The sequence below is a fragment of the Cibotium barometz genome, chromosome 17, assembly GCF_041138505.1.
Source record: "Cibotium barometz isolate CiBa-2024 chromosome 17, ASM4113850v1, whole genome shotgun sequence".
Lineage (NCBI taxonomy): Eukaryota > Viridiplantae > Streptophyta > Polypodiopsida > Cyatheales > Cibotiaceae > Cibotium > Cibotium barometz.
In genome coordinates this window covers 55,513,315-55,657,493 of record NC_141062.1, presented here as the reverse complement: position 1 = coordinate 55,657,493, position 144,179 = coordinate 55,513,315, and the positions used below count along the sequence as shown (strand labels likewise).

Below are 144,179 nucleotides of genomic sequence, written 5' to 3'. Positions count from 1 at the left end.
CCCGATGGTGCTTAGTCTATATTAACAATGGGTTGGTGTATAGAGAAGGAGAATGATAAGTCTATTATAAAATAATACATAGATGGATTTTACACAGAGATAAAACAAAAATAGTGAATCAAAAACCACAAACATGATCTACTTTAGTAACAAACATAGCCAAAGATTTTGCCATTGTTCCATTTGGTGATACTACTATTGTGATGGACTATGAACAAACAAAGAAGAAGCTTGCAAAAAAGAGTAGTGAAGGCCATTCTCGGTTGGTCACTTATGAGAAATACTACCCATTTAGATTACAAGAGACTTTCCACATCCCAGTGAGGAGTTATGTACAAGCTCTTGTAATATCAAAATTAAGCAAGAAGCATGTCAAAAAATTATATCTCGACTTTGGATTGAATTCTAGACCACCTACATCATGCGCTGATCTAATGTCTTTTGATAAGGCCACCGATAGACCTTTGGAGACAATGAGTAGAGACCGTTTTCATAAATACAAGTATTGGATACTTTTTGGTGAAATCTCTATTTATGCAACTAGGGGTTTCACAATGAGTGTGACTGATGAAGCCATAAATCAAAGAAATAAGTAATATATGGAAAGGGTGGTGAGGATAGTGTAAAATTTCCCTAAGAAGAGTGTGGAGTTATCTCGAATGGAAAACCTAGAATTACAAAATATAATGCAACAATCTCCATATCATGATAATCTAAAGCATGCAATGGATTGCATTTAATAAACCTGCAAAGCCTCACCAAACAAGGAGTTGCAAAGGAAAGTGAACAATGGCAGAATGGGATGTAAGTAATCATCAACCTTTCAATATTTGTTTTTCAAAATTACCTCAATATATTCTTGGTTGATAAAGTTGATCATAACATTGCCTAATGTTAAGAATGTTGTAAAGTAATTTATCGACCTAGGACGAGTTGCATTTGGTGATAGTGTTGCAACCAAGGATGCACACATGATAATCTGCCCCGATGACATTTTTGAGACATGGATGAGGATTCTGGATGCATATAGAGATACCCTATCGTGCTGAGCATAGTAATAATATCAATAATGGTGGGAGACCCAATTGTTGGCATGTTCACATGTTTACAAGGTCTAGATACGGAGAATATTAAGATCATTCAAGAAAAAATATTGGATTCTAAGATTGTTCTAGTTAGGGGAAAGCATGATATAGATAAGATGGATATGGTAGAAAGAGCACGTCAAATAAAAGGAGGATAGAGCATTTGAAGGAGTTCAAGGAAAATTCAAGTGACAAGGTTGACAAGCCATGGGAGCAGTGTGTGACTTACTATAACATCCAACTAGAATACTGTGAAAAGATAGGATAGTGCTATTGGTCACTTCAGTCTGGCCATTGGATTCAAGGTGAAAAGCAGTAGTAGAGAAATCTAATTTTGTGCCTAAATTATCAAACAATGTTCTCCAAAAATCGCTACAAATTTTAGAATCTCTATGACACAATGACTTTAGGCAAACCATGATGCACAAATATATGCTTTAAAAATAAATGAGTAGCTTGATGAGTAGTCAGTTTCTTTTTACATGCAATGAAATGAGCCTGTTTGCTAAATCTATCAACCACTATCCAAATCATGTCATTTTGATTAGTAATAAGCGAAAAACCAGTTATAAAGTCCACTGAAATCTGCTCCCATGGTTCATTAGGAATTGGGAGTGGCATAAGTAATCCTTGAGTTTTCCCTTATAGCTTTTAATCTTTTGGCAAGTAATGCATTTGGCCACTAACTTGGCTATGTCTTTCTTCATAGATGGCCAATAAAAGTCTCGGGCAATGGTCTGTAAAGTAGATGATACTTCTCTATGCCCTGCATACGGGGGCTGGTGTAACTACTCAATAACAAAGTGTCTAAAAGATCTCATGATGCATAATCTCCTCTGAAGAAAGAAGAGATATCCATCATGATAAGAGTAATTTGAGTGGGGAGTCCACCCATTATCTCTCATTTGGGTCCAAGTGTCTGAAAAGTCTGAGTCTTGGTCATAAGAGTCTTTCATAGCATCGAAAGTCAAGCTATCTATACAGCCGTGATGTGATGAATACTAGGCCGTCGACTAAGGGCATCAGTGACTACATTCTCTTTTCCAGGCTGATAGAGAATAGTAGGCTAGAAACTCTGAATAAAAGTAGCCCATTTGATGTGTCTATTATAGATATCAAAGGCTGGGTGAGTAGGTGCCTGATACTCTACTGGTCTGTTTTAATGATGAATTCTGATCCCATCAAATAGTGTTTCCAAATCTTTAGGGCATGGACTACAGCAGTCAATTCTTTATCATAAGTGTTGTACTTGCACTCGCGGGGGGTCTAAGTTCCCTACTCTCAAATGCTATGGGGTGACCATCTTGCATTAATACTGCCCCTATGCCTGTACCACTAGCATCAATCAACAATAAAGAAAGGTCTAGCAAAGTCTGGTAATTGCAGAACTCATGCTTTAGTGAGTGCTTCTTTTAAAGCATTAAAAGATTTTTCCTATTTATCAGTCCACACATACTTGTTTGTTTTCTTTAAAAGAAAAGTGAGATAATGAGAAATGTAAGCAAAATTCTTTATAAAATGTCTATAGTAACTGCACAAACCAAGAAATGATCGGAGTTCATGAATATCTTTGGGTCTCGGCTCGGCCAGGTCACTATAGTCTCTATCTTTTTGGGGTCCACACGAATACCATCAGCAGAAACAATGTGACCAAGGTATTCAATCTCTGTCTGAAAGAAAGAGCTCTTCTCAGGATTGAGATACAACTCATTCTCTTTTAAGAGATTAAACACTATCTCTAGATGTTTCTCATGCTCAGCAATACTATCACTCAATACAAGAATATCATCGAAGAAAACTACCACAAAGTTTTTATATTTGACGAAGGTGCGGTTCATCATGCGGCTAAAAGTAGCCGGAGCATTAGTGAGTCCAAAGGGCATCACTAAGAACTCATAATGACTCGTCTGCATCCTAAAAGTAGTCTTGTATATATCTTCCTCTACCATCCTCACTTTTTGGTATCCGGATTTCAGGTCTATTTTACTGAATACCTTTGCTCCTCACAATCTATTTAGAAGATCGTCCACTCAAGGAATAGGATATCTGTTTTTTATTGTGATTTTATTCAGGGCTCTATGGTCAATGCATAGACGGTAGGTTCCATTCTTCTTTTTGACTAGAAGAACTGGAGCTCCGTAGGGTGAACTACTAGGCCTGATCAGTTTCCTCTCTAAAAGGTCTTCTATCTGTCTCTGAATTTCTTTCTGCTCAATTTGATTTACTCTATAAGGTGCCTTGCAGGGAGGTATACTACCAACAAGGATAATGTCAATCTTATGATCTTCAGGTCTAGAGCTAAGCAAGCCAGCGGGTAGGTCATCAAGAAAACAATCAAAAAACTAAGAAAGGAATTGAGATTTGAATGGTGTGAAAAGACCTTTTATGGTTAAGTGTGCTTGATTAAGCTTATAACACTTAATCTCTCCATAAATCAGTGAAAACCAGTGCAGCGCATCAACGTGGGAGAGAAAGAAAAATCAATCGCCGTCGTCGATTATGGAATTTGCTTATGTTGAAGCTCTTCATAGGTTGAAAGTGGGTCTTGGGGTTTTTCCAGATGCTGATTCCATTTGTGCGGTTGGATCTGAGAGAGAGCCACTACTACAAAAAATCGCCTTTTCTGAAGTAGGTGTGGTTTTTAAGCTCCCTGCAGGTGGTTTTGCATGTATTCATTGCCTTGCCCAAACCATACAACCTTGAGACCTTTGATTTTCTTCTTTCCACCATATACAAAGCCTTTGACCTTCATGTAATGCTTTTGCCCAATTTCTCCACACGAGATGCCTTCTCTTTGAGTGTGGTTGGCTCTGACACCACTGTCAGGAACTTGCCACACAAAAGAGAATCAAAGTACCAAAATTGCACACAATAATCACGAATAAATATTCAACTCCAAACAAATAACAGATTCAGACATATTAAACATAGACATGGAAATAAACATGGAAGATAAACCATAGACTTTAAAACTGTGCGCAAACATCACCATCAATCAACAAGGATTGGGTTAAATCTCCCCCTCATGCGTGCTGGCTCCTTGCACGACATAAGTATTAAATCATGTATTCCCAAAAATAGCCCTTGAGCCAATCGTGAAGCTTTAGCCAAAAATAGGGCTCTTTTTACAAAAATAATCAATCCTTTTGAGGATGTTCACACACATCTAGTGTGTACCAAAAACAATAGTGAACCTCTAGTTCACACGCACTACACCTGTGCACATCGAGGTGCATAAATATACGAGTACAACTAAATGACACACGGCCAACCAAAAATAATGAAGTATAACTCATAAATGTCAAGGCGATGTAAACGCCCATGCACGTGACAAAATCTGTGCAACACCTCGTTCGGTGTGACCCTTGCACACCCATGCTTGTGCGACACCTCGTTTGGTGACCCTCGCACAAGTACAACGCCTCATTCGGTATCCTCGTACACTCATCACCTATACTCAACAAGTCAACATGTTAGGTGAGGCAATCAAACACCAATATCAACAACACTAGCATGCGTACACATGGCATCACCCAATCACAGCATACATAGCATAGACCCGCAAAGCATATTCCAATCACACTTACAATGTAGTATTTAATATGACATCACTCACGATACTAATTGCAAGCATGGCACAATGGTCGGATGGGTGTCCCCAATAGACCATAGAGGGACAATAATGTAACATTACCATTAGCACAATGGTGATTGATGCAGTTCATGGGGTTTGTAACATGACAAGGAGCTCAGAAATGTTTGATATGATGTTGCATGGATTGTTAAAACTAGATGCCAAACGTGCATAATTCATCCATTGCATTTGTAACATTCAAGCAACTTGTAGCCTTGGAGAGTTTTTTAGAGAAGGTAACTGGGAAATACAAGTTGGCAATTGGTAGCATGGATATTAACCCTCTTACTTAATATACATCATGTGGATGGACTAATCAATACTTTTATGGTGCATGTATTAGTGAGCAAAGAGAAGGAATTCATTGACAATTGTCGCTACCAAGATTTGGAGCATAGACCATATATTTTGGATAGTGATAGTGGTGACTCAAATGCACATAAAGAGCAAGTCAGTGTACACAGACTATTACTAAATATGAAAGATGTTATTTCTATAACTATATGATCTTTTTATAGGGAGGATTAGTATGTCTTTAATGTATTTGCATTGGAAAGTGCATGTAGAATGGATCTTGCAAACAAATAGAAGACAATGGCAATGGTTTCAAGTTTATAAGAATTACGCGAGATTGAATCAATGTGTTCAAGATTTGGTGAGGGAAATCTTGAAATTGGTTCATGGCCTAGAATCACAAAGTAGGGAGAGGATTCTATGTTTACAAAATGAGCAGATTTCTGATAGAAGGCCCCACACCACAGCATATAGCTACACTTCAAAGGAGCATGAAGGGGCAATGTTAGACTTTGTTGATCAACTTCTTTTTGATGAGCCAGACATAACAAGTGTTTAAAAAGCATACTCAGTTCTCATATTATTGGTAGGATATTTTTTCCATTGTGATATGTAAGTAAATGCTCTACGAATATTATTAGTTAGATTTGTATATATAGTACTTACGATGTTAGTAAAAGAGCTTCTATTTCATTTTGTCAAATTTAAAGACATTATTACTGAGCTAACTTGACTGGATCATAATTTGTTCATAATGACAAAGTGACTACATCATAATTTGTTCATTGTTATAAAGTGAAATATATCACATGTTAATTAGATTAATTAGACCATGTGTTTATGATTTTTTGATTGACATCCCAAACAAAGATTGGGACACTTGTTTAAAGTGAATCTTCACATATAGTTGATCATTTGGGTATGTTAATAAGGCCACATAAAATATATAGTCATACATGAGATTTGGATGATTAGCCAAATCCATAGCATTAACACCCATGACATAGATTTGAATGAGTGACCAAATCTAGAAATTTACATCCATTTATAAGATTTAACCACTAGCATTACCCACCCTTAACATATATTTGGATAAGTAATTGAATCTAGCCAATAACACCCATGCACGAGATGTCATCATGGACATCTGACCAAATCCAAGATTCAAATCTATCCAAATATGTAGACAACTAACTATATAACTAAATTTAATTCTATGTACTTATAGATATATCAAGTATTTAAGAGTAATGAAAGCATGTGTTTGTGATTTTTTAGTTCTACTCGATTGACTCAATGTCTTATGTCTTATGTATTATGTCTTTTCTTTTCCTTATAACACCCATGCACAAGACATCATCTAGTGAGATTTGGATAACTAACCAAATTCAACATTTGAAACAATCTGCAATGTGTGGACAATTGATCATATTATCAAACTTAATTTTATGTAGTGAAAAATATATGTAATATTTTTGAGAAATTATATGTGTTTATGATTTTTTGATTGAGCTTTGGTCAATTAACAACATATCTTTCATCTTTTTTCCCAACATATAAATTATATCACAAATATGTTAACGAAGATAATGACAATGTAGGATTAGATACAAGGGATGTGATAGAACAAATGTCTATAATATTGGATTTGAATGGATTGTTGTTAGAACGTTGCTTCACAAAGTCAAATAAGCATACAAGCTTACATTGTGGGAAACAATGGATTGTACTTCCTCCACTAGGATGCATAGAGTTTTTAGCTTAACTATTCATAAAGTTTCATGTTGGGATATGGTCCCCATAGCTTTTCATAGAAATGTGGTGCATATGGTGAAAACTTTAGAATTGCATATGGGGAGAAAATTACCATGTTTTATTGTGTGGGGGACAAGAGCAGTGTTATGTATATGATCATGAGATGAGAAGATATTTAGGCCATAAATGATGGACGTGGAGGCCATGTTTAAACCACTTAAAAAGGTTTGCCACCAATGTAATGCACAATGCTATGTAAAGGACAGTTTTCATTGATGATAGTCCATACAAAATATGTGCAAGTCTAGCAAAAGAATTGCATTTTTCCACCCATATTTAACATTAATGCATATGTTTACACATTGAAAGACTTATATGGATACTTGTGCCGCTTTGGATATGCTGGTGACATCCATACAATGATTTCTTTTGATAGATATGGAAAGTTGCCAGTCCAACAAGGACATACCTTGTATATGAATACTTTCGACGTGTAATTACAAACTAGGAGGAGATGTACAAGGATGAATTCAAGGGATATGCAGCCTCAACATGTGATGAAAATGACGTAATTAGTTCATGCAAAGGTGTTATTGAACACGTAGCATGTGATTTTGAAGGTAAATTTTCAAGAACAATACACTCTCTTCCATTGACTCTAAGTACTACAATATTAGATATATTGAAAAAAAACCACCAGTGTCAAAATATAATGAAATGGTTGTAATGCACTATGCTGAACACCTAGGTTATAAGAAAAGGTTCATCACAAGAACTACAGCTAAGGGTTTTATATCATAACTCCAAGCACACAAGTGTAAACACTAATTGGGTTCTTTTATATTGTTTAGCATAGTGTAAACACTAATGATCATCATGAATTTTTGTTGTTTTTAGCAATAAGGATATTTGAAGCTTCTCCACTTTGCATTTACAAAATGGTGAGACCATTTACAACTATCTCATTTGCCAATTCAAAATGGTGAACTCTTTTACATTAATGAGGTTTCCTTCATGGTTAAGAACTCAATAATTATGGGTGATGGTCAAGCGATACTCATCCAATCAAGTGTTTCTCTTGGTCGAGATTTGTTGCACTTCTGTGGATCTAAATTTCTTCATGATGGCTAGAATTTGTTGTGTTCCATGCACCCCAGATAAGACCCAATAGTGGACATCGAAGAGGATCGATTCTATATAGTGGGTGATGTTTGAGATAGAAATGTGGTAGGTTACATACATAGTTGTAAGGATTTCAATGAGAAAGGGAATGTGAGATATGTGTTTTCTCCATCTTTGCCACCTTGGGCATAAACAAATTCACATGTCAATCAATAACCTTGAACATGGATATGTTTATGTTGAATATATATCTAATCTCAAGGCAAGAGATGAGCTATTTATCGGCTATAGTTTTGATTACAATGTGTTATCAATATTAATTTTACATCATTTGTTATTATGTTTTATTCAATCTGTTTTGTAAAATGAGCATTGGTCCTTTATAGTTATGGCAATTTGTAAGTGTCATTGTTAAGGCTAGGGTTGTTACAAGGTGCACACCTATCCAAGCGAGGCATTCGAGGCATACGGACGGCTAATCGAGGCATACAAATCTCAATGATTTTTTTTCGCTGATTGCACCATTTTTGCCCATTTGGAAAACTTTGGGATTATGCCCGTTTTTGTCCATTTATACCCGTTTGGGTCAACTTGGCCTGATGACTGGTCTTAGACAGGGGTGGGGCTATTTGATACAACCGGCAGCACTCTCTCTCCCCCTCTCCACTCTCTCATACACCCACAACCCATCTAAGGCTTAAGCCAAGGCCCAACACACACTCTCACTCTCTCTCCCTCAAGGCAGCCCCTCTCTCTCTCTCTCTCTTACACACAGACACACACACAAACACACTCTCTCACCCTCACACACTCTCTCTCCCTCTCTCACACACACCCTCTCTCTTCCTCCCTCAAGGCTCTCTCTCTCTCTCTCTCTCTCTCTCTCTCTCTCTCTCTCTCACACACACACACACACACACACACACTCCCTCTCTCTTCCTCCCTCAAGGCCTCTCTCTCTCTCTCTCTCTCTCTCTCTCTCTCTCTCTCTTCCTCCCTCAAGGCCTCTCTCTCTCTCTCTCTCTCTCTCTCTCTCACACACACACACACACACACACACACCCTCTCTCTTCCTCCCTCAAGTCATCTCTCTCTAGACACACACACGCACTCTCTCTCTCTCTCTTCCTCCCTCAAGGCCTCTCTCTCTCTCTCTCTCTCTCTCTCTCTCTCTCTCTCTCTCTCTCTTCCTCCCTCAAGGCCTCTCTCTCTCTCTCTCTCTCTCTCTCTCTCTCTCTCTCTCTCTCTCTCTCTCTCTCTCTCTCTCTCACACACACACACACACACACACCCTCTCTCTTCCTCCCTCAAGTCATCTCTCTCTAGACACACACACACGCACTCTCTCTCTCTCTCTCTCTCTCTCTCTCTCTCTCTCTCTCTCTCTCTCTCTCTCTCTCTCTCTCTCTCTCTCTCATACACACACACACATTCTCTCCCTCATAATCCATCATGCATAAGCCGTCCAATCCCACATGGGATCGTTTCACCATAGTGCTTGGACCCTCCACCGTCGGTTCAGGGGGAAGCGTTGGAAATGCCAGTATTACGGCTTCGAAGGGAACAGCACCATCACCCGAGTGCTTTGTCACATGGAAAAGTTGGGAGGAGGTGGAATCTCCGGATGTCAATCCATTCCACAAGCCATTACCGACGATGAGGTGATTAGGGAGAACTCTCATTTGCAAGCAGATAACACAAGGTCAAGCCCACCTCTTCGACAACCAACAAGAGCTCGAGGAAGAGACACTCATGCCCTCTTCGGCATCTGGAAGCACGAGTATCAATATTGGGGAAGGATCGGGATCAAGCTCCCAATCAAAAGCAACCACGACATCCCTCCGATGATGCTGGTGCTAGAGGGCTTGTACAACCCACTTTACAAGCCACTTAAACATGAAGGCCTATGTCAAAGAGCGGTAATGAGTGGAGGAGATCAAGATTGCATACACCATCATTGAGTGCAATCTCTCTTTTCATGTTCTTCAGAGAAGAGGATGGTCAAGGCCATTGCCGCCATCGGTCCATACGATGGATGGACGGGAGTGAGCTACGTCGAGATGAGGACAAAGAAGCTCACCGTCGAGGAGAAGGAGAGGATTGGTAGATCACTTGAGCCTATTCGTTTGGGATGGGCCGAGTATGGGATGTAGCATCCTCTCCGATGGATGGAGTGATCAGAAGAGGAGAAGCATCATCAACATCCTCGTGTCTTGCCCTCTTGGCACGTATTTCCTATGGCGGGCGATGGATGCCGGGAAAGCCGGTAGAAAGATAAGTGGGAGTTTCATGTTCCAACACATCCACCAAGTAATCACCGAGGAAATTATTCATTGTACATACTATAAGTCTACATGTTCATGTAACATAGTACATGTCACATAGTACTAATTACATGAGCACTTTGGGTTGTAGGTTAGCCATGCAAATGTAGTGCAAGTCATCACGGACAATGCATCCACAATTGTCGTGCAATGGGTCGCATGGTGGAGAATGAGTTCCCGACAATTGTTTGGACTCCATGTGCACCCCATTACATTGACTTACTCATAGAAGATATCGGCAAGTTGGCTTGGGTCAAGGATATTTTGGCCCAAGCAACCACCATTGTGACCTTCTTCACTAAGAAGGTGAAACCCTTGGCCATCTTCCGTGTTCATTCGCGATTGGAGCTCGTGAAGCCCTCCAAAACAAGGTTTCCCTACATGTGGATTGTTTTGGAGAGACTACATGCCATTTGTAGTAGCGAGCTTCAATGCACGTTGGTGTCCCAAGAGTGGGAAGAATGGGATGATCATCTAAGCCCCGAGGCTTATGCGGTGCAACGCAAGTGTTTGGATCCTTCCTTTTGGGATGATGCACGGGCCGCATAGTTGCGATGACTCCATTGTATCGAGTACTTTGCATGTCAGACATGGAGGGATCCACTTTGGGCCTTCTCACACACTTCATGAGAAATACAATTGAGGAGCTCCTGGAGCTTACATGACACTTGATGCAAGAAGGTTAGTAATTCATTTTAATTCATGTACTTTTGTGTATATAGTACTTGTAACTTGTAAGCTTTATTTAAATTTTTGCTATGTATAATGTGGCATGGGCTTGTATAGGATTGATGAGATCAAGACCATTGTGGAGAGGAGGTGGCAATGGATGCGTAGGCCTATTCATGGTATGGCTGCATTCCTCCATCCTCTCTACAAAACACCGAAACTCTTCTCGGATCAAGAGATCCGGTCCAATGCAGACGTCTACATGCGTTGTTTTCTTGGACCGGATCAAGAGATCCGGTCCAATGCAGACGTCTACATGCGTTGTTTTCTTGATGATAAAGCACAAATCAAGATGGACGAGGAGCTCATTGCCTACAACAACTTGACCAAGCAATCGTACACTCATCCTACTTCTAGAAGAAGAGAGGTGATGGTGAAGCCACTCTCATGGTGGGAGACGTATGGCTATTCCACCCCATCTCCACAATCTTTTGCCATGAGGGTCCTTGCCCAAGCGATGGTCATTTGCCACCATTACCTCTTCTAATTCTTTATTCTATTTAGTCATATTATTAAAATTAAAATTTTTGGTGCATCCTCCCTCGTGCACATGAAGATTAGGAACAAGCTTAGCACATCCCAGTTAGAGCACCTCGTATATTGCCGCGCTAACTTGTGGATGGTGCAAAATCTTCAAGAGCTTCACATCCCGAAGCAAGTAGGTATCTCGATTCTCTAATAATCAAAATTTATAATTTTAATGCTTTCTATTTATTCTTGACTCTCTTGTAACCTAGAAGTTACAACTTACAAGTTAGTATTCATTCAACTTGAATGTAAGTAAATCCCCATGACATCTAACTCACTGTAGAGAACCTTAGGAGCATTCAACGAAGGTAAGAGACATCGGAAGATGCCATCTATGCTGAGCTCCATAGAGAGCTATAGGAGATAGATATGCGAGTCACCCGTACTCGAGGTCGTGAGCGCCTTACTACTAGTGGTTCTTATTCCACCACCACGAGTAGAGGAGGCAATAGTGTGGTGAGTTAAGGGTGCCAGATTAGACGGGGAGAGCTCGACCACCCATCCAAACATATCGACAAATAGGGCTCTGCTAGCTCTTCTACTTATGCTGCAGATGAGGATGCATCACTTGGTCAGGATGGAGCCCTTGAGGATGTAGATACTCGGAGCCCCAAGTATGATGATGATGGCAATCTCATCTCAAATGGGGATTTTCATTTAGAATCTAGTGAGGAGCCTTCTTCTAGTAGTGATGAGTCTGATGACTCGATTGAGGCTGCTAGTGGTAGATCCGATAGTTCAGACTCTGGAGTCTGAATGAATCTTTATGATGATGATGGCATGTAATATGTATGAATCTTTTTAATGTATGAATCATGAATCTATTATCTTTTGAGTGTTCAGTCATTCTTAATTTTTGTAAAATTAAATGGTGACATGGTCTACAGTCTAGACTCTACCGTCTAAGGTCTTGAAAGTTGACTCTCTCTCTCTCTCTCTCTCTCTCTCTCTCTCTCTCTCTCTCTCATAATCTATATGTCTATCACTATCTATATTATATATATATATATATATATATATATATATATATATATATATATATATATATATACATACATACATACATACATATATATCATGATTCATTATGTATGTATGTATGTATGTATGTATGTATATATATATATATATATATATATATATATATATATATATATATATATACACACACACACACACACACACACACACACACACACACATATACATATATAAAAGACGCCTCTAACACACCTCTAACATCTCTAAAAAATACGAGTCTTTCGAGGCACATACCATACCCACCTCGTACCAAACGCCTCTAACAACTATGGTTAAGGCCTTATCTTTAATGATCGGTCTATCTACAACTGTATTTTTATGAGCATTGGTCCTCTTTAGTTATGGTAATTTGTAAGTGTCATTGTTAAGGTCTTATCTTTAATGATTGAAATGGAGTAATCATAAAGCTGTGATAAGGGACAATCACCATGGATTAATACAAGGTTAAGGAGATAATCTCATACAATGGCCAAGATGCCTAAGTGAGTTAACCTCCCACCAAGAGGATGGAAATAGACTTCCACAAGCTAAGGTATGAAAGCCATAAGGCTCTAAGAGTCAAGATGACCAAATATCATAAGATGTCAAAAAGGTATAATAGTGGCCCATGAACCCCCTTTTATACTTGAGCCCATGACCAAGGTCTTAGACCTAATCTAAAGCTGTTGCTTCATTACAAACCATCCCCTCCTATAATGATTTCATCCTCAAAATCAAAGGGTGGTCATGCAAAAATCAAACATATACAAAAAGATATATATGAAAGCCAAAAAAAACATGAGACAAGTCACTATCATGGAAGACCCAAATACCATAACATGAGTAGTATGACTCCCAGGGTCAAGTGGAAAGGATGAGGACCTCCCATCAATGATAAAACTAAGCAATCTCCCACCTGGATCAAAGGAAAAGTGTGAGAGACCACTGTCGATGATGAAAGTAGCCAAATATCCCCAAGTAAAGTGCAAGAAGCCAATGTCAATGTGAGAAGGCTAGGTATGAATCCTCCTCGCGGTCAAATGGATAAAGGAAGTATACATCACGGACCCTCAAATCAAATGTGATAATAGTTCCTGGGGTAAAAGTAAATATCAAGTCCAAGGGATAGCTCATAAGCCCATCCTTGCGATTAAAACATGGAACTAACATCCACAAATGGAAGAAAAACTTGTGGCTGGAATGTCAAATGGTCCATGTAGATCAAGACCATGAGATGTCACAAGTGCATCAGAATGGTATGCCATGTAATCAACTACCATACATCCCAAGTGGAATATGATGCACCCAAAGATGAATGTCCCAGCTCCAAAGAAACTAGGGTCGTGTAGACAATCATGAAAGCCAAAGAAACACATCTTAGAGTTGACATTGTGCAGGAACACATGTGAATCAATGCTATCTTCCACTATAGCATAACTCACATCATATGTGACATGATCCACTATAGCATAGCTTAAATCATCTGCGGCATGATCCAGTGCATCAATGTGCATCAATGTGTATATAAACATGATCCAAAATATGTAACCTGTCCTCATGTGTGAAAATATCTATGTATGTGTGGTCCTCCAAAGCAAAAACACGATCAATAAGATCACCATAAGCATTATCATCACTGAATACTGATAGTGTATCCACACATGAGATGAAAGTGGCATCATCCATCAAATCATTGACGATGTAATCCTCACAATCTCTAAAGTTATCACCATGATCATGGTTTGTGTCCATGTATAACATATATCCCAAGATAGGTAAACCTCTCTAATCATTAGATCTAAGGAAATGTCTAAATCAAATATAAATATCTCTAGATCCATATGCGTAATCCTACCTCTCCTATGAGGTCTAATCGTAAAAAAATCATCACTACTCTCATGCACTATCCCTGACTATTCAAATACGAGAGCTCTATCCACACGAACATTGCTAGGAATGCTATGAATACTAGGAGTAGTGGTTGATATCAGTGATATCTCCACAAATAGAAATCCTAGAAGAATAGCCTAATGCATCTAGCACTAGGAGCTTAGGTCTATGCTCAAAGGTGTCTCTATCACTTGTATGCGTAGTATGACTAACCCCAAATGTGCTAATGGATACACTTATCCCAAGTGTGCTAATGGATAATAAAATGCACACTATCCTCTAGAATGTCACCACCACAATCAACTAGAGTGTCCTCATGATCCATAGGAAATATGATAGGCATATAAGTGTTGATGCTTAGTATACTTTCTTGCCATCTCTACCCTCAAGATCATGCCCACATGATCTGACTCACACATATCACTATCACATATATCATCATCATGTGAATTTGTGTCAGTGGCATCATGTGCATGTATATCACTATGGACATGTGCATGTGTGTGTAATACATCAATATCATCATATCTATGTGTGTAATACAACATCGTCATCCCCATCATAATATAATGAATGAATCAGTCTAGGTAAATAAGAATCAATGAGATGATGACTAGTCTATGTCATGGGTGGGTCGTAGAAGCTATCAAGGCCCATGCAAACACCATTGCAACAATAGCAACTAAAGTGTAAGCATGCTCGATACGCGTCCTCCAAGGATCCAATCCTATCATTCGATAACTCACTAAATGTATCCCATGAATGACCAGCATGATCATCTCATCACTCATACAATCATCAATGGCCAAATCACGAACATCATCATCATCATCATAAGTATCCATGTCAGTGTAGTCCATGTCCTCTCATCAGAAACATAATCAAGATAAACTAAGAGTGTGGAAAACTCAACCAAAGTCACCAAAAGAAGAGTCGCTCCATGTGAACAAAACCAAACCATCCAAGCCAATGTAGCCAAGTAATGAAGTGATGAAATCATCATGTGTGGACCACCTAAGCCATGTGGCACATATCTCCTCCTCATCAAACAAATGTCAAATATGACTAGGGATCAAACTATGAAGCTCGAACATCCAATATTGGTATTATGAATATGTTGCCTCATAATAGCAAGAAGTTGACGAGTAGAGGTCTAAGCCTTGAAATGCCAAAGGCATGTGCGAATGCAACAAAAGATATGCAATACATGACATGAGAAGGCAAATCACAATAGCAATCATAAATCCATGACGATAATGCATGAGTAGCTCTCCTATGATCACAATCAAAAATGTTATCAAAATGACGTCGATGATGGTGTGAATTCGCACCATGGTGATCAAATGAAGGATAAAAGTAATAGGTACAACCCATGGTTACGTGTGAACAACCACCAATAAAGCCTAAGGTGAGTAAACAAACTCACAAAATCCCCCAAATGAGTGACACAAGCACACAATGTACTAACACAAGATGTGATCAAGACTAGAAAAGCACAAATAGTGTGAGAAAATGCTAGCAATGCCAAAGTGTGTGAGATTCAGGGCTAACAATACACAAAAGACACATCGCATGTGAACAAGCCCAAATAATGCATCAATATGCGTGGCACAACTTGCACACGTGAAAAAAATCATCAAGGAAGCCCAAATCACGTGAATAAAACTCATGACATGCACCTCACACATGAGCACCAACTAACACACTCAAGGCATGTGAACAAGCCCAAGGCACGTGTACAAACTCACAAAAATACCCAAAAGTATGCTCGAGTGTGTACAAACCCAACCAAAATCCCAATGATGTAAGAATGCGTGCGAAACACCCCTAAGACTCAAGTAAACGTGTTATGGACAAGAGAGTCATATGGTTTGGACCAAAGTTGTGAAGAGGTAAAAGATTATGTGGACAATGTAAAAGGATAAAATAATAATGCTAGAGAAGTGCTAATGAGAAGCTCAAGGGGAGAAGGGAGGCTCTGATACCATGTTGAGAATCATGGGTACCATGTGCATGGCTATTGCTAATCTTACACTAATCTAATATGCTTAGAGTGAACTAATCTAAGGTGGCATTGCTTGAAATGGTCCCCTTTTATATGAGGAGGTACACTCTTGGGCTTGTACATCAATGTGGGATAATCCCCTTTGTTCATGTGGTTGCATGCTCGGGTTTTCACTTTCTTGGCTACTCATTCTCACTTCCTACCTCTTCCTTGTGCTCTTTGGCACCACATTTCTCAACATAGAAAAGATTGCACTGCATAGCAAATCAAAAGAAAATTGAGAGTAGAGTGTCGTCTGATAGCATTGCTCCTGAGGGAGTGAGATGTGTTCCTCTCTGTGATGATGACGATTGAGCCTTCCTCAAGGCGATGTTAAATCCTTTGAACAACATCACTCTAATCTGGTGGCTTGCATCAAATCATGAGATGCATGTGCACAATTTAGAGACACATGTATAGTTGTTGGACCTGGTAGGACTAAATTGGTTGGGTTTAACTCTGTGTAAATCAACACTAAGAAATGAGATGTTACTCAACATGTTAGAAAAATTTCCATTCGTGCTCTTCTAAAAAATATCTTGATAAGCATCATGTTGGCCTTGAACTCAATAGCCATGCCACTAGTATGTTTGTCATTCATCATTTCACTTTTCCCAGTGGGAGAATGGTACCTCAAAAATGGTCTAAAACTCTGAAATGACTTGCAAAAGTCTTACACTGGGTTAATCACGTCACTTGTACCATATGAACTACATTTGCATCATGCGTTTGCAGGGTAGATGGTGCACACTGGCTCACTTTAGTGGACTGGGTTCAATTCCCACAGTAGGGCCATACTTGCAAACATAGTTGTTAGCAAGCTAACTTTTTGGATTTCTATACTTGAAATTGTTAAGCTCGCACACTTTTGCATCACTTATTCATCAACATGCTCTTTGCATAACACTAATTCCTAGATCTCTAAGAACAGTATGCTCTACACTTTCTTGATGAAAAATGTACTAAAATATTGTAATCCACAATGTGTGCTTGTAAATAGTGTTTTCTCAACACTTTTCTAGTTGTCTTTACTTATAGTACATCAAGATTTACACTAAATAGTGTTTTCTCAACACTTTTCTAGTTGTCTTTACTTATAGTACATCAAGATTTACACTAATCTATGTAGATTTGTACTATTCCAATAGATTTGTAATCTTTGTCTAATGTAAGAAAGTGACAAGATTAGAAATATTTTGATCAAGATCCACTCACTATTGGTTTTCTACATCAAGACTTGATTTCAGCACAATAAACTTTGCATAATTTGTAAACTGGTCTATTATGCACAGTGGATATGCAACAAAATAGTACTTTGCACTATAATCTTCAATTCTACGAGCATAAACCCAAATATAGCGCGAGCAGTTTTTTAATAATCGGGGGCTCTTGGTCGCTCTCTCTATCTCTCTCTCTCTTTATATGTCTCTATCACTTTCTCTTTCTCTCTTTTATCTCTCTCTCTCTCTCTCTCTCTCTCTCTCTCTCTCTCTCTCTCTCTATTGCACACTTTTGCGAGGTATTGATAAAAGTAGCTTCCATACATGAGACATTGAATACAAAATTTATGGAAAACACCAAGAAGTGTTCTTGAAATCGTAACACGTAGGTACCTCTAACATTACTCTCTCTCTCTCTCTCTCTCTCTCTCTCTCTCTCTCTCTCTCTTTCTCTCTCTCTCTCTCTCTCCTCCTCTCTTTTCTCTCTCTCTCTCTCTCTCTCTCTCTCTCTCTCTCTCTCTCTCTCTCTCTATTTTTTTTCTCTCTTATCTATTCTACATTGATCTTGAAACAGATCTTCATTATTCTTCAACTCTGCACTTGAATCTTTAATTATGCTCTTGAAAATACGTAGCAAATTGTATTCTTCACACTTTCTTGAAATTGTACCAAGATTTTGCATAGCAACCTTCTTCTTGCTTATTCCCTCAAGAACTCAAAGATCGGTAATCTAGGGTTTCAATCTTAAAGAAATAAGGACTCTAAGGATTCATCTTTGAAAAAGTATACTCCCTAAGCAAGCTAATGCAAGAAATCACTCAAAACTGGTTACTAAATTTTTGTAAATCCTAATTTCGAAAAGCAAGAAAATTTTCAAGAAGTTCAAGAAATCAAGCAGTAAAGTGGATAAGGTTTCTAAAATAGTGATTAATATAAATTCAAAAATGATTAACACAAATTTCATTGCTAATCTTCTCAAATCAAGAAATCAACAAATTTGAAAACTGTATGAAAATCAATTCTAAAAATGATTAACATTAATCATGATCAAGAAAATACATTAATACTAATCAATGATTAACACTAATCATGATCAAGAAAATACATTCTTAAAAAATAGATTAATAGTAATCTAAAAATGATTATTACTAACCATCATGAACAAGAAAATAGATTTTAAAAATTTAATTAAGAATATTTTAAAAATAATTAATCTTTTAATCACTCCCTAAATAAGGATCTAAGCCAAGAGCTCTGAGACCAATTGAAATGGAGTGATCATAAAACTAAGATAAGGGTAATCATCATGGATTAATACAAGATTAAAAAGATAATCTCATACAATGGCCATGATGCCTAAGTGAGTTAACCTCCCACTAAAAGGATGGAAATAGCCTTCCACAAGCCAAGGTATGAAAGCCATGAGGCTCTAAGAGTCAAAATGACCAAATATCATAAGATGTCAAAAAGGTACAATAGTGGCCCCTTTTATACTTCATCCCATGACCAAGGTCCTAGACCTAATCTAAAGTTGTTGCTTCATTACAATGATCGGTCTATCTACAACTGTATTTTTCTTAAATTCCTAAACGTCATTTTTTCTATCTCCATTATTATCTTTGGCTTACTTATAAATAAATATGATAATTGATACCATATTGGTAGTTATATATAAATAGACATAAGAATGTCATCAAGTTGACACACTCAATGATAAGTAATGTTTGCAGATGTAATGTTGAGTTCATGGAAGTGAAGATATCTGTGAACTAAGGATATTGGTAGTTATATAAATAGACATAAGGATGTCATCAAGTCGGCATACTCAATACTGTTTTGTTAATAACAAGATTTGCTAATGACAAACTAGTTTCACTTGGGTCTCTTGTTCCTCATTTATTTCCAAAAACTAAGGTTCTAATTTGCACATTTCTAGGGGAATATTTTATGCATTTGTACCCTTAATTTATGAGGTGATAAGTGGCTTTCTCTCTCTAAAATATAGCATAGTTAATAATATAATTCACTCCTAGAATCAATTATTCAGTCACTTTAAAGTCTAATCTCCTTTGTAATGAATTTATCCATTTGGATACTTAAATTATAATGAATATACATGTGTATGTTTATTAAGATTTTCTCTCTCTATAATTTTAATTCTAAATTATAATGATATATATGTGCATGTGTATTAAGATTTTCTCCCTTTATGATTTGAATTTAACCCTAGAATATTAATCCTAATTCTAAGGTGTTATTCCATTAACCTCACCCATTCAACCTTAGATAAATCATTGTGCACATTACCATTTATAATTACCAAGGTTAATATTTAATACCCAAGCATAGGTTTAATTTTTAATGTGCATGGGAAATATTTTATTTATCATTATTTTTCTTAATTTTACTTATTATAATTTTCTCAACATTTTCTAAAGGTGCTTTGCCTCTTTAACCCAATTAATGTGCTGGGGGGGTGCACATGTGCATAAGCGCACATGGGAGGGTCCCAATAAATTTGTGCACTCATCGCCTAATCGATTTTTCTCAAAATTAACCTTAATCATTTATCTAATCTTATTAACCTATTTGCTCACTACCTAATGTAGTTTGCTCAAAATTAACCCTAATCATTTATCTAATTTTACTTTCTCTCAGGGTCTTGAGCTTTCCTCATTAATTTGACACTTCTCTCTCTAGTCTCTCTAATATATGCACCATAAAAAGAAATACCCCTTGTTAATTTATCACGTGATAAGAGGTAACTCAAAATTACCTTGACATTTCATTAAGGAAGTATTAATTTAGACTTTAATTGTTTTTAACTTCAGATTACAAAAACATTAAGCTAGAACACTTTGAACATCATGACCATCCATAGCATAAGAATAACTGTTTGCAAGGGCCTTAGTGTATAAAGTATAAACCCTTTTTTTAAAATACTTAAAAAAAAAACCCTTTCTTGATCTTGTAAGCATTGACGTCACCCTTTAGGATGCACTGTCTTGACAACTAAAAACCGTCAAATCACATATTATGAGCTCTTCATGGTTTTACATGATTGTTGGCTTTGCTTGAAGCTCCTTTGAGATAGGAAGGTAGGCAAGCAAACAGAAGCTATTTCAATGTAGATTTTAGGTTGTGTTGAAACATATGTAGGCTACCCTTTTTTTTCCCATCTTCACTTCTTTTTTATTGAGCATACCATTTCTTTTCCCTCTTCACTACTTTTTGACTGAGCATTTTTGCTTCTTTTTGGCCTAGCTTTAGGCTATTTAAGCTGATGGCCTTGAATTGGTCTTTTTTAAAACCTTTATGCTTTCTCAAAGCTTTTCCAAGGCTTTTGACCATGTCCCTTTTAAGTTTGGAGACCTTAGTATACATGATTCCCTTTGTAATTAAATCTTGAGAGTCCTTCTTTTTCACGATTAGCTTCTCGCACTTCTTGATGTTGAAGGTCACATGTGCTTCAAATTTGATCTTCCCCATGTGTAAGATCAATTAACATGAGGTATTGTTCTCTCTAAGTGTATATTCTAGTGCAAGAATACAAATTTAATAAGAGAATGCATTCATTTAAATGAGCTTAAAAAGTTTGAGAAAAATAAATTCAGATAAATAAATTAGGATTTTTCTATATAATTAGGGTAAGCTCACAAATTTATTAAGGCCTTCTCATGTTGTGCACATATCCACCCCCAACTCACATTATAGTTAGAAAGAGAAGAATGACAATAAAAAAATATTCTGAAACAAATAAATTATTTTGAGAAAATTAAGTAAATTAAAAAATATGTGTAAATAAAAATAAAACATGTGCTTAGGTGTGAGAGAAATAGACTTGGCACTTGTAAATGAGAGAGTGCATATTATATTGGACTACAATTGAATGGGTAAATCCTAAGGTTGAAAGATTTGGGTATGAATTAAATATAAAAGAATGAGATAAGACTCGGAACTATCAGAAAACTCAAATAGTGCATGAGAGAGAGAGAGAGAGTTAACTTAGCATAAGGCCTAGATGCATGTGGGAGTGATCGTTAATTGCATGAGAAATGAGTTAACTTACCCTAAGATCTAGATGCATGTGGGAGTTAAATTAGCCTAAGGTCTAGATGCATGTGGGATTGGTGATTAATTGCATGAGAAATGAGTGGCTACATGGATATTAAGGTTTAGTTGTATAGATTTTTGGTGGGCTACTTGAGAGAGAGAGAGAGAGAGAGAGTGTGTGTGTGTTATGTTAAATATCTTCAAAAGATTAGCCACACCACCATTGGATCTAGAATGTTTTTCCAATATTTTATAATGGTAAGAATGTATTGGCACTGTTGGTTTAAGGTAGCAAAGGTATTATGCTCAAAGAAGGGAAATTTAAAACATTAGTGGGAGAGTCCCTTTCTTTCTAAGATATGAACTCTGCTTCAATCATCTGGGTACGCCCGTTTACAATAAGCTGTTACAAAATTGTTACAAAATAAGAAAGCTTAACCCAAATGGGTTTGTTGCAAAAAGAGAAGGAGTTTGGGCAAGGCTAGATGGGCTAGTTGGTTGTGGCCAACACCTAGCAATCACAGTGGATGTTGCGTCACAGCAAAGCCATGCCCACTGTTCCTACTGTTACTCCAAAAAATTTCAAAAAAAATCTATCTCCAAACTATTCCTGACTTTGGAACATGGTTCCAGACACTTATGGCATGTTCCACCCTCCTTCCTCTAGTTTGGCCTATGCAACAGTGCCCCTTGATATACGAACTATATTGTCCGGTCTTGGCTATATCTGGCCTCGTAAGCTCTTTTCCAACTGCTCACCTAGGCATGGTCGAGCCTTGTTCTTTTGTCCGCTCTTTTAAACTACACATCAATGGGCCATGCATCCGGATACTTGGCCTTGGCTCTCTTTATTGCTACCACCGCCATGTTGTCTACGAAGGTATGCAATCCTATTTATTCTAGAAAAACAACATTGTGAGACCCCTTCCCCCTCCGCGCACTGGAATCCGGGAAGCTAGTAGCAGAAGTAGCAACCTCAAGCGCGGGGCAGGGTTTCCCACTTGTGGCCTCGCCCACGAATGTCCGGACAAGAGACTAATCCCTTGGTTCTCCCAAAACCGACGAACCCAGAAAAACTTCCCTCACCCAGAAAGCATAGGCGATTCCTCCAGGAGAATTATTCTAACGTAGTCAAAGGCCTTGACTTCCCTTTTTCATTCCGACCGAACTCGCAGGTCACATCGCCAGATCAAGGTGCCAGATCAAGGGAGGAACTTGCACTTGGATCATAGAGATCAACGTTTTTTTCCTCGTCAAAGAGGCACAGCCGTTGATTCTTTTCCATAGAACAAGGATTATCAATGATTTACTTCAACTATCGTAACTTGAACAGATTTGAATTTTAATTATAGGGATCCATCAGCCCAGCCTAACCCCATCCAATCCCATGGGTTAGCAACCACTGTATTGATAGGATCCATTTAGAAATTTGGTTATGTTTTGTCCTGGGTACCAGGGAAAAGAGTTCTGAGGCCCCCTAGCTGGCACTCATGTAAAATACAATTTAGACATACTACTTACGCACCCAATATAAAATTGCCTTTTCTTAGATTCAACTATTTCCAAAATAGCATTGCAATAAAACCACAGTGTTTCCATCATATTCCTCAACATTCTAGTTCCAAGTCCAATCATTCCTTCCTCGGCATACCTATGGCATCATTGGGAGCCAGAACGCTCACTCTCGGCTCACTCAAGGGCCTTTTCGATAGTTCCTAGCCCATAGTTACCCACCCCAGGAATATAATCAAGTATTCCATTCATCCCTTCCTCAGCGTACCTATGACATCATTGGCAACTAGAACGCTCACCACCTGCTCACTTAGGGGCCTTTTCAATAGTTCCTTGCCCTTAGTACCTAGGAATATAATCACACAAAATCCATATGGACTCTCAGTTTGAAGATCAACAAGATCAACCAAAAAGATCCATGTAAAAGAGCCATGAACTCATCCGTTGACCAGCAAGGTCAATCAATCAGATCCATGCCCGTGTTCAAAAAACAAACTCCAACTCATTTTCTTCCTCAACGCACGCGTAGGTATCCTAGGCGACCGAGAGCCCGAGCACCGTACGGTCAGCACCCTCTAGGTTCCCTCGTCGGTTGACCTAGCGCTTCACTCATAGGCTGCTTCCTTGGTCCCTCATCCACCATACCGAAAGCTTACCATTTTAATCGAACCGAGGCTGGTCAAGACCTCGGCCGACCTTGCCACGTGAAACGTCCTTCATTGACTCTCCATCAGCTATTGCAACTTTTTCACTTAGGTCCCCACAACCTCATTCACAAGATGGTCAAAATGCTTCCTCAGCATTCTTGACATAAAATAATCTTTAAAAAACAGGTTTCACATACAAATACAGTTCCAAACAAAATTCCCATCTTTCTAACTATTGAATAATATTCAAAACTCCTCTTTTAACATAAAATTTATTTTGCATAGATTCATTCTCTAATGATATAAATTTTACCATAACTTTCCCACATTTTATATGAAGTGATAATGATTAAAATTCCACTTTCAGTATAAAAATTATTATGCATAAATTCATTTTCTAAGGCTATAAATTTTGCCATAGCTTCCCCATATTTTCTATGAAATGATAATACTCAAAGTTCCTCTTTTAGAATAAAATTATTTATGTATAAACCTTCATTTTCTAATAAGAAAATTTTGCCATAACTTCCCCGAATTTTCTATGAATTGAGAATGGTTAAAATCACACTTTTAACCTAAGAATTAGTTTATGTATAAACCTAAGCTTAAACATAATACACATATTCAATTAATTCCTAATGCACATTGGAAAGTTTATTTTGAACTTCTATTTTAGGGAAATTCATCTTAGACAGCAGGAGAATTTTTGCATTAAAAAATATCTCAATTTTGAATTATCTCTCTCTAGACATTTTCTCTCTCAAGGCCAAAACATGGTAAAACAAGATCTTTTTCCATTTCTGAGGGGGAGATGATTACAAGAGACTGAAGGGAAGGTTCTTACACCTTTACATCTCAAAGTTGGGGGAGAGGAATCTTACATCCTATCTCGCTTGAAAAACACGAGGTGTCCTCATCTCGCAGCAGCTAGAGGATAATCTCGATAAGAATCATCTTCTTACTCCCAGGGCAGGACTCTTTCTCTTCTTAATCAAGTCCATTTTTCCAACTTAACAGACACTCAAAGAATCTTAGGTGAAAAGACCACTTTATTTATAATTCAAATCCATCTTTAGATCCAACTAGTTCTGGGGTTTTTTAAAGTTTGGTCAACCCTCTCATAATCCTGGGATAAAGATTCCTTCTATAAGAAGAAACATATAGAACTCATCATCAAAAAATAGTTCATTTATATCCTTAACATAAAAATGGTCCATCAGACCAGTAATTTCATTCAACCTTATTTAGTTTCATAGGAGTTCTATTAGGCTAATTTTCTTCATAAGTCTTTCACATCAATCTCTCTTAATCACTCTCCAGTTCTCTTCACCACTTGTTGTGTAGAAGATTGGTGGCTATTGCCACCACTTTCTCTTCAACATATAAATACTCCTCTTAGTAATAGGAAGGCTGGTAATGAAATCCATTACAATATGAGTCCACTTACCTACCGAAATAAGTAAGGGCTGAAGAAAACTGTCGGGTTTTTGTATGGAATCATTGTTGAATTGACAAGAAGGCATACACTTGGAGACAAAATCACGGTCACTCATAAATATGTAAGTATATAAGTATAGCACGTGGGTTCAATAGAAGGGGTTTTTAAAATCCGTTTTTAATAAAAAATTTACGTACAAAAGGGTACCATTTAAAGGTGGTATCTACATATTAAATAGAAAAAGGGTGTGTTTTATTCATGAAAAATGTATAAATAAGGCGTTTTTAAATTATACCTTGAATGCACGTGATATCTAGAGAGTTTACATATACACCCTGAGATCACCACCACAACGCAATAGGCCATTTCTACGTGCATGAAAATAGCCCTATTGCATTGTGGTGATTCTCGTTGGAAGTCAAAGAAAAAAGATTATTTTTGTCCATTGAAATAGATTCAACACAACGCTAATAGGCCATGTTCTCCCTTGGCTTGGCTTCTCATCGTCAGGGCATCGATTGATATACTGCTTTAGCCTATTTACACAATCTCGCACAGATTCTTGATCTTTTTGCTTAAAAGCGTAAATTTGAGCTACAGCATTGTGCTTAATTCCCATTTTTGAAAACGCAGCTATAAACCTCTTTTCTAGCCCATCGAAAGACCGCTTTGCCTCAGGCTCTAAAGTCTGAAACCATGATAAAGACTTTCTCTCTAGCGTCAAGCCAAATCCTTCAATCATCTCCAAAAGAATTTCTAATGAAATATCTTTCTTGTTGCATCATAGGTCATAAAGAGACCTAAGTGTCCCACCATCGGTGAAGAATGCATCTTAACCAAAACTTTTTGCTTAAATGTCAAGTGAGGTATAAGATACACTCTTTCCTTGAAGTATAATAGCCCATTATGCAACCAAAAATGAGATAAATAATCACATATACCATGTTGTAATTTATGTACCATATGTGATGCCACTTCATCTAGCTATGTACCCTTCTTGGATTCAATCCTTATGAACTTTTGTGATGGCCCAATCCTTGAAAGTGAATCAGTCCTCCACATTGTTCTTCTTGTAAGTTATCTCAAAGTCATAGGGTTGTCAACTATATTCTTTGTTTGGGGAAGAGATTTGGTTGAGACAAGAAGTACTTGAGTACCCTATGATCACTTTTCACATAAAACTTGCTTAAAGATGACACTTTCTTGATTGCGTGCAATATAGCAATCATCTCTTGATCGTACACATGCATCTCCATCAAGTTTGTGACTTTTAAATGCAATCACCCCATGATCTTGATACAACATGACACCACTACCTGTTCCACATGCATCTTACCTTATGGTAAAAGGCTTGGAAAAGTCTGGGCATACCAAAATAGGGGCGATGGTAAGCACACTTTTCAGCTCTTTTGGGCCATAGCATCCCAAAAGAAAGATTCCTTCTTAATCTTAACCATAAATGGAGATGTAATGTGAGCATAAAAAGATGATAAGACCAAGAAACCCCTCAATTATAAGATATTGGTAGAAGTTGGCCGATTCTTCAAGTTCCACCTTCTTGGGATCCACCCTTATACCATCTTTGCCCACAATGTGATCAAGATACTCCACTTCACTTGACATAAATGTGCACTCTCAATGCATCCAACACCATGCATACATGAACCAAGTGCTATACACAAATATGTTGACCTGTACAAGCACCTTGTTCATCAAAGCTAAAAAGGTGGTGGGTGCATTACATAACCCAAATGAAATAATATAATAAAGTGATACAGACCCTTCTTGGTCCTCAATGCCATCTTCTTGTACCCACCACTCTTCATCCTAATTTGGTTGGTAGCCGAATCTCGAGGTGAGGAATCTTGCACCTTTCAACTAATCCAAAAGATTGTCTATTCTTGGGATGGGATAAAGATTCTTAATAGAGATCTTATTCAAGTCTCTATAATTAATGCACATACAAAAAGTACCATCGCTCTTCTTCACCAGGAGTACGGGAGATGCAAAGGGAGATTGACTTGGCTCCACCCCATGTCCATCAATCCATCAATTCTTGGACTTGCTTTGGCACCTCATTCTTCTTCAATTATGACAATCTATATGGAGGCTTGTTGATGGACCTAGCGTTAGGCTCAAGTTCTATCCCATGATCTACATCCTGCTTAAGTGGCAAACACTTGGCCTTTTGAAACATATCCTCATACTTTTTCAACAATTGGACCATGCTATCATTTGTAACTTTTCTTTCTTCAACATTGTTCTAATATTTATAAAGTTGTAATACATGTACATGCCCCATTTTCTTAAGCTCTCTCTTAAGTTGAATTCCATTAATCAAGCTCAACTTAGACACTTGATTTCCTTGTAATGTAACACTTTTTTTTACCATGCGTAAAGTCCATGTGACCTTACTTTAAATTCATGGTAATAGAACCAAAGTTAGAGAGCCAATCACATCCCAAAATGATGTTAATAGGACCCATGTCAAGTACTAGCAAATCAACTTTGCATATGTGTTCTTGTGCGAGCTCCAAATCCACCACAACACATCATTACACAATCCATTGTCGCTCCATTTTCCACTTAAACTTTATGAAAATTAGCCACATATTTAGACTATAAGTTAAGATTGCTCATGGACTTTGTAATGACAAAGCTATGTGTACTCGCACTATCAACCAAAACGTGAGCCATCATTCCATTAATACATGTTTTAAGAAACATTTCCAAATTTGTAATTTGTCTTTCCCACCACTACCATAGACCATGGAAAACTTAAGTTTGGTAGAAGTAGAATTTGCATTCTTTGTAGACTTTTCATAACTGTTGGAGGGCAAATCAGTTCGGTAACTACCTCTATTTGACCATGTGTGTGTATACTTCTTCACATATATTTTCACTAATAACATGGCCTCCTCAAGGGTAGTTGGACTTTGTGATTTGACATTAGCAGTCCAATATTCATTCTTAGACCTTTCATGCACCTGACAATCTTAAAGTTCTCACTAAACCCATCAACATGTAGCATGAGCTTCAAAAATTTGTGGGTAGAGTCCTTGACACTACTTTGCCTTTATTACAAGATATCCCAATCACACACTAGCTTGTCCTTATGCAATTGAGAGATAAAGGCCTCTCTCATTTCATCTTTGAAGGCATTTCAAGTTGTAATGTCATATCCTTGAGATTGTAGGTTCCTCCACTAAGCATGGGCATATCCCTCCAAATGCAAAGTAGCAAAGTAAAATTTTTCTTTCTCACTTCTTAGATTTATCTCAAAGTAGAAGCCCAATTTATTCACTTGCTCTTCAAATTCCTCATTTGAGGTGGTTTCACCATTGAACTTTGCCAAAATAAACACAAAGCTCTTTGATGGCCTAGCACAATCTCCCATGTTTTTCTTAAGTTAGTACATCCCAAATTCATTAGAAACTCTCTCCTTAAGTTAGTGCATCCGAAATTCATTAGAAACTCTCTCCTTATATGAGCCTTGCAAAGGAGTAGCATGCATCTTGGCTTGGTTGTGGCATTCCTCTATTCTTAAATTCACTTCTCAAAGTCAACATCTCACTTTTGAAGCCCTTAAGAAGTTGAGCTTAAAGTTGCTATTATTGTTGATTGAAGTTCTCCATCATAGATCTCATCATTAACATGACCATTTGCATATCGTTGGTAATGGGAGGACCACCATTTGCATCTTGTACACCCGCATTAGCATGTACACACTGCCTTCATTTGCATGCTTAGCATTACCCACATTGGTATGTGCATTGCCTTCATTGGCATGCTTAGCATTTATACATACATTCTCACCTTCAATTTTAACATATTTTATAACCTCAACTCATCCACATACTCTAGATTGTCATGATCCATGAGCTCTTGAAGTATGTCCAGATTCTTGCAAGTTCTACCTCTCTCGACATGGCTGCAAATTTGTATCTCCTAGATAACCAATGCAAAGTTGTCAAAATTCAAAGATCTAAGGCTTATTGGAAATCTCTTAGTATCTATTTGTCAAATATGTACTGCTTTTTGTCTTAGTCAAATGGCCTATATGTCTATGTTTTGACTTTTAGAAAAAGTCCACCGCTTCAACTTGACCCATGAAACGACATAAAAAATGAGAGGTATTTAGCTTAAATGAAAGCTCTTTGTTGATGAGGCTTTTAAGCCATGTAAACCATTCAACTTCAATCCACACAGATTTGATTGAATTAGGGTTTTGTGCTCGGTTAAACTATCTTTTATTGACCTAGATTTCGATATCCAATGATGGCGAGGTTGTTGGCTCATCTCATAGCTCTTAGATAGTACTTTCCAACCATCATGTTTATTCCATAATAGCCCAAGGAATCTGTGAATGAATTAGGGTTTTGAACCTCAACTATGAGAGGTCAAAATTGCCAAAATAACTAACACAATTGGAATGTGCCAATACATGCCAAATGATGTCCAAAACATCATCCAATGTATAAGACGACCTTCCATGATGTCATATTGCATACATGTGTCCAACCAATCTTTCAACCTTCCATACATGTGACCTCTTCAATGCCCATTTTTGCTTTGTTCATGAGCATCCATATATTCACATGTGAACCATGAGGACAAGTTTTGGAGTTTAATGTTAATGATGAGGTTAATCCGTCTTCCTCCACATGTACCTAATCCTCTTCCACCTTTTCCAAGTAACTTAGTGGTAGCAAAAGTCATGAAAAATTTCCCACTTAGCTCCTCTTCCACCACTAGCCAAGAGTACCCTCACAACATACTAAATTCTATGAGCTTGGAATTGAAAGCTGCAACATAGAGAGCTTGTAAATGAGCTTTATAGGAGAGTTTACTTACAATCCATATCATGTACCCATGCTTCCACCATTTTCATAATCTATATATATACATGGCTAAATGATGACCACCATTGCATCAACACATGGCTCTCTGATTCAATGACGGCCATTGCATCAACATGTCAAATGCTTGCAACATAGGCTCAATCTTGCATGTATTATGGCAAGAAGGAAGCATTATCACGCTCCTAACACTTCTAATTGCTTTTTTCCACACACATCAATGTTCACCCAATGCTTGTAAGAAGCTTGCTATTGGTACGGATTTTTGAAAAGTTTCATGAAATCCATCACACATCATTAAATAAAGTGCTAATAGTGCCATTGGTACTCAATCTTACAAGATTCTTGCAATTAAACACCATTACAAGCATGATAACCACTAATCTTACAAAATCCCTTTAATTAAACAATCCTAGGGTTAGGGTTTTCTCTCCAAAATACCATAGCCACAAAGCTTTGCAAGAAATCCATGACTTTAACAAAAGCCCCTTCCTAATAGTTGCCTAAACACTCCACAGCTATGGTTTGTGCAAGAAAGATTAAGGCAAGCGAGAAAGAGGTGAATCTTGGCCAAATCTTTCAAGAATCACATGGATCCATCTCCCAAGCTTGCAAGAGACTCCCATGGCTAGGGTTCATAAGAAGGAGAAGAAAACCTCAAGGAAAATCACCAAGAATGCAAATACCTCCAAATCACTCACCTAAGCTTAAACAAGCCCTTGAAGTAGTAGTAGAGCCAAGTGTATTTGTTATAGGCAACCAAAAACGAGCTCCCCTTCACTTCAAAAATTGCTGCTACTGCTGTCCATTTTGCCTCTTGCTATTTTGGTTATTAGAGATGAAATCTAGCTTAGCAATGCTCGAAATATGCCTAATACTTCATGTCCAAGCTTGTGGGAAGCCTAGGGTTTGTGAATAGAAAAGGCCTCAAAAGATGCATGAAATTTCCACAAATTTGGGAGAAAATTGTAGAAGACAAAATTAGTAAATCTAGGCATAAGGAATGGATCAAGAAAGCTTCTACTAAGCATGGGGGAACTTGTAGAGAGCTAGGGTTTGCGAATGGTTCAAGAAAAATTAGGGGAAAAAACTATAAATTCAAATATTAGGAATATGTATCTAATGGATTAAAACATGAAGCTTTGATACCACTGCAAGAAAGAGGGGTTGGACTCATAACATAGAGTACACATAGGAAACATCTCATGAGGAAGAAGGTCACCATGGAAGCTTGCTTGAGCAAGAAAGTTATTATCAAAATAATCAATGATTATTAGTTAACTGTGATTAGGGCTTATACACTCTTGCCCCTTTTCACACTCCCTTATTCTATTGCCCCCCTCCACCCCCCACATCACAAGATTGATGAAGTACAATCGCTTAGCTTCCTAAGAAGCTTTTAATTTCCCACAAATTTGGATTGAGCTCTAATTTCCCCCAATCAAACCCACCTTTCCTAATGAAAATGCCTAACTAATTAGTGACTCATCAAGAAAAATCTATGTACATTAATGAAATAATGATGCATTGTAGTTCTAAATCTACTACTATTGAGAATGCATTTAAATCCATAAACTAATCTAAGGGTTTCCCTAATGTAAATGTATAAATAACTAGTGTGATTGATTAAGCAACCTATGTGGGTGCAAATTAACGCTAAAATCGATTAAGTAACCTATGTATAATTGTATAAATAACTCTAGTGATTAAGCAACCTATGCATAAATCAACACTAAAATTGATGGATTCTAGCTTTGAACTACATACATAAATTGGTGTGTAACCATGAATGCTGAGTATCTCACCTTTGTAGGCACAAAGTGGGTAGCTTTTATCAAGTGATCAATGTATAAATAATTCTAGTGATTAAGCACCCTATGAGTAAATCAACACTAAAATTGATGGATTCTAGCTTTGACCTACATGCTAAACTTTAATCTACCAAAAATTTGAAGGAAAAAAATATCAAACTACCTTTTCTTTAGGTTTTTAGAAATTTCATAGTGTATGGAAAAAATGGAGAGATTGTAAAAAAACTTGAAATTTAGCTATCTAACTAATGAAAAAGACTTGTAAAAAACCTAAAATTTAGCTATCTAACTAATGAAAATGAAAAACTTAAAATTTAGCTATCCAACTAATGAAAAGAAGCTTTCCATGCTCTTAGAAGATGTATTAACATCAAACATGCACAATGATCTAGTTTCTACCCTAGCTAGACCCTAAGCTAAAGACCATATATTTTTTAAATCAGAGCCTTGTATATAACATGTGTGATATTGCTAGCTCCCAACATGTACCACTCACAACAAATCAAGTTGTAAATAGCTACATGATGGTTGCTTCCATTTATCTCTAGCTAATTTAAACGTGCCTTATACCCTAGCATAGCATCACAACCACTAGATGATTCACATGTTAAGGGTTATATAACAAATGCTCGAAGAGCTAGATTTTCCAAGAACCCAATGGCTAATAACTTTTGATTATGCCCTTAGTTATTCGAGAAACTTAAGGAGCTTGAATAAGAAAAAGTACCTAATTTGAGATTACAATTATTAGCATCACCTTGCAATACCCATGTGAGAACTTCTCTAGACAAGATAAAGCAGTTTCATACATAAAATTTTCATGTAAACCATGCACCTTGTGTTCTTTGCACAAAAAAAATGAGTGGAGAAAAAAATTTCATACTAATGTAGCGAGACCGTTTCCACATTGTAAAACACCGACGGGCGGGCAAGACTGCGCCGGAACTCCGGCAGATGTGTAATCCAACTTAGCCCATTCTTCAGCACAGATGAATCAGCGGAGGCGATACTTATCGAGCGCATCAGATCAAGATTAAGGAAGCTAATCAGATCAAGATTAAGGTTAGCTGACACTACTTTCAATGAATTTAATATAATGGAGGGGATTTTATGCCTGCAAGTGCGATCCTATTTTTAACGCTTGTAATTTAGAAGAGACTGTCTGTTAATGGTTAAATTGTATGTAATCTGTGGAGTATGTCCATCAATTGGGCTGTTCCAACGTAGAAATAACAAATGGAATTTCCTGATGCATGCCAAATCCAGGCACATTTGATTTAACATATATTTATTTTCTTTTCCCCTTGGGGGCGCCTACAATCAAATTTAATCTCTCTCTCAAAATAATTAATAACAGATTGAGTGAGAGAGAGAGAGAGTGTGTGTGTGTGTGTGTGTGTAAATTTGATGCTTGCCTAAATCAGGCAAGTTATGGTATTCACACAAGAGTGCATTACAACAAGGGTCTCTTCATCTGTCTGAACAAACACCTTAGCATGATTAAGGCATGTACAAGATTATGGCATGTGGGTGCATTCTATTTTTTCTTCTTAAAAAAGTAAGTTAAAAATATCAATCAAAGATAGAGTTGTTTGTTTCCGGTCAACAGCAATTTGCTGCATAGAGCAATCAGTTGATACATGGTAAAAGCTAAGGAAACAGACTGTCCAGCAGCCCTAACAGCCATAAAACCAGTCTACCAGTGTAGAAAAGCTCCTAGATAAAGTCGGCCAGCCTTGAGCAGCCTCAGATGAAGTCGGCCAGCTGTATATCAGTCCAAACCCGCCTGTAAACAGGTTGACCAACATGCTTCCGGTGCCAGATTTCACCTGCAAAACCCATAAGACACCGCTTTAGGTCCAAACACAGGCACCTAGGCATTCCCAATCCCATGGAAAACAATTCACACAAAGAAAAAGAAAGGGCAAAGCAAACACAACAAGTCTTCATTATGCACTTGCAAACTTGGAGAATCACTCATCTGCTTTCTTGTACACCATGGATATTACTTGGCCTTTGCAACACACCACGTTGTGTAAAGGAGGACCTGATATTCATGTGGGCACAGACGGAAGTCCGTACGGGCATTGCCCATAAGCAAGATGACGCTCAAAGAGTCATTGTCCTCAATGAGTCGTCAAACCATATCATTGGACTTCTCATGGGCACTACCTAGAGATCCATACTCATGTCCAAAACATCCTGCCAGGCACTTGGACTCCGTATGGGCACCGCCTATATGATCCATACACATGCCCAAGTGAGACATGCACCATCGTGGGTTAGTGGCACTTGGATGTTGTGGACATGGCTCAATAGAACAAATATAAGGCCTTGAGGCCAGCCACCAAAAGTTGCCAATGTACCACCTAGGGGTGGTTAGAGTCAGTTGTGCACGTCCCACACATGTTAGTCGTGCTAGTGTTGTCATATTTTTGACTATACTCATGTGGAGGAACACCATGGAAGGGTAGGTATAGACCCTTCCATGGTATAGACACATGTTAGTCGTGCTAGTGCTGTCATATTTTTGACTATACTCATGTGGAGGAACACCATGGAAGGGTAGGTATAGATCCTGGTGTGTGTTCCAGGCATGGTTTAGTACATGTGGAAGGACTCCATGGAACGATTGATATCGTGGTGTGAGTTCTTGGCATGGCTCAGTACATGTGGAAGGGCTTCATGGAAGGGTAGATACGCTGGTGAGAGTTCGTGGCATGGTGATGAAGTCTCATGGAAGGGTGGATATCTTGGTGAGCATTCTTTGTACCTGTATGGGCGGTGCCCAAGATTGGTGTCATGACCTTGTGAAAATGGAACAGCACATGTGTGGGCATGGTGGTTGCTGAGCAAAATAAATATTAAATGATTCATATTTGGGGTGCCCGGACAAATGGTATGATGTGTGGACATCCTCAAGTGTGAAGGGGGACCAAGGACATTAATATTTGTAATGTTTGAACCTTGGGGTGGCCCCTAGGCCTAAGTGGCCCCTAGGAACTTTAATGAATATTAAAGTAAGGGACCTAGGATATTTTTGGAGAGAGGGGCAACTCCACTTTTGGAGTTACATGCCTCTCTCTCATCTCTCTCTCTCTTGCTTTTTGGGAGGCGTGCAAGAAAACCTGCGTGGAGGAGAAGAGAGCCTGGTCGACTAGCTGCGTTGAGGAGTGTGGGCTGCTGATTTTGCTGTGAAGAGTGCAGGCTGTACTGAATACAGGCCGTACAGACCACGTGGCTACAGGCCGTACAGTCAGGCGGCTGCAGTACTATTGGTTATTGGCTCAGGCGGCGTTTGCAGGTACAGGCAGCAGGCTGAAAACAGTACAGACAGTACTGTACAAACAGAGCAGGTGGCTGCAGTTCTGTACAGCCAGTACAGGCGGCGTTTGCTGTACGACAGCAGGTACAGTCTGCTGGGCATCATCTGGTTCAGGCGGCGCAGGCGACCAGAGTCCAGACAGCAGGCGGACAGATTCAGGCGACTGTAGGTACAGTCCGTACAGTCTTGTACGGACAGGTACAGTTAAGTATTGCTGACCTGTACGGACAGGTACAGGCAGAAACAGTTCTGTTCAGTCCTGAACAGATTGCAGGCGGTGCATCTCCAGCTGCAGGCGGTGCTTTATCAGAGCATAGTTGGTGCATCAGTCAGGTGGTTGCAGGGAGGAAAGTACAGACAGTCTTTCTCAAGTACAGACTGGTACGATCAGTCCCACGGGTGCAGAACCACGCATAGAATTGGTAAGCTCTGAACTTGTCCAACTTTCTTTCTTTCCACTGGCTTATGTCTGCTGCTGCAGAGTTGTGTTATCTGGCCCCTTGTGAGAGGAGGGGTATGGCAGCTTGAAAGGGTGTAAACAGAGACTGGACAGTGGATGTATATTTGAACTGAGTTGTGGAACCATGTTCATGGAATATGCCAGATGTGTGCTCAAGGCTGCCCTGCTGAATTGTCTTGGTTGATCAGAGGGAAGCACAGAGTGTTGCTTTTGTGGGACACAGATCTGTGTGTGAATCCTCTGTGCTAAGAGGTCTTGAGGGCTGCCAGATTGGACATACAGGTTTATTCTCGTGGCTGGTTTTGTTGTACTCAGTTTTACATCTCATTGAATTTGAATAAAGAAATACCGAAAGGGGCGCCAAGCTTTGGGGCCAACAGGTGTCGATTTCATTTCAGTTTTGGGGCACTCTAGCTCCAGTTAATTTTGTTTCTTATTTGGACTACAAGTGGAAGGGTGACTGCTAGTCTACCGCACTTTGGTTTCTACCAGAGGCCGGTTTCAAGGTTCCGTTTGCCGGGACCCATCATCAACTTTCTTAAGGAGGTGAGCTCGTGGTTGACTCGAGGAAAGTCATTGCTGAAAAATTCAGCAAAATGTCAGACACAGAAGATGAATATTTTTATAATGAAGAGGAAGAGCAAGAGACCTCTCCTGAGAGAAATGAATCTGAGGATATTCTTGCAGGAGAACAGGCTGCAGATAATGAACAATATGAGGATGTAACACAGCCAGAAGATATGCCTAGTAAAGAGGAAGATGATGCTCAGTTTAAAAATCGTTTGGCCATTGTAATGGATGTGTTTATGCAGCTCACACAAAGTGAGAAGTTTGCTGAATTTATGAGATCCCGTTCTGAGCCTGAAAAGAAGAAGAAGAAGGTGCGTTCTAAGAACCTACCTCAGGGTCATAGTGGTGCCTTCCCACAGGATCCATCTTTTGGACAGTTTCCGAACATGCAACATGCTTTTGGTGCTAACTCACAGAGTTCTTTTTTTGGACAGCCATCTATTCCTCAGCAGTCTATGCATCCAGGTTATTTTGGTGGTGGCTCTGTGTTCCAATCCATGACTGGGGGTTATCCTCAGGGAGGCATGGGTATGCCAGGGACTTTTGGAGCAAATTTTCAGCTTGGTATGCAAGGGAATATGTATGGTGGTATGCAGTCCGGAATGCAAGGAAATATGTTTGGGGGCATGCAACCTAGAATGCAAGGAAATATGTATGGGGGCATGCAGCCCGGTATGCATAATGGTATGTTTGGAAACATGGCTGGAATGTATGGCATGCCAGGTGTGGGAATTGGTAATGTTAACCCTATGATGGGCATGAATGCTGGGGGTAGCAATCTTGTGAAGCCACTTCCTTACAATAATCTAACGCCTATGGGTAAGGCGAAGGATTATAAGGAAGGGGGAGCTGCTGTGAAATTTGATACATTCAGTGGGGCCAAAGATAAGTTAAAGGCACTTACCTTCTTACAGCAGTTTGATGCCGCTTTTTCTGGTGGTAATTACACGGAGTCCTCTAAGGTGAGAAAAGCTGCGACTTTTCTCAAAGGCAATGCATTGCAGTGGTGGTCTACTCTTCTTTTGCAGGGCATAGCACCATCTACTTGGGTACAATTTAAACAAGTGTTTTCTTCTGTATGGCTCACATTTACTTTTGAGGTGGATGTAATGACAGCATGGCACAAGTTGGATGCATCAAAGTGTGAAAATCTTGAAGATTACAATAAGAAGTTTTGGGAAGCTTTACTCCCAGTTACTTCTTATCGTGCAGTGCCTTTGTCTGAGCAGGTGGAGAAGTATTGTTGTGGGCTGCCCAAGGAAGTACGTGACTATTGCATCAAGACTCGAGTAACAAATATGTCACAGATGATAGAGAATGCTATGACAGCAAATGCGTTCTCACTGGAGTCTCATCTGGATTTAAAGGCAGTAAGAACTCAAGCAAGAAATCTGAAAAGTCAGGGCATGCTTCGCGTGATGCAAAAGGGTCTACAGAGAAGAGGTATAAGAAGTTGCCAATGCCCAAGAGAACTCCTCAGGAGAGACATGCTTTGATGGATGCTTGGAAATGTTTTTACTGTACAGAGGAGGGACATATGTCTTTTAATTGTCCTAAGCGAACGTCCCAAAAGAACTTTGACACCAAAGGAGAGCCCAAGTCAAAGAAACCAAAACCTTCTGCAGGGTTGGTTCCTGATCTTGTTGGGGAACATCCAGGTGGTGAAGAGACTGAGTTGTGCAGGGCATGGGGCAAAGTGAGAGATCAAAATGCCTTGATATTCTTTGACACAGGTGCTAGAGCCAACTTTATTTCACCGGATTTGGCTGGCCGATTGGGGATTCGTGTAGAGAAGATGGGGCCTTTATATGAGGCTAACATGGCTTGTCCTGGGTATGCAGAACCCGTCACTCCTATTTTGGGAAGCTCAGGCTTCATTTGCAGGGTTATTGGACAACGAAGAGTTTTTCATCATGCCTCTCTTGAAAAATGGCAAGCGTCCTCGATTGCAATCTGGTGATATAGCAAAATATCCAAAGTGAAATATACAATATGGCAAGATCAGCGTCCCAATCTCTCTAAGCCATGCACATGTAACAACATTCATTGCAAACCAATGGTGTAGTAGTAGTCCAAGTTGTATACCACTGTGAACCATACACAACCACAACATCCAATGTGACTAGTACACGTATATCGTAGAAGTCCCATAAACAGATGTACTGTCAGCCACCATCAGTACCTTCGGGTGAGACAAAAACTGCACCAAGCGACCTCTAGATGTCATCTGAGCCTGTCTGTACTAAGGGAGTGGAGGTGCTACCCTCCTCTTGAGCATCAGGCAATGCTCCAGACCCATGCTCTGCTAAACCTGAATGAGCCGTAACAAGAGTCGGCTCCAACTCAAAGGCATCGAGATAAAGCTGCAAAACCTGAGGTGAATCTGTTAAGTCACCTTCCTCCATCCACTTCGCATCCATCGGTGAATAGTTCTTGAACTTCACAAGATAGCGACGGGAAACTTTACCTCGTACCTTTCTTTCCTTATGTGCCAGTATCTGCTCTGGAATAAGAACCTCATCAAGTTCTTCAACTTCCGGCTGAGCCTCATCTGATACATCCTCAGGCACATCCCCACGGAAAGGTCTAAGGAGACTCACATGAAATGCATTGTGAATCCTCCAGTGATCTGGTAGCTTCAAACGATAGGCCACCTCACCAATCTTTTCCAATACCTGAAAAGGCCCATAATAGCGCATGCTCAACTTAGGGAATAAGCGCTCTTTACCCTTCATCTTCTTGAGCCTAGCCTTTTCGAATTGCAAAAGAACCCAATCAGCCAATTGAAACTCTAAAGCACGTCTGTGACGGTCTGCTGCTTTCTTTTGCTTTTGCTGAGTTTTCTGGAGTGCCAACTTAACTCTCCGATTTCATCCATACTCTCCACATACTGATCAGCCTCAAAGATCTTATCCTTTGTATGCAAAATAGGTGGTACCTTCTCCCCTCCTTCCACAATCTCAAAAGGCGCCTTGCCCGTCGAGGTATGGACAGTGTTGTTATATGCAAACTCCAACAAAGGAAGATACTTTTCCCATTGTTGCCTGTGTTCTGACACATAACACTTAAGAAGATCTAACATTGTAGAGTTAGCCTCTTCCGATTGACCATCTGTTTGTGGATGAAATGAAGATGAAAACTTGAGAGTTGTACCCATGTTGTCAAACAACCCTCTCCAGAATAAACTTGTCATCCGTGGATCACGGTCACTAATGATAGACGTAGGCAAGCCATGATACTTGAAGATGTTCGCCATGAACAACTTCACCATATGATCAACTTTGATCGTCTTACGCACGGGAATGAAATGAGCCTGCTTACTGAACCTGCATATGATAGTCCAAATGCCATCATTCCCCGTTTGTGTACGTGAAAGATCAAATATAAAATCCATGGCAATGCTCTCCCATGGTCTATCTGGAATAGATAAAGGCTATAATAACCCTGGTGTCTTTTGACGGTCAAACTTTACCTTCTGACATACGGTGCATTGCCTAACAAAAGCATCAACATCTCTTCTCAAGGTTAGCCAATAAAAGAAAGTTTCCATTGCTTTTACCGTGGCGTCAATTCCTCTATGACCTGCATACGGTGGAGCATGACTTTCAATCATAACCTTGAGTCGCAATTGCCTGGTAACACACAGTCATCAGCAAAAACCCATCTCTGAGAGTATAGTGCTCATGCCGCTGACCCTCAGACATTTGATCATACAACCTTTCAAAATCCTCATCATGGACATACTGCTCTTTCATTTCATCAAGCTCATGATGATAAGCAAGTGAAACTGCTGAGACTTGTGGCTTGCGTGACAAAGCATCTACCACAACATTCTTTTTACCTTCCACATGTAAAATCTGGAAGTGGAACATAGACAAAAAGTTTGCCCATCGCATTTGCTTCTCTGAAAGCTTAGTTTGCGTGAGGAAATAACGCAAGGTCCGATGATCTGTCTCCACAGTGAAATCAGCCCCAAGCAAATAGTGTTTCCATGTAGAAAGAGCATGAATTACAGCCAACATCTCTTTCTCATAAACCTGTAAATGCTTCTCGGCATCCTGCAATATTCGACTCTCATAGGCTATCACATGTCCTTCCTGCATGAGAACTGCCCCAATGTTGTTTCCACATGCATCACATTGGACAACAAAAGCCTTTCGGAGGTCTGGTAATACCAATACTGGATCCGAAGTAAGCTTTTCTTTAAGCTTTTTAAAGGCTGTAATTTCCTGATCAGCCCATCTAAACGGAGTTGCCTTCTTTGTTAAGGCATGAAGCGGCGAAGCAATTTCAGCAAAATACCGTATGTACCGCCTGTAATAGGAACACAATCCCAAAAAGCTGCGTACATCATGCACAGTCAATTAAGAATTGCTTCCACCTTCGATGGATCCATACGGACTCCATGCTTAGACACAATATGCCCCAAGAAATGTATCTCTTGCAAGAAAAACTCACTCTTCTTGCCATTAATAACCAGCCTATGGTTTCGGAGTTCTGCAAACACAATGGCCAAATGCCTTCTATGCTCCTCCTCAGTTTGTGAATGCACAATCATATCATCAAAGAATGTGCCCACAAACGCTCTATGAGGCCGGAAAATCCTGTCCATCATTCTGTTAAATGTGACAGGTGCATTTGTCAAACCAAAGGGCATAACCAAGAACTGATATAACCCAAAAGTAGTTCGAAATGATGTCTTATGCACATCCTCGGGTCTAATACGTATCTGATGATACCCGCTTTTCAAGTCAATCCGACTAAAGACTATGGAGCCCTGTAAGCGGTCCAAAATGTTATCGATCCTCGGAATGGGGAATAGATTCTTGATGGTATTCTTGTTCACCGCCCTGTAATCAATACACATGCGCCAAGAACCATCCTTCTTTTGCACTAAGAGTACAGGTGAGCAAAAGGGTGATGAGCTAGGCTGTATCAACCCTTTATTCAACAGCTCCTGTACCTTACTCATAATTTCTTCTTGTTGGGCTGCACTAACACGGTACGGCGGTCTATTTGGTGGGGTACTACCCGGAATTAGATCAATGGCATGATCTTCTAGCCTTTCCGGAGGAAGTTCTCCTGGCAATGACTCGGAAAAACAATCTTGGAACCCACATAAGAAATCAGTCCTGTTCTTATCTAACATAGACAAATTAGACTTAGACTCATCATCTTTTGCATCCTTTACATAAATCAAGTACGCGGAAAGATGCTTTTTCATTACTGATGAAATTGCCGAAGCTAATACAATAGGAACAGATTCTCCTTTTAACTTTACATCCAAAACATGTTCTTTCCCTCTATGAGTCAAAGTGATCTTCCTATTGTATGTATCCACCACCGCATGTACTCTGTGGCACCATGGCATACCCAACAAAACATCACATCCATCAAGGGGGGTATGTCATGACCCTGTGAAAATGGAACAGCACAAGTGTGGGCATGGTGGTTGCTGAGCAAAATAAATATTAAATGATTCATATTTGCAGTGCCCGGACAAATGGTATGATGTGTGGACATCCTCAAGTGTGAAGGGGGACCAAGGACATTAATATTTGTAATGTTTGAACCTTGGCGTGGCCCCTAGGAACTTTAATGAATATTAAAGTAAGGAGCCTAGGATATTTTTGGAGAGAGGGGCAACTCCACTTTTAGAGTTACACGCCTCTCTCTCATCTCTCTCTCTCTTGCTTTTTGGGAGGCGTGCAAGAAAACCTGCGTGGATGAGAAGAGATCCTAGTCGAGTAGCTGCGTTGAGGAGTGTGGGTTGCTGGTTTTGCTGTGAAGAGTGCAGGCTGTACTGAATACAGGCCGTACAGATCACGTGGCTGCAGGCCGTATAGTCAGGCGGCTGCAGTGCTATTGGTTACTGGCTCAGGCGGCGTTTGCAGGTACAGACAGCAGGCTGAAAACAATACAGACAGTAGTGTACGAACAGAGCAGGTGGCTATAGTTCCGTACAGCCAATATAGGCGGTGTTTGCTGTACGACAGTAGGTACAGTCTGCTGGGCATCATCTGGTTCAGGGGGCGCAGGCGACCAGAGTCCAGACAGCAGGCGGGCAGATTCAGGCGACTGTAGGTACAGTCCATACAGTCCTGTACGGACAGGTACAGTCAAGTATTGCTGACCTGTACGGACAGGTACAGGCAGAAACAGTTCTGTTCAGTCAGGCGGTGCATCTCCAGCTGCAGGCGGTGCTTTATCAGAGCATAGTTGGTGCATCAGTCAGGTGGTTGCAGGGAGGAAAGTACAGACAGTCTTTCTCAAGTACAGACTGGTACGATCAGTCCCACGGGTGCAGAACCACGCATAGAATCGGTAAGCTCTGAACTTGTCCAACTTTCTTTCTTTCCACTGGCTTATGTCTGCTTGCAGAGTTGTGTTTTCTGGCCCCTTGTGAGAGGAGGGGTATGGCAGCGTGAAAGGGTGGAAACAGAGACTGGACAGTGGATGTATATTTGAACTAAGTTGTGGAACCATGTTCATGGAATATGCCAGATGTGTGCTCAAGGCTACCCTGTTGAATTGTCTTGGTTGATCAGAGGGAAGCACAGAGTGTTGCTTTTGTGGGACACAGATCTGTGTGTGAATCCTCTGTGCTAAGAGGTCTTGAGGGCTGCCAGATTGGACATACAGGTTTATTCTCATGGCTGGTTTTGTTGTACTCAGTTTTACATCTCATTGAATTTGAATAAAGAAATACCGAAAGGGGCGCCAAGCTTTGGGGCCAACAGGTGTCGATTTCATTTCAGTTTTGGGGCACTCTAGCTCCAGTTAATTTTGTTTCTTATTTGGACTACAAGTGGAAGGGTGACTGCTAGTCTACCGCACTTTGGTTTCTACCAGAGGCCGGTTTCAATTGGTTTTGCACAAGATGAATAAGTTGGGAGATGGAATCTAGAATATTGTGCATAAATCATTTGTGTGTGATTTGACATGCATGAATGAATTGTCTTAGCTGCATGGACAATGCCTGGTATTTCTACATGTGACTGTCCATGGGCTATGAGGATGCTTGGAAACCCTGTGGACGCGTGTGTGCACACGTATTTGGGATTGAGGCGGTGGTCTTATGTGTTTTGCAGGTGGTAGGTGACCCCAAACTCAATTTACAGCTTATATTTTATTATACTAAGGTTTATGATCGTAGGTGTTCACATTCACTTAAATTTGGGCGGACAAATTATAAAGTGTTCACATTTAAGTTTGGGCAGACAGTTTATAGAGTGTTCACATCAGTTGGACCAGTTTTTAACGAAACTTGGCCATTACTCAAGGGTGGGCAGGCAGCTCTTCATGCATTATTAGCTCTACGAGCTGCTAATTTGGGAGGGGAGAAGCCAAAAAGCAACTAGGCGCCTACTTTCAGCTGTTTGTGGTGGGTGGAACACTCTAGGATTTTGACAGGTGTCAGTTTGCATGCTGGACAGCTTCTCTAGGGTTGGTCGACTTCTTCTAGGATGGCATAAAGGCTGATTACTTGCAGCCTCCCACAGCTTCTAAAGACAGAAGCGATTCTTCTCTCTCTCTCTCTCTCTCTCTCTCTCTCTCTCTCTCTCTCGATGTAGGCGACTGCTTTTGGCTCATCTTAGGGGCTGGTCGACAGCAGATATCAGGGCTGTTTTCTGATGCTCCAAAGACCCTGGGCTCAAGGCAAACAACAGGGCACCCTTCTCTACACTCGGGGTGACCTGTCCGGCTTGGTTTTGGGCTGAAATATAGCGCTGTTCAGTCCAATTCAGCAAGGTTCTTCGTGACGAAATCGAAGGCAAATGGTATCTAAGCCTGCATGAGTCCATAATTATCCTAGGGGCCACCAAAGGTTATAAAATCTTTTAAACTTTAATTCTCTTTGCACCAAAGGTTATAAAACCTTTAAACTTTAATTCTCTTTTCCACTTCACACTGGGGGTTGTCCACACATGGGATTATCAACATTAATTCCCTTTTCGACCCCAAGAGTTGTACCAATTTGTCCATGAAGTTATTGCCCCAAACTGATGCCATTAACAGTGTCCACCATGTCCCCGTGCACACCTGAATATTGTCCAGAGAAAAACACAGGGTTGTGACAGACTACTTCCTCTAGCTTCGCCTGTTATGCAAACCACTCCATTTGCTACCCTGCTGCATCCTTCCTGCTGGAATTGTGCACCTTCCTTGGGACATAGCTTAGTGGGCTGAGCTTGAATGCTCTGATGCCAATGTTGCATGCGCGGAAGCCTTGCTGTACTGATCCACAGCCCTAAGCATACTTAAGAACATTGATGCTAATTAACTTATGATTAAGACACAGAGGAAAGAAGAAGAGAGAGATTAGTGTTCAGGGTTTTCTTGTATTACTATGGTACAAAAAGGTAGCTGATGCTTGTGGTCAGCCCCATAGGGTTGACCCTAGCCCTTCTACATGATATTCTACTGAATGCTAAATGACTTATGATTGAACTAATGAGTTCCTTTCTGCTGAAAATGACATGATGGTTATATATTTGATATGGGGGGCAGTCGGCCAGCTGAATACTCTGTCGGCCTGTTTGTGGACAAGATATATGCTGAAATTATGCCATTAATGCTGCGCTTACATCCCTGTGCTGCCCACACCTGCCGCCAATGTCTGAAGTCCATGCCCTGCTTGCTGTACAAGGCCTGCAGCCAGCCGACAGGTCCTTGTGACCTCCCATGCTGGATGGTGATGCATATGCTGATGACACTGTGGCTGCTGCTGCTGATGACACTATTGATGATGATGATAATGATTTTGATGATGTTGTGGCTGCTAATGATGAGGATGATGCTGATGCTGATGCTGATGGTTCTCCTACTGATGAGGATGATAATGCTTATCCTAGTGCTACACTAATCAGAGATTAAGCCAGTTCATGCTGAAGATTAGTCATGGCATGGGCATGCACGTGACACGCCTAACCTAGCGTCTTACCAACTCAGACAATACAATGGCAAGTGGTGTGTTATGTACATCCCTAGGCACCTCATCCTGCATCATCTGCCTGTCAGGTGTATTCATCACATGCTCATCATCACTCATGTGTTCAACCATGATTGCAGACCACAAATTTTTGCCAACACAATAATTTTTCTACGCCCGGAACATTCTATCTACTACCCTCGAAAAGAGGATTTACCACAGACTAGAGAACCGAAGCTCTGATACCACTGTCACAATCCTAGAAATGTGTGCACAAAAAATCTTAATCCATATATAGCATCATGGTATAACACATAGGCATCTGACAATACATAAACATGCTTTGAAATCCACTGAAACAATAATATGAAAGCCTGCACAAGACACAGCACTAGGGGCTGGGCCAGCCCCCCCCCCCTAAGGTATCTTTATTACCAACAGAGTGTTCCAGTACAAGAGAACGGGTGCCAGAGAGTAAGCACTCTACAAACTAGCACCAGATACATCCAAAATATGATGAAAACAAGTAAAATAATTTGCCTAAGCCCTCGATCTCAGCCTTCCAAGAGTTCTTCGGGCACAACCATACTCTAGTACGTGATCACACCCTCTACTAGCAGTAGTGCTGTCCCGAATAACCAGCCATGAAAACCTCAGCTTTGGCCACCCGAAGGTTCCACCCATAGAGCCATAGGCTACACCACTTTTGGAGACACGCCTCTCTTTCTCTCTCATGCTTTTTGGGAAAGGGTTGCTGGCGGGCAGTGCTACACTCTGGCTTTTTGGAAAACAGCTGCTGGCAGGTCTGCGCTGCTGGATATCACTTGCTTTTTGGATGGACTGTAGGCGGGCTGCTATGAAGTGTGCACAGGCGCAGCTGAACACCCTGTTACGCCTGCTTTTTGGGGAAAAAAAGGCTAGTTGGCTGCTGTACTACAGATCAGAGACACATGCACTGAACCTTTCTCTCTCCCTTTTGCTTTCGGAGGGCTGGCTGGTTGCTGTGCTGCAGTGTATACAGGCGCCTACTGAATTTCCCTCTCTCCTTGGCTTTTGGCAAGAGGTTGTGGCTGCATTGCTGTTCATACAGGCAGTGCTGGACATAGAAGTGTGGACTGGAGGGAGTGCAGGGCTGGACAGGAGGTTCACCCACAGGTGTTCTCTCTCTGTTGCAAGACAAGAGGCGCATGGCTGAGCAGGTCTCTCTCTGTCTTTCTCTCTCTCTTGGAAGGGAAGGAGTGGGCTGAAGGAGGCGCATAGCCGGGAATGTTTTGAGACTGTTTATGGGCTGTTTTGCTTGGCTGCAAGTACACTGTGTACATGGGTTATTGGCTGCCAGTACAAGGTCACATGGTTATGTTTCTTGGCATGGGAGCGACGCAAGCTCTCATGGGTGTAGGGCTGGACAGGAGGTTCACCCACAGGTGCTCTCTCTCTGTTGCAAGACGAGGCGCATGGCCGAGCAGGTCTCTCTCTGTTGCAAGACAAGAGGCGCATGGCTGAGCAGGTCTCTCTCTATCTTTCTCTCTCTCTTGGAAGGGAAGGAGTGGGCTGAAGGAGGCGCATAGCCGGGAATGTTTTGAGACTGTTTATGGGCTGTTTTGCTTGGCTGCAAGTACACTGTGTACATGGGTTATTGGCTGCCAGTACAAGGTCACATGGTTATGTTTCTTGGCATGGGAGCGACGCAAGCTCTCATGGGTGCATACCCATGGAGCAGATTACTTTCTTCCTGCTTGGAAGGGACAGAGGGACCTGCAGTTTTTGGCATACCTATGTAACATAGTTGTGGGGCAGAAATACAGCCAGACATATTCAGTAAGAGCTCTCTCTTTTGTTTGTGTGTTGTGTTGGCACTACATTTGAGTAAGTGCCGAGAATGTTTTCACGTGGAAACAGGACATGGGTTTCATGTTGGGCCAGACCAGATGTTTAATGGGGAAACATGTCACCCAATGTTTGATGAAACAGGTCTTTGTTTCATGTGGAAACATGTTTTTGGGTTTCTCCAGGAGATAGGTCACATGCAGGCAGCGGTTACAGGACTGGACACATGTTTGGTACAGCCTTGCTGGTACTGATTGGACAGGGGACAGGGAATCCATGACTGAGATGGATAGTACCCTTGGAAGGTAGAGAGGGAGTGTACAAGTGTGTCTACTGTATGGTATGCTGTGCTGTGATGCAAGTTCTCTTTTGGGAAAAAGTTGGGAGTCTTTGTTGTGATGCAGAAGCACTGGATGTGTCACGGTGTGATGCTGTTCATAGGGTGAGAGGCTATGGATGGTTGTGGCAGTCCTGATCATGGGAGAAAGCTTCTGTATGCAGGACTCATGTGAAAGAGTCTTTTGATGTGAACAATGGTTGGATTTGTTTGTGGATGCTGAGTGGATATGAAGCCATGATGTAGGATCTTTGCAGGCTTCAGGAGTTCTACTATGACGGCTGAGTTTCCAGCCTTATTGTAATCAAAGCTCTCTTATAATCAATTAAAGAAATACTGCAAGGGGCGCCACTGCGTTTTGGGGCCAATCAGTGTCCGTGTATTGTTTGCAGGAGCACTCTAGCTCCCCCTATTTGTTTTCTTTTTCTTGGTCCTCAAAGGTGTTGAAGTGTTTTGTGTGCAAGTTTGTCTTTGCACCGCCCTTTGGTTTTGTCTGAAGATTGGAGGCCGGTTTACACAGTCCTTGAGGGTAGGTACACAGACCCAGTACCTCAATAAGCCCTCAGATCATTTCGAAAGGCCTAGCAACAGGCATGATCAGTTCCGGTAGGTGACCCAACGTTGTGTGAAGGTTAAGGGAAAGCAAGCATGGGGACAACAGTGAACAGATGCTCAGTTCTTCATCAAAGACTTGGAAGTGGAGATTAGAAGTGAAGGTGTTTAGACCAAAAATATCAGTCAGTAGTAGTCAAAGTCAGCAAGCAGTAGCAATTCAAAGTCAAGTTGAGGGAGGAAAGATGACAGAGTTCCACGCCATCATCAAGGTTAGCAGAAGGGAATGTCACTTGCACGCCCGTGCCATGACTAATCTTCGGCATGAAGTGCCTTAATCCTTGATTAGTGTAGCAGTAGGATAAGCATTATCATCCTCATCAGTAGGAGAACCATCAGCATCATCCTCATCATTAGCAGCCACAACATCATCAGAATCATCATCATCATCATCAACAGTGTCATCAGCAACAACAGCCATAGTGTCATCAGCATATGCATCACCATCCAACATGGGAGGTCACAAGGACCTATCAGCTAGGCTGTCGGTTGGATGCAGGCCTTGTACAGCAAGTAGGCCATGGGCTTCAGACGTTGGCAGCAGGTGTGGGCAGCACAGGGATGTAAGCGCAGCATTAATGGCATAATTTCAGCATATATCTTGTCTACAAACAGGCCGACTGCACCCCATATCAAATATATAAGCATCATGTCATTTTCAGCAGAAAGGAACTCATTAGTTCAATCATAAGTCATCTAGCATTGAGTAGAACAGCATGTAGAAGGGCTAGGGTCAACCCTAATGACAAGCCTCAATCATGTACAAGCACAGTTACCTTTTTGTACCATAGTAATTCAGCCGTATATAATTCATCTAGGTATATAATTCAGCCGTATTAGCAGACATGTAGAGTTCACATTGTGAAGTTTTTGTCCGAGTTGCGGTTAGTTGATATTGTGCTAATTCTTTCTATCTTTAGCGGTGCATTTGCCCTATCAACTACGTATTTGCTATACTGATTCTTTCTATTTGCTACTTCCCTTAGTGCTAGGCTTCATTATGGCTGAGTCTGCCCTGCATCTGTGGAGGTTTGACAGAAACTCAGTACGAAGGGCTTTGTGTGAATATATATGCTCTAATGTGTGTGTGTGTGTGTGTGTGTGTGTGTGTGTGTGGAGTGCGTGTGTGAGAGCATATCTTGATTCAGCGTTCTACACCCACTATTGGGCACCGATGACGTTAGTGAGGATGTTGTAGTATCTAGTTCATACTATACATAATGGAGTCGATAGTTATATAGTCTTGTGGGTTGACTGCCATGAATATATAACATGCACATCCTAAAAGGTGAATTTGGACATGTTCTTGGATTCATCTAGGTATATATATATACATAGTAATAAAAGAAAACCTTGAACACTAATCTCTCTCTTCTTCTCTCTCCTCCGTGTCTCAATCATAAGTTAATTAGCATCAATGTTCTTAAGTATGCTTAGGGCTGTGGATCAGTACAGCAAGGCTTTCGCGCATGCAATAAGGCGTTATCGTGATGAGACTGCAACACTGCGGGCCATACAGGAAGACCCCGATGTGCAGAGGGTCTTGTAGTCTAAGAAAAAGAGCACTACAGATGGCAAGGTTTTTGAGGCCATAGCTGCTTAGTTGGGATACCAGAATCCCAAGGAATTGGCCATGTCCTATTTGCAGGACAAACGAGAGGTGAAGAAGAATGTGTCTTATCATGCCACTAATGCAAACTCTAAAGAGTGTGATGATGCCTCCTTTCATTCTCGTCGTGCCTCTCAGAAACGAGAATACTCCAAGCATGAAGACTCTTCTCATTCTAGGAGTAAGAGAGACAGATTTGATTCTCTTGACAGGTCACACATTAGGAAGAAGACCCGAGAATTCAAATCGGGAGATAAGGATATTAAGTTGGAAAATTTCCATGGAAAGCTGGATACTACAAAGGCTCTTTCATTTGGAGGCAATTCGAGATAGCCTTTTGTGATGGAGACTTCACAGAGAAGTCTAAGTTGAGACATGTGGGCATGCACTTGAAAGATACGGCCAATGATTGGTGGATGGTCAAATTGTTAGATGGCACTGCAGCTCTTTCATGGACTGATTTTAAGAGGCAGTTTTATTCATGGTTTTTGCCGCCAAACTTTGCTGAGAATGTGAAGAAGGAATGGGATTGGCTTAAGCAGGAAGAGGGTGAGTCTGTGCAGACTTATGTGGCCAAATGTTGGAAGGTGCTGCTGAAAGTAACTCCTTTCATGTCTCTTGACAAAGAAGAGAAGAAAAGAAAGTTTGAAGCAGGTTTACAGTCTGTCATATAGGACAGCCTTGAGGTGTATCCAAATCAAACACTTAAGAAACTCATTCATTCGGCTACTGGGGTGGAACAGTTGCATGTTTTGTCCAAAAACAGGTCATTTTCAGATCCATACAAAGGCAAAAAGAGGGCTGGTTATGACCAGAAAAAGGAAGGACAGCCCCATAAAAGTGACCAGAAAGGACCCTTAGACACAAAGGAAGGCTTGTTTAAGAAGTCGGGGAGTAAATTCTTTGATCATGGGCTGTCCAAACAGCAGAGACTTGATTACATACGAGATGGAAAATGTTTTGGATACAGCAGTAAGGAACACTTGTATCCTAAGTGTCCAAAGAATCCCAAGAATGCAGGGGATAAGGCAGAGAAGCCTAATGTGAATGTGATTCCCGATGTGCAGGTAATTCCAGACAACTTGCTGAGAGCAGAACCATATGCAAGGCTTGGGGACAATTGACAACCCGCTCTCTTTCTTTTCGATAATGCATCCACAGATAATTTTATCTATGAAGAGATGGCCGAAGCTATTGGGTTAAATGTATGAGATTATGGTATGCAAATGAATGTTGATGCCGCTTTTGCTGGTAAAGGGGTTAGTGTAACTCCTATCATTGGGAAACTTTGCATTCATATCCAGGGCTATCTAGATCATGAGAGCTTTTTGGTTGCTCCACTCACAGGATGTGATGTATTGTTGGGAATGCCCTGGCATGCTTGTATGGAGCCGATGGACTATAAGTCAAAGAAAATTACCTTTTTGCATAGAGGTAGGGAAGTGGTCATAGATGCTGGTGCTCCAGGAAGCACCATACCCATTGTCAATCATGTATAAATTCACAAAGTAATGAAAAAGTCTACTTGTTCTTACGTGGTTTTTATTAGAGATGAAGTTGAACATGCTTAAACTAATGTAAATGTGGATCATTTGATGCAAGAAAGGTGAAAGTTCTCACATGATTTTGGCGATTGTTTTTGTGATGCTTTGCCTGGTGAATTACCACCAGAGAGACCCAAAGATCATCGCATTGATCTAATTCCGGGTAGTTCTCCTCCTAATAGGCCACCTTACCAGGTAAGGGCCAGCCAGCAAGAGGAGATTATGACGCAAGTTAATGACTTGCTTGAGAAAGGGCTAGTACACCCTAGCTCTTCTCTCTATTGTTCGCCAGTTTTGTTGGTACAGAAGAAGGATGGTTCGTATCGCATGTGTGTGGATTATCGTGCCCTGAATAAGATCACGATTAAGAATAGGTTTCCTATTCCACGCATAGATTATATTTTGGATAAACTGGGATGAGTTGGTTGTTTTAGCCGCATTGCTGTTAAAAGTGGCTATCATCTAATTAGAGTGGCACCTCAAGATGTCCATAAGACGACATTTTGGGCTTTATGAGTTTTTGGTAGTGCCTTTTGGTCTTACCAATGCTCTTGCCACTTTTAATTGAATGATGGACTGCATATTCAGGAAACACCGGAAGTTTATTGGCACATTCTTTGATGACATCATTGTCTTCTCAAATAATGAGGAAGAGCATAGAGAACATTTGGCGACAGTTTTTGAGGAGCTTAGGCAGCATAAGCTCTACATAAATGGTAAGAGAGTGAATTCTTCTTATATGAGATTCATTATCTTGGTTATATCGTATCCAAGGATGGGGCATGCATGGATCCAAGCAAAGTATAGGCTATCCAGGATTGTCCAGAGTCTGTTCATCAAGTCATAAGTTTTCTTGGGTTATGTGCATATTATAGGAGGTTTATCAGACACTTCTCTGAGATTTTCTCACCTTTGCATCATCTCGCTAAGAAGAAAGCTGTCTTTAAGTGGAATGATGAAGAAAAGGAAGCTTTTCGTAAGCTAAAAGCTTGTATCGTATCGGGGCTGGTATTGATTATTCCGGATTTACATAAACCCTTTTTGGTTGAGTGTGATCCATGTGGAGACAGCATTGGAGCTGTTTTGAATCAGGAAGGTCACGCCATAGCTTTTGAAAGCAGGCGTCTTCAACATGCACAGATTCACTTACAGGTTTATGAGAAAGAGTTATTGGCAATGATTCATGCCCTTACTGTGTGGAAGCATTATCTTCTTGGGGCTGAATTTATTGTCAAAGCGGATCAGCAGAGTTTCCGGCACTTCTTGACGCAAACTAAGTTATCAGAGAAGCACATGAGATGGGCAAGTTTTCTCTCTATGTTTCATTTTCAGATTTTGCATACACCTAATAAGAAGAATGTAGTGGTAGATGCTCTTTCTAGAAGGCCACAGGTTCATGCTGTCACTGTTGCCTATCATTAGGATCTTTCCGACATGGGGAATTTGTATTACACTGATGATGATTTTCAACTTATATGGACTGATTTACAATAGGGCATTTCAGCCCTGAATTGTTGCATGCAGGATGGATATTTGATGATGCAAAATCACTTATGTGTGCATAAGGATTCACGGGTTAAGGTGATGGATGAATGCCATGCACTGCCGTATGGAGGACATAGGGGAATTCTTGCCACTACGCAGGCTTTGGAGAGGTACTTTGTCTGGCCAAACATGCGCAAAGACAGAGATGTTTATGTGCGCAAATGTATGGTTTGCTAGAAAGTGAAATTTGACAGGCATAAGGTACCAACCGTTGCCTATTCTGGATCAGCCATGGGAGTCTGAAACCGGCCTGCAGAAATCTGATGGGCGGTGGAACAAACACTCGCACACAAAACACTTCATCACCCATGAGAACCTGGAAAAGGAAAACAAACAGGGGAGCTAGAGTGCTCCTGCAAATAGTACAAGGACACCGTTTGGCCCCAAAACGCAGTGGCGCCCCTCGCGGTATTTCTTTACTTGATCAAATATGAGTACAAAGTACAACTTGTCGAATCCTTTACCAATAGGATCCCTTATAGCTTTTCACCCAGGACTTTCCAAATAAGAACTCTCGCTTAGTACAACAAAGCATTCTATAGAGAAGGCACACCTGTACGACACCTCCCTGCTTGAAAAGGTCTTCTCCATCTCAACCATGGATCTCACGAATCCTTTCCTAGACAGCAGTAGGGTTGTACCAAACCATATGTCCTTCCTATAGTCACAGCTTGCCTGTAACCTCGAGAACACTATAACCTGTTCACATGAATCCAAAGACATGTTCTCCATATGAAACCAAAGACCTGTATTTGATAAACCATAGACCTGTATCCCATAAGCATAGGCTTGTATCCTCGATACCAAAGTCTTGTTTCCTCTCAAAAAACCAATGTCCTGTTTCCATGACAGATAAATCCTCATATGCATCATCCAATCACGAAGCCAAAAATCGAGAGAGAGAGAGATAGAGGATGTGTCAAGCCATCCCTGAATACACACAGTTCCAAGACGAAGAGCAACACACATCTCTTCCAAGAACAACATCCTGTGCATCTTAACTTGATCCTCTATATCCAAATCTCGTAAACAAAACCTACTTGCGAAGAGAGAGAGAGAGAGAGAAAGACCCCTTGGCTGTTAGCCCCTCAGTGCCTCCTTCAGCTCACCTTCTTCCAAGAGAGATAGAAAGAGAGAGACCCACGCTGACTGCTTCCACATATGCAGCCACCTAGCGTAGATAGCCTCCCATCTGACACTCGTCTGGCTGCCCAACTATCTGCAGAGAAATTCTTCCCTGACGCCTGCCTAGCTGCCCATAGATGTAGTCGCGTGGTCGCTTTTTTACTTGGTAGAAGCCCATGCTCAACCACCTAATCACTTGCCTGGCTGCCCATGTGCAGCAGCACCCTGGTGTAGGCCATGTATGTGCATCAGCACTTGTCAGCACCCAACAGCAGCAACTCATGCATGCAAGTGTAGCAACACCCATCAGTAGCATCTGACGGTGGCGGCAACAGTAGTAGCAGCATCAGCATGTCAGCGGCAGCTCCTGTACCAGCGGCGGCAGCTCCTGTACCCGGCGGCGGCGCAGCTGTACCTAGCGACCACCTTCCCACACGGCAATCACCCTTCGCCCTCTTTAAAGAAAACGATTTGCTTTTCTTCTCAAAAACGCCAAAAGCAAGGTGTTCAAAAAAAACGCATGCTTATTAATAATAATGTTTTAAATCATCTAAGGTTTAACAACCTTATAACATCAATATCCCTTTTGTCCCCTTTCACACTTGGGTTGGCCACCATTTATGAATTTCCTTCTCACATCTAATTGATGCATGTCCACACTGTGTGTCCTGTGCCCGTGCCCACCTGCTTGTTGTCCAGAGGGAAAAACACAGGCTCGTAACATACCCCCCTCCGCATCTGGGTGATGAAACAATCATCCTGAACAATAAGGCCAAACCGTCACATCGAAGTGACAAACAACTCTTGCTTGTTCCTTCAGAACTTGCAGCAAAAGTCTCAAATCGAGTGGAAACACGTAACCTGTGTTAGCCAAAAATAAAACCATGCATCATTCTACATATGACAAACATATGCATGACACATATATGCATTCGCAAACAATATGCTCCTCAAGATGTTCTACCGACTCCACAATAACAGCCTCAGGGTTGCTCGCAAGCCTTACACCCATGAATATCCCGTAGGACCCACGACTGATGGTACAACATGAGCATGTGAAAGCACTCAATGCATCTAAACGATACGTCCACGGAGTAATTCCCACATATGTCCCTCTTAATGCTTTACACACTCTACTTATGGCCATCCCGTAAGAGCCACATTCAGCGATACACCATGAACATGGTAAAGTACCTGATGTATCATACCAACATACATGCATCTCATCTTGACACATCCAGAGTATTAGCTATGTATCCCCAAGGGTACCAGGATCGAATGACACCAGAATACAATAATACCTCAAAAAGTGTATAAATACATGCACAAATAGAGTTCAATCCATATATGAACCAAACCAACTCTAGGACTGCTTGCAAGACTAATGCCCTCCATAGAGTCTCAAAGTGTTAGCTCAGGTTGCTGTAAACTTGGAGCTCAACCAAACCATGCCATTCCAAAGGAGACCATCTCCACAAATAGCATCATCTCAAAATCCAATTGACCGATCCTGTGGTCAAGAACAGCCAGAACCATATGACAAAGATCAACATCCCAATCTTCCTCAGTCATACTTTAGTTCCAAAAGCAAAAACCATCCATAGTTGCAGTTATAGTTCATGGTGCGGCCGACTGTGAACCATACCCAACTTTACCATCTCATGTGACTAGTACACAATATCATAGAAGTCCCATAAGCAGATGTATTGTCAGCCTCAGTACCTCGGGTGAATACAATGATGTCACCAAGCGACTCCTAGATGAAAAGCTGAGCCTGTCTATAACAAGGGAGCGGAGGTGCTACCCCCCTCTTGAGCATCAGGCAATGCTCCAGACCCATGCTCTGCTGAACCTGAATGAGCCGTCGCAAGAGTCGGCTCCAACTCAAAGGCATCAAGATAAAGCTGCAATACCTAAGGTGAATCTGCTAAGTCACCCTCCTCCATCCACTTCCCATCCATCAGTGAATAGTTCTTTAAACTTCACAAGATAGCAACGGGAAACTTTACCTCGTACCTTTCCTTCCTTATGTGTCAGTATCTGCTCTGGAATAAGAATCTTATCAAGTTCCTCATCTTCAATCTGAGCTTCATCTGATACTTCCACAGGCACCCAAAACTTGCTTGCACTCCATCCAAGTGGTAAGCACAAGTCCCAATGAAGCATAGTAGATCACCACTGCTAAACATAGAAAGAAGTTGCCTTCCGAACCCATGAAGCCTCCGTGAAGAGCAACACACATCTCTTCCAAGAACAACATCCTGTGCATCTTAACTTGATCCTCTGTATCCAAATCTCGTAAACAAAACCTACTTGCGACGAGAGAGAGAGAAATACCCCTTGGCTGTTAGCCCCTCGGTGCCTCCTTCAGCTCACCTTCTTCCAAGAGAGATAGAAAGAGAGAGACCCACGCTGACTGCTTCCACATATGCAGCCGCCACCTAGCGTAGATAGCCTCCCATCTCACACTCGTCCGGCTGCCCAACTGTTACGAGCCTGTGTTTTTCCCTCTGGAAAACAAGCAGGTGGACAAACACGGGCACGGGCATAGGACGCACAGTGTGAACATGCATCAGTTAGATATGAAAAGGAAACCCATAAGTGTGTGGCTAGCCCAAGTGTGAAAGGGGACAAAAAGGATTTTGATGTTATAAGGTTTTTAAAACCTTGAAGACAAAAATATTATTATTTGAAGGCATGCGTTTTTGATAAGCTACTTTTGGCGTTTTTATGAAAAGCGCTTTGTTTCTTTAAAGAGGGCGAAGGGTGGCGAGTAGGGGAGTGTGATTGCCATGTGGAAGGTGGCCATGGTGTGGCACACAGGTACTGCCGCCGTGTCGCCACAGGGTACAGCCGTGCCGCCACCACCAGTTACTGCTGCTGCGCCGCCGTCAGGTACTGGCGTCGCCGTCGGGTACAGTCAGGCGCCACCGCTGGTACAAGCACCGCCGCCGTCTCCAGAGTCACCGCCGTTGCCAGAGTCGGGCGCCGCCGCCGGGTACAAAGGGGCGCTGCCGCTAAGTACAGAGCCGCCGCCGCTGCAGTCGGGTACTGCCACCGCGCCGCCGTTGCAATCGGGTACTGCCAGGTGCCGCCATCTCCGCCGCTGGGTAGTGTGCTGCCGCCGCCAGCTGGAGCTACTGTTGGCCGCCGCTAGCTGCTGCTACTGCCGCCAGCCACTGCCGTTGCTGTTGGCTGATGCTGTTGTTGCCGTGCTGCTGTTGGGCGCTGATAAGATACTGATGCACATGACCTAAAGTGAGGCTTGTACTCATGAGAGATGGTCTATGGAACATTGTAAAAGGGACATACGTGTTGAGTCGAAGGCCACATCCAGTGCATCCTGTGGAGAGCCACCATAGAGATTGTCATGCAGATGAAGGCGATGTATGCTGAGGACTCGGATTTCAAGGAACCTTAGAAAATGCATAGCATTGCTCATTGACAAAGAAAGACGAAGGGTTGCTTCACAAAATAGAAGAGCAGGGACAAAGGGAAAGCTGTCAAGGGCACCTTCTGCAAGAAGCTAGGTCACACAGAAGGCCGTTGCTTCAAAAGAGTGGCAAAGGAACAAGAGAAGAATCATTCTAACCTCGTGGATGAAAATGAAGATGAAGAGTTTGAAGATGCTCTAGAGAAGGCAGAAACCTCTATTTCAGCACTTGAAAAGTGCTTCACTGCCACATTCTCTGATCTATCACTTTGAGAGATAGATATCGATTGGGCATTCTAAATGTGAAAGAGTATTAGTAAGGGTTCTTTGCCCGGCATGTCCCCAGAAACAGGATTATATGTGTTTGTGATGGCCTTGTGTTATAAAAGGCTCCAGTACTTCAATTTATCCTGTTTTGAGTGGGGAGAGAGGGGGGGTTAGTCTAGGATGGCTAACAAACATCATGTGTGGTCAAGCCCCTTATCAGGCCTGGCATGAGAGTCGAGGCATTGGCCACTGTGATCATTTGAATCATGTTTGCAGTTGTGGGCCCAAATTACCATAGATATGAAGGTCAGTCCCTGTGACAACACCTTATTCCGTATGTGTGTGTGAACACTCACTTATGTGACTAAGTGAGTAAGAATGTGTGAACCCACTCTTAGAGTGGCTGGAATAATATCTAGATATTATATACCTGGTTGACATAAGTTGTGATGCACTCAGAGGACCCTCTAGGGCTATAAAAGCATTGTACTTGGTGAATCTTCCCACAATCACATCAATCAATCTCATTGAGTCGTGCAACACATCTCTCTCCTGAGTATTGTCTCTTTCTCTCTCTATCACTAGCATGGCTCTCCATCAACCAAGCCTAGCTCACTTGTCGAACCCTAAACAATCAGTTCCCATTCTACACATCTTCGATATGTTTTCTGCAGTAGTTAGCCAAGGGAGAGACACCAAATAATAGTAATCAACACCTAGGGTTTCTTACTGTAACAGATTTCAGTGAGTGGGAGGGGACTGCCGAGGACTTATTTGCTTTTTTCAATGCCCTGCTAGCATTGGCTTGTAGCCATTCTAGCAAGTTTCTTTGTAAATCGTTAGCTTTCTTTAGTTCAGCCATATGCATGTCATGTTTCATTGCGTGGTAGTGTGGTTCTTCAAACTTTTTTGTTGGAATATTAATCTTGTATCCTATGTATTTTGTATGGGTGAGCAAAAACCTTAGGCCTAGAAGTGGTGTTTGTATTCTTAGGCCTAGAAGTGGTGTTTGTATTTTTCCTAAGGTCAATTGGTACTAAGGTACAAAGAGAGAATGCCAAGAAGATGTAGAAGTCAAGAGGGTATATGTCATGCATTTTATGCATAGCAAGTGGCAAAGCTAGAAGGTGCAAGCAAGGCGTATAGGTGTCGTGCACTAGCTTGGGTGCATGTGGCATCACATGGTCAATAGGCACTTTATCAAAGGCCTATAAAGGTGTATGCAACCTTTGAATAAAATAATGCTCTCTTTTATGGAAGTGGTACTCTCCTTTTGCGTATTAAGTCTTAATCTCAATCAGCATTGCTTGATCTCTTTCACAATACCTAACCTCTTGCATATTGATGTTGGATAGGATACCAAAATCCAAGTTGGTATCAGAGCTTAGGGTCTCTAGGTTTAGGTTTAGCATTTTTTTTTTCCAGAAAAGAGACCTCTATCAAATCATACAAAGGGAGATCTCAAACCAGAAGATTTAGGTTTAGCATAAATTTAACTACTTGATTAGCAAAAAATTTAGGCCTAATTAGTCCTATTTTTCCACTCGATTAGAACTTTCATTAACAGCCTTCTATTCGTCTTTCTTCCACAATCAGAAGAAAGTTGGTGTGCTGTCATCGTTGAATTTGAAGTACTGTTATCTCCTAATCTGTAGCAAATTCAGCTTGAGGAGATTATCATCATCAAAAGGTGCTTCATCTTCAACCAAAGCAGCTTGCAACTAAGCAAGGGGGTGCAGAAGGCATGGAGCAATCAATCAGCAGAGTTGGGCTGGCGTGTGACTCTCACTGTGAGTAGGAACTCCAGTAGTACTCTACCACCAACATCCGCAAGCAAATCGGTGCAAATCAATTGGCATCTCCTGGCATTTGAATTATACTTTTATTTATGCTTAATGTTTTGTTTACCTTATTGTATTAAGGTTAATAATAAAGCAACACCTCACAAGAAACCAGCTGCTTCTGTGGCTCTATTGCCACCTTATCGTAGAAGGGATCTTTTAATGAAATCAGCAACAGCTGGGAGGCACCCTCGATCACAAGCAGTTGAATACAGAGCTCAGCAAGACCACAAGAGGAGCAGCTCGCTGGACTGAAGAAGCCAAGGTAACGGTGATGGGTTCTGCAACAGCAAGCAGATTCAAACAGTAGGCGCCATCGAGCATTCTGTAGCAGCACCAAGCTTTTTGTCCTTGTCAAATCAGCTGTCGCCTCTTCTTCGAAAACCTGCAGAAAGCATTAATTCTAGTTTTGACCAAACCATAGCTATGAAAGTTAATACCTTGAGGTTATTCGCATTAAAGTCTTAGTTAGCTGGTGTTTACACACAGCTTGAAGTGTCATACTTGTGGGGCTGTTAACACGTTGATCTAGTGAAAGCTGTGGGTCGTGTGCGGAAAACCTTAAAGGCCTTAGCCTAAAAGGTTTAAACAAAAATTTTGGTGTAGAATTGCTAAGAGGCTCTTCACACGTAATGTGTGCCACTATTATTTTGAAGTCGATTTTTGGGGCGCTTAGGATAACTCATATATTGAAACCTAAATTTCTAAATGGGCCAGACTTTGGTTCTTGAGTTGCAAACCAAGAACTAAGACCCCCCTCATTTGTGCATACACACCATCATGAACATTACACTAGTGGTAGACAAATTTGATGGTGAATGGTTTTATACACGGCAAACAAAGATCAAACAGTAATGAGGGAAATTTTGTGGTGGATTGTGAGTGATCGAGAGGTTTAACCTAGTGGGGAGTTCTCACACACATGGAGAGGACGTGAAAGCACTTGCTATTATTGCCTTAGGCTTATCTGATGGAGTGATCATCACATCACCATAGAAACTACATCTAATGGTGCATGGACCAACTTTAGAGAGGTTGTTTGGCGCCTGAGCACGTAATTCAAAGATCAATCTAAAGATTCAGTCCTTTGGGATAGAAATTAAGTTTTGTGATTCCTTCACAGCTCATATCAACAATTTGAAGAGCATCATGCAGCAGCTTGTCAGCATTGGAGCACCAATGGACAATGAGGATATGGTGGCCATCGTATTGAAGAGTATGCCTCAAGAGTTTGGGGGACTTATCTTGACATTGAAGAACCTGCCCAACTCGACCTTTGATGGGGTGGAAAGCTCATTGATGGAGGAGGATAAGAGGCTGAAAAGCGGCTCTACTTCTCATAAAGAGCTAGCCTTCTACTAGAGGAGTAACCCAAAGCGACTAATAATGTGTACCTACTATGACAAAGCTGGCCAATGGGTTTCAAAGGTTGTTGGGCCAAGAGGAAGAATGAGAAACCCTCCACCACCAACAGCCTAGAGGTTGGAGATCTTGACACACCACCATCCCGACATGGGCATGAACATTTGTTCTAGAAGTTCTTATATAGACTTGCCTTGTATTTTTTGCATGGAGATTGAAGCTATGAAGCTTTGGAGTGTTGTCTTACAAAGTTGTAAGATCATTGCTTATAGCCCATTTGTTAGGATGAGGTCATTTTTTCCTTACCTAGGTGTTAGGGATTCACGTGGTGGAATCAAGGATTCTGGCGAACGAAATCCTTTAAAGATCTCCTAAGCACATGACAAGCACAATTTTAATCCAAATGAGGGTTCCATAGGCTAGCTCACCACCCAACCATAGATTCTGTAGAACGCAGGATCATCCCCGAGCATAGGAGCTAAGGCTCCATCCATATGGACTACACCAGTCAACCCTCGCATCCCATACCGCTAGGACCTACCCTAAGGAGCCATCGATGGACCGTCTGCATCAAGGATGGACAATTGGGAGTGGATTGCCTCCATGGTCTAGGCACAGACCATCTTGTCACATGACAATACAATACAACAATCCACTCATCATATAACCCTCACTTATATAGCTTTTTTCATTAAAAGTTGTACTTGTGGGATTATTAACTCATAAAACATGTTATTAACTTATAAGTCTTAGTTCTAGTAATGAGCTTGCTTTTACTAATCTTTTGGCTCCCCTAATTCATAGGATAGCCAACCTAACCCCCAAGTTAACAAATTAACTCCTTGGTTAGCTTCAGGTATATATAACACTAGGATTACCAGAGCAAGGGGAGGGGGGGGGGGGGGTTGGGGGGGGGTTGGAATTGATCTTGTTTGTGTATTTACTATTTTGTATGCGTGAGCATAAACCTTAGGCATAGGAGTGCTCTGGTATTTTTCCTAAGGTGAATTGGTGCTAAGGTACAAAGATAAAATGCCAAGAAGATGTAAAAGTCAAATATATATCATGCATAGCAAGTGGCAAAGCTAGAAGGTGCAAGCAAGGCATATAGGTGGTGTTGTCAGGTATTCGGAGCTTCACGGATGTACCCCATGTTTATGTATGTGTATCCACTTGTGTCCGTGTGTGTACTGTGCTCGTCAGCTTCAACAGCAATAGCCTCTCGCTCTTTGACCATGTCACCTACGAGCACTGGTGAAGCGCTGCCCTTGCCTACGCACATCATTCGGGCCTATACGTCTGCGCACACCATCCGGGCATCTCTCCACGTCTTCAAGCCCACCAACGCCATGTCAACAACAGTGTACGCCCATGATTAGCAGTTCGGCGGAGCAGCCCCGTTTGGGCCTTTCTTGCACCTGCCTGTGCCCCACATGCTACCAACGACCCTCCAATGCCTTCGATGACCTTCATGAATTGCCACTACCTCATCTCCATGTTGTTGTTACTGCGGCTGCTCTTGCTGGCGTCACAACTTGAGAGCCGCCTCTTCCTTGGTGCTATATCAGCTGGACCTGCCTCCATGACATCATCAGTAGAAAGTCATCATCATCATCAAAGCCCCTGCATCAGATTTCATAATTGAGGCTTTTCAACAATCAAGGTGATAATCTTCTAATTAAGCACTCCAACATTCAATAAAATTGGGGCTTTTTGCAAAATTGGACAGTCAGTAGCAAATTGAATCTTCCTGGTCATCAAAAAATGGGCCTTTTTAAAATTTTGGGTGAAATCGATTAATTGAAGCTTCAAATCATCACATTAAGTCCTATCAGGTTCTCTGCCCTGGCCCTTGGTCCTAAAATGACTGGCCAAGCATCAACAACTTGGTGCTGGTGCCACAAACGGAAATTCTAGATGCGGAAGTTTTTATAGCTTCCCAAACATTTATGTTTTTATGTGCATTGAGTCATGGGTCTTTGCCCCAGTCGTCCCCTGAAAAAGATGTGTAATAAATATCTTATGTGTTTTGTAAGCTGCCTTTTCAGAAAAGGCTCCACTCCCACGTTGATCCCTGTTTTTAGTAACGGGGGTTGTTTTTCTGGTTGAACTGATATAGGGCATATGAATGGTCAAGCTCTTTATCAGGCCTGACATGAGAGTCTAGGTGTTGGCATCACTTTTTTTCTTTTGTACCACATGATTGCGGTCATAGAGCCCAAATCAATCATACTGAAGGTTCTTCTCAAGTCACTCACCTTCGCTCCGAAGGGGGATTTGTTGGGTATTTTCGAAAGCTTCACGTATGTACTTGTGTTTATGTTTTCACGTGTACCCACTTGTGTTCGTGTGTGTACTTCCCCCGAAGGGTTACGTGTTTGTATGTATGCGTGTGTCCACTCTATATGTATGTATGTGTAGCCTTATTCATGTATATGTGTGTGTGAACACCTGTATAGGTGTGAACACTCCTTATATAAGTGTATGCCATATGTCATGTGTTTATATGTGAGTGTGATATGTGAGAGTTAAAAGATAAGGTTCTAAACCTACAAAAGGCATGTACAACATTAATCGCTTATACATGAGTCAAAAGATAAGTGTATGCCATATGTCATGTGCTTATATGTGAGTCAAAAGATAAGGTTCTAAACCTACAAAAGGCATGTACTTGGTGTAAGGTTTATTACATTAATCAATGCTTTTTTGAGTCGTGCAATCTACTGCTCTCTCTCTCTCTCTCTCTCTCCCCAAGTTGAGGTGGTATTATGAAAGATCTTGATTTTGTTGCCAAAATGGCTTTATACACATGTGACTTATGAATTGGGTCTTGTGTTACCCTTCTTGTGATTAGTAGTGCCTTTGAACATGGGCCTGCACAAGGGGGATTGTATTGTGATTATTATGAAAGTTCTTGCTTATGTTGCCAAAATGGCTTTATACACATGTGGCTTATCATTCGATACTTGCACAAAGAAGATTAAATCCAAAACTGAATTAAGGGCTTTTGATGGCATAGTGCGATTTTTATAAGCACCATCATCTTGTTTTCCTTCAGATCAACTTATGGATTTAGAAATTTACTTGCTTTTGATCGCAGAGGATGGCGAATGAGGACAGCAAAAGCTTCCATCCCAAGTACAGCATTTTGGTTCCAACCTACTGTGAACGCCTCAACATTGCATTACTTGCCTACTTGCTCTTCAAGTCCCTTGAGTAAGCATTTCTTCCTCACCCCTCACGTTGTCCCCCCCACCCCCTTCCCTCAAAAAAAAAAAAAAAACACCCCACACACACAAACAACTCACAGATGCACACATGCATGCAGAATCCTTCGAATGTGCTGGATTGGCCTGTCGACCTGCTGGAGGGGGCCCCAAAAAATGGGGAAATTTCCTTGTTTTGAACAACCCACATCTGCACACAGAGGTCCACTGCCTCCATTTGGTGTCCACACCATTGTTGCTTACAGATTATGATTGCTCTAAAGAGAGTAAACATGTTGGCAAGAAACCACTGGTGTATCTCTATGGTGTTGAAGGATGCCCTATGATCTGGCACTCCCTGACAAAAGGTTTTAGTGTTACATGCATTGAGGTTGATTGTGATAATGCACAACTGGGCCTTCTTTATACCTTTATGTGGTGAGAATCTTCAGCATCCAATCAGAGAGTAGAGAGAGAGAATGAGAATGAGAATGAAGTAGATGACACCTTATTGGGTCCCAAATACCCACTGAGGCCCCCCCGCCCCCCCCCCCCCCCCCCCTCTGCAGCAGGTAGGAGTATTTGCTTGTATTATTCTTTGGAGAATGCTGTACAATGCTTGAGAAAACAAGCAATATGACTGCCCAACGCAAGGACAAGGAAGACGTCGGCTGAGTATCCACCAATCCGAGGCACTGCAGAAGACTCTTCGGGCCACTGATGCAAATCCAGATAGCTGTGGGACTGCACATATGCTGGCTGAATGCTGAAGAGGTTCTTCATTGTTTGCGTGGAGATGAGTAGGATGCTGAACTACTGAATACTTTACTGAATACCTGAATGAATAACTGCTGATTTTAGGCTCCTCTTATATATGGATGGCGGAAGCGTACTTTTTGTTGGTGTGTCGCGTTGGAAGCTTTGTGCCTCCATAACTTCTTGTTGGCTTTCTTCTTGATGTAATTTTTCTCCCAACATGGTAGAGGCCTGTGTGTCTTTTTCGGACCGTAGTTTTACCATCCACCAGATGCTCTCACTTTCTTTAGGTAGCCGAGTTGGGTCACCAATCTGATGCTCTGATACCAATGTTACATGCACTGAGATTGATTGTGATAATGCACAATATGGCCTTCTTTATACCTTTATGTGATGAGAATCTTTAGCATCCAATTCAGAGAGTAGAGAGAGAGAAGAGAATGAGAATGAAGTAGATGACACCTTATTGGGTCCCAAATACCCATTGAAAGTGCACCAGTTTAACTGCTATTGGCCAGTTTTGTTTGAACAAAAACTACAATTTATGGAACATTAAATGCTGCGCTTAGCATCTGCTGAGACAATCGTTGCTGGCCGAATGCAGTCTTTTACCCGACCTACTGCTGTCCTTCCAGATGCTGGCCGCCTTCTACCAAAGGGGCTGTACATGCTGTCGGCTGGTCCTAGTTGTGGTCGAGGGCTGTGAACAACTCCCACAGGGCTGCCGACCAAGACTTATAGCCATGGGCTAGCCTTTGGCTGGCCCATAGGCATGCTTCTCATGTGACTTAGCCCCTACAGGGCTACTAAATACATCTAATGCAAAACCTACTACTAAGGCCGACTTCTACATGCTTTACCTGATGAAGTCTCCAAGTGGGTTAAGAGGACCGACTCTTGACTGACCTCTAAGGCTTGGAGACTGACCTACGTAGATCGTGCTTGACTGTCCTTGGACTGAGGGCTCACAATGGGGTCACGGCGTACGACAAATATTCCTATAAAAAGGTACTAATGCTGTACAAAATGTTGCACTGATGATCATGCTAGTGTGTCACTGTGTATCCCAGTGCAGGGTGCACGTGACATTTAGGGACATGGCACTTGCTTCTCTAAGCAGATCCACGCATGGAGGAAAGTGTTCAACCTCAAAAGCAAATGTAGGCCCACACCATGATAGAAGTCACAAGCCACAACACCTTTCCTTTCTAAGGGACCACCCATGTCACAACTAATCCATGATGGGAGATCTCATCATGTTGCAACATGGGTGGTCCCTGCTGTTTGCAGTTCCTGCCGAGTTTGGTAGACTGCAGACCTGCCCCTTTTCTCTGTGAAAGGTCTTGGTCCTCCCTGTCACATGCACCATCGCAGCATGGATGCATGTGGGCCAGGGAACTATGAGTGATAACATGAGTTTTGGTGGCATACTTAGCCTTCTTGGATAAAGAAGTGACAGTGTGTTTAAGGGTTGCACACACCTAGGCCTGTGATGGGATAAATCAGAGAGGCTGGGAACATCCGAGGAGAGGACAGGTTCCCTTCTGCATCCATGTGTGAGAACACTTTGTCCAAAGGCATCCCATCACTTATGTAGGCTGCTATCAGCTATATTGAACCAAAATCTTGCAAATTTTACCATCTGAGACAGGTGTCACAGAATTGGTCCAAGAGCATGAGAAAGCAGCAAGAGAAAAAAGCAGCAGTTGACGCTATGAAACATGGTATATTTACAAGAAAGCATGTGGTGAGCAGACGCAGTAGCTCTATGCAGCCGACTTGCAAACGTTGGCCTGTAAAGAAGCAACCCTAGTCCTTTGGTTCTTCATCAGATTGTTGTTGAGGTTGATCTCTCACCTGTTCAGCTCTCTACAGAGGGTGAAAGCAGCCAGGAAGAGTGCGACTCTCAACAGCAAGATCATCTCCAACAACAGGCATGTTGACAGAGGTTAACAGAGACTTGAGATGTAAGGGCAGTTTTTTAGCACTCTTTTCTAGCCTTCAGCCATTCTCTGCTTGTGACACTCCTACGAGTATGTAGGGGGCAGCCGGACATCAGCGAGTAGCTGACAAGCAGAGTTGGACAACGTAGGTGACACATGGCACTGCCACACGTCAAGTTTCTCTGTAGGCGAAGTGCTAGCCAGGAGTGTACAGTAGGTCATTGGGCCGTGATTTGATGTATTCATTTTGAGCCACATCTTATACTTGAATTTCAGTTGTATTACTTCTTTCTTGTACATAATACAGAGCAATAGTTTAGGACTCTTGTGTGTCCTGTATGTGTGAATCCGCTGCACTCTTCTATCTATCTCTGGAAAACCCTAGCACATAGGCACACGTGTTCTACAGTTGGTATTAGAGCCTAGGGAACCTGCACCCATGTGCGTTGAGTGCTTGGATAGGGTAGTGCTTTCCAAGAGTGCACAAGTTCGGGTTTGGGGAATTCTCTTCATTTGCACTTGGGTTAGTTGGGGTATGTAGGGGCCCACCAAACCCTTACCTAATCGCGCAGGACTGAAATCCCTCACCTGGGCCTTGATCACTTGATATTTATCATGGATTCACAACTCACTAATTTACTTCTTTGCATGAAGGCATCCATGGACATGCAAGCGGCTAAAATGGAGACTATATCTCCTTGTCTTGACAAGATGGACTCCGCACCTTGAGCACCTCGTATTCCAACGGATCTGGAATCTACAAGGGCCCATGCTTCGGAGCAAGTGTTGGACGATTCCGAGGATGAAGTGATAAAACTTTTTGGAGAAGGAATTTTCACTCCTTTGGATGCAGGCAAGGATGTACTGGATGAGCTTTGCTCCCAGTCCGACAGTCATCATTCTACACCTGTGTGTAGTCGGTAGGAGAGATGCCGTTGGTGTCACCGACGGTCTCCTTCTTCGCAGAGTTTGTAACTTGGTTGAACACAATGCTAATCAATACACCTAAATACACCAAGATTTAATGGACAACATGCTCAATACGAGAAGTAATTTGTTGAATTGACAAGAGACACACAATGAGCTGGAACGGCTAGTCCCTCCCTTAAATAAAATATATTGATCTTGGGAGAATCAAGTACATAGTGTCATGGGCATTTCTGACCAGATTTCCATACCAATGCATATGAATACAATATTGCAAACAAAGTGGTTGTCGGTGTAGACTTGCAACTCACACTACCCTCTCAAGTGCCCATGTTCCCTACCATGTGCTCTCTGTTGTTCCACCAACACATGGTAGCAACAATCTGCAACAGAGCACGTAGGACAAGAGAATACTACACAGGGTATGTGATCTTGTAATCCGGTTCCTCCCTCCTGCTACTTGCTTCCATATTTAAGCATAAAAGCTTACCAATTGCAAGTAGAGTCGATGACAACGGAAGTCTTCGCGATGGAAGTGCTTGGAGTGTTGAAATCTTCGATTTGTCGTAATTCTTTGCGACCAAAGTCCTCAAGAGGATGAAGGGAACCCTAGGAAGGCTTCCCCTATGGTTCAACTTGAGAAAGGAAGGCTAAAATTAGGGTTTTCAGCAAAAAGACCAAAAATTACAGCAAGAAAGAGAGCTGTTTTGCTGAATTTCAGTCATTGGAAGTGTGTAAGAGAGTGAATAGCACCCGGAAACACTCTTGGAAGCTTGGGAAACACCTTAGCAGGCTTGGATATGGAGTTGGGAAGTAGAAAGTGCAGAAAATACAGTCCAAAAGCCCTCATGAAGGAGGCGCCTTCTTCCAGAGAGAGAGGGAAGAGTGCGGTGGTGAGTTGTCCACTCTAGGTGGCAGGCAGGTGCTTTGTGGAGTAAGCTAGAAAGGACACATAGTTGGTTACTCCCTTTGTACAAAGGGGATAAGGTCTGGGCGGTGGACATTGGATTTTGTCCACCTTGGGACATCAGTGTGTGTGAACACCGGGCTGGTCATAATTTATAAGTGAGTTTTGGTTCCCAAAACTTAACACACTCACTTATAAATTAGTGCTAACTCGTAAGGCTAGGTTTATGACCAATACTTACTACCTATCACATGCCACATAACCATGTCAGCCAGACAGTTTCACATGCACGGCTCATGGGCAGGCGTCCCCTTACCCGGAACTACACATTGGTCAAGCAAGCATGAAAACATCATGCGATTCCAATTGCAAGCAAGCACATAAAGATGCTATGCAATGCAACATTAGTATGGACATTAGTTCATGAGACTATACTAAAATAGACGTGCTCCAAGCAAGTACACGAGGTACCAGACCCAATGGAACACCAATCCACTAGGCATTTCTGGGCATGGACACAGAGGCACAAGTCCCAAATGGAAAGCCAAGTCCACATTATCACATGAGTGGCATCAATCCCTGGCATATACAACTGCCATGGACGCCAGTCCAATGTACATACATGATGAGAAAGCACGGGTGGACCAATTGGGTGGCCAAATGGTGACAGAGTCCCTTTCCACCAGATTCTCTGGACAGTTCCTTCTTGCATCACCAGCTTGACGTCGGGGGACTACCGGTTTGCTGAGTTCTTCCTCCATGCCTTGTTAGAAATGAGCTCAATTATTGAAGCTTTTGAAGCCTCCAAGTTCAATGAGAAGATGAATGGAGAAGCTGCCACCAATTGGGCCTGCGCGATGGTTGCCACATTAGCAGTAGGAAGTGGTTTAGATATTTTGCAGATCCATTTGGTGGGTATGGCTTTGACGGGTGCTGCTCTCATGGTGGGAAGACCACCTTAGGCACCACTCTGTGACTTGCTGGGATGACTACCGGTCTTGAAGCAAGATGACAAGGACAAGGCAAATGGGGAGCTTCGATGATTCGCCTCACCCTTGAAGAGCAAGATGGTTGATGAACAATGCTTTTATTGTGACTCTGCCAAGTACATCACCAAGGATCGTCTGAGGACCTTGAGGAGCAATCCAAGGAGGCGGCTTCTTTAGAACCGAAGGAGCAGTCCGAGGAGTAGGCTTTCTTCAGAACTAGAGGATGAGTGTGAAGGAGATGCATGCGTGCACATCTTAGCTTTTTTCATTTCTCGGGTCGAGCACACATCCAGGGTGTTTTATTGCATCAGGCACATGTATGAATAAAGGAATTTTTCAGCCCAGCCTCTGAGGGAGAGTCTTCACAGTTGATGTTTGCACTCAGTGGAGAATCTTTGGCTTCAGTGGCAGTCGCTTCAGTTTTGGGGTCGTTCAGGAGGACTTTTCTCACATGCCATTTGCATTGGGTGGAGTATGTCATGGAGGCACCATAGGAGAACATGTCATCAGATTTGTCTTCGTCTTGGGAGGATAGGCCAGTTGGTGTATCTTCACAGTACACTAATTTCTTGGAGACTGTATTGACAACAGCCGAGGTTTTGAGTTTGGTGTATCAACCGATGCATTACTTAGAGTATGTTCCATAGGACATGGGTGGTTTAGACATGTAGGTGTTGAGCAGTACTGATCGATACAGATTTGGGGCAAGGATTCCAAGGAGTATTGTTCTTGTTTATGCTTTCTTCCTTTACTTAGTCTAAACCACCCATGTCCTATGTTCCATAGGACATGGGTGGTTTAGACATGTAGGTGTTGAGCAGTACTAATCGATACAGATTTGGGGCAAGGATTCCGAGGAGTATTGTTCTTGTTTATGCTTTCTTCCTTTAGGGTGGATTGGAGCCGGTGCAAGCAGTTCTTGTGCTCCATCTGAGCCGATGCATTAGTGGTCGAAGTTTGGACAACAGAGTTTTACTCGGCCAGTCACTGGAGTGTTCTTATCGTGGGCTACCGGAGGACACTCAGTGGTTTGCTGTGTTTTTCCTTTAGAGAGACGGAAAGTGCTCGATCCGGTGGAAGTTGGTTATCCACAGGTCTTTGTGGTGAGGGTCATTCGCAGGTTTCTTTGCAGGCCTTTGTGCTGACAGGGCGAGGATGGAATGTGAGCCTTTGCAGTGGATGCAAAGTGGTCTCGCAGTGTTTGGGATCTTGGGTATCTTGGATGATCTTTGCTTGGATCTTTTCCTTTTATGGAAGGGCACTTTATATGGACACCTTGCAACTGAGGACAATTGCAATGCAAGTAGGGGAGAATTGCAATGCAAGTAGGGGAGAATGTGACACACCTATGAGTATGTAGGGTAGAGCCGGACACCTTGCAACTGAGGACAATTGCAATGCAAGTAGGGGAGAATGTGACACACCTATGAGTATGTAGGGTAGAGCCGGACATCAGATAGCAGTCGATAGAGGGAGGGTCGGACATTGGAGGTGACACGTGGCAGTGATGACATGGTGACAATGATGTGTCACCGATGATGTGGCATTGATGACATGGTAGTCAGGTAAAGGTGGCCGACAACAATACTACTGGCCAACTAGGAGTATTGGTGCATATATATACGTGGGTAGCCAAATCGTTATATTCATCTGCTTTCCTCAGTGTTGGACCTTCTCTATAGGCAAAGTGCTAGCCACAAGTGTACAATAGGTCATAGGGCTGTGATTTGACGTCTTCATTCTCAGCCACATCACAAACTTGAATTTCAGTTGGATTACTTCTTTCTTGTACATAATACAGAGCGATAGTTTATGACTCTCGTGTGTGCTGTATTTGTGATTCTGCCACACTCTTCTTTCAACCCTAGCACATAGGCACAAGTGTTCTACACTGTTGCACAAGAGAGAAAACTCACAAAGAGAACATAGACATAGAAGCTTGGGTATCTGTGTGTGCTTAGTAACTAACACTTCCTTTATTTTTGTGTGTGCGCGCGCGCGCGTATGTGCACTTACACGTGTGTGCTTAATAACTAATTCTTCCTTTACTTTTATGTGCGTGTGTGTGCACTTACACGTGTGTGCTTAATAACTAAGTCTTCCATTACTTGTGTGTGTGTGTGTGTGCACTTACATGTGTGTTCATGCATGCATGCATGTGTGTGTGTGTGTGTTGGGGGGGGGGGGGGGTGATTCCCCTCGGACTTCGACAGATAGGCATTAAAAATTGGCATCTCCATCATGTCTTAATGCATTTGACATGAATTGCTGGCATACGTGCAAGAGTTGATCTTGCTCTCTTCTCTTCTTTGTCCATCAGGGGTGTCAGCTTTGAGATGATTGTTATAGATGATGCAAGTCCCGATGGTACACAAGACATTGTCAGACAGCTGCAGAAACTGTATGGAGAGGACCGAATTGTAGGATATGATTGATCCCCCCCACTTTTTTGATGAGTACTTTTTATCACAATTTGCATGCTTCATATCAACTGTAGTTGACAATGCTTGCTGATCTTGTTACGTTTAATTGCATAATATACAGCTTCTAAGGTCAAGACCTGCCAAGCTTGGGCTAGGTAGGCTGCTGGTGCTTAGTGTTTCTGTTCACTAGAGTGTTGCATTGTTCGCAGTGTGAGTTCGAACTAACATCTTGAAATGTGCCATGCTCCTCAGGGACAGCATATGTGCACGGTTTGAAGCATGTATCAGGGGATTTCATAATCATAATGGATGCTGACCTTTCTCACCATGTACGTATCATGTGCCATGCATGTATTGTCACAGACTTTTTCTTGTTAGAAGGGAATGAGATGTTCTAAGGGTTTCAAAGCCTTGACTGTAAGTGCATAAAGTCTCCTTGCCAAATGAAAATTAAAATACGCTCTTACTAACCCTGGCTCATTTGGTTAGCTGGAGCTGCATAGCCTGAGCAGCCCCTCTCCTCCTCTCCCACCCCACCATCCCCCCCCCCCCCCCCTCCCGTGAGGCCACTCTCTCACCTCCCTGAGCCCCTCTGCTTCATCCTCGCACCCGTCATAGCCCCCCTCCCCTTTTTCCTTTTAGTATCGGCTTCCTCCCTTCCCCCATTCCGCAGGGTGTTAATCCCTCGCCGTCTCTTTTTTCTTTCTTGCCGCCCTTCTTCAATCTATTGGATAGAGATGTAATCTTTATGAATTCTTTAGCATCCATTCATGGGAGAAGTAAAACATGAATGGCAAATCTGCCAATGTTGAAGATTACATCTTCAATCTATTGGATAGAGATGTAATCTTTATGAATTCTTTAGCATCCATTCATGGGAGAAGTAAAACATGAATGGCAAATCTGCCAATGTTTTTTTTATTATTATTCTTTAAAAAAAAACATGAATGTACCTAGCGTACCTTACCTTGATGCGTACTTTCCGTGCCCTTTACTGAACACGTTCCAACCATACCTAACGTTTCTATCCACCTTGGTGCCAACGGGTGGTCGGACATTGAGTCAATGTAGAGGGGTCAGAATGGGTGCGCGCAGCCTCGGGGGGGGGGGGGGGGGGGGGGATGTTGGTGGTTGGTGGTTGGTGGTTGTCCTTGCAAGGAGAGGTAGCGGCGACGGGCAGAGATTTGAGAAGGGCAGGAGAGGTGGAGGAGGTGGGGAGCTCCTCGGTCAAGAGGGATCTGCTGATCAACCGGCTCCAAGACGGGGTCCTGCGAGTGGGGTTCAGGAGCCTCGGGAGGCAATGAGGGAGTGTGGGGGCCAGGGGCCTGAGCTGTCGCCGGCGAGGCAGGTGGGGCCGAATCCTGAGGCAGCTCTGTGGCAATCTCCAAAGATAAAGGCTCATAAGGGAACCGATGCTTCATGGGGAGGGCCCTCCTCTTGGTGGGAGCCATGACACTCCTCTTGCTCGAGCTGATGCCAGCGTTGTCTCTACTAGCACTGGCACTGGGGATGATTGCCAGCTAGCTGCCAGGCCTGTTCCTACTCCACAGTTGCAGGGACCCCTCCTCTGTGCTCGTGCTAGCACCTGGATGGTGCCGGGAACCCATCGGACGGGGTGCTGGAGGAGGGGGGGAGCTCTCAACAAAGAGGGATGGACGGAGGCTCCGCTCGTGGAGCCTCACTTGCCTGAGGTCTGGGCACCAACTTGGAGTGGAGCGGCGTCGCCGAGCAAGCACAGGCAAGATGGGCCCATCGGCCAGCAGCAGATGAAACACTGACCCAGAAGCCCTGACTACTCCACACGCTGAAGGAAGGAGGACATGTCAAGGTAAGGAACCACCACTTTGCGGGGGCAGTTCTCTGATGAGGCCTGGAGAGAAGGAACCCTCACGGCCCTGGCTGTGACCGAGGCGGCCAAAGGAGGGGATTCAATCACCTCTCCCAAGGTGTGGCCAATCGCTTCCATGTACTCCTTTGGGAGCCTGGGGAAGCAAACAGTAAACAGGAAACCAGTGATACCTGCCAAGGGGTCCATGTCAGGAGAGAAGCCACGGCACCATGGTGCAAAGAAAACCTGCACTGCCCGAACTGGGGTCGGGCTCCATGCCAGGACACTAGCTGCCATGGAGTCCTTCGAATGGAAAGGGACCAAAGCCAGCATGCCAATGCTGATCAGAAAAAATAGGCAAGGTCATGAAAAAATATCAAGAGAAAGGAGCAAGCCTATGTAGTATGCTCTGCAATCAAGATAAAATGGCATACAAAGAGAACAATACAGAAACCAGACGAAGTAATAAATCATCAGCAATCAATGTCAAGAGTCATGACTTAAGAGTCAACAATGTGCTAATAGATGAATCATAAAAACTGCTTAATCTACAACTCTACTCGGTAATGAATCCATAAGTGACAAGTCTGCACCATTAGTGCTCACTAAACAGTGAACACCATCACTCCATATCATCATTCAATCCTGAAGATGAGGATGATGAGAAGTCCCCATATGTGAGAACATTCTTATCACTGTCGTACTTTGGCTCCACCACACCAAGAGGTACATTTGCATCAGCACCCGAATCTGGCTCTGGAGGAGAAGAGGGTTTTGGTTCCTCGTGTATAATAGTCTCTTGTTGAGGCTGGTGCTCATGGCTCCCACCCCTCTTGATCCTCCACCTCGGGATTGTGTAATCCCTCTGCCACCTCTATGGCGATTCCTTGAACTTGAAGGGCGATCTTGTGGTGTTGAGGAGTGATTGTGTAGGCACGAGGGTGAGCTCTAGTGACTCGCTTATCAACACTCTCCAACTCTCTATGGAGTTGTCTGTACAACTCCTCCTGCCTCAAGTACTTTTGGGCAAGAACTATAAATTCAGCTATTCTCTCATTGTTGAGACATGTAAAAAGACAAGGGAGCTCTCGAGCTGTAAGTACTTGTACTCAAGACTCCTCCAAGGAGTTTTATCTAATATAACTTGGAGAGAGGGGGGGGTTGGCACAAGGCTATTTCAACTCCTAGTGTGGTGTCTTCTCGCTCTCCTCTCTCTCTTTTGTTTATTTTCAGATTTTTACACGTGAAATTGTTGTTTTCTTGAAGATAAGCTAAGTACTCGTGCCACAGTCCTTACGAAGGCCTGTTTCACACTAGGTCAGCCAAACTTAAAAATGGTCCGACTACTATTACTAGTCTGAAGCAAGTATGTACACAAAGTCCTTAGACTTTCCCTATTTAGCATTAAGCTTAAGGTAAGGCCACTTTATATGTTCTAGGTTCATCTTACAAAAGATAAGTTCTCATTTGAGCGAGTAAGATGGTAAAACGCCTTACGATAGGTCAAGCAGGTGAAACCATGTTAAACTATGAAGTGGTTATCATACCCCCCTTCCTAATGGCGACCATGTCCTCTTGCCACCCAAGTTGGTGGTGAAGCTGTTGCCGGGGTGGAGAGGTGTAGATGGACTAGGATACGCCATGAAGTTGGCATGTGAGGTTAAGTGGTATGGTTCGGGACCAATCCGGAGCCGGATGCAGGGCATATTGGTGATAAGCTTTGGGTAGCCCTGGTAGTAGGCAGCTTGTCGAGGTGACGTTGAATGTAGATGCAAAGTAGAAGTTCTTCATGCGAGGCCTCCTTTTGTTGTGGAAATGGCTTAGCCCTTAAGTTCAGGTGGTTGGTAGAAGCGTTCCATGCCCTTTGATTGGCGAAATGCACATTAGGTCCACCAACCAATGAATGATTTGCATAGTTATTTCTCGTACCGGTACGAACCCATTCGTACCGTACGGTTCGTACAGTACGATACCGTACGATATCGTACGGAACGAGCCCCTCCCCCCCCTCCCAAAAAAAAAATCCTTGAAAAAAAAATTCCAAATGCTTTTAAAAAAATATAGAAACCCTGCTTAACGAAGATCCCAAATGCTCGCAATACTTCGCAACTTTCATGTCCACTCAGTATTCCATCTGGGGTTGTTTTGAGAGACCTAAAAAATCTGACAAGGTAGACTGGTAGTATACACTTGATTGGTAGGATGAGAGAATCTTGCTACATCACTTGGAGATCCCTGGTATAGGTAGGCTAGACAGTTAGATTCTCAAGTTATGTACGAGGGAGAAGATTTGGACATGGCCATTTTGATCTAGAGAGGAATCCCTAAACCTATCACCCTAGATGCACTGCTCGTATTTGTGCAAGGACGGTCCTTAGTCATAAACGCTACACTGGGAGACCTTTGGTATTGCATTATCCATCCAGGTTCTTTTTTGGAGACAATCGGGAGATCCAACTGGGAGAGACACATATCCATGTTCTGGTTCCTCAAGCACTGTAGACTCCTCCCCTCCCAACCTTCCCTCACATTCAATCTTGAAGCTCCATAGGTTGTAAGTGTAAAAAATAAAAACCGTATTTTATCGTGCGGTATCCGAAAATTTCATATCGTACCAAAAATTCCCGTGCGCTATCCGAAAATTTCATATCGTACCAAAAATGTCCGTGCGGTATCGTATCGTACGGTATCGTATTTTCGTACCGTGACAGCTATGATGATTTGCATGGGTAGATGGCGGTGCATACCTTCTTGGTGCGATATGGTATATTGTCGCGATCTCACGTGTGGTGATGCTTAGAGAAGAGTGGGCTTCTTTGTGGTTAATACGTCGGCTAGGGGCGAGGTTGGGTGTGGAATTGATTTTGAAGCAAAGGGTGCATGCATTGAAGTTCTTTGAGGTACCTGCAAGGTCGATGGCTTTCCAGGCGTGTCGTTGTATCATGGGCCAAGCTTGTGACCCAAATAGCATCACAAGAAACTCGAACAAACCAAACTAAGTCTAGAAAAACGTCTTCTAATACATGTGCCAGCTCCATCTTGTCGAGACGGACAGATATAGTCTCCATTTTAGCTGCCTGCGTGTCCATGGATACCTAATCCATGATAAATATCAAGTGATCAAGGAAATGAAGGGAACGAAATATTCACTTTTCCCAAACCCGAACTTGTGCATTCTTGGAATCTAAGTGCTCTACCCTATCCAAGTGGTCAATGCTCATGGGTGCCAGAAGAGGAAAAAAATTTGCAAGTTCCCTAGGCTGTGATACCAACTGTAGAACACTTGCTAGGATTTTCTAGCGATAGAAAGAAGAGTGCGGCAGAATCACACATACAATATACACATGAGTCCTAAACTATCTTTGTATTATGTACAAGAAAGAAGTAATATAACCTAAATTCAAGTACAAGATGTGGCTGAGAGAGGCAAGAAACAATGGCCAACATGTGTCTTGGCTTCAACTTCTTCTCTCCGTTTTCCCCTCAAACTTTGTGAAAACAATTCTGTGTTCCATGTTACGGCTTACCATGCCATCCTAGAAAATTTGTGGCCCATTGTTGATAACCCAATTTTTTAAATTTTTAGTACGGTGGACATCACCCTGCATAACATGTAGTTGTCACATGTGGAAGCTTTGGGAGTCTTCTTTCAGCCCTAAACACCATCCTGGAACAACCTGATGCAAAATGTAAGTAAGAGAGATGGAGAGAAGAGAGAGAGATAGCTGAGTTTTAGTATATTCATATCCCTAGAGGTGTGAATGACTCAACAATGAGCAAAGTGTGCCTTTATATAGGCCTTGGGAACACTCATGGACTGGCCGACCTACTATCGGCTAGGTCCTTGGACAAAACCCTTCTTTTGCTGCAGCCGACAGAGATGTTCCCTTTATGAGCTACCCGACAGCCATCTGGTTCCTCCACAAGGTATTCCCTGCCCACACTAGCTATTTGTTGCCCTTCAAGGATCAGCCTTGGGAATGAGCATGCACATGTCTTGCACATGACATCCCCCTTTGCTAAACTTGATGATGGGGATTTCAACTTCTGTTCTTGGATGATTGGCATCATCCCTTTGTCTCTTCGTGGACTTCCCAAATTGTCATCCTTCCCTTCCTAGCAACCTTTTCACTAAAAAACCCGCCTGGTCTCCAAATCCACTCCAAACTTGATGAAGATCTATGCATCTGTTCCATCATGTTCCCTATCCCTTTATGCCTTGTCCCTGAACACTTTCTTTGGTCTTCTTTTCCTGAGTATTGAGTCTGGCACTCACACTCCACCCCTTGAAACCGTTGCCTGAAAGCCTTTCCAAGTGGCACCTGACTCAGAGGGCTGCCATTCCCCTTGGGTCTTGTGGAACACCACAACCAACCTTTTGGGAACTTCTTCCATTTCTTGTGTTACTCTCCTTGGACTGTGCACCTTCATTTGGGACACCATCAGCGTTTAGCCTTGGTGAACGTGATACTGAAACAATGTTGCCTGGTCCCTTGCTAGTGTGGGTAGTCGGAGTGTTTGCACTAAATGTGAGGAAACAAAATTGTGAGTAGAGCCATTGTTAAACAGAATTTGCACCCAATGGCTGCCTTTAGTCCCTTAGCTCGGAGGAGATCATGCAGCTAGCCAAGGGTAAAGAATGCATTTCTACATGGTGATTTACAAGAGGAGGTTTATATGGTGAAGTTCCCAACACCAATCCTGACAACTCTTGGGAATCAAGGTTTTACCTGTGTGTGAAAGGCTTCTAAGCATGGATAAATATGTGGTAATGTGTGTGTGTGCACACGTGAACATCCTCTAAAAAGGAGTAAACACACACTCAGTTAAATGTTTGTGTGTAATTGTGTGTGAACCATCTCTTAGAGGGGTCACAATAATATTTAGATATTTGTGTGAGTCTGACATAAGCAGTGATGTCACAAAAGCAACCTTTGTACCTATAAAGGTGTTGTACTTCATTGAAGAAATCAATAAACTGTCACATCATTTCAGTCGTGTCTCTCTTAATCAAATAAACTGTCACATCATTTCAGTCATGTCTCTCTCTTCTCTCTCTCTCTCTCTCTTAATCAAATGCCATGCTGATGTTTCAGTTTCAGCCCCCATAGCCTATGCTTTGGCTCGCTGCAAATCCTAGGACAGCTGTGTCCTTCAACAACAACATCAAAGGTGTTAGCCCCCTAGGCTAGAATAAAAGTGCAACTGTTGTTATACTTAGTCTTGGGTCCTAGGTACAAATGCCATCGCTGTAATCAGCCTCCTATTTTGTTCTTCAAATTGATTATTGTCTTCCTCAAAACTGTTCCATATGTGAGTTGGTGATTACCAAATAGCTCATGGAGCATGAATTGTGATTTGTGTATCTTTTGAGTAGGTAATTAAGCTAGAATGCTTATTTCTATTTTCGGGTGGCCATTGGCTAGAACACCCAAAGTTTTCAATTGGGTGGTCATAGACTAGATGCCTAGATGACTGGATTTAGCACTCGGGTGGTCAAATTGACCAGACCGCCTAGATGAGTTATGAGTGGTTTTGAAGGCGAAACTAGATGCTCAAATCATTTGAACAAACCATGAACATGTGAATCTTTACAATGAAGCCTTCTTGGACCCAAAGCATGCAACTCCTAGAATCTAGGAGAGTTGCAATTTTTGGTAGACTCTGATGGAAATTCTGTTTGCATCAAAACCTCCGGATTTTCGCAAGGATCAAGACTTACCGAAGCACCTTTGTTAAATTCTTTACGAGTTAGGATATTTTTAGCATAGAAGGTTATGGAAGAATCACCTCTTAAATTAAGACATGTGGCATCTAGAATAGGACAAGTGTCCCTACACTTGTCATTTCACCTTACACTTGTTAATTTAGCTAACACTTGTCATTTGGAGCTTGCTCTTTTAAAGTAGCCACTTGCCATTTGGAGCTTACTCTTTCCATTCTAGAGCATTGAAATCTCAAACCTATAAATTGGAGCACTCCCTCTTCATTTAAAAAAAAGGAAAAAAAAGAAGAAGAAGCACTTCTCAACTATTATAAAGGTTTAGGCACTTTGTGCCTATGGCGAAGTGCCTATGGTTTGATTCAATAAATTCTTGCAAAGGGGGAGGGGCTTGTTCCCCTCTCAGTGAGGCCTCGTTTCTCTTTTCTCTGAATCCTGCTTTTTTTCATTATTGGTGATTAATGATTAAGTGGGTTTGCTACAAGTAGTTCATAAATTTTGTCACTTTCACATGTTGTTGTGTTACATGGTAAGTGTTATTGCTATGAAGCCAAAGTACAATGAGAGAAGCACCTACCATTGGTAGAATATGCTTACAATAACAGAGTACACACTTCTACAGGTAAAGCTCCATTTGAGATCATTTATGGCAAGCCACTCTTGTTACTTGTACTTAGAACCAAAGAAGAAATTTTTCACGTCGATGAATTCGTGCGAGATACAGATACATATTTTGTTTAGGTCAGCAGAGCAATACAAAGGTCTTAAGCCAAACAGACGAAAGCAATTGATAAGCATAGAAGAACTCTTAGTTTTGAGAAAGGAGATTTGGGTTTGGTTAAAGTTTGATAAAACTAGACTCGGGTAATCCAAAGAAAAAGAGCACCAAAATCCTAAATTAGCCGCTAGAAACTAGGATCTTTTGAAGTCAACAAAAAGATTAGTGATGTTTGTTACAGGTTGCAACTTTCAGATCATTGGAGGATTCATAATCCCTTCCATGTTAACCTTTTAATACTCTATGTAGGACCACCTCCAGAGGAACTTGTTATGGAGGAACCACGAGAAGTGGATGAACAAGAAGAGATATTGCAATGAGAATATATTATCTTCCACATAGTTAGGAAGAAAGGAAGGAACATCACTAGAAAATTCCTCTTGAAGTTCCAAAACTATTCTCACATGGACGCTAAATGGATGCGAGAGGAGTATTTCAAGGATTATCTTGAAATACTCACAGCTTATGAAGAAGGTGCCCGGTGAGAAGCACTTCATTCATTGTCTTGAGGCCAAGACGGATTCTAAGGGGGAGGGATGTATCATGTAACCAGCCTCCTACTTTGTTCTTCGAATTGATCATTGTCTTGCTCAAAACTGTTCCTTACTTTCTTTCATTATTGGTGATTGTTGATTAAGTGGGTTTGTTACAAGTAGTTCATCAATTTTGTCACTTGCACATGTCCTTGTGTTACAATTGCCCTTTCGTTCTTCATTTGGATCGCATGGAGGATTGTTTTCAAGCAGTCTTTACTAGTGTAGAGTGAGAACTAGATTGCATGACTCAATGATGATTTGATTGATATGTAAAACCTTCACCAAGTACATGATTTTGTAGGCTTGAACCTTATCTTTTGACCCTTAGAAATCACACACACACACACATTGAACTGATGACACATGGGACACTTATCCTATCCACGCATAGGGGGTGTTCATACCTAAGAGGGTGTTCACCACATCTACTAAACTCTGAACCAACAAAACCCCCCCTTGGAGTGAAGGAGGTGAATTGATGACACATGGCACACTTATCCTATCCACACATAAGGGGTGTTCATACCTAAGAGGGTGTTCACCACATTTGCTAAACTCCGAACCAACAAACCACCCCTTGGAGTGAAGGAGGTGTTGTCTGAGAAACCTTCAATAACCATGGTGATTTGGACTATAGACTGGATCATGTACTCAAAAGAGACACAATGATACCAACACCCGAACTCTCATGTCAGGCTTGATGTAAGAGATTAACCACTCATGACATTTACCCAAAAACAAACCCTCCCCTTGCTCTAAGCAGGGATATGAAGAGAATGATGGTGCCTTTTAACAAGAAGGCATTACAAAGTGGAAAACACACACAGGGATTATTTAATTCAGTTTTTGAGGGACTTTCCGGGCAAAGAACCCTTGACTCATACAGAGGAGAAATGAGAAAACCCAATCATAATCTTCCTCATTGAGAGAAAGATTTTTCATCGTTGTGAATGCTTGCTGTTTTGCTGTGGGCTTCAGTGACATCTTCTTCTTCTTCTGTCACCAAATTTGCATGCATCTTCTCTTGTTCTTTGGCCATCTTCTTGAGGCACCGGTCCTGTGTGTGTCCAAGCTTGCTTCTTACAAAAGTTGCATCTGATAGCCATGCCTTTCTTCTTACCTTTTATCTTTGTGATCATGGCATTTGTCTGACTCAAATGCATTTTCAGCTTGCTCTTTGAGACAACGGTCTTCATTACAATCATCTCATCATAGGACATTTCTCGGGCTACCCTTAGTATAGTTAAGGTTTCAGAGTATTTTGAAGCCCCTTCTATACTAGATAGAAAAACTGCCTTCATGTCATCTTCATCAACAAGCAAGTTGTTGAAGAATGGAGCCTAAGTTGCTCAGATGTTCTCCCAGGGTATTACTCTCATTCATTTTCAAATTAAAGATTTTTTGCTTGCGAAACACCTTAGAATTGTTAATTTTGTTACCAAAAGAGATTCTCTGGCTTGTCCCATACCTCTTTGGCTGATTTGTCAAAATCCACATGATGAACAAGACTGTCTGCAAGGCTAAGCCCAATGAGTGCAAGGGTCTTGTTGTTCTTGTCTTGCCAGATTTGAATCTTTTCAATGTCTCAATCTTTTGCAAGTTCCTTGTCAGTGCCATTGATTACATTCCATGCTCCATCCCTCATCAAAAGTAGTCGAATCTTTGTCTGCCAAGTAGGGAAGTTGGAGTAGTTGAATATTTTGAGCACCATGCTACTTGTGTTGATCTCCATGGTACTTCAAAAGCGTCAATTTAATGCAGGAAGCTTGATTTAGAAAAAGCCCCAAATTTTTGCAATTGCACAAGCTTCAATTTGGCAAATTTCACTTAATTTGTGAGAAGCCCCAAATTCAGGCTGCTGACATGGCAGAGTGCTAGTGAGCGGCAAAGAGTTGGCTGTGCATGAGGCTGAGCTTGTGGGAGCTATAGACAGGCGGTGGCAGAAGCTGCAGTTACTGGTTGGCAAACAGCAGGTGGAGGTGGCACAGGTGGACGGCAGAGATGGGCAAGCTCGTGGGAGTGTGGAGCTACAGGCGACAGGTGGGCAGAGATGCACAGCACAGGTGATGGGCAATAGGCGGAGCAGATGGATGTGGTGTAGTGGGAGTAGCCTTACCAGTGAGAGCTAGATTGCGGGACTCAATGATGATTTGATTGATATGTAAAACCTTCACCAAGTACATGCTTTTGTAGGCTTGAAGCTTTATCTTTTGACCCATAGAAATCACACACGCATACTGAACTGATGACACATGGCACACCTATCTTATCCACACACATAGGGGGGTGTTCACACCTTCTGAGCCCCGAATCCCAACAGTTTTTTCTCTGGCTGTCGACACACAGGAGCCTTGCATAGTGGGGACATGGTTGGCTGTCACATGTGGAAGCTCTTGGAGTCTTCTTTCAGCCTTAAGTACTACATAGAAACTCTTGATGCAAGAACAATCAGCATAGACAGAGAATAGAGAGAGAGAGAGAGAGATGGCTGTCTATTCAGTATATTCATAGGTTACAATATCTTTGGCCTTAGGCCTTCCCAAAAGGGTAACAAAAACCCTACTCTAGGATCTACTCCCTAAAAGAGTGAGAGATCCAATAATGACCAAGACAGTGCCTTTTATAGGCACTTGTGACTTTAGTCCAACTGGCCGACTGCTGTCGGCCAGCTTCCATGGACCCAGAAATCACATATGCTGCCGACTTGAAGGACACAACCTCCCATACCTGGCCGACAGGGTCCTGATCAAAACTGGCTTCTACTACTATCTGAGCCTGGCTTTTGCCTTAATATACTGTTTATCTGCTGCTCTTTAGGGATTAGCCAAGGTTATGAACCATGTACACGTGTGCACATGACATTGGCTATCTCTGAACGCCCAGCTAGCTGCAGCCCCTGTGGTGGGTGCAGTTATGGTGGCCCTGAGGAGAGCCAGCAATGCCATCTGGCTGGATCTTATCCACACTCTTTGGGGTGTTTAGAGCGCTTGGATGGAGATTCGGAGCACATGCAGCGGTGGCAGGAGGCTTTCTTCCATACCTGGACCCCGGCCCTTTCCTCTCTAGGATGGAGGGCGGTGTTTCTTGGCAGTATAGGTCCCCAGTGTGGCTTCCCCCACCCCCCCCCCCCCCCCATCTCTCTCTCTCCGAGAGCAGCCAGCCATGGGGGGAGCCTCCCTTTCATGTTTTGTATATATTGACTGCACTCTTTCATTTGTTGCATTGATAGTTTTTTCTTTAACTAATAGAGGGATCTTTTTTTTGGGAAAAAAAACCCCTCTTATGGCTCGTTCTTATTTTGCAGCCGAAGTATCTTCCAAGTTTTATCAGGTTTGTCTGAGCTCTATGATATATTTATGTATGGTCTCTGTGGCTCCTGAAAAACTAGGTACACACAAGGGGCATGCTTTTTCACATGGATATTTATCTGCAGAAGAGGATATTATTCCTAGGATACACGCACGCACAGACCCTGACAGACACACACATGCATGTGTGCATGTGCACATGCATACAGCATACATACATCATGTGTATGCATACAAGCATCCATCCATCTATGTAGACATGCATCTATCCCTGTATACTACATACATTCAGACATGCATTCATGCACATGCATGCATACATACATCTATATGCACACTCCAGGCTTAATCCAAAATTGGCATTTGAGTGGGTTCAACCAGTTGTGGTAGAGTTTGCATCTCTTGAACTCCTTACGGAGTTTAATTTTGCATAATCTGTTGATTGGCAAGGCTCTCTAGGACGTAGTCTCAGATGAGTGCATGGGTGCATGCATGCATACACGCATATTGTGTTGCTGGACTAACAGTACACAAGTTGTGTGCCTCAATAAATAATATTGCTAGACTAATTCTTGAATTGCAGAAAACAAGAGGAAACTGGGGCTGACATTGTCACAGGCACACGTTATGTCAAAGGGGGTGGGGTTCATGGGTGGGACCTTCGTCGCAAACTGACCAGCCGAGGGGCCAACGTCCTTGCACAGACGTTACTATGGCCTGGGGTATCAGACTTGACAGGTTCCTTTCGGTAAAATTGGACTCGGGGCACCATTTTTTTATTTTTTATTTTTGCTTTGTCTCTTAAGAGTTTCCCTTTTTTGATATCCTTGTGAACGGTGCAGTTTGTATAAAAAAGAGGTTTTTGAAGAGCTTGTAAATGCATGCGTAAGCAAAGGCTACGTGTTCCAAATGGAGCTGATTGTTCGAGCTTCTCGGAAATCCTTTAGGATTGAGGAGGTAATTGGGTTTCAAGTAAAGTCGGTGTGGTTTCATGCGAGGTTACTTAACCTGCATTCCTTTAACGTTTTTCTCTTTCTTATTCTCATATTGCAATTCTTGTCTTCACAAACTCGTTAGGTGCCTATCACGTTTGTGGATAGAGTCTATGGGACGTCGAAGCTTGGTGGTTCTGAGATAGTCCAATATCTCAAGGGGCTTTTGTGGTTGCTGCTCACAACATGAGACTTTTCTCTTTGATCGCTAGGGCAGTGTGTGGTGTGTCATCATACCCTCATCCTTCCAGACACATCACTGAACCTCTTGGGCAGGTTCCATGAGCAATCAAGGCATGCCTCCTTCTGCTCCCCTCCCCTTTTTATCAGTACGCTGACTTTACATGATGCATTTCAACGAAAGAGTAAAGGAATTATCATGTTTGAAAAGAATCAAACTACGGAACCGATCCCATCTTTAGATGAATCTACTTGACCACCAGTCGGTATCAAGTTTTTCAAATTTATACCCAAGTTTGTAGTCGAGTCTTTAGCTCTAGAGTGGGCATGGTCAAAGATCCAGCCGCCCAATATGGAATAAGAGTCTTTGGAGGATTGAAAGGATAATCGTATGTTTTTTTTTTTTAAAGCTGAATATTGAATAAGGCTTGGTGGGTTTACTAGTTGCTACATCTTTTGTTATGCACTTCATACCTATGTTTAAAAAAAAATAGAGGTTTCGGTTGGAGGATGAGTACATTGTGTATGTAGGCTCATGTCAACCGTAGCATCTGACGTTGCTTGAAAGTATGAAGGAATGATCATAACTCAACAGTGCAGTATGGCCAAATTAATAGCGAAGTCTGTGTGCATAATGATCCCCAATGTGATCAAGGTTGGACTGTATGCTAACTTACCGCACCGTTGTAAGCTTAGAACATTCACAGAACAAAGGATCTGTGTCAAGAGCTTATGCACAATAGAAGACAATGATAGAGAGAGTATATTGCACTTGGAAATTGCATGTAGAAAAGATAGAAGGATGGTTGCATTTCACACCCGCGCGCTCTTGCGGAGGGTTTGTTAAAAGTGGCTATAAGGGGGTAAACACATGTAATGAATGATGAGCTCTCTAGAGGCAGGTCACATAGTGGGTGGCCATGACTATTTGTTGTGGTAGGATAATAGACCATCTGTATCTTCTCACACATGATCATGCACAAAGTTGATCTCCTCGCATTGTTGTGCATTGCAACATCGTGTCTTTAGACCGCTCTTGTGTTCTCCAAAATTAATTTGAGCTACGTCGTCTCACAAGAGGCTGCGCATGCATCATTGTAATCGGCCTCTACCAAAGAGTGTCACATTACCTCACTTGTTGCTAATCCAAGAAATACATCTTGAACCACATGTAAAGCAATAACTATCATTGAGCGTTGGTATCCAAATCACTAGCCAAGTTTGAGTCACAAAGCCCACAAAGGATTTTTTGTGAAGTGTAGGTGGTGCCATAAGCTAGTCTCTCTCAAACATAGGGAGTGCTTCAAGTGTGGTTTAAAATGTAATGTAGTGTTCAATGTATACCTCGCAACATCCACATTCCTACCTTCCAATGGTTCTCTTATGGTTGGTTGGAGAACTCGCTTAAGATACCAACAACAAAGTTGATGTTTGGCATAGTGTTGCACAAGGTTTCATTCAGAAGTAGTGAAGCGTCCTCCGTAGAAGTCTTCCTACCTGCCAATGGTTCTCTTATGGCTAGTTTGAGAACTTGCTAAAGATACCAACACCAAAGTTGATGTCTGGCCTAGTGTGGTCTCATCCACAAGTGGTGAAGCATCCTTCATAGAAATCTTGGACCCAATCTCACTCAGCCATGCTAAACGCCTTTAGTAGCTCTACAACACTTTTTCATAGAAACAAAGATATTTCATGACTTCTGCTAGAATTCAATGCTCAAGTAGTAATGTATGAGGCGAATCCTTAGTCTGAGTAATCTTCTCCTCATGACTAGTTATGATTAGATCATCCACATTCAAAGTAATGCATGAGACCAAGGTGTGCAATCTCAAACTCTCGATTAAGCAACTCTTTGGTCTGGGTAGTCTTCTCCTCATGACTATCCACATACAAGACGACCATGGTACTCGTCCTTCTTAAAAAAATTTACAAGTTTGCATTTGGGGGGCTTTGGTGAATACCTTTCAGAAAGAAATCAATCCGTTGGTACAAAGCTTACTTTGGTTTGCGAATTCGAGACATCAAATCCTTGGGGCTGCTCTCTATACCTCCTCTCGAGGCCTTTGTTGAGGAAGGCCAGTTTCACATCCATTTGTTATACGTGCCACTTTTCGTGCACCAAAAACCATGCAAATAGTCAGCACACGAGTTGAAGGGTACAGTTTTCCTGAAAATCAAAAATATTTCACAAGTGCAAAACCTTTAGCCAGAAGCTGGGTCAAGGTACCATCGACTCTGTATTTTAATATGAGTCTTGTAGGTGTGCTTGTACAGATGACCTTTCTTTATGGAGCCCTATCCATGTAGTCTCCCAAGTGCGCTTTGTGAAGAATGGAGTCATACTTGGATTGAATGGCTGCCATCACCTTATGAAAAGAAGTGGCCACTTGCACACCATAAGACCATGATTGACTGAATTTGCATGAGTCCTCTCTTCTCCTGTAGCCTTTTGGACCTTCAAACATTAGGAATTGTCTCATTAATGGCTTGCAGTATTGCTCTCTCCAAAAGCTGTATGTATGGCTTAGGGAATGGGTTATGCTTTTGCTCATCATCGGATTTCACGTCACGTGCTGCCTTTTGATCATTCTTATCGTTCTCCGGAATTGTCCCTCCTTTTCTAAGCTTTTCTCGGGTAGCACTAGTCATATAAGAAAAAGCCACTTCTGCGGCTTTTAGACTTTTGTAAACAAATCATCTCTCTTAAAGTATATCGTTTCAAGATAAATCTTACTACGGAAACACTCTTAACATAAGATATTAGTCAAAATAATAATAATAATATCAAGTATTAAAAAAGATTCAAAAACAGAGTCTTCCATGGTCATACTTGAAAATACTTTGCATAATCTTTTAAAAGCACACAGCAAAAATTCTTGTATATGTGTTTAGGCCAATGGCATGTACCTTCTATCAACTAAAGCTACTTTTATTTATAAATGTCTACTTGAAGATAAGGCTATTACTATATATTTATGCTATTTGTAGCAATTTTGAAGATTTTTAGATTTAATACATTTTTTTTAAAGCTTTAAAATAGGTAGATGCATATTGACTAAGCATTCTCAACTAGTTTCGTGGAGTTTTAAGTTGATTTGCCTTTCCATTTCTTCAAAAATCATAAATTAGTCTTTTGTCGCTCAACTACAAGACTAGTGTTAGCTTTTTGGTTTGGTTGATTATCTTGTATTGGTTTTGTAAAACATCATGAATCAGTGTTTTGTCGCTCAATTACGAGACTAGTGTTAGCTTTCTCCTTTGGTTGCTTTTCTCATATTGGTTTTGTAAAACATCATGAATCAGTCTTTTGTCGCTCAATTACAAGACTATTGTTAACTTTGTAGTTTGGTTGATTTATCTCATATTGGTTTTGTAAAACATCCCATATTTCAAAAGCAAGGGATAACTGCTATATTATATGGTGAGTATACTATTTGAAATGCTATTGACAAGAGAGTGGAATGCATATGCACGTCTATACCTTCAAGTCTCTAAAAGAGCAAGGTTGGGTAGCATTACTACAGAGTACATTCCAAATCAATTAGAACAATTTTTAAACCATCTCCAACAAGCCATGAGAATCAAGAGTTGATTTTATTTGAGAGATTGTACTTGTTAATGTCTAGCTTTGCATCCTTGGTAGTCATTTCTCATAATCTAAACTTGTAAAAAAAGTTGTATACAATACATTAAGACGTTGATACCATGTAAGCTAACCTACAACAATGGTGTAAATTTGGAATATTGATAAAATAGAGGGTCTATAAAAAAAAGACATAGCTTAAGTATACCAAGAGACAATGATAGAGCAAAGAAAAGAGTATTACAATAAACAAAGATATAAGGGTGACTACACTACACTCTTGCAGAGGGATCTTATAAGGGTGACTACACTACACTCTTGCAGAGGGATCTTATATGGATAATACAACTGCCAAGAGAGTGGCTCTAAGATAAGGGGTAAACACATAATGATGATTGATGAAGTGTATAGAGACAGGGAACATAATGCATCTATATAGGTCTGGATATGAGAGGCAACCATGAATGCATCGATCCATGGTCTTACCCCACAATGTTCATGGACATGGCATGTGCAAGCTCCTGCTACGCTATAGAGCAAAAAAAAGAGAGACTACTACACAATTTACCAACCTTCCACAATCATTCAAATTTATTTTAGGCCTCATTTAGGCTCAACAATCCTAGAATAGGATGTCCAAGGGTAAAGTCTACCAACCTTGGTACATCTTTTCTTATCAGATAGTAGTCCGTATTTACATGCAATCTATTTTGCACTTTGCTAGACCTAATGGTCCCAAAATTAGTCTCTGGTGTCAAAACTGGGCCTATGTGTCAAGCTGTGATCATGGCTTCTTCTTCTCATAATGAGGACCTTAGAAAAACATTAGCTAACCAAATTTATTATAAAATAGAGTGAGAGTGGACAACTATATTCTACGTGGTTAGTAATAGCTTATGCCATTTTTATAAACTATAGGTTACTACCTATGACCTTATGGTAGGTGCCATCGAATTTTATTGAGGTCATCAATAATGCAACACTCTTTATTGCAATTACATTCAATGCCTCTCTCCACTTTTGTATCTCTTGTTGTGTACTTTTGAGCTTTTACCACGTCTATTGAATCTCTCTCTCTCTCTCTCTCTCTCTCTCTCTCTCTCTCTCTCTCTCTCTCTCTCTCTCTCTCTCTCTCTCTCTCTCTCTCTCTCTCTCTCTCTCTCTCTCTCTCTCTCTCTCTCTAGGTGTAGTAGGACAGGAAGGTGGGAAAGTCGGTAATATATACAAGGACGAGCGAGTCATCATCATAGAGTGGCGTCCTGAATAGGGGCACGGGTATGTGGGACCACATATCTAGAGCTAGGATCTAGTATATGTCTTCAACACAGATGATCATGCGGTTGACATCTTCACGAAGGCACCTAGTACAGGCTCCATAGGAGTTGGAATTGCAATGGGACATTATGGTTAGATATTGGGGGACTTAGGGAAGTTTTTATTGAGAGGGACATCATAAAGACCCCCATAGCCTGGAGAGAGGGCTACCATGCATTTCTGGCTATAAGTGGGCATTTTCCTACCAAGAAAAGAAATATAAGTGGGCATCCCTGCGAGAGGAGACACATGGATGAAAAAGAGAATAGAATGGATGGAATTTTTAGCATGTATGACCGTAACAATAGACTAAAGCCATGCTCGAAAAAAACATCGAGGAGTAGCGAGGAATAGCATGGTATTAGTGTTTCTTTCTCCTATTCTATGTTAGTGGTAGTTTGTCTCTAGGCGAGATTTGACCCCATTTGATTTGGCAATGACGAGATGTGGAAGCTCCTAGTGCACCTGGTATTCTTCACTCTACGAGATGAGATTGCGTGCACCCAAAAATGGAATTATGGAAATTTTAATTGTAAAAGACGACGATGAAGATGATTACATTCCAAAAACAAACGTGTAATATGAAAACTTCTAGTGCTACAAAAGAACATGCTAAAAGCATTTTTAATGTCATGTTGATTCTTTTCTACTAGATGAATATGGCATTATGGATAGCTCATGAGGACTAAAGGATAGTTCATGGAGAGGGTTGACATGATGGGAGGTATAGCAAGCTACCAAGAGGAGACACACACATGAGGTGGGGTACATGGGTCTTGCAGAGTGGTGGTACAGTTCGTGCACAAAAGACAAATACAAAGGCTATATACAAAAATCCCAATACATGACCAAGTGTTACCTTCGTAGTAGAGAACCAATACCAATACATGAATCTCATGACCCCTAGGGTCAAATGGAAAAGATAAAGGACTCTCGTCGATGAGGCTAGTCGAGTATCCTCCAAGATGAAATGAAAAAGATATGAGTGTCGCTCCTGAAGATGAGGTAATGCAACCACAACTGCCATGGATGAAATTTAAATCCTTGAAGCTATGTAGACTCCAAAGCAATGGCTCTTGAACTGCCTAGATCGAATGGAAAATGTAACGAGCCAATGTCGGTGGCACGGTTGGCCAATCCTCTTGTATCAAATGGATAGCCACCCATGTCGATGACGTAACTCGCTATATATCCACCTGGGCGAAATGGATAGCCAAAGTGTAGACCATCGAACCATGGAACAAATGTGTGACCACATGGATTGAGAAGGAAGTATCCAAGATCCTCATCCAAGGTGAAATGACCACCATAAATACCATCAAATCCATGGCCCAAATAACTGCTCGAGTGAAAATTTGGATGTGATGCATGTAAATCCATATAACCTAATCAAATTCCATGCATCCCAAACAACATATACTGCATCCAAAAGTAACTGTCTTGGCTCCAAAGAAAATAGGATCGTGTCGACACTTGTAAGAGCCAAAAGAACTTATCTCAAGGTTTGCATCATGCGAGGGCAAGAGCAAACCAATGCTATCATCCCATGTAGCATCGCTCAAAAAGTCAAAGACACGATCTATTGCATCAACAATAGATATATGAGCATGAGTCAAACCATGCACCATCTCCTCATGTGCAAAACCCTCTATGTGTGTATGATGATCCAAGATAACACTGTGATCATCAACATCATCATAGTCATCACTAAAAAATGAAGAGGTATCTCCACATGAAAGATAAATGGTTACATCTCCTAAATCATCATCTATGGCATTCCCAAGGTCTCCAAGGTCATCCTCATAAACATGGTCTATCTCCATCAATGATGCCCCTATGTGACCTACATTCAATGTAAGGAGATGTCTAGATCAAATACAAATCTCTCAATATCTATGTCATATGATCTACTATGGATATGATCAATATGCATAATCCCTATGTCTCACCTCAATGAAATCATCACTACTCTCATACACTATCCCTGACTGCTCAAACACAGGAACTCTATTCATATGAACGTTGTCAGGAATGCTACGAATACTAGGAGTAGTGGTCGTATCAATGATATCTCCGCAAGTAGAAATCCTAGAAGAATAACTTGATGCATCTAACACTAAGAACTCAAGTCTATGCTCATAGGTGTCTCTGTCACACATATGCGGAGTATCACTAACCTCAAGTGTGCTTCTGGATACACTAATCTCGAGTGTGCTAATGGATGCATTACTAATTAAATGCACACCATCCTCTAGAATGTCACCACACAATCAACTAGAGTGTTCACATGGTCACCATGATAGTTTGGTAGAGAAACTTTGCCACTAAATATGCCTTACAGTCGTTCAAAGATTTTGCGTCTACCCACTTTGTGCGCAATAATATGTAGGCACTAGTATATACTTGTAACCCATTATCTGAGCTGCTAGCTTGAATGGACCCACAAAATCTAGACCCATTTTGGAATGGATTGAGTGGCAGTATCAGGGTGTGAGACATTCTGTCTAAGTCATTTGGCTGCCCTAGCCTTTGGCACATGTCACACTCCTTTACAAACTTGTGGGCATATTTCAATGCTACAAACACTTTTCTTCCCGTGGCCTCTCCGAAAAAGTGGCCTCCACTTATCCCTTGATGTGTCTCTATACAAGCACAACTTAATGTTCATGCTCCGAGATGCACCTTCTCAAGATCTAGTCTAAGCCATAATTATCATGCCACCACCACCATGAATGACTTGCTCCATAGAGTTAGCTTTTTCCTCTTATCTCTAGACATGTATTCTAGAAAGGACAAGTTGTAAAGGAACCGTAACATCTCATCATACCAACTAGGTCTCTCTCCATCTATGATGAAGAGATGAGCATATGGAAAATCATCTTCCACCCCATTTAGAGTTTCTCCTGACTCTAGTCTAGACAAGAAACCTGCCACTGTGTGTTTATTCCTTTGGGTGTGCTTGATAGTAAACTCAAACGCTTACAACAATAGCATCCATCTAGCTAACTTTCCTACTAGGTTTGGCTTGTTCAGCAGATACAAGAGTGCCTTATGGTCCACATGAAATTCAAAAACATTGCCCAACAGATAATGCATAAATTTTTTGATTGAATAGATCGTTCTCAGTGATTCCTTCTCCGTTGTGGAATGATTCCTTTCTGACTTTGACAATCTTCTACTTGCTTGCATAATAGACCGGTCGGAACCAACCTTCATGTGACTCCTGCATCAAATCACTTCCTATGGCGGCAAAGTTAGAAGCATCCACCATGAATACATGGAACAAAAGATCAAAATTCGGCTACTGAAGAATTGGTGTTGAGGATAGAATCTTTAAATGTTGGAATGCTTCCTGATATGCTCCCGACCAGACATGTTCTACATCTTTCACGATTAGAATATACAAGGATATTTCCACATTTTCTAGAAACCCATGAACATGTTGTGCCATTTTATCAATCCAAGAAATTTGGCTAACTCCTTGGTATTCTTGGGTGGCTGTAGTTTTACTATGATCTCAACTTTTGCCAGATCCACAGCCAGTTCTTCTCTATAAACACCATGTGTCCTAACATGGATTCTCTTGTGACATCAAAAGGCACACTTAGCTGGATTGAGGCTCAGTTTGGTTGTTTTGCACTTCTCTAGACACACCATCAAGTGCTTTATGTGGTCTTCTTTTCTTCAAGACATTTAGCTGGATTGAGGCTCATTCTGGTTGTTTTGCATTTCTCCAAACACATCATCAGGTGCTTTATGTGGTCTTCAAAACATTTAGCTGAATTGAGGCTTATTCTGGTTCTTTTGCATTTCTCTGGACACATCATCAGCAGGTGCTTCCAAACACACTGAATTCATCCACAAAGACCCTCATGAAGGTGGTTAAATATTCATATAATATTTCTTGCACCATCCTCTGGAACGTGGCTGGAGCATTTTTCAACCCGAAGGTCATCACATTAGAGGCAAAAGGCCCCCATTTAGTTTACAAAGGTTTTCTTCTCCTTATCCTCCAAGGCCATGTGCACTTGTTTGTACCCATTGAATCCATCTAGAAATTAGTATGCCTCATTACCTGCAAAGCATCCACTAGTGAATCTCTGAATGGTAGAGGAAATGGATCAGACATTATGGAGGCATTCAATTTTTGGTATCTATATCCTTTTCATCTAACATTTTTCCTTTGTATGACCCTAGTTATTACATTTCTTGCACCAAATATCCGGACTCTGTGTGTCCTCCGGCAAGCTTGGCTAGGGCGGCCTTCAGATCTTCTTAAACATCCCTTGCCCTGCTTCTTGCCTTTCTTCTTCCGGGGCTTCCGCTCTTTGACATCCGAATCTTAACTGGAGTCTGACTCTGAGGTATTTTCACTAGAATCTGAGTCAAAAGCCTCCTCTTTCTTCGATTTCTTTTTGTGGGGTCTTTGCTTGTTTGCTCTTTAAGATCCCTTAAGCTCTAGTTGTTTCTAGCTCCAGTTGTTCAAAGGTGAGGGTCTCCGAATCATAAGAGGCTACCGCCATTTGGAGCTTCTCCCTCAATCCTCTCACAAACCACTGACTCAGCGTGGCTGCTATGCAGGTTTGTTGGGCTGGTCTAGATGCATTAACAATGCTCTGATTTCTACTACATAGTCTTCTATTGGCCTCTTCTTTGTTTGTCTGCTTCAAGATCCTTTCAGCTCTGATTGCTCTAACTACCACTTGTTCAAAGGTGAGGGTCTCCAAATCATAGGCTACTGCCATCTGGAGCTTCTCCCTCAATCCTCCCCATGAACCACTGACTTAGCATGGCTAGTGTAGGTTTGTTTGTCTAGTCCATATGCATTAACAATGCATATGGACTAGACATTAACAATGCATGGCTAGTGTAGGTTTGTTTGTCTAGTCCATATGCATTAACAATGCATGGCTAGTGTAGGTTTGTTTGTCTAGTCCATATGCATTAACAATGCTTTGAATTCTGCTACATAGTCTTCTATTGGTTCAAGAAAGCTTTCTTCAGTTCTTCAAACATCTAGAAGTGCTCCAGACCATACTGAGCATATCCACCGCTCTAGTGGCCTTTCCACCTAGGGTTATTGCAAAGTACTCTATCTTTTATGGCAATGGGGCTTTGGTGGCAAAGAAGGTGGTCTCAAAGGCAAAGACATGAGTGTCTAGATTCTCCTCACTTTTTCCCTTGAATTTTGGCTATTTCAAAGACATCCTTCCCACACCTATTGGTTCTTCTTCTTCTTGATCTTCCTGATCTTCTTGCCTCCTTTTTTGAAGCTCCTAGTGTTCTTCTTCACTCTCTTGATTCCTCAAAGGTTCTTGATCTATCGTTCTTGATGATCTGGATGGTGCAGAATCCCTTTCAAAAATATTCTTGGACAATGCGGTCGCCCTTTACTTCTTGAGGCCTTCGACTACCTCTACGGTGGTACCACATTGCTTTGCTTGAGATTTCCTCATTCTCCATGCATTGTCGATTGCACTACTATACCTCCATTGTGAACATACCCAACAGGAGGACATGCACACTCCCTCTCGTGTTCTACCCCAACTAGTTCCTCTATGTCAGGAGTGTTCTAGGAAAACATGAATGTCATGTAGAACCCAATTCAAGATTCCTCTACAGAACTAACCTCTACATTCCTACTCCCCTTCCTAGCATACTAGTTCCTATCTAAATATTTGCATGTATTAGAATTCTTGTGCATCATCAATGTAATTATTACATTGCATGTTTACAAATAGTCATGTAATGTGTAATGAAGTATATTTGGTATATGCACATACACATGGGGAAGGGGGCTTAGGCACTTGGGGCTTAGTTAGGGTCATTCACGTGTACTTTTGGAGGCCTTGGGCTATAATAGGCATAGGGCTCATGGACATTGTACCTTTAAGACCTTTTGATCATCTTTTGACATATGCCTATTACATCTTCTTGGAGCTTATGCCCAAGCTTTTATGGTTAATTCATGGTAGTATTTCCATGTTTATGTACCCTAATTCCTACACATATTTGAGAGAATCTTGATTTTTTAGTTAGAGCCATTTTCAAACAAGAATTTTCTTGAAATCTATTGAAAAACCATCTTGATTAGAGCCTTTCTTTAAAAACCATCTTGATTAGAGCCTTTCTTTAATCAACCTACACATAAACCCTAGCTTTCTTCATCGTTTGCCTAGATCTTGGGAATCTTAGCAATTTGGAAAAACTTGGTGGTTGTTGTGCAAAATCTTGCTACAATTTTCAAGAACGAGTGAAGAATACAATTATGTGCAAAATTACTAGTGTGGAGTGTTGCAATTTGCAGATTCAAGAAGACTTTGTAGATAGAGTTATGCAGAGTACAATTTACAAAGATTTTGATGCAGTTTCTAAAGACAAGTGTGCAGTTATGCAGAGTACAATTTACAAAGATCTTGATGCAGTTTCTAAAGACAAGTGTGCAGATTTGGTCAAGGTATGTGTGCAGACTATTAATTACAAAAATATTACAAAAATCTTGGAACTATATACAACAGTTTGGTTGATTCTTGATCAAAGTTGAGTAAAAGCAAGTGTTTCTTGTTAATCTTGGTGGAAATAATTATAAACTTAAGAGATTTTTAAGTAAATGCAGCAAGAAAAGTGCATTGAGAACATTGTTTGCAAGCACATAGCGGACGGCAATGTCTTTAATGCAGTTTTATCATTGAAGTGTATTAGAGCAGAGCAGTTCACAGCATGATAGGCTTCTAGCAAAGGCAGCATCACTTTGCAAGCTTCTGTGCAGGATGTTAGGAACATTGAGGAGAGCACCCTCACCTATATAAAGGATGAGCTCATATTGAGTTGCAACGTTAAGCTATCTGGTGGCCTGAGCAATGATATTGAAGTGTGCAGCAATCTTAAGGAAATAGACAACGAGACTCTGGCATTTCAACCAGTTTTGGGCTCTATTGCTAGCAGAGCAGTAATCTACTACAATCCTCAGAATAAAGAAGCAGCAACAGAAGCAATCACTCAGCACATGTGCAGGATCAAGAGCCATTGCTTCTTCTTTTTTTGTTTATCAACAAACCCAAAAAAAAAAAAAACAGCAAGCCCATCATAGAGCTCTCATCAGCAAACCCTGAAAGATGCCTTCATGTGTGCAGAGATTCGTGGGATTTATACTTTAAAAAAAGGTTATGTTGAGCGTAGGTTTCTTCACATCATGTGACTTTTTACACCCATTTGACCCTTCCACACCCAAGCTATTCACCTACCTTACATCATACTCATTTGATTGTTTGGGGTTCTTTTATACATAAGTGCATTATTTTTTATTTACTAGGCTTTTTCACACACCTTTGGTTCTTGAGATTAGTCACACATTACTGCATTGTGAGGATTGATCACACGCTTAGGTTTTTTTTTTTAACATGTCAACACACTTTTGGGAGTTTTTAGACCGCATTCACACACATTAGTGTGATTGTGAGCTTGTTCACATGCTTTGTACTTATTGGGTGTGTTCATGCGTAGTTATGGGTTACTCTTACTGTTTTTACCCTTCTTATGACCAACACACTACACATCATTTTTGTCATCCATGTCACTTCATTTTCCTATCGGATCCATGCGATATTGTCATGGCTCTATGCTCGTTATCACAAGTTACCACTTGGTGTTGATGAGGACCACATATCATTTGCCATGTTCACATATACCTTCAACACATCAAGGCTTAGATCTCTACATCCTTATGCATTGACTTCTCATTATGATGAGGCAGTGTATTCGTGCCATAGTTGGATGTTCAAGCTTGTGCGAGTTTGATACCTAGTCACCAGTGGCATTTGTTTAACGAGAGGGAGGTTTGTGCCAAATGGTCTAGATGGTCTACAAATGGTGACTTTATCACTTCATTGTTTGACTACCTTAATATGGAGGGTTGGACATTGTTCGCATGGGACGAGTCTTCTTTCGGTTACATGAGTGTCCCACACTCTTCAGCCACCATGATTATGTTCCAGAGGATGCAGACTACACCGACACGGATTCTTATGATGATGATAATGTGTATTGTACACTCATACACATGATTATTTATTGCACACATACACATGGTAACATTGATGTATCACACACACATGCACATATTATAGTGATATACGTGCACATGATGTCTACAAATGGTGACTTTATCACTTCATTGCTTGGCTACCTTGATACGGAGGGTTCGGCATTGGTCGCATGGGACAAGTCTTCTTTCGGCTACTTACATGAGTGTCCCACACTATGATTATGTTCCGGAGGATGCAGACTACACCGACATGGATTCTTATGATGATGCTCGATCAAGATAGTTAGCAATCAAGGGAGCCACTTCCTCAATGAAGTAATCAAGAAGCTGACAGAGCAACACATGATCATACATAAGAAATCAACAATCTACTACCCACCACAGGCTAATGGTCAGGCAGAATCCACAAACAGAATCTAGAAAGGAATTCTAGTCAAGACAGTCCAATGATTGGGACATAAAGCTGCATTCTACATTATGGGCATTCAGAACATCTTCCAAGAATGCAATGAGACTTATGCCATTCAGCATGGTGTATGGACTGGAAGTAGTAGTGCCCATGGAGTTCCTCACACAAAGCCTCAGGAATAGCCATGACAAAAAGACTCTCTTCAAAAGAATCAGAAGTAATCAAGCAACTCCTTAAATTGGATGAAAAGAGATTGTATAGTGCATGGACAATCGAGATTGTGTAAAAAAGAAGAAAACTCGAGGTGGATAGAAACACAAAGTTCCAAATCTTCAAGGAAGGAGACATAGTCCTACTATTCTCCTCAAGAATGGGACCTCACCCAAGAAAGCTGAAAATAAGATGGATAGGCGCATTCGAAATCGTTAGGAAAACGGGAACATGAACCTTTGAATTAGCAATCTTGGATTGAGAAAGGTTAAAGAAACTAGTGAGTAGATATAGGCTGAAGCCTTATCATGGAAGGATGCCAGAATAGGAAGAGACCCAAGAAGGACAAGCGCACCAAGATTCAGAAAGAGACCACGGAGCAGGATATAAATCCAATCAAGATCAAGAATGGGAAGTGGGACATGATTCTAGAAAGAGTAAAAGGGGAAAATAACAAAATCTAGAAATAGAAATTGTCGATGTAAATATGATTTCAGTGTGTACAGAAAGTGAGGAGATAGTTGGCAACTGCATGGAGGTGGTAGGAAAATCAAATTTGTCGCCTCATAAAAGGTTGCATGGATGGAAAGGCATCACATCACTTTTGCCCTACCACTCCTCGACCATAAATGACCTTGTGACTCGTGTAATAGGCATTAATGAACAAAATTTGAAAAGAATTGTGAAAAATCATGAAAATATCAAGCAATTATGGCCATAAAAAGGGGAGGCATGAACCACCACAACGGTCGGGAGACACTATGCTTTCTCACTCGAACACCTAATTTTGCATGGTTCTATTGTGCAATCCCCGCTCTCTGCTTTGCTGCGCTACTACCTACCCTCTCCTTGTTATGCTTTGCTATCTGCGATCCTTTCCTTCTCTCACCCAATATTATAGAATCATTGAATGGATGTGAAATGATATGAATAAATGTGAATGGATATGAATGAATGTGAATGGATGTGAATGGATGTGAATGAATGTGAAATGGATGTGAAATGATATGAATAAATGTGAATGGATATGAATGAATGTGAATGGATGTGAATGAATGTGAAATGATGTGAATGGATGTGAATAGATGCGAATGGATATGAATAGATGTGAATGGATGTGAATTGATGTGGGAATGATGTGAATGGATGTGAATGGATTTGAATGAATGTGAATGGATGTGAATGGATGTGAATGGATGTGAAATGATGTGAATGGATGTGAATAAACGTGAAATGATGTGAATGGATGTGAATAAATGTGAATGGATGTGAATAGATGTGAATGGATGTGAATGGATGTGAATGGATGTGAAATGGATGTGAAATGATGTGAATGGATGTGAATAAATGTGAAATGATGTGAATGGATGTGAATAAATGTGAATGGATGTGAATAAATGTGAAATGATGTGATTGGATGTGAATTGATGTGAGAATGATGTGATTAGATGTGAATTGATGTGGGATGATGTGATTGGATATGAGTTGATGTGGAAATGATGTGATTGAATGTGAGTTGATATGGGAATGATGTGACTGGATGTGAGTTGATGTGAAAATAATGTGATTGGATGTGAATTGACGTGGGATGATGTGATTGGATATGAATTAATGTGGGAATGATATTATAGGATGTGAATTGATGTGGGATGATGTGATTAGAGATGTGATTAGATGTGAGTTGATGTGGAAAAGTTGCGAGAAATCCCGTATTTCATGCTCGCACAAAGCACATTGAGGTGCACTATGTTAGGGAGAGACTCTCAGCAAGAGAGATCAGCTTGGCTTATGTGCCAACACAGAATAATCTTGTAGATCTTTTCACAAAGACGCTTCCTTGTGAGAAGTTTGAAGCTTTTCGCAAAGCTTTGGGCTTACTTCCCTTTGTAGATTGATCGCCCTTTATAGGGCTAGGCACTTCCAGCATGATATGAACCGCCAGCGCAGGCTTGAAGCGAATCGTCGCCCCCAGCACAACCCGCACGCGTTCGCTTGAAGAGAGAGGAAGTGCTACCATTTTCTGGGGTGGCCTTTGTGCTGCGAGCAAGAAAAGAGGAGGGATATAAGGCTTTGCTAATCGCCCGCTGCTAGCAGTCGTGTCGAGATCGTGAAGGAGAAAGAGACGAAGCGTCGCCAGACCTCACACGCGCAAAAGAAGAGAGGTGTGCTCGTTCCGGTGTTCAGAAACGAAAGAGTGAAAAAAAAATGATAAGGAATAATGTGAAAGGATGTGGAATGATGAGAAAAGATGAGGAATAATGTAAAAGGATGTGGAGTGATGAGGAAAGATGGGAATTTTGTTTTATGTCAAGAATGCTGGGGAAGCATTTTGACCATCTTGTGAATGAGGTCGTGGTGGGGACCTAAGTGAAAAAGTTGCAATAGCTGACGGAGAGTCAATGAAGGACATCTCGCGTGGCAAGGTCAGCCGAGGTCTTAACGGTTTGATTAAAATGGTGAGCTTTCGGTACGATGGATGAGGGACCAAGGAAGCAGCCTATGAGTGAAGCGCTAGGTTACCTGCGAGGGAACCTAGAGGGTGCTAACCATACGGTGCTCGTACGTGGAGAAAGAAAATGAGCTGGAGTTTGTTTTCTGAACATGGGCATGGATCTGGTTGATTGACCTTGCTGGTCAACGGATGAGTTCATGGCTCTTTTACATGGATCTTGTTGGTTGATCTTGCTGATCTTCAACTGAGAGTCCATATGGATTTTGTATGATTATATTCCTAGGTACTATGGACTAGGAACTACTGAAACGACCCCGAAGTGAGCAGGTGGTGAGCGTTCTGGTTGTTGCCAATGATGCCATAGGTACACTGAGGAACGGATGAATGGAATACTTGATTATATTCCTGGGTACTATGGGCTAGGAACTATCGAAAAGGCCCTTGAGTGAGCAAAGGGTGAGCGTTCTGGTTGCCAATGATGCCATAGGTACGCTGAGGAAGGAATGATTGGACTTGGAACTAGAATGCTGAGGAATATGATGGAAACACTATGGTTTTATTGCAATGCTATTTTGGAAATAGTTGAGTCTAAGAAAAAGCAAATTCATATTGGGTGCGTAAGTGGTATGTCTGAATTGTATTTTGCATGAGTGTCAGCTCTAAAGGACCTCAAAACTCTTTTCCCTAGTACCCAGGACAAAACATAACCAAATTTCTAAATGGATCCTATCAATTATATTGTGGTTGGGCGGTTGGCTAACCCATGAGACTAGATGGGGTTAGGCTGGACTGATGGATCCCTATAATTAAAATCAATTCTGTTCAAGTTAGGATAGTTGAAGTAAATCACTGATAATCCTTGTTCTATGGAAAAGAATCAACGGCGGCGGGGCTGTGCCTCTTTGACGAGGAAAAGAGCATTGATCTCTATGATCCAAGTGCAAGTTCCTCCCTTGATCTGGCCATGTGACCTGCGAGTTCGGTGGAATGAAAAAGGGAAGTCAAGGCCTTTGACTACGTTAGAATAATTCTCCTGGAGGAATCGCCCATGCCTTCTGGGTGAGGAAAGTTTTTTCGGGTTCGGTTTTGGAAGAACCAAGGGATTAGTCTCTTGTCCAAACATTCGTGGACGAGGCCTCGAGTGGGAACCCTACCCCACGCTCGAGGTTGCTACTTCCGCTACTAGCTTCTCGGATTCCGGTGCACGAAGGGGGCAAAGGTCTCACAATGTTGTTTTTCCAGAATAAATAGGATTGCATGCCTTCGTAGACAACATGGCGGTGGTAGCAATAAAGAGAGCCAAGGCCAAGTATCCGGATGCATGGCCCATTGATGTGTAGTTTAAAAGAGCAGACAAAAGAATAGGGTGAGCAGTTAGAAAAGAGCTTATGAGGCCAGATATAGCCAAGACCGGACAATATAGTTCGTATCAAGGGGCACTGTTGCATAGGCCAAACTAGAGGAAGGAGGGTGGAACATGCCATAAGTGTCTGGAACCATGTTCCAAAGTCAGAAATAGTTTGGAGTTAGATTTTTTTTAAATTTTTTGGAGTAACAGCAGGAAAAGTGGGCATGGCTTTGCTGTGACGCAACATCCACTATGATTGCTAGGTGTTGGAAACCAACTAGCCCATCTGGCCCTGCCCAAACTCCTCTTTTTGTAACAAACCCATTTGGGTTAAGCTTTCTTATTTTGTAACAGCTTATTGTAATTGGGTAGTACCCAAATGATTGAAGCAAAGTTCATATCTCAGAAAGAAAGGGACTCTCCCACTAATGTTTTAAATTTCCCTTCTTTGAGCATAATACTTTTGCTACCTTAAACCAATAGTGCCAATACATTCTTACCATTATAAAATATTGGAAAAACATTCTAGATCCAATGGTGGTGGCTAATCTTTTGAAGATATTTAACATAACACTCTCTCTCTCTCTCTCTCTCTCTCTCTCTCTCTCTCTCTCTCTCTCTCTCAAGTAGCCCACCAAAAATCTATGCAACTAAACCTTAATATCCATGTAGCCACTCATTTCTCATGCAATTAATCACCAATCCCACACGCATCTAGACCTTAGGCGCTAATTTAACTCCCACATGCATCTAGATCTTAGGGTAAGTTAACTCATTTCTCATGCAATTAACGATCACTCCCACATGCATCTAGGCCTTATGCTAAGTTAACTCTCTCTATCTATCTCATGCACTATTTGAGTTTTTTGATAGTTCCGAGTCTTATCTCATTCTTTTATATTTAATTCATACCCAAATCTTTCAACCTTAGGATTTACCCATTCAACCGTAGTCCAATATAATATGCACTCTCTCATTTACAAGTGCCAAGTCTATTTCTCTCACACCTAAGCACATGTTTTATTTTTATTTGCACATATTTTTTAATTTACTTAATTTTCTCAAAATAATTTATTTGTTTCAGAATATTTTTTTATTGTCATTCTTCTCTTTCTAACTATAATGTGAGTTGGGGGTGGACATGTGCACATGGGAAGGCCTTAATAAATTTGTGAGCTTACCCTAATTATATAAAAAAATCTTAATTTATTTATCTGAATTTATTTTTCTCAAACTTTTTAAGCTCATTTAAATGAATGCATTCTCTTATTAAATTTGTATTCTTGCACTAGAATATACACTTAGAGAGAACAATACCTCATGTTAATTGATCTTACACATGGAGAAGATCAAATTTGAAGTTCTCGGAAAAAAAAAAATCTCGGAAAAAAAGATCAAATTTGAAGCACATGTGACCTTCAACATCAAGTAGTGCGAGAAGCTAATCGTGAAGAAGAAGGACTCTCAAGATTTAATTACAAAGGGAATCATGTATACTAAGGTCTCCAAACTTAAAAGGGACATGGTCAAAAGCCTTGGAAAAGCTTTGAGAAAGCATAAAGGTTTTAAAAAAGACCAATTCAAGGCCATCAACTTAAATAGCCTAAAGCTAGGCCAAAAAGAAGCAAAAATGCTCAGTCCAAAAGTAGTGAAGAGGGAAAAGAAATGGTATGCTCAATAAAAAAGAAGTGAAGATGGGAAAAAAAAGGGTAGCCTATATATGTTTCAACACAACCTAAAATCTACATTGAAATAGCTTTTGTTTGCTTGCCTGCCTTCCTATCATCTCAAGGAGCTTCAAGCAGAGCCAGCAATCATGTAAAACCATGAAGAGCTCATAATATGTTATTTGATGGTTTTTAGTTGTCAAGATGGTGCATCCTAGAGGGTGACGTCAATGCTTACAAGATCAAGAAAGCATTTCTTTTTTCAAAGTATTTTTAAAAAAGGGTTTATACTTTATACACTAAGGCCCTTGCAAACAGTTAGTCTTTTGCTATGGATTGTCATGATGTTCAAAGTGTTCTAGCTTAATGTTTTTGTAATCTGAAGTTATGACCAATCAAAGGCTAAACTAATACTTCCTTAATGAAATGTCAAGGTAATTTTGAGTTACCTCTTATCACGTGATAAATTAACAAGGGATATTTCTTTTTATGGTGCATATATTAGAGAGACTAGAGAGAGAAGTGTCAAATTAATGAGGAAAGCTCAAGACCCTGAGAAAGTAAGATTAGATAAATGATTAGGGTTAATTTAGAGCAAACTACATTAGGTAGTGAGCAAAATAGATTAGGGTTAAAAAGATTAGATAAATGATTAGGGTTAATTTTGAGAAAAATCGATTAGGCGATGAGTGCACAAATTTATTGGGACCCTCCCATATGCGCTTATGCACATGTGCACCCCCCAGCACATTAATTGGGTTAAAGAGGCAAAGCACCTTTAGAAAATGTTGAGAAAATTATAATAAGTAAAATTAAGAAAAAAATATGATAAATAAAATATTTCCCATGCACATTAAAAATTAAACCTATGCTTGGGTATTAAATATTAACCTTGGTAATTATAAATGGTAATGTGCACAATGATTTATCTAAGGTTGAATGGGTGAGGTTAATGGAATAAGGATGAATTTTGAGGCCAAAGCAATTAAATAAATAAGGAGATAATTATGAAGACTATTGGTTGGAGTGATCCATGCATAAGAAGGGCTAGTTCACTAAGAGTAAGGGTAAGTTGCATGAGGAAGTAATAGTTGCATGGATAAATGATGGTTTCATGCATTCCTAGATCTAGTTGCATAGGATATGGTGGGCTTCCAACCTTGAGTTAATTAAGGAAGCATGTGGCTAACCAAATTTTCAAGAATATAAAGGCATACACAAAATTTTCATGAAGGAGAGGAGAGAGTACTTTGTGTTATTATTAGTACATGTCATCATTTTACTTAGTACAATCATTTTACTTAGTACAATCATTTTCTGCACTTTGCTTTTTCAATTGTACATGTACAAGAGCCATTGCAACACATTGGGGAGCTCTAGAAAAACTCATAGACTTCTAGGGGCATGTGCATCATATCTACTTCATATTTAGACTCTACTCCAACCCCAAAGCTAAGTCAAAAAGTTACAATTAACTCTTATATTTAAAATTTATTATTTTGTGCATTTAATTAAGTTGACCATCTTAATTTAAATTGAATAATTAAATTAGTAATTCTCTATATAATTAGTTCATAGTTACCATAGAAAGGTCTATCTATACCTTAGGGAAAGGTTTTATTAAGGCTATGTGATGAGAGAAAGGCTTTAACAACCTAAATTAATCATTTCTTTTCCCATTATTTCTCTAGTGTGCATGCTTCTTTGTTGATGCTTATGGATTCTCTATTAGGCTTTGTGTGGTAGTGGATTCAAGCTTAAGCTTCTCCATAGCTTGTAGCTTATCCATGGGCAAGGCATGGCTTGAGTAGTGAATGAGAATGCATGTTTATTTCAAGTTCCATTAAGCTTCAAGGTTTGTGTGCATGCTAGGGAAGTAAGTGCTTGAGAATGAAGTATGCTTTGAGCTTGTGTATGCATTAGCTTAGCTTTCTTCTTGTATTGGATGCATGAATGAGTGGGATGATGAGTGAATGAGCAATGGTAGGATTGAGCTTGTGTGTGTAAAGTCTATGTCAAGGTAGTGGTGTTCATAGCATTCTCTCCCGAAAGGGATAAGCTTCCATGCACCGGTACTACGGGTTGAATCCCTAGCTCCGAAAGGGATGCAAATCCCATTGGATTGAGCTACACGTGGATCATGCTACTCTTGCTACAAGTGTAGAGAGTCTTCCGTCTCTCCATTGGCGCCGCTGCCGAGGAAAAGACTCAAAACCGGTTAAGAAGCTTACATTACTACCACTAATTCTTTTTGTTTTTAGGTTTAGGGTTAGCACGAGTCTGGAATAGAAAAAGTAGATTAGTGAATAAGGAGGAGAGGTGCCGGATAAGGTCGTAGGGGGGTTACCCACCCTTACTTATTTTATTTTATTAAAAAAAATTAGGTTGATTAGCAAAGCCAAAAGGCAATATGGTTAATTCCAACGATAATTACATTGTGCGGTGTGGATAATCACTCTTTGAGTACAATCACTTGACAAAGTAGGGGAGGTCCAGGCATTGTTGACGGCGGCTGGCTGAAGCAGTGGAAGACGGCGAAGCAGCGGAGGTGGTCGCAAGGAGGTGAGGCGGCATCTGAAGCAGCTGGCGAAGGACCAGCCGAGCCCGTCGAAGAGAAGGTGGGGAGGCGAAGGAAGAGAGTCTGTGAAGGAGGCGAGAGGAGGTGAAGGTTGACGGGGGACTGGCTGAGGCACTGGCAGAAGGGTGAAGGGAGCGGGTCAAAACCGATCCGCAGTTCCCGTTAGAAGTTGGTCGCAGCAGAGGTGGTGAAGGTGGCTGCAACAAAGGAGAAGTGCCGCCTGCAGCAGCAGCTGAGGAGGTGGCGCAACGTCCGAAGAAGGCAAAGGTGAGTGAGGAGGAAAGGAAGGCGCCTTGCCGTCTCTGCCTCACCCGAAGAAGAGGAGGCGAAGGTGTGGGCTGGCCGAGCTTCAGCTACAGGCGAAGCGAAGGGCCAGGAAGCGAAGTAAACAGCAAGGAAAGGTAGGTGGCCGCTGAAGGCCGAAGCAAAGAAGCTCTAGAGCAGGCAGAGGAGGGGGAAGGAGTCGTTGCGGTGGTGCGTAGCTGTGAAGGCGGCGAAGAGGTCGCGGTACTGGCTGCAAGGGGAGCAGCAGAGGTCAGGCGGTGCGTAAGGGTGAAGGCGGCGAAGAGGTCGGTGCGGTGGTGAACTGGCCGAAAAAGAAGGCAAGGGCGGCAAAGCGGACTGGCCGCCTGGAGATAAGGTGGTGCTGCAAAGAACGTGTGGCTGAGAAGCGAAGGCGAAGCAGAAGGCGCCGGCGCGATTCGGAGGATAAGGTTAGTATTTTTTTTATTTTTTATTTTTTATTTTTTTGGTTAATTTTCATGTTCTTTGTATTTTTAAAAAAATAATAATAATAATAATAAGAAAAAAATAATAAAAATACTAAAATATTTTTTTTTAAAGAGAAAAGAAAAGAAAAAAAATCTGTAAATTATGTGTTTTATCTTGAGTCCACATTTTCTACATATTTTATATTTTTTTAAAATTTTTGTAATTTTTTGCATAACTAGTGTAATCTGCATAATTGGTATTTTTTTTAAATTTGTATTTTTGTGTAATTAGTAAAAATTTAAAAAATAGTAATTTAAAAAAAAAGAAAAAAATAGATAGTTACACACATATTCATGTTAGTTGCATTTAGTGATTAGGTAAGGGTTATTAAAAAAATTTAAAAAAATAATAATAATAAAATATATATATATATATATTTGTTTAAAAAAATCAAAAAAATTTAAAAAAAAATCAAAACTGGACACTGCAACGTGCTAAAAATAGCATATGAACCTATGCTCGGGAATAATACTAGGGGGACGTTACACTAGTGCACCATCTAGGGTAACCACTCAAGGGAGCGGCACTCAATCGGCTGTTGGCAACTTGGAGAGCATTCTCGAGACATCTTCGGAGTCTCAAACAGAGAGCCTCTCAAGAACCGAGAGTGATATTTCAATGGACGTAAACGAGTCATTTGGCATGAATAGACCATCCACATCCATTGGTATGGCAGAGTCTGCTAATCCATTTGAAATCCCAAATGGGGAGTTGATTGACAACATGAGACTCCATTTCTTGTATACAAACGTGCATGGCGATGAGATCTACAAAGATCCAATGAGTCGGTTTGTTGTTAAAATTGCAGACATTCATTCTGCATTTGAACCAACACCATGGGTAAATTACCAGAATGATATATACATGGGTAGAAATGGAGTACGCTACGAGGTCACCAAAAATCCTGAACAAGTGGATGCTTTGGGTGTACTTCAACCTAGCGCACAAGCAAAGCAGAAAAAGGAGCTTCCATCGGACCCAAATGTGCCAGGAACATCGCGCAGACCTGGTACGCCCAATTCTTTACTTGAAGAATTGTTTTCCGACAGGAATTGGGAGGATAGAAAAACGGGAAAAGAAAAAGAGACCAAGAAAAAAGAAATTCCAGTAGTTAAAATCTATCGAGACGACCCAATTAAAGAGGTGTATAGGGATGTGGTAGAAACCTACTATGCAAAGCACCCGAGCTTAGAGCTTCTAGTCACGCACACAATAACTGTAGAGCATCTAGAGGGTTTCACTAAGCGTGTTCATGATAGATGGGGGAACGACTTTAGAACCCTTGAATGGCCAGAGGTTAGGGCAATGACATGGAAAGGAAGACCCCTTTTCACTGAGGTGTCTACCTTAGACACGGCACGTCCAGATGAATCTGCCTTTCGAGGAGAAACACTAGCACCACCATGGGCTAGAACCCCAAGTGTGGCTCGACCAGCACCTTCCATGCGAACAACTACTCAAGGACCAGTCTTTCCAACGATTGATCCTACGACGAGGAGACCCGGGGCTATTAGAGAATCTAGGGGAGAAGAAAGACCACGAGCAAATGGATATGTACCTCCAAGAGAACCCCATAGACCAAGTGAACTGACATTTGAAGAGCCTAGATTTAGAGGCTGAGACTCATATAGGAGACATGACGATAAATATTCTAGAAAAGTGAGACCATCTGCGCTGCAAAAGCTTGTCAAGAAGTATGACGGATCCGGTGACCCATATGACCATATAGCAGCTTTTAAGCAAGCTATACATGCGAAGAAAGTCACGGATACGCATACGCAAATTGAAGGATTTGGCTTGACGCTAGAGAGAAAGTCTTTATCATGGTTTCAGACTTTAGAGCCTGAGACAAAGCGGTCTTCCGATGGGCTGGAAAAGAGGTTTATAGCTGCGTTTTCAAAAATGGGAATTAAGCGCAATGCTGTAGCTCAAATTTACGCTTTTAAGCAAAAAGATCAAGAATCTGTGCGAGATTGTGTAAATAGGCTAAAGCAGTACATCAATCGATGCCCTCACGATGAGAAGCCAAGCTAAGGGAGATTAATTTCTATCTTCCTGGAAGGCTTACGAAACAAGACACTTCACGCTCATTTGTATGCAAAGAAGCATGTCATCTTCAATGAGTGTTGCATGGATGCCATGGATTACGATGACAACTTTGACATGGCTGGCATGGGAAACCAAGATAGTCATCAGGATGATAAACGTAGCTCTGGGAAGGGCTCTGACTCTAGTGTGCCATTGGTTAATCCAGATCAGATTGCCGAGATAGTATTGAAAAAGATGGGGCAATACTACAGACCTTCCTACCGATCCCAACCATCATACATGCATACTGTACCTACTGGCCCTTACGTCTATGGGGAGGATGTGGAGGTAGCCATAAAATTGAGCAGTGCCCAACATTCTCACCATTGGTTGGCAATCAACCAACAAAGAAGTGGTGCTAGCTTTGTAAATGGAACTACACACATGTGACTTCGGACTGCAATCACATTGCAAGGATACAAAGGGAACAAGCAAACAACCCTATGCCTAGACAGCAAGTTGTGAACCATGAGAGAACCTTAGTGGCTCAAGAGCAAGCACGGCCGGTGCTAGGAGCTCAACCTCCTCCACCTAGCACAGCTTCCTTTAGATATGTGGAATATGAGAATCCTGAATTAGGAATGGAGATGGTTAGCTCTCAACCATACTACATTGAAGTGGAGCATCCTCTTGTCGAACCCTACTTTGAGAACCCAACCGGACCAAGCCTAGTTCATGACTTTAATGGAGACCCAAGCTCTTTGATGCTTATAGGATATCAGCCAACCAAGACTCAAGGTTATCTAGGACCATATCCTACAAAGAGATTATACCCCACGCAACAAACAGGACCATGGTACGAATGTGGTGGACCACATTGGGTGAGAGAATGTCCAAACAAGAAACGACCCCTCTTAGCTAACATAGGCACAACATCTATGTTTCCACCTATAGAGAGGTTTTGCCAAGGGTGTAGCATTGACCATCTACCAAAGGATTGCTTGTTGAAGCCTGCGGATCCGGCAGCACAAAAAGCTAAAGCACCCCTCAACTATGTTGAAGTGATTCCATCACCCACGACATCTGAGGAGGAGAACGAACTAGTGTCGCTAAGAGTAGTGACTAGAGCCCAAGTGCAAAAGAATGTCAAAGAGGTTGTTGAGAAACCCTCTGAGATTAAGGTTCTATCCAAAGATGGAAAAGAGGGAAAGAAATCAACTCGACGTAAACCACGCAGCAAGGGGAGTAAGAAGTCGAAGGAGCAGAAGAGCTCTGATGGAGGAAATTCTATCCCAAAAGAGCTAGAAGGAATGTTGAAAACGAAACAAATAGGAGAGAAAACTCAAAATGAGCAAAAGGGAAAAGCATCTGAGTCTGAGGAAAGCTCAGGAGGATCAGTCCTTGTGGACAAGGTGTACAAGCCTTTAGATGCAACGCTTCAAGCATATAATAGTAGGATCACAGCTGTGACCGAGCTGCCTAAGAAGCTGCAAGAATATCCCAACCCTCGTGAAGAGACAATCAACTTGGCTATCCATAAGCAGTTGATTAGGGATACTCAGACTCTAATAGATGGCCCACCACCTATGTACGCAAGAGGACTTGCTTCTCTGAAGCCTAACTTAGAGACAATACCAGAAGCCACGCCAAGCATGGAAAAGGGAAGTGAAGTTGTATCTCTACATTTCCCAGAAATGCCTGAAGGAGATGATTTACCTCATACCAATGCAGACGAGTCAAAACCATTGACTACCGCGGATTTTGGAGATGAAATTCCTGAAATAGAGGAAGCAGTAGCAAGGGAGACGTGGGAAGCGGTGCAAAAACAAGTTGAGGATCTAGCATCTTCTGACAAGTCACCACCGTTATCTATAGTAGAATTCTCGAATCAAAGGGTTCAAGAATTAGATGCTTTATCTCTACCAGATGATGCTCAGACTGTTGTCTCAGCTGAAACAACAAGCTCACATGCAAGACACTGCCCTCATATTTAGGACTGTATGAAGCACATAGCCAAATCATGCGAGTACCATCAATGAACAAGACAACCTCATCAGGAACGAGACATAGGGAGTTTGCAAGCTTTAATGTTGGCACCAGTTACGTGTACCATTCCACTCGCAGAGTTCTTAAAGCTTAGGCCAAGATTGTGGGGAGAAGTGGCTACACAATTAACTGAGCAAGGATTGTGGAACCAGAACATCCAGGTTAAGGAGTTGTTGAAGGCAAAGGCTTCTGAGCTAATGCTTAAGCAAACAATTCTGGTTCCTATGAACAAAGTTGGCAAGCATTGTGAGGACGATGAAGGAAATACTACGCTTCCTGTGGAGATCAACAAGATTGAATCTATAGCTATTCTAGATAGCGGAGCAGGGGTGAGTATAGCAACAAAAACTGTATGAAAAATGTGGGGAAAACCTGCAATTAGAAGAACAAGAATGAGTTTGCAATTGGCAGACGAAAATCTAGAGAGTCCCATAGGATTGCTTGAGAACGTCATAGTCAAGTCATGTGGCATTGAGTACGGACATACCTTTGCTATTGTAGACTTTGGCAAGAACACAAATTACGAAGTGATCCTAGGAAGGCCATTCATGCGCCAATTCAAAATGATTCAAGACTGGGGTTACAATTACTTGTACCTCAGACATGAGAATGTAACCACGAGGGTGAATCTGAAAAACCATGCTTATCGAGATGTGACGCACTCTCCTGTGGATGAGTTTGATTCCGCTTCTTCAGAAGCATCGGGAGCAACTATGTCTGAAGGAAGAGCTGATCTATGGATCTGTGGAGCATCTTGTCGAGACTTGCAACCTGGAAATGTTACCATAGACAGAAGTGTGACGGATGAGGCGTATATCCCTATACCTTTTCCTGAGAACTTGATAGATCCCTTAGAATGGAACCATGTTTTAGCTACCATAGACACTTGTGCATTGCCAAGGCAAACACAGTTCTGTGATCCAGATGGGTATGACATTATTCCCGTAAGAATGCTAAGACCAATCTATGCAGAGGAACCTCAAGAAACCCCTAGGTATGAAGCAAACAAATCATTATTGCTAGGAGATATGGTATCTAAATCAAGTGCTTCGGCACTCCCATCTTTTCAAAAGGTAGAAACCATCCCTACTGTGATAGAGACATCCTCAAAAGATCCAATGATTTGGGTGAATAATGACAATAACAATACTCAAGGATGGCATCTGCCAACAAATCTCTTATATGCACAAGGCTACGGAAGGGGGGAAGCACTTAGAATTCAAATCTGGTTACCTAAAGCAGCTCGCAAGGCAAGACCCAATGCTGCCAAGGAATACAAAGCTAAAGAGGAGGTTCACCAAAACCAGCAGTTCCACCCCCAACAAGACCAATCAACAACGGTGGATCCCAAAGAAGGTTCTGCAAGCACAAGGCTACTACGAGGGTGCTACTACCTTGTGGCTACCAAAAAAGAATGCAGGGACTATTACAGCAAAACATAATTATGTTCCTGAATCTACTCAAGAACAAAAGCAGTCAATACCACCTCACTTACAGAAACCAAATCAATACTAGAAACCATGCCTTACCAAGCCTGAAAGAGTCCAGGTGGAAACACAAGCTGATGCATCAATCGGACATCATCAGAAGGTCTCGAACAAGAAGGGATACTCCAAACTGACATGGGAAGAAAAAGGCAAGTGGGTACCTTTACCCACTTCTATCTCAGAGGCAACACATCAGAAGGAGGACATTGCAACCGAATCAAGTTCAGAGTCTATTCCTCAAAACACAAGCAATGTCAAAGTTTGTCTTACAAAGCCGACAACTTTCAATTAGGCTCCTACACAAGTAGACTCCCTGACTATCAAGGAAAGAGCGTTCTTCCTACAACTCCAACTATTTGGAATGTCGTCGGCATTCTACTCTTTCCCTAATCAAATTCCACCCCCAGTGCAAGACTAGCACTTGTACTCTCTTAATAAGAACTAGAAGCCAGGGCACTTTTTCCCATTGGGTTTTTCCCCTCGGCCAAATCTGGTGTTTAGCACCAATGTTTTTTATTTTTTGTCTTTTTAATTTTCTTTCTGTTAGTTTGTTTTGTCGGAATAAAACAGATACAAGCACCAAACTACATCTTCCGCTTCAGTACCGCAACTGACAGTCGTACAATCAAGTGCAAACAATTCTTCACCAACCAGCGCTTTAACAGAAACAGGTGAACTCATGCCAATCTTTAATGTTTTCTGTATTTTTCTTGTTGCTTGATTGTTTATAAATTTCACTTTACTAAGCATGGTAATATGCATCTCCTTTGGTCTAGAGTAGGGATAGCATTTTAGTAGTTTTAGACTTGATAGTGTAAGTTTGACCGTAATTGTTTTTACCTGTTTAGCAATACAAAGTAATTAGTGTTTTGTGCTAAAGGTAGTGAGCATACAAGTTTATTTAAAGTTCCATTAAGCTTCAAGGTTTGTGTGCATGCTAGGGAAGTGAGTGCTTGTTGAGAATGAAGTATGCTTTAAGCTTGTGTATGCATTAGCTTAGCTTTCTTCTTGTATTGGATGCATGAATGAGTGGGATGATGAGTGAATGAGCAATGGAAGGATTGAGCTTGTGTGTGTAAAGTCTATGTCAAGGTAGTGGTGTTCATAGCATTCTCTCTCGAAAGGGATAAGCTTCCGTGCACCGGTACGGGTTGAATCCCTAGCTCCGAAAGGGATGCAAATCCCATTGGATTGAGCTACACGTGGATCATGCTACTCTTGCTACAAGTGTAGAGAGTCTTCCGTCTCTCCAAAGAGATTTATAAAATATGAAAAGGGACAATCCCATTAGTCTCATTTGAGCTTTGCCTCTTCTCTCTCTCTCTCTCTCTCTCTCTCTCTCTCTCTCATTTGAGCTTGTGGATGTATGATTGCTTGTGTTTGCTTGCTTGCATGCTTGATTGTTGGTGTGTGCTTGTAGGGATGGTGATGCTCTAACCTCTCTCCTGCTCTCCCCTCTCTTTTCCCTCTACCAAGTCCCTCTTGCATACATATAGCATGAGGTGAAGGTTGAGCTTTCCATAGCTCCCTCCTTCTTGCTCTCTACCTAGCCATTGAATCTCTAGAGGCCGGGGAATGCATTTAGCTTAGGGTCCTCCACTTTATTCATTTGCTAGAGTCCTTGTTTGTCCTTATTGGAGTGCAAATCCATTGGTTGGTTGCTTTATTTTGTGCTTGTTTTTGTTGTTGATGGTGATCCCATGGAGCATTGAAGGCTCATCGAAGCATTGCAGCATTGAGATCTTCACTGAGCGCGGGAGAAGCAAGTAAGTGCCACTCAACATTGCCCTTGACATTCATGCAACTCTTTTATTTTTTGCTTCTTTTTTATCGAGTTTGCACCTAAGTTTAATCCATAAATTAGTCTTAACTAGTTAGTTTTTATTGAGCATTATAGGCATCAATAGATAGCTTGAGACTAGTCTAGCTCTCTATTGAATCAAAAACACAAAAAATTGGTGGGAAGATACTTGAATTAGCAGGAATAAGAGGGAAAAACCAGGCAAAAATTGCATTTTGCACTGGCAGTTCTAAGAAGCGAACGACCATTCCCTTTATAGGCCATAGCCGTGGCACATCTTCAACACCCATTCCCTTCTCATTGGCCAAATTTGGCAAGATCTTTAGCCCTGAATATGGAAATTGCATTAAAAATAGAATAATTACATTAAATTGGGCATAAAGAGCATTCAATTGCATTCAACCAAGTTGGTACAATTTAATTTGTCAGGGAATATAGTGGGTGGTTGTTAGACTTGCAACCTTAAATTCCCTGAAATCCCCTAAAAAATCTTTAGCCCTGAATATGGAAATTGCATTAAAAATAGAATAATTGCATTAAATTGGGCATAAAGAGCATTCAATTGCATTCAACCAAGTTGGTACAATTTAATTTGTCAGGGAATATAGTGGGTGGTTGTTAGACTTGCAACCTTAAATTCCCTGAAATCCCCTAAAAAATCTTAAAAATCTCTGAATTTGATAGTGCCACGACTGTTCCTTCCTGAAGGGTACATCCATTCCAGAGCATTCATTGTGTTTTTCCGACCGTGTCAGTTTTGCCATGCCCATGCCATTCTCTTTTACACTTAATTCAAAAGCATACGGCCATTCCACTTATGTCACGCCCGTCCCACTTGTCCTGTCCAAAGAAAATGCCCATACTAGTTGTTTTGCCTAAAGCGTAGACCCGTGTGGAAAACTTGCCACGCCCGTTTCCTTCTCGACCCCAGCTTGGTACACCCATTCCAACAACTACCATGCCCGTACTACCTTCTCCATTCCAAAGTGCACACCCATTCTTTTGTCAAGACACTCTCGTGTCCTTCAGAAAGAACGTCCATGCCATCTGCTCCCTGAGAAGCGTACACTTGCTCCCTTCAGCTTTTGAAAGTGTACGCCCGTACCATCCCAAAGCGTACGCCTCTGTACCATTCCCAAAAAAAAGAGACTTTTCATTGGGGGGTTCTACACATAGTAGTTCCACATTTCCATGCACCTATGCTTGAGTAAATTGTTGCAAAATAACTCTCTTTTTGACGAAGAGAACTCTCCTGAAGCTCCCTCACTTAAGGTCAGACCCATCGGTGTACCGCATGGGTGTACCGCATGAAGTCAAATGGTGCTTATCTTTGATAGCACCAACAAAAGAGAAGACCACCCTTGTACGGGATGAGAAACTCCTGACCTCAAGGCAGGAGAGCCTGAACCTCAGTTCATGGATAGACCACTTGTCCAAGAGTAAGCTCCTACCTCTCCCACACATTTACAAAGAAGGCTTTCTTCGAGGCTCCGCAATTTTATCATGGGAAACACAGAGTCGTAAGAATCGCAACCCAGAGTGAGAGGTATGGATCATCCACAAGAAAGAGAGCCCCCGCCGTCTCTAGATCCTAGAGTGGAAGTAGGGCAGAGTGATAGCCACATAGACCCAGACTGAACCACCAATCTAGAGAGCCATGGCCTGTTTCAGGAGTGGCTGATTCTTACAAGGCCCAAAGACATGTATAAAACCTAGGGCCACGTCCATCATCTCAAGGACCAGAAACATTGTACCAAAGAGAGAGGGTCTACCCAGACCCTTCACATCAACCCAATCCACCTGTATATCAGCAGTACCCACACCACACAGAGAGCATACCCTGGGTACCACATGGGATCACAAGGGGCACAATCTAACCCACCTGTAAGGAAAGGGCTTCCAATGGTATATTACTGCCATCCTGGCCCCGCTCCTCCTCCAACCTTTCTTCAACCTACACCCGCTGGTAGGGCTGACCCCAAAAATGTTAAGATTAGCCATGGAAATAGGGAGGGGGGTGGCTGTGGGCATCACGCCCCCAGCACCAGTGCAACCTGCATCTGCACCAAGATTAGAGTGAAGAAAACCCATCAACATCTCAAAGCTTATCACTAAGTTTGATGGGATTGGAGATCCCATTCCACATTTGGAGATGTTTAGTCAAATTTGTGAAGCCTTTAGCCACATGGAAGATTAGGTTAAGGTGAGGGCCTTTCGACCTCACCCCCTCAAAATGGTAAAGTAGGCCAATGGTTCAGGTTCTTGAAAGCTAAGGATAAGGCCACCTTTGAAGCCTTGAAAGAGGCTTTCAAAGTAGGATATTCTCACCAAGGCACTAGATGGAGTCGAGTTTGAGCAATTACATAATGTCAGACAAAGGGATGGTGAAACCATTCGACATTACATCAATAGAGTTAGATATCTCCATTCTCATTGTAGTGCCAGAGTCGAGTTTGAGCAATTACATAATGTCAGACAAAGGGATGGTGAAACCATTCGACATTACATCAATAGAATCAGATATCTCCATTCTCATTGTAGTGCCAGAGACAAGTTCTCTGATGAAAAACTTATAGGGAGATTCCTGGAAGATCTGGATGACGCACCCTTGCATAATTCATTATATGCCATGGCCCATACCTCCTTTGAGCAATGTTGTAGGAGTGTGTTAAAACCCTACGATCTCTCTAGATAATTGTTATGCATAAACATGCATAAATCAGGCATAAACTCATCCACCCAACCACCCTCGAGCCCAAGGGATGCACACATGAATTCTAATGAAGTATATCATACCTTTACCTTGATGTCCCATAAGAGGTATAACTCCAATCCAGTAACATGTAGCTATAGTGTGAAATGGTAGGTGACTCGATATAATCCTCTATACAAGAGAACATCATATCATAACCTAGCCTCAAGATAACATAGCCTTAGCCTCAAGATAACATCAAGAGACCATCCCTTGAGTGTGCCCCATGTCCCTATTATATGGGAGGGCCCTCAAGTGACTCTTGACTCTCCATTTCCCATATGTGACCCTTGGATGCCTGACCCTAACCTTAACCCTTTTAAGGTTAGTCCTCCTAACCCATTCTCCACTAGATCTTGTTCCAATACTCCCATGCTCACGAGCCTAATGTGGGTTAGCCTCCTAGTATATGCACACATAATGTGCATATAACATACTTCCCCTCTCTCAAAACATTGCACTCTTGCAATGAAAAGAAGGAGAACTGCGCGCTGAACAATCTTAACCGACTCCCAAGTTGAATCCTCTATTTTCCTATCTTTTTACCTAAATTTAACCTCACGGATTAGTCAACTACAAAGTTTCCTTTCCCTGAATTCAAGTAACTTATCAGGTTCTTATGGAACATAGGATAAATCTTCGACTTCAATGAGTTCTTGAGGAGTAACTGTATTATCCTCACCTCCTAGTTTCCCTTTCAATCTACTGATATGAAAGACTAGATGAACTCTAACATGTGGAGATAGTTTAAATTCATATGCAACCGTGCCAATCCGATGTATAAATCGAAATGGACCACAATATCTAGGAGATAAATTCAAGAATTTTCCATTGACAAAGTCTGAGAGTCTTTAGGATCTTTTAAATAAACCAACGCTCCTGGTTCAAAACACCGAGATGAGCGTCCTCTATCAGCATAAAACCATGCCCTATCATGAGCACTCCTGATAGAATCCTGAGCTTCGGTCAGCATTTCCTGCATATCACGCAAGAAATCCCTCGATGCATCAAGCTCGATGTCCTTAAGACCGACATCAAAATAGGTGCCCTGGGTTGATACCTATAACATAAGCATGAACGGACTAAAACCAATAGCCATATGTTTAGAACTGTTATAGGCAAAGTCCATCATTGGAAGATACTTTTTCTAATTTGATGCTTTTCCAGAGATATATGCATGAAGCATATCCTCTACAATTTAATTCATATGCTCTGTTTGCCCATCAGACTCTGCGCGGATGATCAGAGGAATTCATACTCAAAGTAATTTCCTCATTGTAAACCATTTGGAATAAAGTAGGAAAACATGGCATTATAACAGTAGGAACCAGGTATCCATCGGCGGCCCGATTCACCCCACATTTGCTCATAGAATTATCGGTGTCCCGAGTTACCCATATCAACGTAGAGAGTCATCAACATCTCAATGAGTCACATATGTCCATCCGTAAACCATCACGTTGACTGTGTAAATCACCTAAAGTACAGAACTAGAGAAAGAAATGCCAACAAATAAAAAAATCCAAATTTTCTTAATCCGAACACAACAAGATAAACTCATTGAACTCTAAAGAAAGAGATTTCAACAAATGAATATGCTGACGAGATTACACTTATCAATACATGCAGGCTATAGATAAAAGAAGTTTATCTAGAGAGAATCCCTACACTATAACTTCTAGTGAATTCAAAAAATGAGATTGTCTTTGAATGTTAAGGTCAACATGCCAAGTGATGTAAGCAAAGCAACAATCCTGAGCCCAAATTATCCCATAAGATAATATATGTGAGGGATCGCTAGCATCCCATACCACCATGATACCCCACATACATACCTTAACAATTTGAAACTCCCTAGTATGCCGTCTAGGAAAATTAAAATCTTGCATAAAAGGAATAAGATGGCCTTACCCCAAACTTTCACATACTAAAACCTGTCTCTATATTCCTGAGACCACATCAAGGAATAACTCTTTCCGAGTAAATCATTAGAAAAGAATTTTGAATTATTGGCACCTTTCTAATGATAACTACCCAATAAACTCAATAAAGTTAGGATAGAAAAATAACAATTCACCTAGATATATAAGCAACTAGGTATCTAAGTTGGAATATGTACAAAAGTACAAGGAACATAGTCCAAAATTACGTGCAAAAAACGAAGGCAAATGCTACCTTCAAAGCACATGATATTATCCAAAAGATCAAAAGATCCTTATAAAACCATGGATAAAAGCACAAAAGCTCCTTGAATCCATAAAAACCATAGTTGATCATAAAAGTCAATGCATGCCATCTAATGGACATTAATCATGCCAAAAGAAGCATTAAAATTGGTGGCCAACTCATCAATCTAGAGTATATGAACGTGGTGTCGTTCAAGTAAAACTCCAAAGTAAGCAAGTGAAACACATGTGTAGCACTCAAATAAAAAACCCCTAGACACAAGTGATCTAGGCAAAACCTGATGAATCCAAATAAAAGTTTAAAAAACATCTAATAAAATCCACCAAAACAAACCGATCAACTAACCCATGATAGAATTTGTCTTAGGCTTAGGAAATTAAGCATAGACCACACTTTAAACAAGTGCAAAATAAATTATCATGGAAAAGTGTCAAGGTGAGACACACTTTGAACACAAATTCTAGCCATCATTGATGAAATTAAGGAACATGTCCAAAAAGAATGGCTAAACAAAGGTAAAAAATCATGAAAATATTATTCAGAATTAATCTAAACAAAAATATCTACAAATACAAGGTACAATCGTATTAATAATATGTGAATAACCCGCATCTATCTAATGTCAGCGCACGAGAAAACGTACTTCAACATTAAATAACCCTCAAAAATATTAAATTCTCAAGAAAAAGAATTATCATGATTTTTTCCTAATTTTTCCTAATTTTATAGGGCCTCAAAATACGATAATTTTGAACTGCACCAAACCTATCTTATGGCATTCCAAACCTATATTTTTTCAGAAAATTTTTAGCAATTAGATTTGCCAAAATACCATTGATATTTTTAAAATACTAATTTTTAGGATTTCTAAAAATAATTTCTAGAATATTCCTAAATTTTTTTAAGAATCCATCGTTCACGAAATTTCCAATTCCGCCCGACAATTCTCAAATCCAATGAAAATTTATAATTTTAATGGATTTTTTAATTTTTTAGGTCAAAAAAATATATTTTTAAAGGAATTTGGATGGTCATGGGTGCCCGAATGGACACACCACATGCCAAACACCAACCCCACATTTTCTAGAAATTTAAAGTAACCTTTGTCTAATTTTTCACTAGTTTCTTGGAATTTTTTAAAATTTTTAATTCACCCCAAACGCATTTAGAATACAAATGGTCAAAAAAAATTGGAATCCCAACGGTTTTTCCGGAATACGAAAAGCCAAACAGTTTCGGGAAAATGAAAAGACAAAAAAAATTAGAATGTGAAAGGTCAAAAGTTTTCGAAATCTGAAAGGTCAAAAGATTTTTCGGAATTCAGAAAGCCAAAAGGTTTCGGGAAAGCGGAAAGCCAAAGGTTCCAAGAAAATAAAATTTCAAAAATTTCCAGAGATTTTTTTTCTTAAATCTCATATTTTCTTAAATTTTTTAAGGCTTTTTTCCAAGCTTTTTTTTTAAGGATTTCAAAAGCTTTTTTTTATTAAAAAAACTCTTTTTTATATAAATTAAAGCTTTAGGTTGTTTAAACCTTTAAAAAAATGAATTTTGGGGGGTGGCATTTTTTCGCCGACCGCTTGCAGCAGCAACAGCGACCCCCCCCCAGCAGAGCGCGTTGTTGTTTTGCAAGACTGAGAGAGAGAGAGAGAGAGTCTCTTCTCTTTCCACTCTCTCCTCTCTCCATCTTCTTCCATCTAACCTTCTCTCTCCACCCCCTCCTTCTCTCATTATAGAGGAGGATTAAGATTTAATTAAACTTTTATTAATCATAATTAAAGTTTAATTATGATTAATATTCCATTAATCATAATTAAAGTTTAATTATGATTAATATTTAATAAAATCATGCGTTCACACGCACGAGAGAGAAATAGAAGAAAAAATTTGGATTTGAGAGGAGAAGAGAATCCCACACACACGCAAGAGCATTCCATGCGTCAATTGACTGTCCCACACTACTTTTCAGCAAAAAATTGGCAAAAAATCGAAAGCATACCCGCGGAAAATCCGCAAAATGCATTAAAAATATATTTTTAACCATTAAAATGCTCAAAAATTTCTTAAAAATTAGAAAAAAAATTCCTAAAAATTGTAGAAAATTAGAGAATTCATTCTACCAAAAATATCCACAATAAAATACGTGGTATTTTGGTAAAAATTTATTTTCATTAATGCTTATTTTAAACCATAAAAAATAGAGAAAAATAGCATTAAACTCACAGTATTCCCCCGCAATATCGATTCGTCCATTGAATAGAGGAACCACACGTTCCAACTGGTATATCGATAATCCACATGTAAATCATCAACATAAATCAATAAAATAACATTTTTATTTAGTAAATATTAAAATTTACTTCAAAGAGGTATAACTCCAATCCAATAGCATGTAGCTATAGTGTGAAATGGTAGGTGAGTAGATATAATCCTCTATACAAGAGAATATCATATCATAACCTAGCCTCAAGATAACATCAAGAGAACATCCCTTGAGTGTGTCCCATGCCCCTATTATATAGGAGGGCCCTCAAGTGACTCTTGACTCTCCATTTCCCATGTGTGACCCTTGGATGCCTGACCCTAACCTTAACCCTTAAGGTTAGTCCTAACCCATGCTCTACTAGAGCTTGTTCCCATGCTCCCATGCTCACAAGCCTAATGTGGGTTAGCCTCCTAGTATATGCACACATAATGTACATATAACAGAGTGCTATGGACTTTGAAGATAATTTCAAAGAAATACGTTCCTGAGAACTCTTTCAAGACCACCAGTACAAAATTTGATGGAAAAAGCAAGGAGTCCACAAGCGGACAGCATGTTATTAGTTGGCCGCTGCATTAATGCAGCAAATGACCCAACATTGGAGAACCGGCCAAGGTCGGCAGTGGCCAACCCCATCTCTATCCAAGGAGGGAGCTTGTATGGTGCCCGATCTATCAAGCTAACCATACCAGCACGGAGTGTCCACATCTGAGACCCCGTTCTAACCTCTACTACAAATATTGCCAAAAATGGGACAATCATGAAGTTACAAATTGCTGCCACACAGTAGGGAGCTACTCTAGCCCGTGCTATACCTGAGGCCTTGTGCGCTAGCCAACAACCCAAGGTGACCGTTGGCCTTTCCAGCACCTGCTCATCATAATGCACCTCAACCAGGCCAAGAAGTGGCCCAAAGAGGAAGCCTTAGGAGGGTACCTGAAATGCCCTTACCACCCCCAGTTCTCCCACCTCAACCCCCATTGCCAAGAATCACACCAGTTCGTCAACTAACCCTAACAAAAATCTTCAAAGAAGGGGATGAGGGGGAAATGCCAAAAGTTCCTACCTATGAAACCTTGGAGCCAACAAGACCGTCCTCACAAATTCTAAGTCACTATGTTATGAAGGGAGACCAAATGTACCCAATGACTTAGTAGCCCCAATGCCACAGGCAAGAGACATGAATATGATGACAAAACAACCTCCTATACAGTGCTATAATTGTACAGAACCTCATTAAGTTGTTGAGCGTCTTGACAAGAAAGGGATGGCGAGTACCTTTGTAGGTGCTCCCACATTAACTCCCTTTGTGTGTAGGGTGTAGAATTGACCATATGTATAAAGATTATGTGCGAAGACCTAGAACAACGGGGAAGGCTTGTGAAGCTAATCCAAGCACCAGCATTAACTTGCTCAGTGTGAGAGACAACTTCATCCACACGGTTCCTCTCAACGCTATGACCCAGCTACAAAATTGATAGTGAACTGCAGCTCATGCTGCAGTAGAAGCATCTACCTCACAAGACCATGTACAAGCCAAGATCATATCCTCAAAGAATGTCCCTGAGAAAGCACAAGCGACTAGACGCTCAAAGAAGAAAACCACAAAGATCGACAAGGGAGACTACCATGTAGTTATTCAAAGTGGTTCAGAAGATGGCATGACAACACAAGCAGCAACCTGTTCATTAGAAGAGGAAGATATAATACGCACAGCCGCCTAAGCCCGAGAACTGATTGACGCTACCCAGCTACCGAAGAAGCTTGCAGAATACCCTAACCTTGTAGAGGAGAAAGAAAGATTACTGGCAGCCCAATCATTGGTGAGGGATTGCCGAGCACAAATAGAAGACGAGCCTCCTACTGCCTACCTTGAGCCTTGTCCGCCATCGATATCGAATGTGAGACCTTACGGAAGATGCCTACTCAAGTATATTCTAGAGAGCTCCGAGGCATGTCACCCCCACAGAGTCCAACAGAAGTAGCAAAACCCACTGCAGCAGTTACCCCACCAGGGAGACCGACGAGTAGCAGAATATCTCAAGGATCTAGGGGATGACCACCTTAAATGAATGGATATAGAAATCCCTATCCACATTTTGTACACTCTTAAGAGATTAAGCCAAACCAACCTTTCTCACGGAACAGCCTTCGCCCCTAGAGATTTACTAAAGTCCATTTGTGTGTCAAACGTGCCACAAGACACTCGATGATGAAAAGGATAGTGAGGAATGTGCACCTCTTCTTCCAAAGCCAGAAGACTCTGAGAATTGGATGCATATCCTTGCTACCCTAGACATTCTACCTAGACGCACCAGCGCGAGGTTTTCTATGATAGACAGGTAGGAGATCATATCTCTATATATGCTTAGCTTAGCATACATGCCTAGCATTTGTGCCCAAGAACTGGAGCACACCATTAGAGTGGCACCATCAAACGAAACATGCTCCCACAGGACTCACAAGCCCGATGGATTCCCACGGCCAGAATGATATATCTTTCTAGATGAGTCAGACACCCACTGGCTAAAGTATGTTGGGGCTATTGAAGCACATAAACCACTTCAACAATATATGGCAAAAGGAGTTTGCCAATAGATCCCTTCTGGTCCACACGAGCATCCCAAACCAATGGAACCCGTGGAATCCACACCAGAACCAGAAAAGCTTTTCCGTTCTGCACGCAAAGTTTGCAATAAAAAGGTAGCGCTAGTAGAAAAAACAGTTAAAAGGCTAATGGAAGAAGAAAGCGCTAAAGCCGAAGAAACCAAACATGTGCCCAAACATTTCAAGACCTTTCAGATAGCCGACAGATTCATCCAATATGACTGAGCTCAAAGGTCTCACAATGGGCAACCAGGGTGTTGAGAGATGTAATCGTAGTGTTGTGTTGTGTGGGAAAGCACCCTAGAGGTGCAAGATATTGTGGTGAGATAGGAATGCCACATGTAACATTGTATGGTGTGTGAGTGTTGACCAAAAGAGTGGAAAAGGAGTTGCCACATGGATGATGATGTGTAAAGTGGGATAAGGCTAGAGAGCCTATATCATTGTATGGGTCATTGAGATATGCAAGTGAATAGAGCTATTGTGGAGTGTGCAATCTCTCTCTCTCTCTCTCTCTCATGGAGTTCTTAGTGTGGTTTAATCCACCTTAATCTTATGCTTAATCTATGTCCTTCACCATGATCAATCCCATTTCTAGATTGTTAACATGGTATCAGAGCCAAATGGGATTGATCATGGTGAAGGACATAGATTAAGCATAAGATTAAGGTGGATTAAACCACACTAAGAACTCCATGAGAGAGAGAGAGATTGCACACTCCACAATAGCTCTATTCACTTGCATATCTCAATGACCCATACAATGATATAGGCTCTCTAAGCCTTATCCCACTTTACACATCATCATCCATGTGGCAACTCCTTTTCCACTCTTTTGGTCAACACTCATTACATCTCTCAACACGCCCTCTTAATCAAGGTGTTCCACAACTCACCCATCATCCATCACCCATATCAATTTAGCATTGCACAAACGCAATCGCTACCTCTCAATACAGGGACCTCATATGATGGTCCAGCCAAGGTCAAGGAAATAAACCTGGCAAGCCCGAGTGAAGATCGGAGGCGAAGACCTCTCTATAGAGGAGGCGAAGACCGCTCTATAGAGGAAGAGATTGAGCTCATTTCTTTGCTTACTGAATTCCAGGATTTCTTTGCCTCCTGGAAGTACAAAGATATGAAGGGTGTACCTCCCGAAGTAGTCAAACATACCATTCTGATGGGGTTGATGGAGCAAAACCGATCAAACAAAGAGCATATCCTATAAACCCAAAATATTCCAAGATGGTCTCGACAGACTCATTGATGATGGGTTCATCTATGAGCATACAGAATGGGTATCACCCATTATGATAGTGCCTAAGAAGAACGGGAAAGTCAGAGTGTGTGTAGACCCCAAAAAGGTCAATGCCGCCACCATAAGAGACCATTACCCCTTACTGTTCACAAAACATGTGCTAGAACGAGTAGCGAGAAATGAAGCCTATAGCTTCATTGATGGATTCTCTAGTTACAATCCAGTGTTGATCGACCCAAAGGATCAGCATAAAACAACCTTCGCCCCACCACTGAATGTGGCACAATGCATACCGTGTCATGCCCTCCTTCGGGCTGACCAATGCCCCTAGCACCTTCCAACGTTTAATGTGCACTACCTACAAGGAATATCTTCAAAAATTCCTAGAGGTCTTTATGGATGACCTTTGTGTCAATGCACACTTGGACTGTTTGCGTAAGGTGTTAGAAAAGATGCAGGCTGTATTGCATCTCATTAAACCCACTCAAATGTCAATTATGGGTTAGACATGGAGTGATCCTAGGACACATTGTCTCCATGTAGGGTATCTCCACAAAAAATAACAAAGTGCGGCTCATCCCCTTGAGCTACCCCCACCCACTAACTTTAAGGGAGTCCAATGATTCATGGGATATGTCAGCTATTATAGGCGATTCATTTTTATGTATGTTGATATAGCTCGACCTCTTTATGGGTTTTCGATAGTTTTCAAGTGGATGGAGGAATGCCAACAAGCTTATACAATAGTAAAGAAAGCCTTGGAAAGTACTCCAATTCTCAAGTCCCCCACTTGGACATTATCTTTCACGTCCACATCAATACCTCTGCTTTTGCTGTTGGATGTGTGCTGGCCCAATCGGGTGAACACAAGATGAATTTCCCCATCAGCTTTGCCAGCCACTAACTCAATGATGCTGATAGAAATTATACCACAACCGCCGAGAGAGAAGGGCTGGCTCTATGGTCTACACTGTTAAGAACTTTTGCCATTATCTTCTGGACGAATAAATTCATTTTCTTTGTGGACCATCAAGTTCTTCTATACGTGTAGTAAGCAAGCCCTATACAATAAGTAGAATCACCAGGTGTGGCTGCTTATCTTGCTTAAGTTTGACTTCACTGTTACAGTTTGGAAAGGCTCATAGCACGTTCTTTGCAGATCACATGTCACGGATCCCTAACGATCAGCCGCCTGTGAGATTCGAAGATGATTTACCAGATGTTGTCTTGTTCCAACTATGCTTAATTCCTAGATGGGGCAAGGAGGTAGCACACTTTTTAACCAATAGCTTACCAGTGAATCCCCTCCTTAAAAAAGACAGTGCTCGTCGCCTAATTAAACAGGCAGCCCCTCCCGACTCATTATAGGCCAACTCTATAGGGAGGGGGAGAACAAGATTCTTAGACATTGTGTCCGTGAAGACAAATATGTCTTCCTTCTAGAACAGGCTCAGTCTACCTGTGTTGGTGGGGGTACTTTGCAGTAGATATCATTGCACGCAAGGTCTTAACAACCAGGTTATGGTGGCCAACCTTAATGGCAGATGCAGCTGAGTATATCAAACGGTGCGACCAACGTGCAGCAATTCTCACTTTAACGATAGTATGCCCCTGAATCTTGTAGTATATTTGCAACCATTTGAAAAATGGGGCATCAATTTCATTGGACCCATCAGTCCAGCAGCCAGATACACCCAAGCAAGATATATAATTGCTGCCACCATGGACTATTGCACACTAAGTGGGTTGAAGCTCGGTTACCCGTAAAGCTGATGTGCGATTGACTACCAAATTCCGTTATGAATTAGTCTCATCACACGTTTCGATTGCCCCCTTGAGCTCGTCAGCAACAATGGGACACATTTCATTAATGAGGTAATCCAATTCCTCTTGCAAGAGTTCCTTGTCACTCACAGAAAGTCCTCCCCCTATTACCCACAAGTGAATGGCCAAGTGGAAAGCACGAACAAAGTTTTGTGTGCCATTCTAACCAAACTGTGGAGGCCAGTCGTAAAATAACGATTGGGAACAAAAGTTGCCGCACTTTGGACTTATAGAACTTCTTACAAGGTAACCAATGCAACCCCATTCAATTTAACCTATGGTATTGAAGAGCAATCATGCCAATGGAGTTCTCAGTCCCCAGCTTATGCATTATCGTACACCAAGAGAAGCTCACAGGAAATGTCTTAAACTATCACCTTTTAGCGATATACAGCATGATTGTTGAGAAGCTAAGGTGCAAACAATGGTTCGATGACTAGCTTAAAGACAAACAAATGAATAAGGGAAACATGGTCCTCTTATTCAATACAAAGACACACAAAAATAAGCTCAAGCTCAAAGGCTTAGGACCTTTCCTGGTCACTGAGATTACCCCACAAGGTGTTGTGCGCATCGAGACACTTGATGGTGTTGAAATGGCTGGTTATTTTAATCGTAGAAAGCAAACTAAAATTTTACTATGGCCCTCTCACCGTGGCCACCTTAAGAGCCATCCATTCAATGTTTCATCAAATCTTGTGTTTCTTGGCTTAATCCTCTACTAGACTAATTGCTATTGATGGCCTTGAAAGGATTTGAGCTCATTTGAACTCTAAGGCCCCAGATTTGGACTCCCCGCATAGTCTGTTTTTTGCACACAAAATAGAGGATTAATTTGCTAGTATTAATCAACACTAATCACTATATTTTGGTATAATTGAGGGTTCAAATTAACCATTGGTATCTAATACAGATCCCTATAACTTTAGATTACAATTCGGAGAGATTCGGAGAGATGGTTTGATACTCCAACCATTCAATACAACATTGTTACCCTTGGTTTAATGTAATTTTTGGTGAATTTATGCTGATAAATCTGTTATAATCATCACCTAAACATCAGATTGAGTTGTAAAAGGGTAGACACTGCCCTTGAATCTTGAAATTGGATCAAGAGGTAAGACCCCCTTCACATCATCATATGGCACAAGAGATAGCCAAATTTAATGGGGAGCAATTTTATACATGGCAAACAAAAACCATGTATCTGCTCATGAGGAAAAATCTGTGGGGGATAGTTGAAGGAAGAGATGAATGCCCAGAGGTGAGTGGGAAAAATGAGTGGAAGAGCAGGAATGAGAAAGCATTAGGACTTATCGCACTCAGTTTAAATGATGAAATCATTCATCACATCACAGGGATACAATGGGCAAAAGATGCATGTGATGAACTCAATAAATTATTTGGCACTCAAGCAAAAAATTCAAAGATAAATCTGTTAATGCAATTCTACAAACTGGATATGAAGGAAAGTGAACCTTTAGTCACACACTTGAACAAATATAAAAGCATTAAGCAACAACTGGCAGCCAATGGCAAAAAGGTAGAAGATGATGAGGCACTAGCAGTGCTTCTGAAGAGTGTGGACAAAGGTGAATATGAAAACATTGTAGCAACATTAAAAAATGTACCTGAATTGAAGCTGCACGAGATAGAAAGGGCTCTACTAGAGCAAGAGACCAGAGTCAAAGAGAAGAAATGGCTGGACTCAACAGCAGGAGAGAAGAAAAAGCATTCTTCACCCGAGGAGGATTCTCTCAAGGACGAGGACAAGGAAGAGGCAGAGTAGGAGGAAGGACCTTCATTTTCCACAACTGTGGAAAGCCAGGACACATGGCAAGAGACTACCCACAGCAAACCTAGTGGAGAAGAAACGACATCGGCAAACTTCATGGAGGCTCCTAAGAAAGTGGAGTTAGATCATCTTTTCTCTGAGAGAGAGAGAGAGAGAGAGGAACCCCACAACCCACTGTAATTGCCCCAACAAAGTAAAACCACCTCTAAGCCACCGATGATGTAGGCCATGTGGTAAATGTATGTGTGAGCACTTTAGTCAAGGGGTCACGGGCACTTGTAGTAGCCTTGGACACATAGAGAGAGAGAGAGTGTCAAGGACTATGAGTTTAGGGACTTGAGGCACTGGTCGCGGACTACCAAGTAAGAGGGAAACTTGGAATAGGGTCCAGGTATGCTAGGAGTATTCACTTGAGGGGAGGTGTTGAAATATACAAGTGAATAGGGTGTGTGCAGGAACAAGCCCTTAATAAGAGGCTGTAAAAGAGAATCTGTAAATGTGAGAGAAGCTATGAAAAGGTGAGAAGTATCTACTAGGAGAGAATAAAGGGTAGCATGAGGAGATTTAGGAGGTGTGGAGATATTCTGGGAAGAGGTGGAGAGAATCAAGCAAAAGAGGTGGAGAGAATCAAGCAAAAGAGGTGGAGTGAATCAAGGAGAGATCAGTGGGATTAGATGCTTGGATATAAACTCTATAAATTGAGGTATTGGCCTAATGAGAATTTGCTGGTTTTTGATTATCCATGCCTACATTAAGCTATCAGTTAATTACTCTCACTAATCACATCTTAATTATCGTCTAATCTATTTTCTAATGATGTTGATTCTAGCATTTGATCCACCATAGCTCATCACATTGCTGTAAATTTAACATGGTTTTAAATTATTATTATTATTTATATATTTTATCTCTCGTGAGTGGAGACAAAGGTAGCAACATACACACATATGCAACAAGCAAGCATGGATAGAGAGAAGCACAAAACTCAAAGTATATTGATGAGAATATGTGAATTACACATGAAGTGACATGATAAGGTCACTTACACACTCACTCAAGTGTATGCACACGCTTAAGGAAAAAAATCTCCTTAAGAGGAAAAAAGTACCCCATTCCATTATTAGCATACGTCCACACATCACTACCATATAATTTTCTATAAATCCCCCTTGTAGTGATGATGTGCAAAATGTTAGGTTCCTCACAAACAACAAATGAACTTTGGATGTCAGTGAAGATGGAGATGGGGGGCTATTATCCAACACCAAGATTAGCCAAAAGACATCTAAGCCATACACAATCCATAGTCACTATAAAAGTTATACCCTATACTAAGCTTTACTGGCTCAAAGTGACCATGGCTGGGTTCTTCTTGTTGAGCCATGATATAGATGAATCACCAAGATGAAAGAAAAAGCCACTAGTGGTGGACACTTGTGTGTTATAACATCCACAGCACAATCAAAATAAATGAAAGGAAGCAACTGAATATATCACCAAGATGAAAGTAAATGCCACTAGTGGACACTCGCGTGTCATAACATCCACGACATAATCAGAATAGCTGAATATATCACTAGTGGTGGACACTTGTGTGTTATAACATCCACAGCACAATCAAAATAAATGAAAGGAAGCAACTGAATATATCACCAAGATGAAAGTAAATGCCACTAGTGGACACTCGCGTGTCATAACATCCACAACATAATCAGAATAGCTGAAAGGATGTTATGACACTCGCGTGTCATAACATCCACAAAACAATCAAAGAAACTGAAAGGATGTTATGACACTCGGGTGTCATAACATCCACATAACAATCAAAGTAACTAAAAGTATGCAACTCAATATCACCTTCCTTAGCATAGAATAGGCTAAAATACCAAATACTTTCTTTATAGTGTGCCAATGCTTACTTTCAAGATTAAGCATAAACCTAGTCAACTGGGAGGCCCAAAATTATGTCTCATCTTGTATTGCATAGATGAGGCACCCAATAGCTTGTTGAAAAAGTGATGCATCAAATGGTTCACCTGCATTTTAGAGACTGAGCCTGGCACATATCTCTACTGGTGTAGCAACAGGCTTATAGCCTTCAACACCAAACCATGTAAGAAGTCTTTATATGTACTTTGATTGCAACATTACATTATCATCATCACATTATATAAAATGTGATGCAGAAACTGTACGCCAAAATAATAATGCAATGAGCACATATTATTTAGCCTCAAAGGCCAAAATCTTCTCCTCATTAGGCCTATGAGTAGCATGTCATCAATGTATAAAATGATGACTAACTATAAATAAAAAATCTTTACTCCTCTTTACATAGATGGCACTCTTAGTTGTGGACTATTGCAAAAATCATTTGTAACCAAGTATGCATTCATCTTCTCATACCATGCTCTGGGTGCTTAAGGCCATATAAATATTTTCTTAACTTGCATACTTTAGACTCATGTATGCATTCATCTTCTCATACCATGCTCTGGGTGCTTAAGGCCATATAAATATTTTCTTAACTTGCATACTTTAGACTCATGTCCCTTTTGAATAAAACTGCGAGCTTAAGATACATAAACCTCCTCATGCAAATCACCATTTAAGAAGGCAGTCTTGATATCCAACTGATGTACATATTCTATCCATGATGCACTGCTAATGCAATAATACATTAGAAGGCAGTCTTTATATCCAACTGATGTACATATTCCATTCATGATGCATTGCAATAATAAATTATTATAGTTATATGAGACGTGGGGATAAAGGTCTCATTATGGCATATACCCTTCTCCTAAGAAGCCTTTGCAAGGCCACTACAAACCTTGTCTTATAGCAGTCAATGCTACCATTAGCTTAGCTTATAAATCCACTTTATACCAATGGCCTTTTTACCATAAGGTAAATCTTCCAAATACCAAGTGTCATTTTTTAGGATTGAGTCATACTCATCTTACATGGCTTGCATCCATCATTTTTTCATGTGCTTCCTCAAAGCAAACAAGTTCGCATATACTAGCATGTGAGCATGATCCACTAAGAATAAGATGCATGATGAGAACCTACACATGTCATGCTAAAAAAGGAGTAGCTAATTTACTATACTGTAATGTCTACACCTACCATTTTGGCATACTCTTGGATGCCAAAATGTCTCCATCAGAAGGCCATAAGTCAATAGCAAAATGTCCATAGTGTCCTTGTCCATGTCTATGGGTTATCATTATTGTTATTGATTGGAAATTGTGTTGACTTGTCAATATCCTTGGAACACATCTTCAATCTTGGGTCACTATTTTCTTCTGGTCTATCTTATTCTATATCATGCATAAGTACTTATTAGGATTTAATTATGAGGTCAATCTCTAAGCATAATCAAGGTTCCTATAACTAAGTTGTTGTAACATGTGGGATGTTCTTTGATGCATCAATCTATTACGTTTTCTGGCTCCCAACTGCTCTTTTATGCCACTGCATATAGTACAATTTGTAAACTCACTTGCTTTGGCAAGGCTAACATGCTTGAATTCTATATTCCAAATACTACTAAATGTTGATGTTAACATTTCTTTTTGAGTAAGATGCTTTAATGTCATATTAACCTCATTCAAAATGTCCACCACCTTGTAAACATCTCTGGGAGAACTAGTTGGGTTTTCCTAAAACCATCTGTCCATCATTGTCCTAGTCCTGTGAGGCATTTGCTCAGAGTTGTTTTGTATAAATTCTCAAATTATTTCCCTTCCTAGTTCAATGTGATCCCATGCCTTTCTTATAATCCCCTTGTTTCCATTTGTATACCATTCTCAAACTAACCTATGTACCCGTAAAATGTTGTAGTTAGAATACCATTATGCATCTTATACCATGTCCTTAAACATACTTCCACACCTTTGCATGTGAAGTTATACTATCTTATCCCCACTCCATCCACATGACATGCCATTTCCATGGAATCATACACATAATTAGTGCAAGATTGCAAGCAACGCTCTTAAAAATCTTTGCACCATTCTATCACTATAGCAACTTGGCAACATTTTCTCCTATAACAAAATTAATTGTAGATACATGGAAAACAACATCTAGTGTTGTCCTATTTGAATTCCCTATTATTCCCAACACTTTGAGCTACCTCTTCAACATGTATTATCTCCTATTTTTAGTTGGAGCATCAAGACATCCATCGATGAATTGGTCACCATCCATATCATTGCAATCCTCTTCAACAAGGAGCATTGAACTATCCTCAAAACTATCCTCAAATGCGAGTCTTTTAATAGGCCACCTAATGATATTAACACCATTACCTAAATGCTCCTTAATGAGCAATTACAGTTTTTTTTTTGCTTTTTATACTTTCCCACAGCCCGTTTTACAGCCTCAAGAGGCTTGGCGTACTCTTCGTTGGATCAAATTGGTGTTCGTTTGCCCTAATTAGCTTAGGCGCTATACACGTGAACGACCTGAGATTATTTTTCAAAAAAAGCGCATGCTAGGAACTTCCCAGATGGAAAAGGTCGTCCTAAAACCTATTTTCCAGCACCGTCTCAAGATGAAAAAAATGAGAATTTTTTCCCTGTTTCGCAGCACGTTTTTTAGGGTGTTCCAAAAGGAATTTTGGAAAACTCTGTATGAGGGAGTTGTAGTTTTTTTGGAATACTGCAACTTTGTTTCCCTGAGTCATCCGTGATTTTGTCAACTAGACCCTCAAAAAGTAGCCCGAATATGGCTCGTCGTCGTTTTCGTGCTGTTTTTTGCGATTTTTCGTGGTTTAGACTGTTTTTTGCATCGATTTCTAGGTTGAATTTTGAGGCTACTGGTCGGAGGCCAAAATGATCGATTTCGACTTTGGATGACCGCGTCCAAATTCGAAGAGCTCAATGTCAGCTTTCCGATGAGCCCTAGAGCGCCTTCATCGGATATATGGTTTAGGAGATAACGGGCCTCCAAACCAGGGTGGTTTCCAGACTTTCTTTTTCTTTTTTTTTGCCGCGTGAACTGTTTCACGCCTTCCCGCGTGAACCGGACCCTTTTTTTTACTGCGTGAACTTATGTTTCACGCCTTCCCGCATGAACCGGACTTCACATGGGAATTAGTTTTGATTTTTTATTTATTTATTTATTTTTTGCTGCGTGAATTGACTTCACGTGGATATTAAATTTTTTTATTTTTTCGCGTGAATTGTTGTTTCACGTGATTTTTTTGTTTACGTGATTTTTTCGTTCATGTGAGATTTCCATTCACGTGAGATTTCAGTTCACGTGAGATTTCCGTTCACTTGAGATTTCCGTTCACATCATTTTTCCATTCACGTGAGATTTTCGTTCACATCATTTTTCCATTCACGTGAGATTTTCGTTCACATGGTGTTTTTTTTGCCTCGTGAACTACTATTTCACGCCGTGAAACACTCTTCACGCGTGAATTGGACTTCACGTGGAATTAAATTTTGATTTTTTATTTATTTTTTAGTCTAGTGGAAAATATAAATTTTTTTTTTAGGGGAAATATTTTTTGAATTTAGAATGAAAGGGATATGGACATTTTTCCAAAAAAGGTAAGTGGAATCAAAAAAGTCAACCCTTTTTTGACACACCTTATACCGTTCATAAATGACTCCCAAAATAGACAAATTGACAACTCATGAGCATCTTCTCACATTAGCCTTAATGAGTTATGTAAAAAGGTGATTAAGGATTAATCCATGATTAATTCTTTCACTAACCTTTTCCTCTTTTACACTAATCAAGGACTCTAATTAACCACTAATCTCTAATCAATCAAGGACTCTAATTAACCACTTTTATACTAATCAAAGACTCTAATTAACTACTAATTCCTAATTAATTCACACAATTGAGCACACCATTGGATAGAGCAAGGAAAAACTAATCTTTGTGTATTAACAATTGTGTAAATTAATCTAAATTATGAGATTAATTAGACTCCTAATTATAGTCTCCTCTTTAAGGTAAAATTAAGCAAAGAGAGTCAAATTTCTCCAATTGATCAAACAATTGATGTGATTAGGTGTTTTGATATATCTAGATGCTCTCAAAACACTCAAAATTTCCAATTTTGACTACTTATATGATCAATTTAGATCCTAATTAACACATTTTCTAATTTTCTAGCCTTTTTGAACAAGATTAATCAAACTTAATAACAAAAACCAGTCCATTAAGAGAAATTAGTCAAATTCAAGGATTTTTTTATGGTTTTAAGAAATTTTTTGAAAGATTAAGCTACTACTAATTCTTGCTAACACTCTAATCCAAACAATTTCAACAAAAAAACACACAATTAAACTAAAATTAATGATCTTAGATCTATGTTTAAACTAAAGAGAGCTAACATTCACTAAGAAATGCATTCTCTTGCATTGTTTGATGCAATGGATGCATACTAAGCCTAGTACAAACTATTTGCAAGCCCTAAGAACATGAAAAAACATAAAAACAATAACAATAACAAAAAAAATCTAAAAATTAAGCAAAAAAGCATTCTTTTCAAAAACAAAAAAGAGAGCTATTCTACACCAAATCTCACACAAATCACCATCAAATCCACATTTTTTTCATGGGAAACCATTAATCAAGATAATGGGCAATGGGTTATGCGTAGATTAGAGACAAAACGATAGAAAAAAGGGATGGATCCTCGGCAGCGACGCCAAAAATGTTATGGCTCACCCTAACCCTCCTTGAAACACATCCAAAAAGAGTTGACCTGGTGAATTGCAACTATCGTGATGAGGATCTTTCCAATGGCCGAGCTCGTAACCCTCGAGGTCTCCAAGCTCTACAACTCCTTGAGAAGCAATTCCACCGTGTCTCCTATGAGCGTTGTCACACCGCTGCGTTGCACTACAGGTCCTTGTCCCTCCTCTCACCTCACTTCACTCACACACACTCACTAGCATGCATTAGGGAGAGTAATTAGCAAGAGGATTAGGGAGAGTAATTAGCAAGAGGATTAACAAGAGCAAGACTCAATTGCATAATGGAAAAATCTGTTGTATTATGAAAGAAATTCACTTATATACATGGCCATAAGTGTTCACACTCACTTAAACTATGGTCTGCCAGGCACTTTAGGCTCATAAGAATGCTATTACAATGACTACTCTCATAATATATCCATGAAGTACATCACTTAGGACTTCATCCTAACTCGCTACCACACGCTCTTGAAGTGAGAATCGCCATAAATACTCCGTTACACCATTACGGGCACCCTTCCAAGTTGTAGCTTTGGACACTATTACTTGATATCTTGAATGTATGAACCTTTGCTGGTGTATCTATCATGACTCCTTGATGTAAGATAATGGCGGTAGCTCTCGTTAATCCTAGAATTGGATTAACATTGTGTCTATGGTTGCCTTTGCTCAGTTAAGTGTGTATTGTTGTTGGGAGGCTCCCTTACCTCCTTTAGTTTGACCTTTTCAAGGATGGCCATGGTCAATTCATCGACAGTCATGTTTTTTACCTACCTTTCTCTAGTGTCTTAGGCATGTGATGACTTGACACTCTAGACGCTGTAGCCCCATGGATGGAGTTTTGTTTTCCTCGAGCTGAGGTAATTCTAACATGTTATCCTCAAATTCAACGGCCAATTTGTAACACGCATCTAGTGCGGGCTGGTTTTGACAAGAACAGATAGTCATGCTTTCTAGGGTCTTGTACTCCCTTTCAAAAGCACATAGCAATAACTGTTCATCACAATGAGCCTCTCCCAAAGCTTACACCGAGAATTCAAATGCTAAAGATAAGAGACGTAATCCCTCATCAACTCATGCTCTTGCTGCTTAATGTCATAGAGTTGTGCCAGTAGGCTCCACTCACGGCTTCTAGCAAAGCTTGGCACAAAGATAGTTCTAAGAGCCAAGTAAAATTGACCTTATTCTCCAAGTTAAGTGTCTTATACCACTTGTGTGCCATCCCTCCTAACGTGAATGGATCTTGGTAAGCTCATCGATGTGTCCATATATTTCACATATAAACTCAAAGATTTCTACATGTTGGATAGTATCCCCATCCCCATTGAAGCTTAGCATTAATTTTGTTATATAATACGGCTTCATGGGATAGGACTTGAACTTGAGCAGACCCCAATTTCCTTACCACCACTACCTACCTATTTCAGTTGTTATCCTTAACAACTCAACTATGGTAGCTATGGTTAAGACAAGGGTTAGGTTATAGGTTTGTTCTATATGAAGTATATATGTCATCTCCCTCTCCCTCTTCCCCTTCCCCTTCTTGGATTAGTCTCTCGATAATACTCTTCTCTACTTGTCGAGGTCATGGTGGGAAAGGATGGGATTTTGGCATATAGTGCTTCTCCCCTTGGTGGGGAAATCTTTTGTCCTTGTAATAGCATTGTTTATTTGAAACTCTCTCCTCCACTCACTCATCAACCATCTGAGCATCTTCCATGGATTCCTCACTATTAGTCTCGCTTGAATGTAAACCTCTCCTAACAAGCACACTTTGCTATAGCCAAAGGACCGGATCCAATACTCCTCTAATGGTAGAAAGATCCTTGGTAATTTGATGCACTATCTTCTAGAGCAACTTTGTCTCCCAAGATCTTCCTAGATCTTAAGTGCATGAAAAGATATTTTAGCATGCTAAATTCCAATTCCTGACCAAATGTTATGTTTATGAACCTCTAGTTGCCCAAAGGTTGAGTTAAAAGTTAGATATGAAAAACCAGAGTTATTCACAATGTGAATAACTCTGGTTTTTCACATATCTAACTTTTTGCTTTTCCCTTAAACTCAAGGTATGATACTTTTGATCAGCACTATTCCCTCAATTGATTCAACTCATTAAATCAGTTATAGTTTCTTTGATGGTACCTTGCTACTCGAATAACGTAGTAATTCTGAAGCTAATATGTGCACCAACTCCGAACTTCTGGAAGGGGCGCATTTATTAGATAAAAGGTCAAATTTTTCAACAAAGCTCAAACAATATTATTTTTTATGTTTTGATGATTTTTAGAACCAAAACAAAAATCCAAAAGGCCAACATACTCATTTAAAAAAATCAAAAAATCAAACAAAAATGGATTGGAATGCTTCCCTCCAAGCTACCAAAGTACTCACACACCAATCTTTCTACCAAAAATGATAAAAAACCAAACATTCACCACACTTTTCTCTACGTTATAACAACCTTATCCACTTATGACTTCACTCAAAACTTTCACAAAATTAAAAATAATGATTGTTAGACATGCAAGGAAGGATCCTAGCACTTAGAGGAGATGGAAGAAGCTAGATTAACTCCCCAGCAAGCGGCTACTGCAAGGAAGGAGCCAAGCACTCAAAGGAGATGGAAGAAGCTAGATTAACTCCCCGGTGGCAAGTGGCCCCAAAAATGTAATGACTATTTCTATTGTATATAAAACTCACCCATTCTTGCAAAACAATGAAATAGACTACAACCCTCATGGGATTCTTATCTTGTCTCATGCTGAGGATCTTCTTGACCACCAAGGACCACCAGTGGGATTGCTAGCTCCATATAACAAATCTCCTCCTTATTGTCACTTCCAAGAAGTTTGCTTTGCCTCCCTATAAGAACTCACCTCTCTCACTCTTTCTCACTCTCTCGTTTGCTTCGCCTCCCTATAAGAACTCACCTCTCTCACTCTTGCTCACTCTCTGACAACAAACAATAGGTCCATTCACCAAGATTCATGTACTCTACTCTCAACTCTCTCTGTCTCTCACACACATAAGACAAGAGCACAAGAGAGCAAGTAGATAGGCAAGACTCAATTGGCACAAAGGGGGATTATGTTTTTTCATTTTGAGAAATTCGCTTATATACAACTGGTCCTTATTCACACTTGGGCACCCAAACTTGACTTTAATCTATTAAGCTTGGCCATTTGCCAGCTTTTCTCATATATACGATATTTGCCAGCTTTTCTCATATGTACGATGCTTGCCAGCTTTTCTCATATGTACGATGCTTAATAGTGCCGTTACATAACACTTATTATGCAACTCCCTTTTTGTAGTAGGGAGTGCCTTGGTTAATCCCAAAATGGGGTTAATAGCAGAGTGCGTGCAAAAAACTTACAGAGACCAAAACGGGGCCTAAAATGGCCTTGAATCCAAATTCTAAAATTCATTGAGGTCCCAAGGATCAATCCCACATAATATAATGCCCCTTTGCTTCACCGCAAAGGGCACCTCAAGATGTGATAGTACACCTTATCATTGTGCCTACCTATTGCTCTTACCTACTAGCTACCTATAGAGATTTTCTTCCAAATCAAAGGGAAATAGATGAAGCTACACTTATCCATGTATGGCTTCCTTTGCTTGCCTCTTGAGCTGGAGAGGATGGATGGCTGAATTTTGTTCTATTCTCTTCTCTTCTCTATAATCACCATAACATAAAGAGATAAGAGTATATACTATAAGGGAAAGCACTCTCCTACTATACCATATAACGGTCGGTCCATAGTGTGCACCCAACTACATGAGCTGGTGCTATAACTATGCCATAACTCTAGTACACCAAAGTGGCTATCAACAAACAACCTATAAACGATTGGCAACATATCGCCCATAATCTCACCAACCGAGGTAGTGGCATAAGTAGGGAAGCTATCGCTCAGGCGGATCATCAATGTTAGCAGTAATAGTTGAGCTCGATATCTCAATAACGAGTACTACTGCTTATAGTAGATCATAGATCACTCATATAATGATATGCTACTACTCATGTCATGTCAAGGATAAAGTCGCATAGAGCATGTGACCCATGCTATCTCAATGAAGGAACCACACCACTAAGAGGTTCATCCACCAAGGGTGAATGCACCAAGAATCAACCAAGGGTGAATACCACCAAGAATCCACTAAGTCAAGTCACCAATAAGGATGGAAATGTGATGCGCCACACATGTCAATAAGTAGCTAACAATAATGTGCTCCCATTGGAGATGAGGATGACCGCCATCATGCGCATTATGGTCCAATAAAGCATTGTACAAAGGTTGATGTAGAAATACCAAGTAGAGCTTACATTAGAGCAATGAAATGCATGCTCACATGTGCTCACAAAGTAACACGTCTTCAACAACAAAGAGGTGATGATGATGAGACAAGAGTACCTCCATCTCACACATGGAGAGTATAAGATTGCAATGGAATTCACAAAGATAAAAACATGACAAAGGGGATTGCCACATAGTGTATATGGCCACAAAGATATCCCATGAGTTGCCCACATAGCAATCAAGTATATTGTGCACAAAGTTCACTAAGGTTTGATTCACACACATGAAGGAAAGTCTTTTATATCTCTTAGGACTTTTACAATGGAGCTTGCCACACCACAAGAGATGATAAATCACAAAGAGAAGATGGTTGTAATCTTATAAAAGTTTTAAAATCAATTTTTCACAAATGTAAAGCTAGCACAAAGGGTATTGATGGGTCACAACATTTGAATTTTTTAATTCGCAAAATCACCACAAAGGTTAAACTTAGGTTCTCTTTTTTAAAGAGAAAATAAGGGCCTTGATTTGATCACTAAAATGGAGCTACTCCTAAAGACCATTTCTCTACAGATATGCGCAAGGAAGGGAACTGGCTTGCGGCTATGCATGGAGCTGGAAGACCATTTCTCTACAGATATGCGCAAGGAAGGGAACTGGGTTGCGGCTATGCATGGAGCTGGAAGCAGAGCTTAATGTTAAGCTCTGCACAAAGCTCTCTATAGAAGGGTATCTCTATTGCCGCCCGAGTAAAGGGCTCGCACCAGCAAACACGCCCAAGATTTCTACAAACTGGATGCCTTTAAGATGGGTACTAAGAAAGAGCTCAAGATTGAGCTCCTTGTTATAGAAGTCCAGCTACACTCAAAGCTGAGCTGAGCCCACCTCTGTTGCCGCTAGGACGCTAGGAGAAGGATGACACTTGCTGAAGAATTTTGCAAAAGACAACCACTTGAACCCTTTGATTTTGCTCAGTCAACTCAGTAATAGAGAGGGACACTTCTCCACTGAAAAATGCAGTTTTGCTGATCTCTCTCTCTCTCTCAGTTACTCAAAAATAGCTATGGCTTCTTTGCTCTCTCTTTCTCAAAGAAAGTCTGAAGTCATTTACTGAGCGCAAGTCAGTGGTCCAGTTATGGATATGAAGGAGTACTTCTTCTTTTTTCATTGAAAGAAACTTTTAGAACATTGATCTTTGTTGTTGTCCTTTTTCTTGATGTCATACTAGTATGGGGAACGTTCTTGATGTTGAGGAATTTGACACAATCATGCTGTTCGTATGCACCATATTCCTACAAAGACCCTTTGGATGTTCCATTTATCATTATACTCATGGAAACATACAATAAATTGAAGTAGACTACGTTTGTGTATTTATTTGATTTTTTTAAATAAACTAAGGTTTTCCACCTTAGCCACTTTTGTTGTTCATGCTTTGATCATTATCATTTATCATTATACTCATGGAAACATACAATAAATTGAAGTAGACTACGTTTGTGTATTTATTTGATTTTTTTAAATAAACTAAGGTGTTCCACCTTAGCCACTTTTGTTGTTCATGCTTTGATTCAATCTTTTGTCTACGATTTAGATTTGTTTCTTTTTATGTATAATTCCAACCCCAATGATGTTTCAAAAGGAGTGGTAACGGAGGTCACATTCATACTGCCATGGCATAACAATAAGTGCTTACATGGGTATGCACGAAGGCATATAATAGTTCTTTTGTCTATGGTTTAGATTTGTTTATTTTTATGTATAATTAATATTTCTTCCAACCCCAAAGATGTTTCAAAAGGAGTGGAAAGGAGTGATAGCTGAGGTCACATTCATATTGTCATGGCATAACAAAAAGTGCTTACATGGGTATCCAAGAAGACATATGGAAGTTCTATTTACACAAACTGAACTAAGCAGCTTATATATCCAACAAGGCATGCATTAGCACAACGATTTATGCATATGAGAAGATAGTAATCATAATAAACACTCATTCAAAAAACACCTAGTAGCAAATGCTCAAAGTTGATGTATTTTTTATAAAGCCTATATAAGTGTGTTTTAAAAAGGAAGGTAAAGTAGGAAAAGGAGCAATACATTAAAGCCAAACCTAAGCTAGTATACTTAGTCAGTTTAATGATCAAAGTCATAAGTAATGACAAATATGGTCATAGATATGGTTACCAATGAAGTGGCAATCAAGAGCACTAAGGGGAGATCAAATATAAAGACAAGGCCCTTAAATAAGGGGAGATCAAATATGAAGACAAAGTCTTAAATTAAAGGCAGGAAGCATCTAAGCGGGTCGAGAGGCACCTAACTGATTTAAATGAAAGCAATCCAACCGATTGTAAAGTGGTGATGAAAAAAATGATATCCCAATGTTTTCAGTAATGACTACACACTGTGAAGGAGGCTTATAACACCGAAGGGGCCACCAAAACATCATGTTTGCAATAATGAAAGCACACTGAAGAAGGATTCGACGTCGAGGGGTCACCAAAATAAAATGTTTGCAGTGAAAACATAGTGAAGGAGATTTGTAACACCCGAGGGGTCATCACCAAAACATCATGCAAACACATATTAATATACAATCAACTATAAAAAGTTTCTATTGAAGTGAATCGACCATAGCTTTAAGAGAAAGGCAACTTAGTGCATGTAAACCAAGTAAGTAAATAAGCAATTGAAAAATTAAGCAATGTCATAAGAGAACACAAGACTAACCTAAGAATCCATTGTTTAATGGAATCAAGGAGGACTACCCACAACAAGCATGAGGAGGTGAAGGAGGTGAAGGTTATTGTATGACACCCCACGGGTGTCCTTACTTTATTAGGCCATGGACAAGTATAGCCGTTTGAGCAAATGTGTAAATTCACTTAATGGCTAGCAATTAAAGGGTATATATATTACCCTTAATAAATTCTTATGGTCTTACAGGCAATATAATTTGTAACTAAGTAATGGAGGATCCAATTTTGCTGAAAAGCGAGACAATAATCAAAAAGAAAAACGAGATGTTGGGAACAAGCCCCATGACGTGCCGTACACTTTAAAATTGGTGGAGCGATAATCAAAGACCTGATTAAGAACAATGAAGATGTACTTACGTGAGTGTAGAATTGAACAACAATTATGTTCTCAACCAATGATAATGTAAACCTCTAATCAAGGTGATCAAGCTTGCAAAAGTCTTGCGAGAGTTTTAAGGGCACCATTAGTTAGCTAGCTATATTTTGATGATTCAATGTGGCTATCATATAAGCCAAGAATGAAAAATCAATTATTAAGCATTGTTTGTGATCTAAATAACAAGAGCAATATAATACCAAACCATCACCTTCTTACTTGTTTGGACCTCTGTAAATCCACTAACAGAAAGCCAATAACCAAGCATTGTATTTGTGCAATATCTTGTTTGGAGTAGGCCTTGTGCTGAGTCTCCATCCATTGCCT

At 41.0% G+C, this 144,179-nt stretch overlaps 2 protein-coding genes across 2 annotated transcripts; both read left to right on the top strand.

Annotated features, from left to right (window-relative positions):
* The first annotated feature begins 32,807 nt into the window (after positions 1–32,807).
* LOC147630198 (dolichol-phosphate mannosyltransferase subunit 1-like) lies at positions 32,808–85,650 on the top strand. The gene is made up of 9 exons (XM_086811834.1): positions 32,808–33,027; positions 63,855–63,970; positions 71,803–71,902; positions 72,027–72,060; positions 72,158–72,234; positions 84,074–84,099; positions 84,661–84,825; positions 84,920–85,034; positions 85,155–85,650. Exons 2-9 carry the CDS (start codon positions 63,858–63,860, stop codon positions 85,257–85,259), a joined length of 735 nt encoding a protein of 244 aa, XP_086667960.1. The 5' UTR covers positions 32,808–33,027; positions 63,855–63,857; the 3' UTR covers positions 85,260–85,650.
* LOC147630199 (uncharacterized) lies at positions 51,753–52,675 on the top strand. The gene is made up of 4 exons (XM_086811035.1): positions 51,753–51,897; positions 52,057–52,157; positions 52,274–52,483; positions 52,604–52,675. The coding sequence occupies exons 1-4, from the start codon at positions 51,753–51,755 to the stop codon at positions 52,673–52,675; spliced, it is 528 nt and encodes a 175-aa protein (XP_086667161.1).
* Positions 85,651–144,179: the final 58,529 nt, after the last annotated feature.

Bases quoted from the DNA above. Each gene is read 5' to 3' on its own strand.
- LOC147630199 (XM_086811035.1), top strand. From the start codon at position 51,753: ATGGACTGCATATTCAGGAAACACCGGAAGTTTATTGGCACATTCTTT. The intron at 52,158-52,273 runs GTAAGCTAAAAG...GTTTTGAATCAG, and splicing joins TGAAGAAAAGGAAGCTTTTC to GAAGGTCACGCCATAGCTTT. The intron at 52,484-52,603 runs GCAAGTTTTCTC...GCCTATCATTAG, and splicing joins CAGAGAAGCACATGAGATGG to GATCTTTCCGACATGGGGAA.
- LOC147630198 (XM_086811834.1), top strand. From the start codon at position 63,858: ATGGCGAATGAGGACAGCAAAAGCTTCCATCCCAAGTACAGCATTTTG. The intron at 71,903-72,026 runs GTAGGATATGAT...CATAATATACAG, and splicing joins TGTATGGAGAGGACCGAATT to CTTCTAAGGTCAAGACCTGC. The intron at 84,100-84,660 runs GTTTGTCTGAGC...CTTGAATTGCAG, and splicing joins TATCTTCCAAGTTTTATCAG to AAAACAAGAGGAAACTGGGG.